The 115,291-nt window shown below is 35.3% G+C and overlaps 11 protein-coding genes and 1 long non-coding RNA gene across 19 annotated transcripts; 6 read left to right on the top strand and 6 right to left on the bottom strand.

Annotated features, from left to right (window-relative positions):
• Window positions 1–6,321: 6,321 nt before the first annotated feature.
• Window positions 6,322–11,305, top strand: LOC143452035 (cilia- and flagella-associated protein 263-like). Of its 2 annotated transcripts, XM_076952855.1 has the most exons (10): window positions 6,322–6,450; window positions 6,568–6,670; window positions 8,016–8,145; window positions 8,252–8,425; window positions 8,591–8,746; window positions 8,838–8,918; window positions 9,005–9,160; window positions 10,233–10,340; window positions 10,467–10,622; window positions 10,691–11,305. In XM_076952855.1, the coding sequence occupies exons 3-10, from the start codon at window positions 8,050–8,052 to the stop codon at window positions 10,781–10,783; spliced, it is 1,020 nt and encodes a 339-aa protein (XP_076808970.1). In that variant the 5' UTR covers window positions 6,322–6,450; window positions 6,568–6,670; window positions 8,016–8,049; the 3' UTR covers window positions 10,784–11,305. The 2 variants fall into 2 exon arrangements, with proteins under 2 accessions (XP_076808970.1, XP_076808969.1); XM_076952854.1 differs by lacking the exon at window positions 6,322–6,450 and having other exon boundaries at window positions 6,482–6,670.
• Window positions 10,841–14,472, bottom strand: LOC143452036 (translocon-associated protein subunit alpha-like). Its single transcript, XM_076952856.1, has 8 exons — window positions 13,376–14,472; window positions 13,124–13,266; window positions 12,217–12,298; window positions 11,956–12,086; window positions 11,738–11,869; window positions 11,587–11,666; window positions 11,307–11,515; window positions 10,841–11,204 (listed from the first exon to the last, which is right to left on the bottom strand). The coding sequence occupies exons 1-8, from the start codon at window positions 13,449–13,451 to the stop codon at window positions 11,131–11,133; spliced, it is 927 nt and encodes a 308-aa protein (XP_076808971.1). The 5' UTR covers window positions 13,452–14,472; the 3' UTR covers window positions 10,841–11,130.
• Window positions 14,473–19,712: 5,240 nt separating this feature from the next.
• On the top strand, window positions 19,713–32,523 carry LOC143451920 (epithelial splicing regulatory protein 1-like). 5 transcript variants are annotated; one of them, XM_076952700.1, is made up of 18 exons: window positions 19,713–19,974; window positions 20,082–20,213; window positions 22,449–22,594; window positions 22,789–22,913; window positions 23,513–23,608; window positions 23,814–23,868; window positions 24,112–24,222; window positions 25,034–25,166; window positions 26,039–26,081; window positions 26,351–26,445; window positions 26,775–26,891; window positions 27,112–27,201; window positions 28,895–29,055; window positions 29,120–29,228; window positions 29,301–29,508; window positions 29,587–29,807; window positions 29,934–30,158; window positions 31,162–31,440. In XM_076952700.1, exons 1-18 carry the CDS (start codon window positions 19,834–19,836, stop codon window positions 31,243–31,245), a joined length of 2,292 nt encoding a protein of 763 aa, XP_076808815.1. In that variant the 5' UTR covers window positions 19,713–19,833; the 3' UTR covers window positions 31,246–31,440. The 5 variants fall into 5 exon arrangements, with proteins under 5 accessions (XP_076808815.1, XP_076808817.1, XP_076808819.1 ...); XM_076952702.1 differs by having other exon boundaries at window positions 19,714–19,974; window positions 29,934–30,102; XM_076952704.1 differs by lacking the exon at window positions 31,162–31,440 and adding an exon at window positions 31,742–31,882 and having other exon boundaries at window positions 19,715–19,974; window positions 29,934–30,057.
• Window positions 32,524–32,571: 48 nt separating this feature from the next.
• On the bottom strand, window positions 32,572–61,242 carry LOC143451919 (insulin-like growth factor 1 receptor). Its single transcript, XM_076952698.1, has 29 exons — window positions 61,028–61,242; window positions 56,878–57,010; window positions 56,446–56,614; window positions 52,802–52,906; window positions 52,465–52,621; window positions 50,516–50,709; window positions 48,640–48,811; window positions 48,252–48,359; window positions 48,028–48,175; window positions 45,059–45,285; window positions 44,020–44,149; window positions 43,820–43,873; window positions 42,910–43,076; window positions 42,661–42,834; window positions 38,376–38,452; window positions 37,950–38,053; window positions 37,795–37,845; window positions 37,565–37,692; window positions 37,424–37,493; window positions 37,210–37,354; window positions 36,873–36,962; window positions 36,223–36,491; window positions 35,905–36,049; window positions 35,621–35,715; window positions 35,364–35,529; window positions 34,507–34,720; window positions 34,233–34,440; window positions 33,850–33,981; window positions 32,572–33,738 (listed from the first exon to the last, which is right to left on the bottom strand). The coding sequence occupies exons 1-29, from the start codon at window positions 61,206–61,208 to the stop codon at window positions 33,471–33,473; spliced, it is 4,281 nt and encodes a 1,426-aa protein (XP_076808813.1). The 5' UTR covers window positions 61,209–61,242; the 3' UTR covers window positions 32,572–33,470.
• A 5,268-nt stretch (window positions 61,243–66,510) lies between these two features.
• LOC143452626 (uncharacterized) lies at window positions 66,511–68,130 on the top strand. The gene is made up of 4 exons (XR_013115073.1): window positions 66,511–66,622; window positions 66,861–66,948; window positions 67,522–67,619; window positions 67,878–68,130. It is a non-coding gene; the product is annotated as an uncharacterized LOC143452626 (long non-coding RNA).
• A 1,496-nt stretch (window positions 68,131–69,626) lies between these two features.
• On the bottom strand, window positions 69,627–74,961 carry LOC143452107 (NADH dehydrogenase [ubiquinone] 1 beta subcomplex subunit 9-like). The gene is made up of 4 exons (XM_076952953.1): window positions 74,801–74,961; window positions 71,317–71,509; window positions 70,600–70,755; window positions 69,627–69,835 (listed from the first exon to the last, which is right to left on the bottom strand). Exons 1-4 carry the CDS (start codon window positions 74,917–74,919, stop codon window positions 69,692–69,694), a joined length of 612 nt encoding a protein of 203 aa, XP_076809068.1. The 5' UTR covers window positions 74,920–74,961; the 3' UTR covers window positions 69,627–69,691.
• A 7,958-nt stretch (window positions 74,962–82,919) lies between these two features.
• LOC143452106 (small nuclear ribonucleoprotein Sm D1-like) lies at window positions 82,920–83,880 on the top strand. Its single transcript, XM_076952952.1, has one exon. It carries the CDS (start codon window positions 82,969–82,971, stop codon window positions 83,332–83,334), a length of 366 nt encoding a protein of 121 aa, XP_076809067.1. The 5' UTR covers window positions 82,920–82,968; the 3' UTR covers window positions 83,335–83,880.
• Window positions 83,881–83,919: 39 nt separating this feature from the next.
• On the top strand, window positions 83,920–86,561 carry LOC143452101 (transducin beta-like protein 3). The gene has a single exon (XM_076952944.1). The coding sequence runs from the start codon at window positions 83,920–83,922 to the stop codon at window positions 86,320–86,322; it is 2,403 nt and encodes an 800-aa protein (XP_076809059.1). The 3' UTR covers window positions 86,323–86,561.
• LOC143452104 (ATP synthase mitochondrial F1 complex assembly factor 2-like) lies at window positions 86,539–88,199 on the top strand. The gene is made up of 7 exons (XM_076952950.1): window positions 86,539–86,671; window positions 86,957–87,001; window positions 87,153–87,298; window positions 87,365–87,453; window positions 87,556–87,749; window positions 87,817–87,932; window positions 88,019–88,199. Exons 1-7 carry the CDS (start codon window positions 86,539–86,541, stop codon window positions 88,157–88,159), a joined length of 864 nt encoding a protein of 287 aa, XP_076809065.1. The 3' UTR covers window positions 88,160–88,199.
• LOC143452102 (uncharacterized) lies at window positions 87,556–92,892 on the bottom strand. Of its 3 annotated transcripts, XM_076952946.1 has the most exons (11): window positions 92,768–92,844; window positions 92,375–92,434; window positions 91,955–92,098; window positions 91,116–91,832; window positions 90,601–90,753; window positions 90,356–90,447; window positions 90,133–90,285; window positions 89,496–89,612; window positions 89,321–89,402; window positions 88,349–88,476; window positions 87,556–88,280 (listed from the first exon to the last, which is right to left on the bottom strand). In XM_076952946.1, exons 4-11 carry the CDS (start codon window positions 91,746–91,748, stop codon window positions 88,166–88,168), a joined length of 1,473 nt encoding a protein of 490 aa, XP_076809061.1. In that variant the 5' UTR covers window positions 91,749–91,832; window positions 91,955–92,098; window positions 92,375–92,434; window positions 92,768–92,844; the 3' UTR covers window positions 87,556–88,165. The 3 variants fall into 3 exon arrangements, with proteins under 3 accessions (XP_076809061.1, XP_076809060.1, XP_076809062.1); XM_076952945.1 differs by lacking the exon at window positions 91,955–92,098 and having other exon boundaries at window positions 92,768–92,892; XM_076952947.1 differs by lacking the exon at window positions 91,955–92,098 and having other exon boundaries at window positions 88,349–88,420; window positions 92,768–92,892.
• A 1,130-nt stretch (window positions 92,893–94,022) lies between these two features.
• LOC143452103 (40-kDa huntingtin-associated protein-like) lies at window positions 94,023–102,614 on the bottom strand. Its single transcript, XM_076952948.1, has 9 exons — window positions 102,506–102,614; window positions 102,307–102,426; window positions 100,621–100,780; window positions 100,291–100,359; window positions 96,564–96,684; window positions 95,620–95,712; window positions 95,176–95,384; window positions 94,937–94,992; window positions 94,023–94,706 (listed from the first exon to the last, which is right to left on the bottom strand). Exons 1-9 carry the CDS (start codon window positions 102,562–102,564, stop codon window positions 94,625–94,627), a joined length of 969 nt encoding a protein of 322 aa, XP_076809063.1. The 5' UTR covers window positions 102,565–102,614; the 3' UTR covers window positions 94,023–94,624.
• LOC143452105 (ragulator complex protein LAMTOR2-A-like) lies at window positions 102,611–103,708 on the bottom strand. The gene has a single exon (XM_076952951.1). It carries the CDS (start codon window positions 103,657–103,659, stop codon window positions 103,276–103,278), a length of 384 nt encoding a protein of 127 aa, XP_076809066.1. The 5' UTR covers window positions 103,660–103,708; the 3' UTR covers window positions 102,611–103,275.
• Between the last annotated feature and the right edge of the window lie 11,583 nt (window positions 103,709–115,291).

The following is a 115,291-nucleotide window of genomic DNA, read 5'->3' as shown; positions in this document are numbered from 1 at the left end:
AAATCCATCAATTCAACAATAGTTGAACATTACAACAATAGTTTTGGCAAACTCTGAAAATTTGATACAATGCTTTATAAAAAAACTTGTGTGCTTGTAGTATCGACTTCTGATTAATAAAACTAAACTACATAACGACTAAATTTCTGATTAATGAAAAGTTTTCTACTGTTTTGGCTCTTGGTACTCATTCAACGTATCAATTGAAAAGGATAGGACGTGTCGTATTTTATCGACGTAATGTCAATCAATCCGTTGTTAACGATGGGCAATCAGTTTTGCCGGAGACCAAAGTAAAAAGGTTGCTCTTAAAAACTGCTCCAAAGATATGAATTATTTAATAAATTCAAACGTTTGTTTCCCATACCTTATCAAAACTATGTATATATAGTCCAAATTCACTCAATGAAAATGAAAGAAAAATTTTCTTTTAAACTTTTTGCACAGTAACTTGGCGATTGCTATGTTCTCAGATACACAGGTAAATCATCTTTGATAGCGTCTTTAGTGAAGAGCACTTGCTTTAACTATGCCAAGAAATTTGTTTTACGTTTACTGTTTAAATAAAGTAGGCGAAATAGTTTTCTTGGGACAAGTTGGAAAAGCAGGTCAGATTACTTCATAAAACACATTGTGATAATTCATTACATAACTCCACAACCTCGATAATGTTACCGTCGAGCTAAAGCTCTTACACTGGGAAGATCCAAATATTTCTATTTGCTACCCCATTTTTTCACTTTTTTTGAAAAATCAATGCCTATGCCGCTATAACATACAACCAGCTTCATTTTCCTATAATAAGCCACATTGTGGCACATCATGGTCAGAAAATGTTTGGGTTGCAAGACAAAGTTTGTTTTGTGGGTCAAGCCAAAAAATGTTCCAAGTGACTATTTCACCAGTCTTAATTTACCAAAGTTACAAAATCACAATACCGGGACTGGCAGATTTCCACTGACAGGTTTACTAATCTTGATTTGGACAAAGGGGAAAATGAAATATGGTGGCGTAATGGTTAGTGATTGGTTGTAGGTTTCAGTTTCAAATCCTGCATATGTTAGATTTTTTGTTTCAATGTATTTTAGATGTAATTTAGTTGTGAGAGTTTGAATTTGAAGGAATTAGTTTTAAATTAATTTAGAGTTTGTAAAAACTAGTATGTCATTTTAAATTGAACATTATCGTTTATTTCAGTTCGCAACTTTGCTTCATGAGAAGTGAGAGTTTAGGTCAGAGGAGATTAGGGTAGGTCAACTTAACAGATTGGAAAAATTAGGATCAAGAATGTCATTATGACTATTTCACTGGCGGCGCTTCAAGTTGCTAAATGTAGATTTTCGCTGATGGGTTTATCGCTCTAATTTTTGACGAGGGGAGAAAGCAATGCGATAGCATAGTGATTGACGATGGGATTTGTATGTTGGAGATGTCAGATTCGAATCTTGCTATTGTTTGACTTCTTCCTTTTTGTCCAAATTTATTGTTGGTGTAATTTTCTCATGAGAGGAAAGAATTTGGGTCAGAGGAGATCGGTTTTAAATTAATTTAGGCTTTGGAAAAAATTTCTCATTTTTGGTTGAAAAAGTGTTTATTTCAATTCGCAGTCTAGCTTAGTAACTTAATTATAAGAACTGAGAGTTTGGGTCAGAGGGGATAAGTTTTAGGTTAACTTATACTTTAGAAAAATTAGCACGTTATTTCAAGTTCAAAATTAGCGTACATTTCAATTCACAAACTAGTGCAATTGCCATTTACTGTATCCGTATTTTCCTACTTCAGTAAACGGCAGCCAGTAAAATAAGTGTCTACTTCACTGGCCACCGTTTACCAAAATATGAAATTACCAGTTAAGTAACCGGATAGCCATGTACCGAAGTAGCTCTTTCCAAATTCAGTAACCAACAGCCGGTGAAATCTGGAAATAGACGCTACCTGCTTACATTTTAAGTCACAGACTATCACTAGTCCAACATAACTATGATAATTTATTAATAATCATAATTATTTAATTCACAGACCGGCCGTCTGCTACCGTAATGGGAAAATACCTATTGCATAACTGGCTTATAGCTGTTTACTGAAAATAGGCCTAGCTTTTTCCAAATTCGGTAACCAGTAACTGATAACGGTAAACCAGTGAAACTGACGTTGCTGAAAGCATTTGCCGACCGTTGGTATAAGCTACTGGACTCAGTAGTCTGCTTGAAAAAAATTTAAAACTATCAAAATGCGTTTTAGGCTGTATCGGTATACTGTAGTAAGTAGGCGTACCTCTACAAGCCATTGAAGCAAAGGTAACAACATTCAGGTAAAAAAAACTCATAGGCTGGGAACCCAAACCGTTTAGTAGGAAGGCTACCCATCATACTCATAACCTATAAAACCTTAATCATGTAGGCTAATATGGATATGAAAATACGCAAATATGTCAAGCAAAGCAAAGCTTAACCAAATCTTTTTGGTTACCATCAATTGTGTATTATAGTATTAGGTCTAACTCGGGTCACCAACTCACCGTTACACTTGTCACAAGCTGCAGTATGGCAGTTAGCCTTATACCTATTATACAAGTAGTTCTTATATAGAACTCAGAATTCTTGTGGTGGTTGTCCTGTATAAGCTAATCTGCCCTTGGCAAGACTATGGTATCTTCTCTTTCTTTCTCTCCCACGACCTTTCCCCCTATTGCTAAAGCCTATCCTACGAACCGAATGCAAAGTAGGGCAGTTTTGACGAGAAATCGTGCGTGAGCGTACAAAGAAGCAAATTTTGGCATGATGGCGTGTATACCATAGCCTCAATTCTTTGTTTATTTATTTTAGTGGAGTTCAAACGACCAGCTTTCCTTTGTTTGTTAAAAATACCTTGGCGTGAACGTTGATGAATCCCGTGAGTGCAACTGCCAGTCTGCCACGCTTCTCACTATCGTCCTATGAAGCTACCAGCATACGGCTGAACGCCCAATTGTCATACATTGGTTATACTTATAGTTATAGTTCAGGTGGCACCATTTTTTTCTGCCAACATGCAACATGGTGATGAATATGTGCTGTAAAAATCGCGACTCCGTTGTTCTGGATGGAGTTCATTTTGGTGCTGTTTTTCTTTTTTCCATCCAGACACACAGGTCGGTTCGATCTTGAAGGTGACACAACGTTTGTGTCTTGCCTAATTATCAGCTTAACTTTTTTTTTATATTAATGTGTTTAAATTATGTTTTTGTACGGTAATTTGGGTTTGGTGGATATATATAATAATATATAGTATATAATAACTTTTTTACATTCTCTTATTAGTCCGTAATGCACGTTTTTGCCCTTGAGGTCTTGCCGCATTTGCCTGTCTAATTTGTGGAAATTATTAACATAACTGCAAATATGTTTGCGATTATCTGCGTCAGCACAATTTTTTGTCCTCCACGTTGAAGACGAAACCTAAAATAATAATTGAATGAATAAGGTTATCGTCAAAAACAATCTAACAGTGTACTGCACAGCAAACTGCTATGTTAAATTGCTTATAAAAAGGATGAGGCCCATAGGTCCACTTCACAAAGAGTTGACCCGAACGTAGCGTAGTCCAGGTTTGTCAAAACTTTTTTTCACTGAGGGTCATGAGCTAAAACGTTAACCAGTGTCCGGGGCCACTCACTATGTGTGAAGATCGCTGCTTGCCTACAACGCACTAAATATCGTAAAGACCATGAACAAAGGTATTGGCGGCAAAATTCATTTTCTAAGTGAAAATGTTAAATAATAATAATAGACCGAGAAAAATATTGTTCAAAGCAATAAAAAGTCACACAACTGTAGCGACTCGCTTGCCCCTACAACTCTAACAGGTACCACAAACGCAGAGTTTACGCCGCCCAGCGCTATATAAAATAAAAAGCCATAGAAGAATGAATTTGATGAAATGCAAAATAAGCGGATGAAGGATGGCAATATTTCGACGTACTTTGTGGGAGAAGAGATACGATGCGAAGACGTCACATGCATGATGTTTTCTCATCATATTTTGATTTACATAACAATGAAGATTTTTGCTTTATGTACGTGCATTCGAAAAGTTCCTTTGGTCCTGTCATGTTTTATGTAACACATAGCAGTAGGCTATTTAACTGTTAACTTAACTGCAGTGTACAGGCGCTGTACAGAATAAGAAATTACAGCATTGTAAAGTTTTTGTGACACATAATTTTTAAATTTTTACGCAAAATTTGCTCACTAACTTACCGTAACTTAGGGCACCCCTGATTTGTGCAGTATATTTAGCTTTTCCCTTCACTCAGTCAGTGGCAAAACATAAACGATACGACACGCTTTTCATTAACCTGTATTAGTTATGCACCCGATTCGTCTGCTTTCCGCCCATTAAAATGGGTGAAAATGCGGTAATATTTTCCCATTCGAATGGCAGGAAGTATGCCTTTCTTACCCTAGGCCTAGAGTAAGAAATATGCATTTGGAATGGGGAGATGTTTACTTCGGCAGAAATATGGTTTGTGGGAAACCCAATTGCTGAAAGCAGTTCCATTTTAATGGGCGGAAAATAGACGAATGGGGTTCACAAACCATACTTGTGCCGAAGTAAAATTCTCCCCATTCCAAAGGCATATATCTTACTCTAGGGTAAGAAAGGCATACTTTCAACCATTGGAATGGGAAAAAAATCCCGTACTCTGGACCATTTCAATGGACGAATGAGTAACAGAAAGTAGACGAATGGGGTGCCATGTGAGCAATGAATATAGTAGGCCTATCCGCATTTTGTTGGTCCATTACGAGTCGCGAGAATTAATTGATTCAATTAAGTAAACCACTTTTGGAATTGTTTATGTAGGAATGCGCAGACTTCAAAAGTTGTTGTTAGGGGTCCAACCAAAAATTTTGGAAATCATTGCACCAACTATTCATTTTTTGCAAGTGCCACATTTTTCTGGCCCATTATACGGACGAGATGATATTTTATTCCTTTGAATTTAGTCTCATATGACTTGAAATCAAATTTTACGTTTTCATTTTTTATTTCAAATTTTGTAAAAGACGTTAAATCATTTTTGAAATCAGATCGCTTAAAGTGCCAGTGTTAATTAAATCGAAGAGTAGAGCCAGGTCATGGGTTAGCTGTTTCTTAGCAACAGAACAGGCTTTTCAAGTAAACGAAGTGAAACCAAAGACTAGGCTAATAATTTAATTAATTAAAAGTAGAGCAAAATCGTTACAATACAATGCCTAAAACACTTGCTGTTAAAAATGAATCAAAGTGGTTCGACAATTTCCATTGTTCAGTATAGGTGAACAAAAAATTTTGCCACCCAGACAGTAACTCGGAAAGGGTCTATTGCCTGTATAGCCTAATGGAGTGGCTTTTGTTTCATCTTGTTGCGTCGAGGATTTCTCATCCAAAACCAATGAAATTTCTAATCTGGGTGTTCACTAAAGCCTGAAATGAAGAAAATTGGGGTGTAGTGTACAACCAAAGGATATACAGTATTTGTATGTTAAATCCAGCTACTGAAATTGTGACGTCATTTGGTTGTATACCGTACTTTTGCACTGGACCCAAAAATCGGCCTGGCCAGCTAGTTGGAAAACACTGTTTTCAAATTCAGCCTTTTAATACTTTTAGTATGTCCTTTTAAAATGAATCAAGTCATGTTATGACAGTAGTGTACAGAGCAACAAATGAAGCTTTAGATAGGTAAAATCCCGGAATGCATGCAGGGTATGGCGGTTTCAGCAACATCTTGGGTGCGCCAAACAACTAAAAATGACAAGTGCAGTTCGCAAAAATACTAAGATACAATAAAATTGCACACTTAGATGCACAATTACACCGTAGACTTAATGTACACAGTTTGACTTATTCAAACTTTAAACCAATTGAAAATAGAGTGCACAGGAGTTCTGTCTAAGTCATTAAGTCCAAAATAATGCACCTTAAGTGTGACACTGAAGTTCATGAAAAGCAGTATTGATTGGTGGTGTATTCAAAACGCTGCAGTCTGGGTGCAAATCTTCAGAGCTTTAGATAAAATCAAATGTTTTTCAATAAGTCCATTCCTCAGAAAAAATATCAATTAGATTAATTTGGAGACAGCACCCTTGACGTTATGTTGACTCACGTTTGCAGCTGCAACTGTGAGCATGCTGAATGTCTGTTAGCCATTGTTTGTATGTGTGTGCAAATTTAAGCATATGACGTACGCATACTGTAGTCATAATCCAAGAAGAATCTGCAGCTACTATTCTTTATTTTTGAGAACTTCTTATTTCGGTATGAAAAGGATGATATGGGGTAACACAAAATACATTTCAGAACCTCCCTCCTAGGAAAATTAATTATAAAATGCGCCTTTAACTACAAATTTTGTAGCCATTACTTCTTTGTCATATCTGAAAGCCAGTTTATCTTTCCCCACCTAATATTGATTTTCTCGACAAGGTACTGAGATATGATTTAGCTAGCTGTAAACTCATTAATTTTTTTTCAGCGTAAATACCAATCATTGATTGAAGTAAGTTAAATATTCATAGTAATACAGTATATCTTAAATGGCAGATTCTGAAAGTGTAATTTCAGCTACGACAGGAACAGACCAGCAAGATGATCCACTTCTTGAATTAAGTGATGAACAGCTGTTCCAGCTAGTTGAACAAACCATGTATGTACTGTAAATATACACAAATGACTTATTTTAGAAGAGTTGCTAATTTCGTGATAACAAGTCCTAACAGATCTTCCTCAATGTATAGCAAATGCAAAATAAAAAACAGTATATAGTTTGGCACTCTGAAGGTTAACTCTATATTTTTGTACACAAGCTTTCGCAAGCATAAGCTTGCTTCTCCAGGTGTACTGCGAAATGTCAAATTACAAGCTACCCTTCATGCTGTCAAGTTTATTGAGACAATGGTTTTTTAATGTCTCTGGTCTTTTGTTTAAATCACCTTATCAGCCATAACTATTTCAATATGAAGTACTATAGAATCTACACACAGCTAATGACCATACTTAACTTCGCACTAAGGTTTAACTGCGGCTTTTGGTGAAATCAACTATAATAGGTCTTGATACAAATAAATGATTCAAGTTCAGGTACTCAGAAACTTCTGTTTGTATCAACATTCTAAGGCTATAGTTCAACACTTTTCCAGTTCAATAATCTCAAATCATAGTTCATCTATGACATAATAAAAGTAAATTTTATACATTTTTTAGCTAATGACATGAAAACTATGGTACAGGGCCCAATTAGTGACATTTTAATTTTCCATTTTAACACTTAGACTGGTGCCTGATTTTCCTATCTGGTCCCAGGTGCCAAGCAATATACACCCAGATTATCATGATATATATTCAATTATGTGTTCTGCATTTTCAATTAAGTTTTCCTGAAATACGTTTGGTTCTGTTGTTAAGCTTTTTTCTGTTATTGTCTCAGATGCAAAGGACGGGAAAACTTGTGGTAGACAATGTGGGCCAGATGTCCAATCTCCACAAGTTACCTCGTTCTTTGCAGTTAACATGTTGACATGAATCTGGTTAAAAAGTTTTATTTGCATAAATTTACCAAATGTGGAAATTCATTTATTTCATGTAGGCTAAAGGTGACTTTAATCAATTTTATACTATTAACATTCAAAGTTTTTGGTCTTTGTCCTTGTTAGGGTTCAAGATAGTTTGGCTCAATCGTAAGTACACCACTGGATCAGATTAGCATTTTTTTAAAACATGCTGCATTGACTTTGAGCAACTTGTATTTTAAATTCCAAAAAGTAATGAATTGTTATACTTTGATGGCATGTTTAATTTTGTAGCTTGGATTGCATTTTTGTTGTGTTAATCGTGGCTTGTTAGTAACTATACGTAGGCATTCTTAATCTAATCATGTGTTTTCCATAGCTGAGACAGAAGAAATATGTTATATATATACAAAGTTACCCACATTTTCCAGAAAGAGTTCACAATGTTTTAAAGCTTCCTTTTCAAACTTTTATTGTTTGTAGAAGAGGAAATGAAGTCATACGTGTTGAAACAGAGATGTTTGAAAAATTTTTCCGAAGAGTTGAACCGAAAGATACCAACAGTTTTCAGCCTAATGCTAATTTTCACACCCCTGTGTCTCACGTACAAGAAGTATGATGTTTTGGAAGCTGTACAGTCTTGCAGTCCAGACTATTTTCTTTTTAGATTTTTAATTCTGTAAATACATATTAATCGAATTCATGATTTTCAACAATAGATGCACGCTCGAGGTTCTCGCAAGCGATCAAAATCAAGAAGCAGTGCCATTGACAAACTTTTACGATTAACTGCAGAACAAAAATGTGACATTGCACAAAGAGAATTAGAAGAACTTCGCTATGAGATAGATAAACTCAAGGATGAATCAGAACGTGTGCTTGACAACTACCGGGTATTGCCAACCAAGTAGTATACCTTTATATTAAATAAGATATAAAACTAAAATTCTAGAATTGCAGGTGATTTTTTTGGAATCATTTATTTACAAAAGAATGGATTTTTTAAATTTATTAGCAACTCATCATAATGTAAATAATTATTTTGGCGTTTCTTCAAGGCTAGCCTAGAAGAAGCAGAACTCCGTGTTACTGAAATAAAGAAAGCAATGTATGAGTTTGATCGTGATATTTGTAAAGGTTCGGTTAACCCCAGAAGTGGAAAAATTGTTGCTGAGAAAGTTGTAAGGTACTACGAAGACAAGCTTCGCTGTCGAGTGAGTGTAAAAATGTCATTAAATGCTTGTAGTGGAAACATGTTTTGCAAGGAAATTGTATTCCCTTTATTGATGAACCATTTTTATGTAGGATACCTTAATTGAAAAATTACGACTAAAGAACTCCACTTTGAAAGTTCAAAAGAAGAAATTACAGCTCCAACTAAAACAGGTTACTGGTAATTTAGATGGATCAGACAATAGCTATTTAATTTTATTAAACTTTTATTTGCATTTAAATACTGAATATATTTTCAGAAAGAAGAAATGGGAGAAGTTTTACATGAAGTTGATTTTAATCAGCTCAAAATAGAAAATCAGCAATACTTGGAAAAAATTGATGAAAAAAATCAAGAACTTTTAAGGCTAAAACTTATGGCGGGAAATACTTTGCAAATCCTAAATCGATTTAAGGTGTGCATTGTGCAAGGATCTGTGTTATTTAGCTTGGACACATTCAATGTCACATGTACAGTCACTAACATATTTAGGACCCCCTCCTTTCACAAACCAAACCTTTTTTAGGCATAGGCAGGGTCACCATTCCGTGCTTATTTCTGAGAAACATGTTTGTTTTCACTTGCGTCCTTATTTTTAGGGCAGAGGTTCCTACTTTGGGCATTTCAACTCCTTTTGTATACCATTTTGTACCAAAGAGATGCCGAAATTCAGAACATGCAAATAATGTCTGTTTTTTTTGTTTTTTGGAAAATTGATTGCCTTCTCCTGTTGTGCACTGTGTAAGGTGGTATTCTTTTTTCGTTTCCTAGTCGTCCTTATTTTTAAGACCAGACTGATGGCAACCCTGGGCATAGGCCATTTTAAGCCTTTAATCTTTTTTGTTTGTTACATTTCCTTGTTTATGGCTGCTTATCAATTATAAATTATAAGAAAACTTATAACAGGCAGACATATGTCGTTTCAAAGTGTACAACATAAATTGGCAGCTTTAGTACATAGAAATAGAAAAATACATTTAACTTCAAGGTATTACAAAGCATTTTTTGAGACATAAAAACCCAAGATTGGGTGGGGAAGCAGGAATTTTAGACGCAGCTTTTGAAAACTTATGTTTTTAAGCCTAAAACTTTTAGATCACTGTATTTAAAAAACATTTTCAATTTTATTTTGCTGAGGTGTGGTTTGCCAAGCAATACAAGCATTAAACAATATGTACATAACAAGGACCACTAATACAATGCATTCCTTGTAGCGCAGGCCAATGCATAGCGCCATACAAACTTGATACACGATACCAGATACATTATAACAACAGCTTATCAAGATTAGAGACTCAACAAAAAAGATGCCTGCCAATCCACTATTTCAAAAGCTTTCAATGTAGTTTTTGTTGTTGATTACATTGATGAAATGGAACTTGTATTGCTTACACTTTAACGTTCATTAGAATCAATCATTGTTTGATACCTCTGAGTGAAATGGTATATGGACCAGGTTTCAGTAATTGTATGTGATTTGTTCGCAGAAAAGACTTCACACACTCACTGCTGAAGCAGAAAAACTACAAAGTGAAATTGCTTCCAGAAATGAAATGCTTATGAAGAATGAAGCTGAAACTATCGTTGTTGAACAGGTTACTCACATCAAAATTTGAATATACAGTATTTATCTGCTATTCTTTACAACTTTTTAAGGTTGCAGTTACTGTATAGGTCTCTTTCCCTAAAAATGTTTTATACAAATTTGTCACTATATGTAGGAGAGAATGGTAGCCGAGAAAAAGAATTTTCAACTTAAAAAACATTTAGCAGACTACAGAGTACCAGATATACAAGAGTATGTTGAGAAAAAGGCAAGTCTTTCTGAACTGCAGAAAACTGTTAAAAGTTGGGAGAGAAAAGTGGAAATCGCACAGGTGATTTATTGCTGCTTGGTTAAGTCATGACTCCCCATCCAAAACTTACACACATAGATTTTTTTCAGATGGCTTTAAAAACCCATCGAAAATCATGGCAACAGCTATGGTCACAAAGTCAGCAGACAGGAAATTGGATGCATTCTGGTGATAGTCATTAAACGCTGCAAAATTGTCCTAACTGAAATCAGCAGCAAAGCAACAAAACGAATACAAACTTTTTGACTCACCAACTTTATTTATTGAAAACAAGAATACCTGCAGGAATTTCAGTAATTTCGTTTTTAAATTGCTTCATTAAAACATGTACCAAATACTTCATAGTTTAACACAGTATTTTTGCGGTGAAAAAACAAAAGAAATATTATTACTCTAGTCTCCAATCTTCATACTACCAAATCATTACTCAAATATCTTGTGGCAAATATTGCTAACATTGCAGTAGGTATGCTACCCGCACAGTTGCTTCCTATTGTAAAATGCAACAAATTGCAAAACCCAAGCATAATTATTCCGTTTCTGACGAGCGCTGTTTGTTGGCTCGCTTTTTGGGTGATCTCCTCGGTGAAGGGGTTCCTTTGTCTGAAACAATGAAAATTACGCTATCAATCAGAGTTAAGGTGTGTAAAAATTTCAGCTATTTACTTTTATATGTATCACAGTAATAAAAGTTCTTGGGCATACTTATTGCTTTCAAGGTTTCCTCAGGAATCCAGTTGTAATCCACAGGGCCATTTGTCGTTCCAGTTTCCAGTTGAACTTTATTGAGGGTTGTAGCATTAGCAGATGGCGTATTTCTCTTTTTACCACGCCTTGATTTACCACTAACATTATGGAATACACCCAAAAGAATGAGTCCACTCATTCCAAGCAACATGAGATACATAAAAAACCTTGAAAAAATAATAGGCGAGTTAAAAATTAAAACAAAATAATGTTAAACTTTGCCCTCTATTTTACATACGTTTCCGTATCCAAGCCTTCTTCATCTTCTATAACTTGCACTGTCTGATTGAAAACCGCATCTCTGTACAGGTTCTCCTCCTAAATACATTGCTCGGAATTAATGAATAGTTATTGTTGCTGCAACAGTATGACCATCAGCATATTCTTACTGTGTCTTTGTAATTGACATTAATTACGAGTCCAAATGATCTTCCTCCTGAAAGTTCTCCTGGTTGAAATTCATATTGAAAAGAGCCTTCATATCCTGCATCAATCATCTTGTTCGGACTAATCACTGTAAACTGAATAGATTGTATTTAGCTTTTTTGAGAGGAAAAGATTCACCTGGGCAAGGTGTCAGTATAGTATTTACTTAAAATGAAATTACATTTTGGATCACGTATGAGAAATCTTGTGGATAACGGAATGAACCGTCAATGGAAGTAATGATGAAGTTGCTGGATCCTTTATTTGCAAAATGAATGTAAGCACTGGCTTTCTTTCCAGCCAAAACAGAAGCTAAAAACAGAGTAAACAAATTTTTACTCAACCAAAGTCAAAAGTATCACCAAAATCACTAGTCTGCTCAGCACAACAAACCACAAACAAAACCTGATTAAATAATATACATGACAAGTCAAAAGCATACGTTCAACACCAGAGGCAAATATAATTGCAGTTTCTGCTTCCTTGTGAGCACTTATGACATCTGGTTCTTCATCTTCCTCACTCTGTCAGAAATTCAACCAAATTAGTGTTACTGATGAATCAATTAACAATTTCTTAAACAGTAACATCATTCTCTTTACAACAGGGGTGTCAAACTCATATTGCAGCTAAGGCTGCAAATAAAGTTTCTGGTACGGTGCAAGTCGCACTAACATATCAAAGATGAGCTTAGCCGAGTTATTTCACACAAATACTATTAATTCTCATATGCAGTCCCTAGCTTGGCTATACCGTTGTTAACTATATACCGGTGGCATTCTTTTCTACTTTATAGTACCCAAAATGACATAGAAAACCATTAACACATAGTAATATCCCAAAGCTTTGTGAATATAACTGCAATTGTTGAGCATCAGCCAAGCTCAATTGAAATCAGATTTACTTATATTACATGCTTTTACTTATAACCAATCGTGTATTGATTCACCTTGGTCATCGTGATGTCACAATTCAAACATGTCATTTGAGTGCCAACATGATGTAACAAAGTTTGCTAGCTGCTTCTGGGTTGATGGTAGGAGTTTGGTTTATATATTATAAAAAATGATTAATTTCTTTCCATACAAAACAAAATTGAGTACATGGTTCGAAGGAGTAATGTTTTGCCTTAAAATTAGAAATGATTTAATGGTCGTAACTGATAAAATCTTTCTTAACTAAGTATAACAAGTTTCTGGATACTTCTAGTATTGTTGACGCACACGGCACACATACATGTGCTTTTTTTTCCCAAAATTTATATCTTGAAGTCTCGGGCTGGATTAAACAATCTTGCAGGTCATTTGTTTGACACCCCTGGTTTAGACAACATTCTTCATCGATCTTACTGCAGAAGGATAGGCAGCTTCTTCTCCATTCTCAGATTCCTCTTCAACAATGCCTTCATCATCATCGTCCTCTGTTTCAATTTCTCCTTCAACATCAGTCATGACCTCATCCTCTGCAGCATCTTCCTCGGCAGAAACTTTAACTTTATGCAAAAATTTCACTCAACAATGAATAACAACATTCTAGGAAACTCTTTGTCATGAAAATCTGACAAGTGGCAAGTTCTAAGATTTTGTTATTATATTTCTTACCATTGCTTTGAAGGAGGGTGATGGTTGGAAGCACCAATAATAAAACAAGCATGAAATGGTATGTTATTTTAAACATGATTAAACTTGATATTCTAACTTAAAAAGAAAATTAGAAAAACACAAAGAAGCAACAAATTCAGTTGGTTTGTTTAAATTAACTGCAATAACTTAAATATGTAACTAGTAATTGATAAGTTAACTTTAGCATGTTCAAAATCGAAACTAATCCTTGCAACTAAAAATTTTATAACAAAACCAAATATTTTTCCATTAACTGCTAAGCACAAGATTATAAGCAACTTGTTATTTTTACGCAAAAGGAACACTAGAACCAAAACAGTAGGAAATTAGGCATAAATCAGAAATTTTGGTCTATGCTGATATCAAACCCTTAAACTTCAAAATCACTTGTGATAACCAACTCATTTATTGATGTTATGGTGATGGTATCATCCTAACTAAGATTAAGCGCACTCAAACAAATCCGAAGAAATTTCGAATTTAATTTCACCCATTAAATCTGAATGACACATAATATCATAAAGGTTGTTTTTAAATCATTCTATTTTGAAAATGTTTTATAACACAAAAATACATTACTAATTGTTTGTTATGTATTTAACATAAAAAAAATATTATTACATCAAAGTAAAAGAGCATTTTTGATACAAAGTTCTTCAGCTGACATTTGGTCAAATTATAGTGTTCCAAAAGTTCTGCTCTTCAAGCCAAACTATGCATTGTTACAAACAGTTACATACTATTAAATGTCTGAATGCCTTTGTATACGAAACACCAGGTAATCAAATTGTGACGTCATCAAACTGCAAAGGCTAGCTTATAGCCTAATGATCGACGATGTCTGCACTAACGGTCGAAATAAATTTACACTCACCTCATATCCCTGTTCCCCATTACCTCCACATTAGACATTACCCCATCCCAACCACCATATATTTTTGCAATTACATACGTTTGCAAATAAAAGATTTGGCTGATAACATAAAATTTGAACATGAAGCCAACTCTCGCTTATACGGTATAATAACAAAACTTCATAGGAAATGCGACTATCGACTACTGCCCGGCGAGCCGCCAATGATCAAACTAAGTTTTCTCTCCAGTGCACGTCACGTCGTGTATTGATGATGTCACAGCGATGAATCCTGATTCAGCATCCACGTTGCAAATTTTTTAACCACTCGCAGCGCTGACATTACCGCAAACATTTGTTTGTGTTCGCACATAGATATCCCAAAATGAAATCCTAATAACTCAGTTCAAGACAGCAAGCAGAGTCATCTACAGTAGTGTAGTAAGGGGCATGGGTGGACAGTACCGCGGTACTGTAGTACCGAATTACTGTACCGCGGTACTTTTTTAATACCGACATTGGTACCGTCGGTGCTTTTTAAAAAAGTACCGAATCTCTGTACCGAATTACTTTTTTAAAGATATTTCAGTCGGTCCCGGTACTCGATACTTTTCATGTGATAATTTCAAGATTTTAATAAATATGTTTTCAAAAATTCATGTTAAGTTTTAATTCTAATTTTAGAACTTGTTGATCTTTTTTAATCTACAAATGTCAAGTAAAATTGCGAGCGATTAACGTCACATATAAACTTATTTTGACCTGAAGTAACCCTTACCCGGAGCATAATAGCGGCAAACATTGCATTTACAGCAGCATCTTTTACACAAAAATTACCGGTACCAAGTACAGACAAAGTACCGAACTACTTTTTTAGAATAGTACCAAATACCAGAACCGTCGATACATTTTTGCTAAGTTCCGGTACCGTTACCGACAGTACTTTTAAAGTACCAACTGCCCACCTCTGATAAGGGGCAGGGCCGGTTTTACGGCAATTTCACCGATTTCTTGAAATTGGGTTTTGCACCAAAAGGGAACTCACTAAAGCAGAGAATAAAAACAATCTTAACTTGCCCTACGTTGCATCGTTTAATGATTGTCCATCCTCCAGCTCCAGCGATTTCACCAGGCCGGCTCTAGGCCAATGTGTCTGCGTTGAGTGAACTAAGAGTGATAGTAAAGACGGTTTGCTGGCCTTGTTTTTATGAGGTTCGATGAAGGCACCTTAGTCTTCCGGAACGAATTTAGTGCAATTAGGCAATTTGTCGCGAAACTCCATGTGACTATACAGAAGTTGCGTGCTTGCCGGCCTAAGGTTTGCACATGCATTCTCTAAATCTGAATTTTTTATTATCGTGCTCAACACAAAGTCTGTAATTGGAAAGAACAAAACAGCGATAAAACAAACGTAGATGCGTCATGAGTACATTTCCTTTTTTACCAATAATTTTTAATGATTAATTAACGACACAACAACAACAAACAATAAAGAAACAGTAGTACAAAATAAATAGCGAAGCACAATTTAAATACGGTACGCCATGCGCTTACCGAAGATCTCTAAGAGCGTAGTGACAAAACAGTTTTAGGCAACTTCGTTTCTAAGTTAACTGTGGACCGTAGGAGGCATGATGAAACCAACTTTCTCTCTGAAAAAGTTTTTTTCAAGTTCTTTCCATAAAGAGTGGTAACTAGGGTCAATTAGTAGCTTAATCCATTCTATTTTTAATGCGTTTATTTATGCCTCAATATCAATCATGTTTTCACCACCTTCAGCATAACTATAGTGCAAAAAGTTTCGCGTTTGATTCGTTCCCATTTGGAACCACAGATAAAGCAGCACAATAAGGCTTTAACTTTCTTCATAAAGGTTGTCGAAAGATTAATAGGAAGTACACATGCCTTGTAAGTTAAAATTGGAATTACCAATAATTTAAAACTAGTAATTTTCCCTATCAACGTCAAGCCCCTACATGACCAAAGGTTTAGTAAGGTAGAAATTTTGTTTAAACTATTCTGGGAATTCATAGTAAACAATTTTTAGTTGTTTGACCAATCTATTGTAACGGTAATTCCCAGAATATAAAGCATACGAATGTTATTGCCAATAAGCCTACCTTTTTGTAAATGCATTTTGGTGACGACGACAGTATATTTTTCTCGTTAACTGCAAATGTAATAGTGTCAACTAGCGACGGGGAGGATTTCGTTTAATGGCCGCTACACAAGCGCTGCTTAGCATAAAAATAAAACTAACAATTTAGCTTTAATTTTGCGCAAATTTCTATCTTTTTAGGGCTATTTTTCAATTTTTTCGATTCGTACGATTTGCTTAGGTAATCTACTATAGCGTACTTGGGAGTTGAGGTCTATTGGGCAATGCCCCATTCGTGAACTAATAGTTTTTGGTACCATATCGGTGTTTTTACTTTTTCATTACTTATTGTTGGTCGCATTTTTGGTAGGTGGGTATAAGTCAATCAAACGGGTTTACAAAATCGCTTTATATACGGTGTTTCAAAATTATACACCATAAATTGCTTCTTCTATTGTACGTAAAAATATATTAACACATTTCTTTGTGAGACATCTTAAAGATTTTTTGAATGTGTAGATTAATTGTTGAGCCGCCCTTACTTTGGGCGGACTAACGAGGGAATTTTTGACACAGTTTTAAAAACTTTTAGTCTCACACTCAACGCAATTCTAAATATAAGATAAGCTACGCAACAGGAAATAGGACGGAAATTTTTTGCTTCTAGTCAAGATGGCCAAAACCCACGGTATGCCACTGGATCCTCAACCATGGAAAATGGAAGATGTTGAAGAGATGTTACCTCTCTTTTATTGGACTTCTTAAACACGTGCTTATTTTTGTTATAGGTTAATCCAGCACTGGGTCTTAGGCGTCTTCCGAGGATAGCCATAGTGTAGTTACGCCATTGCTATATAACCTATAATTATACCAAAGAATTAATTAATTATTATACTAACATTACCAACAACAAGACGCTGTTCGTTTGCCGTAAGGTTTGAAAAAATGCTTCTCATGCAAGGCTGTGTAATTCCACCTAATTTATTCAACCTCTATGGAGAGATTGCTCTCAGCGAACTGGAAGATGCTGGTAATGGCATTCTATCGAACGGTGTAAGAATAAACAATATTCGATACGCTGATGATACGGTTTTCATAACAAAATCACCAAAGGTTCAACTAAGACTGCCAAAATCAATAAAAAGTATGGGATAAGTAGCAACACCAATAAACAAAAACCCTGGTCTCCTAAAAACTGAAATACTACATTATAGGGAAATAGTGCGATTAATCGTGGTTCAATCACCTTGGCTCCCTCGTAACAATTATAACTGACGCTCGCTACAAGAGGGATATTCGTCAAAGAATAGCCCTTTCCAAAGACGCTTTCAACTTCGACTTTGAGCTATTCCCACAGATCGAAAAATCCTGATCTCTATAAAGGTCCGGCCTCTCAAAGTGTGTGTAAGATCTGTTCTACAAAATAGATGCGAATCATGGACCTTCACCGCGAACACTCATCGCAAAAAGAACGTTCAGAAGAACGTTCCGGATTGCATAGAAGAAACATAAGAAAACTATGCTTAACTCTAATGAATAAAAACAATTAGGTAATGTGGTCTCATAACACAAAAAGAAAAGAAAATTTGGAAAATCTATGATGTATGTTACTGTATAGCCTACCAAAAAAATTCCAGTGTTTGATTCTCCAAAGATTCCATCCTGATCTTGAGAATTTCCAAATAAATGACTTTTCCCCCACATATTCTCACGAGGTTTTAGAAAGAATTTCTCACTTTCGTTTCCACCAACTTTTCCCCATACTAAAACGTTATACTTCATCTGGCATCCCAAATACAGTTTTATAGGAATATCTTTCGATGGAACTATTAAGATCAGCCATCAGAGTTTTGCGCTAACTTTCAAGCCAGTTTTAACCTAAAAGAAATGTTTTCCTTTTTGAGTTAACAATAATTAATTTTTGATCTTTGCGATGCTGTGGCGTCTTTTCACTTCCTAAAAATCAACTTGAGATCTTCGCGAAACAAATACAGTATTATATACCGGAAATGCATTAACTAAAAACGTTACAGGAGAAAATATTCTGATTCAGCCCATTAACGCTAATGCTTTTCAACGAAAAAAAAGGTTACCTTCAAATACAGTTTTTGGTTTTAGATTTGGCCGATAAAATTAGTAAAAGTAACGACACATTAAATTACAAATTTTAAATTCTCCAACAAATCTTCCAGTCCAAAACTAACCCTAAGTTAATTCAAACTAATCAACACAGCTTGTATAAAATGTATACTTGAGGAACCGAAAGCAACTTTTCCAATTACACAAATTCCAAAATAATACTTTAAGTCTTTAACGCACGAGAAGAAATGGGACAATGATAGGTTTTTGAACTTGCGTTGTGGTTGTGCAAGTTCGGTTAGTGCAGTTGGAACTACTCTCTCTTTCAGTAAAAAATAGTGACAATCCCAATGACGCTATATAGCTTAGTTCTACTTTGAAACTTCTAACTACAGTGCATAGGCGTTGTTTAGAATCGATAAGAATTAATGAGTTGGGACACTCGTATATAGTTCGATATTCGTTATAGTGTCATAAGTCATATAACCTGTAACCGGAACTTGTGTTTAAAAGGAACATACTTCATTTACAATATATTTTTCGTCCTGTTAAAAGATAATTTGTATGTGTAAGAAATTTATTTTTCAAAAAAAATCGCTCTATAGTGTGACCAGGGGCATGATTCAATTTTTGCTATATGAATGCACTTATTCCAGTTACACACCATTCCTATGCACGAGTTCACAAAATTGAATAAGTTGAAGTTTTTCGCAACGATAACGTTAATGTAGTTAACATAGCTTTAAACATTTGATTCAAATATGAAAATGTGAATATTATATAATAACAATAACTTCAATAATTGTCAAATTATTCCATAAGTTTTTAGTTTTCAAAGATGAGTATGAAAGTATATTTTGTGTGTGTTGCTGTGTCTTGAATTAAGCGTTTAACCTTTTTTGGGGCAAATACGGCTTTAAAAATGAGCTTAACCTTTTCACCTTTACAAATACATGCTGGAATTTAAGATTCCAGCGAAGTTGTGGACCGAAATCACGCGTACTTGAGAGCAGCCTCACGCTGCGAGTTGTGGCGCAACAACATGCACTGCGTTTGTTATCTCTGCCTTCAAATAATGTAGATTTAGTCTGGAAACAATTCATATGTATCTCGTTGTTGCCAATGTGAAGTGTCATTAAGTGCGCCCGCAGAGGAATCACCAGCAGAAAACAATACACAGATGAATATGCGGCCGATCATTATATCTGTCGCGAAGGGATATGTTAAAGTTTATAATTAACATGATTACTTTGCAAAGGATACTGTGTGTACAAAGGACGCTTTAGTTGTTACTGAGGAGATTGGGAAAAACGCCGCCTATTAAGAAGAGTGGATCGGTTCTTTTCTACAGCAGTCATAAGCAATAAGCGGGATAGTTACTTGGGTATTTAACATAACTGCAATATAATGGGTTCGAGTCATTACTGCGACATATTGGTGTTATTTTACTGCGGAACCACAGGAGATAATAGTTCAGAGTTACTCGGAAGTGATGAAAGTGATCTTGTTGTCATCGTATGGCAGCTCCTTGATCTCAATCAAAATCAGGTTAGTTTTTTCTTATGATTTTTCTTTTGAGAGATTCTGACACTTTTAAAGAGCCGCCTATATAATGCAGTAAAAACGATTGACTAGAGAATTGAATCTATCTTTAGACTGGCGATATCCATTACATTTATGTGAAACCGTCAAACGACTTTTGTTTACGAAAAGAATGGCAGAAAGAAACTAACATCACCAGCCAAACTCTGGAAAACGCCCCTGTATTTCAAGATGCAATTCATCAGGTTATAACATGTCATTTATGTTTGATTATACCTTGCTTGTTCGTTTCACCATGATGGAACATATGTCCATACTACCATAATGCACTAGTATGCGCATGTGGTTACCGGTCCGACTTCACTTAAGTTATTGACTCTTCGATATAGGCTAACCATGGCAAACAGTTAGTGGACATTGAATTATACAATTACCGTCAAAAATAAACAAAAGTATATATGAAATTTCTTGACCTAATATTTCTTTTCCCGACGTCCACAAACGTTTTCCCTGCATTTAGCTTAGTGAGAATTGATCGAGTATGGCAATCCACATATATGATCAACAGTTTGACCTTGAAAAAATATGAATTATTTTGTTCATAAAGCATTGTTGTTTAATATTTTTGCAAAATGGTTTACCTCCCATTTTTTATGTACATGAGTTAAGTTAAACAACTCCCTTTGCTTTAACTGTTTAACTTTATAAGCATCAGATTTTTTAAATCCTTTAATAACCGACCGACTCACTACAGTAACTACACTCAAGGCACCATTTTTAAAAGCAGTTGCTTACATGCTGTTGGCGTTATCCGGTCTGTTTACATTTGAATAAACTTATTCTAAACACTAAAAAATAAAAAATAAATTATTGCTATATCTGTAAAATAGTTTTAGGCTGAAGTGTTGTTATGTTCTTTGTCGCATCTCTTGCATACTTTTGAGAGAAATCTGTCTCACCGGTGAAAGTCGCACATTCAACGCGATCTTCGGTTAAGTGTTCTCTTTTACTAAACTGTACCTCTGTTGCTCAGACTTATTTTATCAAACCTACCTGCAAATATTTTGCCTGTTTCTCTTCAAATATACTAAGTGGTGAGGCGTATTGGAGTATTTATCCATGTGCATTGTGCAGCGACTTTGCATGTCTGTAATTTGGCGACGTTTGCTAACCAAGTTCTAAGCACCAGGTTAATTGTTACATCCGCATACTGCAGTGGATTCAACCATTTGCGCGTTTTTTAATTTGTTGTACATTCTTGTCCGAACTTGATAAACTATAAATCATATAACGCAAACACGGTGTAGCAGCACGAACAGTAGCCTACCCAAGAGCGCACAGCGATGGTGTTGGTTTGATAATGTTGAATAAAACGTCTGACTTGCAACTATGCCCTCCGTGTTTGGTTGTCGACTATGGTATATGGTAAACTATACTGGACAAAAGTGTAAACCTTTACGTGTAAGGTTTTGGGTTGACCAAGTGGGACAAATACGCGCAATTACGCGTTCGCAAAGAATGGAGTGATGGATTGGGATTGTTGTTGGCCAAAGTGGACGAAAACGTCTTAGTCTGCGAAGGTTGGCGGCTGCAATGTACAGTACTTGCAGAATTGGTTTAGGTTATAGGCTGTAACTATATGTAATGGAATATGTAGTGGAAAATGTAGCCTACCACGTGTACGCACGAAATTCATAAACTTGCACGCCGAACTTTTCATCCCTATATGCGTTATAATTCCGTCTACTTTAGCCAACAATCTATCTCAACCCATCACTTCACCCTTGTTAACGCGTAATCGCCCTCGATGGCGTTTTTTGTCCCACTTGGTAAACCCAAAACTTCACATATATAACGATCTTCACTTTTGTCCGGTAAGGTCTGCCATTTACTCTGGAAATGCCAAAGATTTTTCCTTGTTCGACAGTAAATCTGACAACATCAAGTCCCCTGCTCCCGAGTTTAGATTTGAGGTCGCTGGCTTGTGAGACCACGCATGAAGCCCGATACTTTTCAACTTTATATATAAGCTTTACACTGCAATACATTACTTTTTCTTTCTAAATTTAACGAAGCTTTTAATTTTAGGAAGATGTATTTGCCCATAAAAACTATTTAAATGTTCATTGTTACATGCCGACTTTCTGGTTATTTATTCAATTGTATATTCTCTATTTTTAACTTAATCTACATATATTATGTAAAGAGATAATTAACCATTTCTACCAGGTACAATTCTTATTAGGTAGCATATAACCAATAAACCAAGTTCGTATGCAAATAAGTATATGAAGGTGAAACCATATATAAAACGAGTAACCAACTTCGCATTTTAAATCATGAACTGAATACGTATAACCAGGAAACATGCACGGTGACCAACTTTGCGATGGTAATTTTTCTTCATTTGTAGGCCTACGTCTTTCGAAAAAAACATACATGCGGTACATATCAAACACTTTTTATATTGCCCCTTACAGTTCGAGGAGACGTTACGAAACGAACTTAACGATCAAGGAAGAACATGCAGTTTTACTCTTTGCACCGATGGGCAATGTCATTTACGTCAAGTTTTAATGCCCGCTTCCGTGTGGTCAGACACTACCTTGCCTGAATTTTGCTACAGGTATCGTTGGTTGTTAAATATGATGTTTAATTTATACTCACAAAATACATTATTTAAAACAAGCGGAATATTTTATGATTTTTCACTTCTTTTATTATTAAGTTTGAAAAACTAAATCGATAACCTAAAGGTTTCATCAGAAGTGATTGCTTATAAGTTTTACAAAGAAAACTTGCGTTATTATTCCTTTTTAGCTTTTTCGACTTAAAGAAAGAATTCAGGCTTTGCTGCAACTCTATGGAAACAGACGCAATGGAAATTTACAACGAAAATTACGCTGACACACGCACCCCGGATTCCGTGCAGGATATGCTAAATTGTATCTTTTGTAGATTCAAAACACTTTTTACCAGACTTTTTTTAGTTGATGGGTTATGTATATAATTAGGTTTAGGTGTAACTGGAACGTAAGATAAAATAATACAAAACAAATTCGTGTATGATACGTGTCCACATGTCATGTTAATTATGGAGCGATCTATCGCTAAAACAAACATATTATCTTTGGTGCTTAAATAGCTGATTGGAGCCCGCTGTTTCGTGTAGTGTTTGCACAAAGCAGCTGTTGCCGAGTGCACGTATCGCTTATTGTTGCTACAGTCTTTTGTTACAATAAGTCTTATAACCAGGATATGTTTTACTAGCAATTAACAAAAAGTTTGCTTAGACACCCATGTGAGTCGGCACATGTTCGATGCTTTTACGCTTTGAAAACATATCCAGGTTATATTTAGTGCAACACCGTTCTATTTCTCATGTGAAATTCCACATGCCACACACCTTCTTACTAAAATGTGTAAACTAATGTAATAATATAATAATACGTTAGGTTGGGGTAATAGTGTGGGCCTACTTACCATTGTACCATATTAAAAAATCATCTTCTGACCCTTTCTTAACTTTTCTTTCGTATTGAAGACCTAAACATAGATGTTGAAAGTTTTGGCACGTTTGGTGTGGACCACGTGCGGCGTATGGGAGCAGTAATCCAAGTCCTTGTTTCAGAACGATATGGTAAATAGACAAGATTACATATCTGTCTCACATTTTCAACGCGACTGTGTATAAAATCTTCAATATATACCTTTAAACCACCGCCTGTCCGGTCTACTTATACTTAATCCTTATCAACTTGACATAAAAACTTTAAAAATGCAAGTTTTAATCGGTGATATTGCACGATTCGATCACAGTAAAATTAAATGCTATTGTTACGTAGGTCACGTTTTCAACGCACCTGAAAGAATAGTCGCCAGACTGGACACTGGACCTTGGTTAGTGTTAAACTGTTTTATAAAAATGTATTCACTAATCGTTGTTGCATAATATTTGGAGCAATTGCGGACTTGTAATTCGAAGCAGGAATCAAAATTGATTTGTAACTGAACATGAAATATTCAGTTTACTACTTATTAATATAAATATATGTACGTATACTACAGTACATGTATTTATGCAGCATACCTGCATAGTATACTTCAAGAGCACCTGTTGTTTCACTTTTGTTGATTTTACAGTATGACGTCAGAGCTTGTAAGAGATGATACTGTGATTAGAGCAAGAGGTTTACCATGGCAAGCATCTGATCATGACGTGGCTAGGTTTTTCAAAGGGCTTAACATTCCAAGGTTTGCCAAATTACAATCAGTTGTTGTTGTATCATAATTCTAGAATCATAGCCCCATGTGTTGTTGATGTTTTTATTATAGCAAACTTAGACACAGTGCACCAGCTAATTTTTTAACACGCAAAGTATTTCCACGCGAATGTCAAGCAATAACTAAACAGCCTTGTCATTTTTAAGACGGAAAGTTTGTGATGTCGAAGCATTTTGTACTTCCTCGCTCTTAATCGGTATGACTGGCATTCAGCAAATTTGACACCATGTATTTGAGCTGGCAAGCTTTAGTGCAATAATGTGAAGCATCCCAGTTTTCTGAAACATCTAACTTAAGTACACAACTTATGTATCATACTCCACAAAACCGTTTGCCATTACTGAGTTATCAACAAATCGCATGTAACCGGAGTTACAAAAAAATTGATTTTTGACCGGAATCGGTACTGGATCGTTGAATTAGCGCACAGTTTAAAGCAGACTTAATTTCAAACAGGTTTCATTTCAGCACGTGTGTAAGCTCATTCAGGTTTTGTTTTGCTCTTGCTTGAGCGGTTTTACTTGTTATCAGGTGTTTCTTAATCATGGTTTACGTTTGTTCTGAATGTGGATCTAAATTTTATGTTATTTTTCGCATACATTGCATTGATTCCATGGTGAATGTCTGGTGTTGGTTATTGTCCATCAACGGTGACAACTGCTTTTGGTGTTGGTGGGTTCATTTCGCGGTGCTGCTGTCGCCACGTTCTATTCGTTAAAACGCGCCCAACTTCTCCTTTACCCCAAACTCATGTATTATGATAAAATGGGTAACACTGCAGGGGCGGTGCAGCGCTAGTACTTAATCCTCAGGGTCGGCGGAATGGAGAAGCTTTGGTGCGTTTTGAAAACGAAGAACAAAGAGATTTGGCACTCTTACGTCACAAGCATCACATGGGCAACCGATATATTGAGGTGAGAGCATACCTTATATTAATTTTGCCGCTAAACATGCTTCTGTTACTGGTTAACGACTTGAACAACTTTTCTGTTGTTATTGGTGTTGGGGAACGCATTAATACCATCGACCCACATAAAGTGCTGGGAAAACAGTTGCGCATCCAGTTTACACCGTTGCCCCGCTTACAGACAATACACACGCAGATAAACAAATGGAAAAATTACAATACGATTGCATATGGCACATAGAGTAGAATAGGAAACGGTGTGAATCATTTTACGCGTATCCGAACATAAAGATATAACACAATGCGCAATAGGATTGACAGATTGCGTCTGACTAAAGTATTCAGTTCTAGGAACCCTTAGTCTCACGTCAATTCTGATGCAGGGAAGCCTTAATCGTTTACGTTACAAACAACATAATAGCAACGTTAAAAGACTTAGGCTGCAAAAGAACAACTGACAACAGCATTTTATATACGTAGTCGTTTATATAGTTTTCGCCATTGACTGTGGTATCGAGAAAGGTGCTAACCAAGATACATAATTTAATCAAAAATGTGCCAAAAAACTAATTTTTAAAACATGCAAGATGGTAATCATTAAATTGGTATTGAGGATGGTTGGTTAACACAACCACTAAACGAAAAGTTGAAAGACAGTTTATTTTGCAATTTTAATGTATTTTGAAAGGTTTGTAAAAATGATTCATATCATGCATATTGGGAAGGCAGAGATATTTAAGGAACATTATTATTTATCAGAATACACATAGCCAATAGTTCGTTTGCTACTATACCTAAATAAAAGTTTTTTTTCTGGGCTGTAGTGTATTTAAGTAGTGTGTTGTAGCTTCTAACAACATAGCATGATTTTTATATTAGGTTTATCGTGCCACGGGCGATGATTTCCTCAAAGTTGCTACAGGTACATACAACCAAAAATAGACTGAAAGGACCATAAGTGTGGTTCATTTAAAGGCATAAAACTTGATATTTATCAAGCTTTGGTTACTCTGTTAGAATTGTTGATGAAAGAAATCATAAGAGGGCTTGTGGCAGGCGTGGTCAGCAACGCTAAGATTTTGCCAGATTTGATTTATTCGAAAAGACTTCCAATGACCTGCTAAAACCGTTACGAAATCGACAAAGAAAAAAACTAACTTCATTTCTGAAATATTTTCTCCTTATAAACAGGTACCTCGTGTGAAGCAATTCATTTTCTTTCGAAAGAAGGTGACGCAATTGTGCGAATGCGCGGTCTGCCGTTTACTGCAACTTCCAATGAAATTGTAAGCACAGTAGGCCTGCATTGATTGAAGTTGTAAGTAGCCTATATACTGCCGTAATTCGAACTTGTTTAAAATGTACATAAGCATAATAAATTGAATAGCGATGGCCATCGCTTATTATGTCCATCGGTCAATCCCACCATTATGAGTAATTTTTATAGTTTCGTAATTTCTCTATGAAGTTTTTCTCCATAGGTCCTTTAAGGTGTGCTATTTGATTCTAAATAATTAATTTGATTACATAGACAGTTAAATGCCTGTTAGGTACTTACACGCAAGCCTACATTTTCACACTTATATACAAATTTACTTTAAATTCATCATTACAGATAGAATTCTTTGGTTCCGATATTCCCGTCGTTCACAGCGAAGAAGGAGTTTTATTCGTTAAGCATCCTGACGGAAGGCCAACAGGAGACGCTTTCGTACTCTTTGCAAGTGAAAAGGTACAGACAGTAAAAGAATTGCAGTGTAACTATTCTTGTTACTTTTGGGGTCTTTTTGGTAAAAGATGTTTTTAAGCTACAACAATCTTCAGCAAAACAAGGAGGATGTTTTACAAATTTATTTAAAACTTATGTGTGGTTTACATTCTCTTCTTGGTTGAAACTTGACAACTTACTTTTGACAAATGCTTAGATATAATTTTAAAACAATTAATTGCAGACTGCCCTTGCTGCACTTGGTAAACATAAACAAACCTTGGGGAAGAGATACGTGGAAATATTCAAAAGTACCGCTGCTGAAGTGCAACAAGTAAGTTTATCACGTTAATTTTGTTAAAGGAGTGGAATAAACACGGTAAGAAAATTTAAAATAAAACCAATTTTTGGATGGAGAAAGACCAAGAACTTATTTATGTTTTGAAATATGGAAAAGATCCGAGAACATATTTCTTTTGATGGAATTATTCACGCCATATTGAAATCATTTTCGTGATGTTATTATTCTGTTTCTTATATGAAAACGAGTCCTCAGTTAACCCTTATAACGCATACGTTTTCCATTGAGTTTTTGCAAGTCCTACGGATGTTTTTCGGAAAAACATAAATTTACATTATGTATTGTCAACACATACAAAATATATTTAAGAAAAGCGATTAACTACATGACTGAAGTTGGACTACGTAGTTTGCAATCTTGTTTTTATCACTGGCGTAATTTTCTGGTAAAACGCCTTAGGCAGCATTGTGACCTGCCCAGATGATCGTCTTTGTCTTTTTAACCATTATAGAAATTGCGACAAAGTATACAACGCAAAATGACTTGAAAAAAGTTAGCAAATTATTTTGGAACTACTAATTTGAAACACAAGCAGCTTAATTAGTTTTTAAACTTTGAGCCATTAGACAGACAGGCAAGAGAGAAACGACATGTGAATAAAATGAAAATGTTTAGGTTACTTTGTTGTACATAGTGTGTGGTGTTGGTGTGGTGTTTAGCTAACAAGTGCTGCAATTGTATCGCGAGTGTAATAGATTTTTTCCAGCTGCAAGCAAATTGGAAACAAAAAACGTTTTAGAATACTTTTTATACTTCATATGAACCGCGCCAGGTAATGTCAAAATTAGTTTATACCGGTGTTCTGTACTCTATAGTGCTACTCACAAAAGATAAAGTAATATGTTAGACAGTGTGTGTGTGTGTGTCATACGTAGTGGTGTTCTTGGATAGCCTACTAAACTTATTGTAAGCTATTATTTTATGTCAGTTTTCGTATCTACAGTATATCGTACATTGAGGATAGTGTTCTTCATGCGTAGCGTATAGATTACCGTGCCCGTGTTGGACGTGGTTAAATTATCCTCATTATGTAGAACATACTGCATAGTGATAGTCCTATACACGCAGTTCAATTGCTTGTGCATTATTGATGCCACGTCCTCTTTGAGAAAAAGTTGGAGAAAAATAGCCACGTCAAACGTAACTGAAAAACGAAATCGTCCACTTTTAAACCAAATGCTTGTCCAAAGGTTTAATGATCATTGATCATGCCACGTATATGGCTGGTTAGCCAATGATGCTGATTACATATATTAGCGGAAGGTGAAGTGTCGCGGATGCGCCTGCGGCATGTATAAGACTAATAATATCGCCTCTTGACAGCGTGTTGCGACGTATCTTGACTCGCTAGTAAGATGACAGATAAACAACAAATTGTGTAGAAAATGCCCAATGACTTCATATTCTCAATCGCTTTGTCTGCAATAAGTATCCTATATAAATATATAGATATTTTTTTGTTTACAGCAAAGCCTATTAAATCAAACTAAAACCAATTGATTTCATGTCAATCAATTACATGCATTAGAACTTTAACTTCAACAACCATTACAATATTTTCACTAAACATTTCTGTATGTTATATGTCTGATGGCTTTTTGCCTAGGAGGATTTTTTCCTCATTAGTATAAAACTGATGAAATTAAAACAATTTGCGATATGGCAGGTACTTAGTCGACACATGACAACTCCAATTATTCCCACTATGCCAGCACCGGTACCTTTAATTTTACCGAACAACCAGCAGACGTTAATGTCGCCCCATGCTCAGATATCACCTGCGTATCAACAACCTATCACGCCGGGTTGTATTCGCAATTGCATCAGGTATGTCCAGGTTTGTTTGTAAACATATAATTTTAGTTTTTTAACTACTCAAATGCATGTGAAGGTTACGGGGAATGCCGTATTCCGCTACAGTTGAAGATATTATGAACTTTCTTGGAGAATTGTCTCTCTATATTCTTCCAAACGGCATTCACATGGTACTCAACCAGCAGGTAAGGGAAAGGGAGAATGGTGGACTTAAATGCCATGACTATGCCTTTCTTAATTCTAACCTTTAATTGTAGGGTCGACCTTCAGGAGACGCTTTTATTCAACTTTGTTCTCCTGAGAAAGCTGGAATTGCTGGTTTAGATGTAAGCAAGGGAGGGTGTCACAAAAAACATATGGGGGAAAGATACGTAGAAGTTTTCCAGTGTTCTGGAGATGAAATGAACATCGTATTGATGGGGGGGACACTGAACAGGAACGGAATGATGCCACCCCCTGGCATGGGTAAATAACCACATATTTTATGCAAGCAAAATTTACATCACCGCCTTTGTATCAGAAATAACAGTATTGCTGCTTTAGCTATTGTTCCTCCTGAGCCTGTACCAACCGCTGGTTCAATAACTGCTATTCCTGCGCCAACCGCTCCAGCAACATCTCCCTTCATTGTCCAGACACCGCACGGGACTCTTCTAATGCAACCTCCAGTCGTTTCACAACCTGGAATACCAACCTTGCAAACTCTTGATTTGATCCAGGCTCAAACATTATTAGCGGCTCCTCGAACCGCTATATACACACAGGTATGCGGTATATTTAATTTCACTTTTCATCTAGTCAAACGCGCACATATTTTGAAAGGTGTCATGCACCCATTACTGATAAAAGCAAAGTACTAGAACGCTATTACACTTTTTTGATTTTTCCAGCCCACGTTTCTACCTTATGCTCAATACCTTCCAACTCCGCCAGTGTCACCGTCCTCAGCGAACCCAATACCTGCCACAACACCGATTGCAAATTTAACTTCCCCAAATTCGGCGGCTCCAGCAGGTACTAATCCAGCAACGGGGGTTGGTATACAAGTGCGCTTGCAAGGTATGCCGTACAATGCTGGTGTCTCCGACATACTTACATTTCTGAAAGGATACAATGTGAGTGCATGATTAATTATGCAGACTATTTTACCAAAAACATGTAATCTGCAGCACGAGGGCAGATTTTGTTATGTAGCTTAATTAACATGACTGTTGTGGTGTGTTTTGTATGGTTTTACTTTGTTTCAAGAGCTATAGATAATAACGTTTTTAAATGCCATGCTATGAGAAAATTTTCACAGAATAATTGGTTAAAGACCGGTTTACTGTATAGCTTGGGGCGCTTAACGAGATCTTGTCTACTGTAAGCTTATACTGATTTGGATTACTTACTTCTTTTTATTTAAATGCAAACCTTTTAAACGTTTTTTGACGTCAGCCAAATTGCACAATACAAAAACTTACATGATACTCATTGTGGGTAATTATAGTTCACAACATTAAATTTTTGAAAGTATCTTGTGTGAAAAACTTGCTTAGGTCTTATTATGGTCGAAAGGTGCTATTCCACACCCTAGGGCCTATAAGGCATTTAAACTGCATACAAGACTAGTTTGTTTGTTGTTTGATTATGTAGGCCTAACATTTATCTTAAACATTTGTTGGCAAACATTATGATTGAAGTCGTACTTTATATAAAACCATAGACGCATTTCAATAAAAACTATCCTTGTTAATTAATTATTCTGTCCAGTTAGAAACATCTCCTTGATATTTCAAGAGTTGTTGCATTTTCATGAAATATACGACCAATTTTTAATCAATCAAATAAATATCGCAAAAGTTTAAAAAACAAAGAACGATCGCGTTTGGAAAATGCTTTTAAATATGTTCTTGTCTACACAGTATTAGAGTTAACTTTACAGACTATACTAATAAGCCATTTTGTATTACTGTTTACAATAAGCTATTGTTAATACTATAGTTTAAAACTTAGCCATAAATATCGAAAGAATTGTTATATGTAGCGTGCCGTTGAGGTCACACGTCTATAGGCTACATATATAAATGGTCACTACAGGCTTTTACAAAATAACTTTCCGCATAATGTCATTTACAGACTTATCCTGCTGAAGTTCAACAAGTCGTTGATCCTAACTTTCAAATCGGTCTTAACAACAGCGAATGGGTGTGCATAAGTTAAACTTACGTAAAGCAACAACCAAGTTTACAAATTCGGCAACAATGGTGTATCCATCCAATAGGACTGCATGGTTTTCGGTTGCTAAGGGCTTCCCTGACATATTTAAGCAGTCTGGAACGATTTGACTTGTAATTAGTAACCGGAATAACGACCGCATCTTCGCTGGTTAAATTGATGTAGCCTATTTCTTCCATGGTAAGCACAGTAATGTGGTGTTGATAAATGGTGGCTGGAAACTAACAACTTATGAGGCTCAAAAGTAATGCAAAAGTATAAGCAGAAACACAAACATGTTACAATTTAAGGAGGAGGGTTTACAAAAAGGTGATTAGTCAGGGTGAAGAAATAACTTTGTGAAGGTGGAGAATGTAGCCTAAACCAAAGATGTGCATTAAAAAGAGTCACGGAAATGCAACACAAAAAAACACGATAAAAATGGCAACGGCTGTTTATGGTATCCTAATTTAATGAGTTAATGCTTCGCGTCTACTTTTAGGTCAACTCTAACTCCATTAAGCTTCTTTACAATGACCAGCTTTTACCTGCCGGGGAAGCGTTGGTGACGTTTGCATCACTCGAAGAGGCACACCGTGCTGTAGTGGAGAGAAATCGTAAACTGATGGGCAATCGATATGTAGAACTTTTGCTGTAACAAAATCATGGTTGAGAGGACTTACGCAAATGTTGCTTAAAATATTAGCCAGTAATTGCTGTACGTAGGCTAAAACTAACCTGTTAACATTCAATAACCCGGTAGTCTACTGCAATGCCGTTTTACAATCGTTGTTTAGATGTACGTTAATTGCGCCATTTTACGTACGTGACAATGTTGCTGTTTCACCGTTTTCAATCAGAATTTTTTTACTTTATTTATTTACTCGTTTATATTCTTATTCAATCGCTGGTTTGCTTTTATGATGGTGCAGCACTATTCTGTTCCAATGGACGGTGTTTGTCTTCACTTTGCACAGGGTGAACGATGGTGGGTTGGTGGACATTTTTACTTAATGGTTCTTTTAACAACTGCTCTGTTCAAGGGACTTCAATATACCGGTGGCGCGCTTATGGTAGACCTGTATTAGTCTACACTTCTCGCTAACTAAATCACTTGTTTTATCATAAATTAATTCTGCATTGCATATAGTGTCAGTTTTTTTCCGTTAGATTTAGATCTGCAATTATGTGTACATAGACTTTTTATGTGCCTTACTACGCTTATCCTACTATAGTGTGATGTTACGTAGCGCTTTATGTATTATAAATAAGCTGAAAAACAAACATGTGAAACTCTGACATAAATATCGAGAGCCAATGAATGCCTCATCATTAGAGGTGATACGTATTCCATGCACTGTATTTCAAAAAAATATACATTACCAAGACGATATGGGTTATTGAACAAAAACCTCGGTACAATTTATTTACAAAAGATCACGGGCACAAATGCGCAGATACTTTGCATCATTTCATGTCTGGTCCAAGACGTACCTATTTCTGAAGTTCGAGTTTTCATTTAAAGAAACTTCCCAAAGTGCAACCAAAACGACAAGAATAAACAACCAAGTGTATATGAAGTAAAACGCGAGGTATACGGGCCAGGAAAAGTGTATTTAACAAATACTGTCTTTACTTCTACTTCTGTCAACCATACCAACTTCAAAAGTATTGGAAACCAAAACACGCTTCTAGCCCAATAATATTGCCAAGGTCGAGGTACCCTTATCTACATAATTATATACAGCATTGCTCATATGCAAACACGCACCGTTAAGTTCATTACGTAACCAAAATGGCGAGTCGAAGCACACTATTTCACTTGATACAAAGGTAACGCACCATACACATTGACAAAAGGAACTAATATTTAATAAAATGATGGCAAACAGTTGCACAGATCTGCATCAAAACGACTAACCCTTTACCGAAAGGGTTTTATGTTCACTAATTACAAAATAAGGTGGAAATTCAAACACAAAAAAGTCACCACCGAAAGCACAGCATACGTATGCAATGATCAAGCTTTCATCAATGCATAAAATTAACAAAAACTATTTGGTGACAGAATTGGGAATATTTCGTTGTACAATAAAAAAATGGTAACTTGAATTTACAAACATATGCTGGTTTACCGTATTTGCGCTAGCAAAATCAATGTAAAAGAAGAAAATAATCAAGCTGGTAAGATAGCTAAAGCAAGTGAAACAAGTCAATTTAATTAACGAGGGTCAGCAAATAGAAGAGGGGTGTCTGTGTGTTTGTAGGGCATTAGGAATATATCGAACTGAATTGTCATTGTCATTTACCATCATACTCCCATTCCCAGTTTGTTCATTTTGATGACCGCCATTCTGATGGCGATAAGCATTGTTATTATCTCCATGTGAATTGTGAATGTTATGGAGGTCTCTGACGATAACATCTGCTGTGCTAAGCGCTCCACTTTCGACGCCTTCGCCTAAAAATGCTTCACCCTCGGTGTTTTCTTCAGCATTCCTATGTGGTTAGATCATATTAAAAAAAGCCATCTTTATCCGTCGAGCTTAAGCACGATAACCAATTACATGCAAGAAATCAGAATGGGACTAACATCTTGGTATTGCTTACTCTTTCGATTCGTAGTAAAATGAAACTTCTCTGAATTGGTCGTTGAGGTCGGGAACCAACGAAGAGACGATCTCAGCAAACGTCGGTCTCATGCTTGGACTGTAGTGCCAGCACATTAACATCAAATCGTATCTGAACACGGGAATATATTAAAAAAAGCAAAAATTACGGACCTACTGATTGAACCATAACGTAATGCCCACTAGCAACCGCGGTACAGACAGCGCAGCAAACATTTACCCACAAAATTACCACAATGGCTTCGCCAACAAACTAAGTGGCCAGCAAATTGGATTAGGTAAACCATATTTAAAGAATATTAGGTTATACAATATACGAGTACATACATCATACAATACATATCATAGCTGAGTTTTACTAACAGTCGTTTTGGGCATCCTCTTGGCTGTTCCATATAACCACCGTCGATCACGTATCTCGTTACTTGGTCATGTTGCTGACCTTGATATGGCTGCTCAGCTAAGGTAGCTATCTCCCACAACACGATTCCGTAGGACCAAACGTCGCTACGAGAATCAAATACTCCGTCCTTTAACGACTCGGGTGCCATCCATCGAACGGGTAGAATACCTACATCATCAAAAACCGTTATCAGATGTTGTATTCCAATTTAGACACAACAGGTAAAAAGAGCACCTCGACTTTCAATCCGGTAGTAATCCGTTTCATAAACATCGCGAGTTAGCCCAAAATCTCCAATTTTTACAGTCATGTCCCGATGTACCAAACAATTGCGGGCAGCAAGATCTCGGTGAACGTACTTGGTTTCTGCCAAATATGCCATTCCATCTGCGATTTCCCCGCACATCTGCAGCTTTTGCTGTAGCGTGGGTGGATCACCACGTCGTTCCTGGAAAGGAAATCATTTGACAGGATCGAAGCAAAAACATAAACCCAAAATAACGAAGTGTAGCAACGGGACTCAAGACGCAATATACACCTTTCTTCACATTACTAAAGCACCGAGACTCATTTGTGCACTTAAATAAAGCGACGAAATAAAGCCAAATAAGCCCTTTTTATTTTAAAATACAATTTCCAACACTTAAAGATGACACGCCTAAAAATTGTCTTGGCAATGTTTCGAAATTTCTAGCAAAAGGTAATCGATCGAAGAGCGACATAATACTGTATAGAACCATAGATACAACGCAAAACGGTCACAAACTCAAGCAATTCGGCGAAAATATCTTTCCCAGTGTGATCACTTTTTTGTTTGCCATTACTTAGCTAACATTTTCCTATTTACATGGTAACCTTAAACATTTTCTGTTACCGTGAGTACAAGAAGTGGCGAATTGAGTGTAGATTTCTTTACTGAATCGCTTGAACTTAGAATGTTTTGCGATATATATTTGGAAAGACCTCAACTTTATTAGGTTAAAAAAATACTGATTTCATGCCTTTTTTCTGAGTTAAATCGGAATAAACTTGACCAATATTGTGAAAACGCATACAAAAGATTTGGTACATTCAACGCCAATTCCTTTTACCTCTGCGTCTGGTCTGGTGCTTCGTAAATATGTTTTCAAATCACCCTTTTCCATGTACTCCATTAGGACCATTGGCTTCTCTGTTATCGACACAACACCCAACAGTCTGACTACATGATGGGCGTTGAATGCTTTCATTACACTAGCTTCTTTTAGAAATTCAACACTGAAAAAAAGTGAAGCAATGGTAATAGGGTTTATATGGATATGAACCACGAGTATAATGGCTTGGAAGAAAAAATCAAGAAATGCCATACCGCTTTGCTAGGGACTCGTTTCCATGAAGGGTTTTCACGGCAATTTTTGTTTCTGACTGATCTTTTACAACAGTTTTGGCCAAACCTTCATACACCTAAAAGTAACTGATAAAATTAGCAGGAAGAGATTCATACTAGGGCATCTAAGCTAAAAATAAATCGAACGTTGTACAACATTGATTTCTCAAAGTGTTAAGATTATTGTACTGTACATATAATGTTGTGTGAACGACGCTAATAGCCTGTCATAGAATTCTAAAAAAGCAAACAAAACCACTACTAGCCTTTCCAAAGTGACCATGTCCAATTTCACGTATAAGTTCAACATTTTCCGCAGGGACTTCATAGTCATCCGGCTCGTACACTCCAACACTTGAATATTCCGGGTTTACAGAAGCATATATTGGGGGCTGTTTAGGTTTCACATACCTAGAACATAAATCAGTTTAAAACACAGCAACACATCAATTAACCATGTATAGTTGTATACCTTGTCAAATTAGCAGCTGAAAAATTTACGTGAGCAACTCAACTATAAACCAAACATTAAACACAGTACAGCTCACTAATGAAAGAATGAAGAAATATTCATTGTAACTCACCTCTTCCATATCACATAAGACAGAAAAAGAATAGGTAGAGCAAACAAAAGTGTTGCAACAATTCCAATAACAATAATTGTAGTTGTGGGGAGTTGTGATGACTTTTGGTCGACTTGAAATGATATTGAATCTGACCGTACACCGACTCCTGCTACAGACACTGGCAATATGGTAGCAGAAAATTTTCCCGGTGGCAATTTGGGTAATTTGCAATCAACATCTACATCTATTGAATGTGGAATCGAGCAACAATGATCATGGTTGATGCTCTGGTAAAAAAACACTAAACTGACTTTACAGAGTTTAAATAATAATGAAACAATATTGTCCAACCAGCAATTTCCTAGGAAGGTGGTATGTTAGCTCATATTTAAAAAGTAAGAATTCAATTTATATCAATAATTTAATAAAAATTGTCGATGTTTTTAAGATTTGCCACATGGTTTGAATCTTCAACATTTTGGTATGGCACTAATATAAACAATAAACATAGGCCTTTCCAGTTTGTAACAAAGCAGCTGCAAGCAGCAGACCAAATTTTTGTTCAGCATTTTAACGTAAATATGAATATCAGTGTGCAGTAAGTTATCTTGCATATTAAAAATTATAGTTTAGACATTGTTACAGATGATAACGAGCTAACTAATTACCCCATCTGTGCTCACAATAGATACAATGTAGGAAATAATTATGCTATTTGGATTCTTTGGAGGTTTCCAGTGCAACGTAATCAAATCAACCTGAAAATGTATGATGAAAACAGTAGATATTAACTATTGTACTAATTAAAATATGAAATAAATTATGTTGAAACTATTTTTGAACGTTTACTTAAAAACTTCGAAGATAACAAAGCTAAAACAATTAGCAAGTTCTTAAATACTTTTAAAATAATTTAATATACACCAGACCAGATTAAATTACAAGCATTGAATTTTAAAATCTTTTTAATTAGGCATTTAATTATTATTACAACTGGGGCCTAACATTATCAATTTCTGCATGTATGTTTGAGTCAATTTTATCCACATCTTTCAATTTCCTTGTTCTTTTGAATGTGATCAAAGGTTGACTGCAGTCGACAGAATTGCATGCACTGACTTCAATGAAATATTTCATGAAGTGAACGAGGCTAAAAAACAAAGAGCGCTTTTATCAAGTGTGAAGAACATGCAAACATCATTTTAGTGCAATTACTTACCCAGTAATGGTAAAATTAGTTCCATTTACAATAGCTGTTTTGGCGCTGGACTGGGTTATTTCAGGCAGTGCTAAAAAGTGTGCTTGATAAAAAAGTTTACTGCTTTTACAGAACTTTCACGTTATAGCTATCAAAACTTACTTGTACTTTCAGCAGTATTATTCACTTCTGGTGATGATGCAGGGTCTGTATATGGCATATTACTCACATTGGGTGGTGATGTAGCATTCCTACCTACCACACTTCGTTTTTTTCTATTCTCCGCTTTGCTAAACATACAAGTACATTTGAAAAATCATTAAAGCAATGTAATACCATTTGTTAGCCGCTTTTAACAAAAAACTGTTTTTGATAAAATGAAAATTACATACCCATACAAACTGCTCTCTTCATAATATTCATTCTCAGCTGTATCTGAATAGCTAAACATGAATAAAAAATAAAGAACCTCAAGAATGATATATAAAAGTTTTTTTTTAATAAAAGAGACAAAATGATTGATAAGTGTGCTGCAATAAACTGGAACCTTGTTCTCGGGATTAAACTATTAATTATATAATCTTCAAATGTCTGGTATGAGACGGCTTGTTCTTTCGTTTTGTCATAATCTACTGGACAGGAACAAGTTCCCTGCATATATAAATATAAAACTGGTAAGAACCCATGCAATGATGCAACTCTTGAAAACTTTACCAAACAACATAAAAAGTAGTACTTATATTCGTAGTTTTAAAGGTGCATTTAACATCTACTTGATTCTACAAATGTTTAGTTGCTTACAGCTATGACTGAATAGTTGTCAGTAAATTGTAAACAAATTTACCAGAGTTTATTACAACATGCTGGTATGATTAAAACAGTGTGAAATTCAACAGGTCATCACGGAATAAACGCAACTCATGACACATGCTTGCTATGAAGGTAAAAAACTTTCATACCCAGACGTACTAACCGTTTCGTCGTCATTGTCTTTGGTGGATGATGATGAATCTGACGTGGGTGTGGCAGTGTCTGTAAAATGTTGCCTCCCTAAACAAAAAAATTCAATTATTTATACTCAAAAATCACTCCAAAAGCAGACGCTATACCTTCTCCATAGCAGCTGAGACCTAGTTTTTCTATTTTTGTGCAGTTTGTTAAGAAAAGCAGCTTATGAACATTTTAATACTTTCCTTGCAGTGTACACCTAACTCAAAATTTTTCTTAACAAAAAGTTGCAATGTAATTGGTGTAGTTTCATTCAAATGTGGGCATAGCCACATATTGGTGTTGATTTTTATCTATAACTATGTTGTAGTGTGGCTAAGTAACAAATAAAATAAAAATGGGATATAGTTTGGAAGTCTGCTTGGAAACTCGCAGTTGTGACATAATATCTACATGGATATAAGCAATCACAAAATACTTAATGACGTAACAGAATAAAATGAAACAAAAACAGGAATAAAGCCGTATTAAAGTGAAATAAGGAGCATTTATTTTTAAAGTTCCATAAAACTGGCATCTCTGTTAAGGCCGTCATTAATGCAATTAAGGAAGTGAATGGTGCACTGCTCCTCAATTCCGCGATCAAGGTGGTTATTAGAAACAAATTTTCATAATTGGAATAGCAAATGCGGTAGTATCTTAATGCTTCTTAATTTCAACTTACGTACACCTTACACCTTACACCGTACAACTTACATTCTTTTACTTACGTACACCCTTACAGTTCACACCTCCTCATACATGTCAATCTATGGTTTACAGTCAAGCATTAAGATACTGCCGCAGTTGCTCTTACATGTCGGACCGAGACCAAGGACTTCCCAAATTACACCGTGAATTTGCGAAGTTCGGCAACCAAAACGATTTCATAGAAACCCAAACTGCAAAAGCCAAAAAGAAACCATGCCATAAGCTCCTGGAATACAGACGTAAGCCTCAGAGTGGTATAAGATTCCACAGCTCATGACATTCTCTCCACAACTGAGACCCATAAAGCGTATAGCTAAAGATCTACAGGGCGTTGTCAATGTTGATCCCACACTCAATGCTATCTTTCCAAACAAACCTCTAAGTCTAATAGCTTACCGACAACATCCCAACCTCAGAGACCTCCTGACGTCAAGCAAATTATTCGACACAACTGAAGAAGTGGGAAAATTCCCGCCAACACACCAGATGTCAACTGTGTCCATACAACCGTACGTCCATACGCATACATCTTTATAACGGACCAAGTAGTCGGCCCTAATGGATTTATGCATCGCATCAGTGAAAGATTTCAATGCAACAGCACTAACGTCATCTATGCCATGGTTGACTATGATGTGATGACACTCAAGGCTGGTGGAAGAACATGCTATTGAGAGAACCACATATTTTGCACAGTTCCTCGATTGCATTAGTTGAGTTACTGGTTATCCACGTGTTTACTGAGGTTGTTTTGTCCTGTAATGTTAAATGCCCAACCAAGTGCAAAGCTTACAAAGTTTTTATACAGAAGTCTGCATGCCTACTAGACAAATACAAAACTTTTGGCGCAAATTACGTATCAACGTAAAACCAAGGACAATTAGGTGCTAGTTAGACTTGCTAATTTTAGGAATAAAAGCAAACACATTCCGGTTGGGATAACTGTTTAAATTTAATACAAATTGTTGGAAAACATGACGTGTCGTCTCTCATTGAACAATTGCATCTAAATGATCTTAATTTGTGAGATGTTAAGCAGGTGGCTATAATCAAATTATTTAGAAGACGGCAAGCTGCTTTTTCACTCTCTAAATGTGATGTTGGCAAAACCAATATTCTTACTTACAGTAGTGACACGGGAGACGCCGCACCAATACGCCAACATCTGAGAAGAGGTAGAAGACATTCTAGAGGATATGTTAAATGATAACGTTATTAGTCACTCACAGTCGCCTTGGTCTAGACCTGTGTTAGTAAAAAAGAATGACAGCAATGTAAGGTTTTGCATTGACTACAGGGATGTCAACGGTTGCACTAAGAAGCACAGTTTTCCTTGGCCACAGATCGATGACAGTTTGGACCAACTTTCGGGCTTTCGGACCAACAGTTTTGACCAATATTTCACCACACTGGACCTTAAATCTCGTTACTGGCAAATACCGATGAGTAAAGATGACCGTGAAGAGACAGCGGTTACTTGCCATCACTATCCTAGGATAAACATCTCCAACGCTCTTGTGCAGCCTGTAACGCCAGTCGACAAGAAGAGAAAGGTGTTTCTCCATATTTCCTTCTGACAGGTCGAGAATTGAGGTCACCAGCAGATTTGATGACTGGACAGCCTTAAAGTCATCCATCATCGTTGGCAATCTTTGATTTATGCGGCTTGTCCACGAAGTCGTGAAAACAAAACTCGACCAATGTCAGCAATTCATGAAAGCATGTTACGACAAGTCGGTGTCGAGACAAGTGGAGCTTAAAGTAGAAGACAAGGTCATACTGTGAAACACTGTCATATCAGAAGACGAAAAGAAAGTTTCACCTCCCTTATTCTGGACCCTACAAAGTTGTTGAGTAACCTGTAAATAATCTCATCTGCAATCACGAACGTACGTAAAGGGAACATTTTAACAGGCTAAAACTAAGCAGAGAAGATTATCATACAGGGATGCCTTTCCATAGTCAAGCTCATCCCCCGGAAGATGTCCCCCAGCAATTGGACATGCCCTTGACTGGAGCTTACTTGTTTAATAACCAATCAAGTGCAAATCGCCATGAGAGTAATGATTTTAATAACTTATGTAACTCCCGAATTAATGGTCGACTTCGTCAAAACCATCGACGTGCCATTGTGTTGATATAGTCATAGTATGTTTAAATTTCTCTCAGAACAAGTTATTTTTAGTTTTGCAGTGGTTTGTAATGCAATGTTTGTGTTTACTATATCTGTATAGAAATGCTGTACCTTGATTTTCGTTTTTATTATTGCTGTGATAATTGTAGGTTTTGTCACCAGTGCACCACTTTGCTGTGTGTAAAGAAACATTTTTGTAAACTTTTGTTACGTGACCCACTATATGTAGTCGAAAGGAGTTCCTTAAAAATTAACAAGTTCATCTGGGTAACAAAAGTAATGGCTGTTGTAGTTTGTCATTGTATTTGCCATATACTTAGCCAATAGGCAGTTATGCTGATTGATGTTCAAACAATGCCGAAGCGAAATTTATAAGAGGGGAGGAATGTTTCGTTGTTTAACGCAGGCTTTATCATTTCACAATCTTGTCTGCCTGCGGGTTGAAGCGCTTGTCAATGTGGCTGCGCCTTGTCTGTTGCTAGAACGAGTGATGATCATTCTGCCGACTAAGTACTGCAGTGTAGACGTGCCTAGTTTTTACCGTTTTGAAATAGTTGATCTGATAGTTAACAGCAGGTCTCTTTGACCCAGCAATAAGAAAAAGGCCGGTAACAAAAGCATCTTTCAAGAAAATAAGTATCTCATATGCTATATCCATTGTTTTTAGTTAAAACCAGTCTGAATTAAAGAACAAAGACTTATGATTTCCCACTGAAATGATTTAGCAGTTTAGTGAGCATTAGTGTCCGGTACTGCTACAACCATCTGGAAAAAACTCAAAATCTAAAAAATTTTGTGCTCATGCAAACTCTGAAAGTGCACCGACAAGATCCTGGTAGAGTTTATCATTTATCTTCTATAAAATAAATTATATATTTTATTTAAAATGTCAAAAATGAAAACACATTGACCAGACTGGTTGTCACACTTGCTTTTCAAAAATGTTCCCTACAAGGGATGATATTTGTTCCTTGGTTTGGTTACTGGTACCAATCAAATAATAATGTATTGCACTGTCACCACCACTTGGCAGAGAAATATTTTTCAGAGTAAGTATATAATTTTACATGATATGTATAGTTGTACACATGCTATATGTACAGTTTGCACACATGTTATGTACAGCTGTACACATGCGATTTTGTTTTGTTGCATGCATGCATCTTTTACGAGATTATATAACTCTTTTGGCATGTTTCATTTCACAAAATAAAAATTTCCAATCGCTCATTCACACACAAGTTAAATACACAGCACAAACATTTATGGCACAACAACAGAGTGTTTTCTAGACTTTCGAGTTGAAATACAGTGAATGAGGAAAGTCAGGCACATATTTTTCTGGACTGAAGCATGCTACGAATATAATATAACTGAAAGCTGTTTTTGTGCCCAATCTAGATGCCCTCGGCTAGTTCAACCATACCTGACGAATAACCCTGGCAAGCATGGTAGTATTGCTCTGCTTCTTCAGGCTTACTCTTCCATGAAACGATATAATACTCAATCTTTCCATTTGGTTTCTGTGGTGGATTCCATTTTACCAAAATAGCTGATGAATTTACAGCTGTTGCAACATCCAAAACTGGCTCAGAAGGCTCTAAAAATTTGCATCCAATTAGGCACAAACATGTTTTGTTAGAAACAGCAATTACAACAGTCGTTTTGAACTCACTGTCAGGTGGAGTTGTAAAATAAGATACATTGGATGCAGCACCTTTCATTGCATTTCTTGTGGTATATGCCACTATATAAAATGCATATTGAGTAAACGGATTAAGCTTGTTTAAAAGAAATCGTGTATGATTTCCTTCTGTTTGACGAACATCTTGAATAGTCCAGCTGCAATAAAATTTTACTACAATGACTACATATAAAATATGAACGGCAATACATGACACACATAGCAACAGCATTTTGCTACAACAGAGCTACATTGTGCTAGCACATTTGATACGTTAATTAAAAATGTTTTAAAAAACTTTTTAAAAAATCAACACAAAAATTGTTTTTATAAAATCAACAACCACAGCTCTGATATAGTTTTGCAAATGTTAAAGTGTAACTTGTCATCTAGACCAGTGCCCCGCAATGTTCTTCACTCCTGACACACATGTTCAAAAGTTGACTACACACCCCAGCATTGAGCAAAAAAATGGTTCCAATAAAGATGCAAGTTTCTACTGCAAGGAGTGTTGTGTTCCAATTCGTAAATTGTTTTGTACCGAAACTGTTAAATGGACTCTTCTTTAAAAAATACCTTCACCGTTCAGGTTACTCAGTTATGCTGTGACATACTAGTGTGTCATTTTACATCAAATGCGGAGCACTGATCTAGATAAGTGTTTTTGTTTATTTGATATCTTTTTTACATAAAGCTGTAATATAGTTCAACAAGAGAAGATTTAGTCACTTCAAAATCTATACACCAACATGTTAAATTATGCTACATGGATTTAAGGCAGTACTATCATGTAACATTTGATAAAATGGTCAGAATATTAATATCATAACAATGCCGTTTTTGATAAAAGTGTAATGCCATAAAAAGTCCGTGACAAAACGTAACTGCACAAAATACTTGCCTACTTCTTCCACACGCATCAGCTCCTTGATGTTTGGAAATATTAGTAAATTTTCTAATAAATATAAGAAGATAAAAGATGTTTAAAGATATTTTAAGTGAAAATATGTTTCCCAAAGATACGCAATTGCATTGCTAAAGTTTGAATTTTTGCTTATTTGTTACACGAGGCATAAAAGTAAATGATTAAGAACAGCTTACGATTCACGATAATAAACTTGATATCCAATCAATGTGCGTTTATCCTTAAACTTTGGGTTTGACCATGAAATATCTGCAACACTAGGCGAAGGACATGTAGCAGTAACATCTGTGATAACATCTGTATTACCTAAAAAATAGAAGCAATTGAAATTAAAATTAATTAATTGAAATTGAAATTATTTATTAATCTATTTACCAACCACCTATGCGAAAAAGGATATTTCACTTTGCTTTCAAACCAGTAAGAAAATAAATTAAACACATTTTCTTACAGTTAAAAATAAATTCTGGTAACTCCTCAAACGAAATCTATTTCCATATTATTCTTTTACTCCAATTAACTAATATCAATTTTTTATACACCCTTTCTTTTAACTTCACCACCTAAATAGAACAAAAACATGCAGCATGACCTACTTATGGTGAAATAGTCACCTTCTATTGCTTGCCATATAGAAACGCCTAACATACAATCATTAATGGGAGATTGTGTTAAAAGGGACCTTTGTAAAACGAAAATAAACTGATCAAAGCCTTCCATCTGAACAATGTTCTAAGGCCAACCATGACTGAGCTCCATACATAAGAAGAGGCACAACTATAAAAAGTTTGAAAAACACTGCCCTAGCTGTAACATTATCATGGTCTCACCAAACATAATGTACTTATTGTAACAGCTTCTTCTGTCACAAAACTGGTTCCTATACTGTTTGTCTCCTAAAAAGACTTTTCAGTAGGTTTACTTTCATGAAAGGGCTTCAAATATATACAATTATTTTTTTCAACAGAGTACCATTTATGTATCACTGTAAAATATTTATTCATACATTGATACCGCTTCTATAAACAAATACTGTATATAAATTAAAAGCTATAATTTAACAGTTTACTGATAGTTGGAAAACTACAAAAGTTTACATTGTGCTTATTTCCTTCCATTCCATTTTAAAGGATTCCCTCTTTTACAAAAGAAGCCGATTTACTACGATTAACACAAAAGCTCTAATGTATATAAAGTTTCCTTAATCGTTCTTACAAAGAGCTCTGTCTCCATTGCTTGTTTCCGAGATATCATCATTATCTTCCTCTTCTGGAGTAAGTTTACAAACTTCATCAATTATTTGTGGGCATAAATAAGGATTAAAATGAAAGAAGGCCTTTCCTTTAGTGATAGTAAAATTTCTGTTGTTTTTTGAATCTAAATCCCACAAGTATTTCAAGTTTTGATTGTCCCACACATAAATGCTGTAGCCAATTCCATTTCTAGAAAATCAAAGAAACAATTAGCAAAATTAATATACAGTTTGACAAGCATTAGCAGGTTATTTGTTTTCAGAAGGTTTTTCAAACAAGACTCAGTGTGATGGTTCAAAACAACTACATTAAAATCAGCTAGTAATCAGACTGAGACCAATGCATACAAATCAAACTCAAGCAGAACCATTTGCCCCACAATTGCAGTTTTCAAATTTATGTGTGAAATAAGAAGTACTGAGAATATTGAAAAACAAAGGATGGTTCTTTGTGTCATGTTCTGTGCTTACAACTTTACAACATGTTATATTTGAGTTGAATATGGAACAGATCCACTCATGCTGTGGTAATGTTCCACAAAAGGCTGTGTGAAATATATGAAACATCTGATGAAGCAAGCTGGAGCTTGCCAAAGCTTACAACTAAAATATGTAAAACTACATGTTATCCTTAATTGTGCTACCTGTTCACTACTGTGAAATATGTTACATATTATGTATAATTGTAGTCAATGGTTTCAACACTTTTTGTTGTTTCAATAGTCACTATGTAACAAGAACGTGCCAAAACAACAAATAGTTGGGTTCATAAGAATATGGATATCAAGCACGTTGATGTAAACAAATCCTGAGTCTCTTTGTAACAGAACCAATTGAAAATATATAATCAATACCTCGCTTCATTATGTATTAGTTTTAACATACAGTAGTTAAGTTGGTATTGCTAAAAATGTGACTCAAAATATCAAATTCATTGCCAGTTATTACATATATGTGGTGGCATTAATGGTATCAGAATATAAATATAATGCAAATGCCAGTACTGTTTGAATTAAGTACGAACACAATGAATTTTGCGTGTACAACAAAAAATTGGAATTGTTTAAAATATACTTTCACCGAGTCCGGTACTGATAATAGTAATAAAATATGAATCCTTCACTAGTACACGTTCGATCATTTCAGACATTTGCAATACCGACAATGAAGAGCATGTGCAATTAATCACTTACTTACAAAGTCGTTCTACATCCAAAAAGCTTAGACACCCTACTACACTTGATTCAAATGTCAGCCATTAAGCAAGTTAATTTCATATGACATCACTATTGTCACCAGCTCATTGTAATTAGCAGGAAATTTGAAATACGTTTTCAGCAATAATTGCCTCACCACAATTTTTTATTGAAAAATTCTTTTTTGGTATACTAACTGACAGAGCCTATTCTTTGGTGTAACGTCAACTTGTTAAAAATTCCTCCTCCTAACTTTAGAATATATACAATTCAATAACAGATATATCATTGCTACTTGACTCTTGCTTTTTGCTGATAAAAATGTACAATAATTTCCCATCAAGCTTAACATTGTTACTGGTAATCAAGTATTTAGGTTCACCTGTGTTTCAAGTATTCATGCTCGACCAAACCTCACAATAAGTTGCTATTCGGGTTTGGTTTCGTATTGGCCCATCCTTACTATTCTACTCTACCCTTATGCTGAAACACCTGTAATCAAGCAAAATTTTATAGACACAGTCAGATTTCAACAGTTAACCTACATTGTTCTCAAAACTGACCAAAACTCATACATATATATCTCAAACATATTATAGTTTCATTTTCTGCATTTTACATTCTGCCTCCTGTGCAATGAGATAGGTCTAATTTGTAGTATAACCCTGTGTGGGCAAAATGTTTCCATCCGCACCAGTATGACAAGGATCTTACCTATGCCTGCAGCACAACTACATACGCAATCGTAATTAATGCCATTAGTTATAGTTTGCAAATGTGCTCAGTATGCTGGATGTCTGTCACTAGCGATCCCACAATTATCTGGCAGAGACAGATAATTTATTAATCTGATGAAAACAAGCAATGGGAAGAGCAGTATGCAACGTACTGCTGCAGGAAACAGCATCATAATAATAATAACAGCTAGTACTTGGCAGGCCAACTCCAAAACGTATTGAAGTTAGACCAGAATTTTTGCATACAATGAATCGTCTTAGCCAATCTAGGTTTCAATATATGCAGATTGACATAGCCGTCGCAACAGTTGCCAAAAAATCATATGTTGGCTGCAAACAGCTAAGTCTAGTCAAATGTTGCCTAGTCTGGCCTCACCAGTAACCAGACTTGGTCCAGCAATAATATGACAACGATCAATAGCAAAAGTCCTAAGCATTTTATTCCAAACCCTGGCCACTTACCAACGTTGAAATACCTTTGATGTAAATAAAAAAGTTAACATGAACAAAATCGAATAAAGGATACCAAGAAGATCGTGAAGAGTAATTACAAAAACAATGTGCATGAAAATGTTCTATTTCGATTAGTGTTAAAGTGAGAAAACATTTGATTATTTATTTCACAGGTTTGTCATTGTGTGGCCACTGAAAAGAAGCTGATGACATTGCGTTTATTATAAGTCAAGATTCTTTGTGATAAGTAGTGGCCTTGGATTCTATTGCTAAAAGCATACCTGCATCTGCTTCAAAAAAGCAGAAAAAGTGCAGGAGTCACCCACATCCCAAAAGGTCAAAATTTCCAAGTAAATTTATGATAGAGATGATCAAAAAGCATTTGGTCAAAGTGAAGGAAAACATAATAAGGTTCAAAACCACTCTTCAACGAATTATGATGTCACATCGAAACATATAAGTTTTGGTATGTATATTGGAATATCATCTGCATCAAAATTATTGCTAGGTTAACTGTGTAGAAATAATAGTTTATCAATTTCTTACTGGACAAATAAACTGGAACCAGTAATACGTCGAAGGTTTTTAAAAAAACTGAGAGAAACAAGAGGTGTAGCTCGGCGGATGACCAGGGATCCGATTTCTCGCACATCTCCAAATGCTTCTTCCAGCTTTTCAACAACCACAACTCCCGCTGTAATTAAGTGTAAAATGTTTTATTTGTAAAACATTTATTAACACTTTGAATTGATCTAAAACTCTATACTCACATCCACCAGCGATACTGATAATTAGCTGTCCATCAATAATAGTACATCCACGAAAAACCTCCATTGACTCTGTTGTATCAACTTCATATGGTACTTTCAAAGTGCATTCTGACAATAAAAAATGCGCACATGAGAATATCAGGGATTGAAGAAAAATCATAGCATTTTGGTGTCCAAATGGAGCATGTATAATTAATATATACAGCATACTGTACCATATTATCTCGTGCCCATTAATTTGTGATATATTGCATTATTCATCCCAACCTAATTTTAGGCTGGTGGATTTTTATTCATACATTACCGATAATGTATGCTGTCTAACAGAATTTATTGCAATATTAATAACCAATAGAAATGCAAAAATTTAAATTTCCTAATGCCTTACGTCTATAGCAATTATCCCCACATTTTTCGCATTTTTCTATCTCATCATTTGAGCCTTTCTGTGGAGGAGGTACTGAATGGCCAACAGGGCAATCCTTCACACACCTGTCTTCATGTTGAAGCCAATTCTTTTTTGAGCACTCAATTGGGGAAATGCACTGCCAGCCTTCAAACTGAAACAAATAACTGTGTACAAGTATTCACATGTTTAACTGGAGTATTGTTATGGAGACAATCTCTGTTCATTATTTTGTAGAATTGTATTGGTTGTGCCTAACCTTGTTTTTTTTTATGAAAACCATAATAAGTTTAAACTTGAGAACCTAAATTTGAAGTTTAAACTTGAGAACCTAAATCCTGCTGAACTGTAATTTAAACAGTCTACTCTAATTGTTTAAAGTGAGGGGAAAGTACAAAAACAAGTTCGCCTTACATCAAAGAGTAGCTGTCAGTAAATAGTAGTTAAGCAGTTATTGCCACAAATAAATGACAAAAAACTGCAATTTCATCGCTAAATTATTATGTAGGCGGCAGTTCTTATTACGATACAATAAAATAACAACAGGGATGACCCAGGTATATGGATCAAGTATGAAGAAAATGTTTCGTGTGGCTGACAACTAAATAGTAAAAGGTATAATTAAAGCGTAATTAAGGGTAGAACAGAAACATTGTGCGTGAAGTAAGTCTAAACTAGCTTACTGTTGGTGTATTTGTACTGGTTAATGTAGATGCTAACCTACAGTACAGTGCAGTCATCGCTGCTAGCCTAATCTATTAACAGTAACTGCAATAAAAACAAGAATGCATTATCAGTTTATGTATTGTAATCTTTGACATTCCTATATTTAAAATAAACATTGCCTGAGGTACTAATTGCCTACCTATAGATGCGTATTCCATCCAAAACGCTTTAGCTAGCTTACCACTACTAGTCTACTACCAAACCTAATACCAACCACAGTCATCAAGCGCATTGTTTTTACATTGTGATATCAAAATGTCCACCATCTGCATCGTAATTGAGGCCAAATTTGCAATAAATTTAGGCAATAATTGCTTAAGCACTACATAATTTCTTTAAATCCATCCACCAGTATTTACCGGTAACTACTTTTCGATTTAAAGCCATCTTGTTTTTGGACTTGCCCCTCACTTAAATAGTTTTGATATGTGATACTGTTAAGGAATTTCATTGAATAATTACTTGAATGAAGAGGAACTTACAGGTATGTATTGTGGCAAAGACTTACCATGATATATCACTGACACTGGCACTAATAACTACATATATTAGCCAGTGCAGTGCCGTATGCAGCCTGAAATAAGTGAAAGCTTTTTTTATGGAAACTGAACCAGAAAACCTCAGTGTTAGATGACTGTTCTTGGAACAAAAATAGTGAGGACCGTAAGGGCCAAAATCCAAAAATTCAATATGTGGTTGAAAATTATCAGTGTTCAATGTCTATGGTAGTTCATTCATTCATCCAACTAACATCATTAAACAGTTATTTGTAGGGTTGGGAAACCGGCATTTAAATGATGATGGGAGAAATAATTGAAATAATATTCTTTTACTTCACAACCAACTTAAGTTAGTATACTCCAGTTTCTCTCATCCGCACGGCATCAAAAACGAATTCCATGGAAACAGTGTACAATACTAGTTGTGTTAAAGTACTGAATGTTTGTATAGAATATTTACATTTACAATCAAGACGAATCAGTAAATGCAGTCTTCACCATTTGAGCCATAACCATAATGTCATTCCCATTTAACTCAATTTTGTTAAATGATGTGTTTTCAACACTTTTGTACATTTACATTTCTTACCAACTCAATCAAAATTTATAACACATTTTGTTTGCGCACTTACCAGTAACATATCCTGTGGACATTTAGCAACACAAGTGTGTTTGTAGTAGTAATTGCGACAAGCATAGCAAACCTCCATGGAGCTATTCTTCTCATTTTTTTCAAAGCAACCACCGAGACATTCTTCATTACAAACACACTTGTTTTTTGATTCCTTCAGATCACATGCGTATTTGCACTCCTGTGGGCAAATTCCTGTTAACAAAAAAATGAAACTTCAATTTCAGTAAAGATAAAATACAGTTGGATGCTAATGTTGTTATTCCTATTTCCAAAAACCAGTGTGTTGGATTGTAGTGGAAACATTGTATTCAAACCTATGCATAGTGAGCAAGCTCTAGCCATGTTGGATTATGTAAATTGTTTTGTCCAAGGAGTAAAAACAATTATTCAAAGCTTTCACTACCTTATTTATCACCAGATATTGGTTGTGAAAAATGGTTGCGCTGGAAACATAAAGACTGTCAATGTTGTAACAGGCCAAGCACAGACTGTTGCAACAAAGATTGAATTAACAATATGTAGGGAATGGGAGGCTGTAGTTTTAGCTTCAGTTTCTACACAGTTAGAAAAATAACTTTTAAATGAAAATTTTGCATTTGTGGTAATTTTCAGTAGGGATGTCTGATTTAATACGGAAATTCGACAAAACTTTTTATCGAAGAAGATTTGCTATCCAGAGGATGGTAGGTCCTCTAGTGCAAACAACAGCTTTGTAATTATGTATGACTACAATCACTACATAAGTATGAAGACCTAATACAGACATCAGCATGGCTCAGTTGTGAATAGGGATGCACATAGTAGAATATTGAATCCTTAAGATCTGAATATCAAAAGATTCAAACCCAGTGTTATTTGTTTCATGTGTTTATGTTATTTCATGATTAAGGCTTTCATTGGCACATGCAGTGGATTTTTGAAGTTAAAAAGCAATACTCACATACACACGAGTAAAACATTGTATTCACATGCTGTCCTGTTTTGTACCTCTTAGCCTGCTGAGCGGTTTTGCCATAAACATCGTTAAATATAATGCCTTAACGCATGAGTTTAGTTTATAGATTTGTGAAGCTCGAGCGACACTCTCAACAAGAGAGGAAGTTGTGACTGAAAGATGGGCTTGAGCCCAACCCCTTTCAAACTTGAGCCCAGCCCATTTAGATTTTGAGCCCAGCGCAATGTTAAATTTCAATGTTAAGGCCAGTGCACTTTACTTTCAAGGCCAGCCCATTTCCATGTTAGCCCTATGCGTCATATGGAGTAGTAATGCGATCTCTATTACAGAATTTAAAATTTCACATTTTTATTCAAGTATTTGTATTTTTTCTTTTGTAATTGAAATGAGCTGGGCTCAAAATTACTGTTTTTTTTCAGCAACTTACAAAGCGTACATCCTAAAACAAATTTGGATAAACCATCGGAGTTAGCGTTTTAAACGGAAATTTAAAATTGTAAAAAAAGCTGTAGCTTTGAGGGAAAAACTAATGTAAGATTTGAATTTAGCACACTCACATTGGGCAAGGTGAGTTGTTAGTTTCAATGAAACAAAGTTTTGTTCCCTGATCATTGATTTTTTAAATTGTGCAAAAACTTTCTTCAGTGCAGAATAAGTGTACTGCACCAATCTATCTTAACAAACAGTAGCTTTCCATAGAATGCAGGAGGACACAGTCAGACCGAAGTAGTTTTGCTCTAATTCGAAAAAACTTGATTTTGAGAAACTCTTCATTGTTTCACCAGTTAATATGCTTAAGAAAAGGAATAGCTAACTGGTTAAATTGAAGCATTTAGGATTAAGATAAAATCGAATAAAGCATTAAGAGAAAATAATATCGCGTTCAAACTTTATCTAAACCTAAAGGTTTGATCAAAAGTTTCAACTGAGAAGCATACGAATTGGCATAAAGTAATCAAATAATTTTTCTTATTCTATAATTAGGCACAAACCCGCTTGGCATGCTCTAATTCCCCAGCAGTGCTGCCGTATGGCTCCAGTGGCATCCTCAGACATACAGTCACTCACAGATGTACCACAAACGTTTATGCATTCATCATCACCATTTTTAATTATATCTGGCACACCTATGTCAGTGTTACCATGAACCTAAAACAAAATATTTGGTTTGAAATACTGCGCAAAGTATGCATACATGGATAATATAATTCAAGAATATAACTTACCATATCATGCTAACTGCGTTAATAATTTAAGTATTACGAAGTTAATATCGAAAGTGTTATACTGTTTCCTGCTTTTTGAGTAAAGTACTATTTATCAACTCACCTGTCCAAGTCTAAGCCAGTCAACAGTTGATAAATAGCAGAGATTGCCATTGTTTTCAATCCTTGCACTACCCTTCTTGATATACCGTAACTTCTCGAAACCAAGCTGAAATAAAAATCATTTCTAATGCAATAGCACTTGTAGTTGTATAAACATCATTTTGCTTCACACCTTAGTAGTTTTTCATTGACACGTTTATGTAAATAATACAATCTATATCTGGCAGAAATTAATTTCTGAATCTACTTTTTTGGAAAATGTATCAACACTATTTTTCAAGACTCAGGTTTATCCAACACAATACTGTAACCATAACATAAACCTAGCTCACTGCAGATAATCAGGTGTCTAAATGAGGTCGCATTCAATTAACAAAATCACTGAGGTATGACAAATATTAAATGATGTGATCAAAAGTCAATGAACTATGACCAGATTAACTATCACATAAGGCAGGTAAGAGGGAGTAAGGTGAGGGTACAACAAGGGACACAACAAGGTACTAACACAAACAGCTAGGAAGGGAACACAAAGCAGCATCACAATGTATTAACAAACTCATACTATTTTCTTTATTTTTTAAATTTAATTTTCATCAAACAAACTAGAGATAAAGATGAAGCACCAGTTTTTGATAAGCAATCTGCTAATTATTGGAATCCCATTCATTTGCAGAAACTTAATTATATATTTGAGAAAAACTCTCGAATGGCACTAATATCAATTTGTAGCCTTTTCTCGGATACAAATTTTGAAGAGTAAATAGCATCATACAAAGATCGATTGTCTGTTATTGAACTGAAATTTTCTTACCATTTGTCCCATATAATAGTTCAGAAAATATAGAACTAACATTTAAATAGATGTTTTAATGGTATCTGAAAATGCTAAAGTCTCTGATGCCAAGGTACTTCTAACAACACGCCTTGTTATTTTGGAATGCCAAGATAGTAAGTTCCAGTTGTTGTCTTCACCTGTCATAAATATCAGGTAGACGCCTTGACTTCCACCATCTGGAAGATTTGCAAATGCAGCATCAGAGAACACAACCACTTTAAGATTATCATTAGCACCTAAGGGTTTTTAAGTAAATTCGATATGTTCAGATTGGACTTTCTGAATCACTTTTCGATTCGATTTGATTATGAAAGTCACACCCATTGTCTGAATAATCTTTCTGGGGTGGCTCCAAATACGCTTATCTAGCATTTCAAAAATCTGTTAACAATGACAGAAGTGGTTTTTCTCCTTATTATAACTGCATTGCTTAATCTCGAAAACATTTAAATCATTTGAAAATAACAAACACTTGGTTTGTTGTTTTCATGTTCCTGTTCATGCAAGTCCATTGCCACAACTTCATTAAATTCTCTGCCAAGGAAAAGCCAACTGCAGGTCTAGGTGGGAGTATTTTATGTCTAAGACATATATCACAGGATTTTACTACGTCTTGCACTGTCTGAGATAAAACCTTGTTCAATGCATTAGTATTACATAGAAGCTTTTCCAGTTGTTGTCCACAATTGTTTGTGAATCTTGGTTATATAACCTTTAATCTTTCACTCTCTTTCAGGTCTTGACACATTGCATGGCACTTTCCTCAGCCTGAATTTTTGCAAACACACAGTACTTTACAGGATATCAACACAATTACGTCCACTTGATGAAAGGTGAAAGTCGACTAATTTGCCAAACATGATTGCTTTATCCCGTAGCATGTCTATTTTGGAACCAGCCCGCTTAGCAGAAATAGAATGTTGGCAGGAATAACTTCTGTTTCAAGAAGACTCGTTTTATCAGCAATGCACATAGGGAGAAGAATTTTCATAAATGATTTCAAATGTTGCCTGTCACCAGACTTAAAACACAAACTATCTTTGTGCATGCTGTATCAACAACATCAGTTTGACAAGTTTCACTCATGAAAACATTGGAATGTTTGTCTTCCCTCAATAGGATCATATTTATTACCTTTGTAAATTCTTCATTATGTGGTTCAGATAAATTAATTGATTTCTCTTGCCTATGGGGGCACTTTTCAGCCCAATGCATCTTGGAGTTACAAATAACACATCTTGATGTTTGTCCCTACTTGTTCATGGGATTTATCTTCTTGTTTTTCTTTTGAGAAGCAAGATAATTTCATGGTTTTCAGTAGAAAACTTCTTCTTTGATAGCAACTGATGATGTAGGTTCATCCTTTTGGGATTCTGTTTCACCAAAAACCCATTTCAAGGCAACTTTCATGGTCTTAAGCATAGGATCACCTCCTACGGTGAGTGCTAGCTGTCTTTCCTCTGGTATTAAATTGGTTACATTTCATAATTAAATCGAGAAGTTCAAAGGCCAAAACAGATTCTGGTTGCTTCATGTCGGGTTCTACGAGCCTGTTGTTAAGATGGTGAAATCTAAGATGTAATCATTCATGGAAACATTGTGACCCTGGCTGAATTTGTTAAACTTCGTATAAGAACTATAAACATCGTCCACTTTTTCTCCCTAAAAAGCCTCTTCAAGTTTTTCCAGGAGCATATTCAATTCAACATCATCATGAAACTGAGCAGCTGTCAACTCCAACACAACTTACTGAGCTTTTCTGTGCCTTTCAGATGAATCTAATAATTCGACCATACCTTGGTCCTTGTTGACAACACTGGTGACCTGCTGCCAAATACAAATTTTATTACGCCAACTTGTGTAAGTTTCAGCCTCCTTGAATTTAGGTGGTAAATTCTTTGAAGTAGCCATTGTAGCTATTCAACCATCCTCTGCTATCATGAAGACTCCAACAATTGGGTTTATCCAACACAATGCTGTAACGTATAGCACAAACCTAGCTCACTGCAGATAATCAGGTGTCTAAATTTAAAATTTTAGACACAACAAGGTACTAATACAAACAGCTAACAAGGGAACACAAAGCAGCATAACAATGTATTAACAAACTCATACTACTTTCTTCATTTTTTAACTTATTCTTCATCAAACAAATTAAAGATAAAATGAAGCACCAGTTTTTTTTATGCAATCTGCTATCTGCTAATTATTCGATAACAAAATATTAACAATTTTTATAGCGAATTTGATATTGTTCTACTTCATTTTAAAATATTTGGTGAGTGTAACGTGAATTTGGATGTTACAGTACTCGAAGATGTGTTAGTCAGTTACTAACTGGAAATAGAATTACTGGGAATTCGAACTCTGAATGAAATAGATTTTAACTAACAGCCAGGTAGGTGTGTTTAACACGTTGATTGCAAAAGCTTGATTCGCCTTTGTGGTTCCAGGTTCCAAATACCAAGCAATATTCATTTCTCTTGTTTTTTCCCAAATTTTTAATACATTTGTCATAAAAAAGTTTCTTCTGTTGTTCTTAACAGACACAATGGATGGCATCAACACATGTGAAAAAAAGGAAAACACTCATGGTTTTAAGTTTAGAGGCAAGACAATAAATATGAGATAACTCATGGTTGGTAGCGTGCGCCAGACTTCCAATTAAGAATTATCTTGTTGTTGGCACGGTCACTGTGTTTATAAAACTAAGCCAGATTTAAAAAATTTAGCTAAACCAAATTTAACTGATAGATCCTGAAATATTCAAAATCAAGACAGACCAAAAACAAAACTACATTACATACCTCCAGCAAATCTGGATTTTCAAACACCACCAATGAATATTTTTCATAGAATAGTTCTTGTCCACCGATCATGACCAAGTTGGGAAATAAATGGCTCAAAGATGTGAGACCATGTACACGATAAATTAAAAGATATTCCGTAATCACTCGAAGATTTGGAAATCTAAAGCTAAAAAAGCAAAAAATGTTTAAAAGCACCAAAATCTTTCGATATAATCTATAATCATTAACTAGTTGCAGATGGATGCATGATATTTTTTGTCATCAAAACTTGGGCTCTTTGTATGTCATGTCCACGTGATGGTCTATTTTATTGTACTCATTATCGCACTACATTTTTTATTGAAGAGCGGAGCGCCATCTTTTTTTATTAAGGAACAGGAGCACCAGCAGCCGCTACTCTGGTTCAAACCCTTCAAACAGCATACACACCTGCTGATATCTCTGAAATCTTTATTAGACTCATCATTGATCAGAAGTATTTTGATAAATCCGTTCACAATGGTGCAGTTTTGTAGATGTTGGAAGAGCTCTGTTGTTCCCATAACAATAAGCAATTCACACACTAAAAAAATAATAGCAATAAGTTTTATGCAAAATGTAAAAACATTTAGAACAAATCTGTTTCAAAGTAAAACATTATGACATTTTGTTTTCATTTCAATTTTTGATCTCAATTGTTTTAATGTTTAAAAATACTGACAACATTTATAACGCCCTATGCACGATTTTGTTTTAACAGACTTCCTTTCGGAATATCATCTGTTCCGGAGCACTTCCAACAGCAAACGTCAATAATTTTGGAAGGACTTCCTGGAGTTCTCTGCAAGATGGATGATATTTTAGTTTTTGGATCTACTTAAAACGAGCATGACAATCATTGTGAGTTGTGTGACGATGTGAGCTTTATTAGTGCACTGTAAAATTTTTGGTACATGTTATTGATGGTCAGGGAGTTCGAGCGGACCCCCAAAAAATTTCAGCCATTCAAAAGATGTCAGTTACATATGCTTCTAGACCAGTGTTTCTCAACCTTTTTGGCCCACGGACTATTTTCCCATTAGCACAAGTATTCGCGGACTCAGGTAATAAGAATAAAAAATAAGTTAGTTCAACACTAAAACAGTGAGATAAAAAAGCAGAAGCGGTTTGTTTATTGGGCACATATGCACTATAAATCTCAGTGAGAACCTTGAAAATTACGACCTTTGCTCAACCTATCTCAATGAGAACGTTGTCTCTGAACTTGCTTCACAAGTTTGTCGAAATCAAGAATTATGGTCGTTAATGCACACCTGATATCATCTTCGGGTTGAAGTTGGTTCCGGCACTTGGTTTTAAGCATAGCTAAAGTTGAAAATCCTGCTTCACACAAGTATGTAATCGGAATAGGCAAAAGAGCTATTGCTGTTTGTTTGTAGAGGTCAGAAAGGTTAGGTTGCTTTGATAGAACATTCGCTCAAAATTGATTCAGAGAAACAATTTTCAACTTGTCTTCCCACATCTGTCGACTTTGCAGTTCAATTAACTGTTCAGAAATGCAGTCTGAATGCACCTCTAACGCTGACACCTCAAAAGGACTTCGTACCCAGTTAAATATCTTGTTTTAATTTTGGTAAGGAATATATCAATCCAGCTCAGAAACAAATGTATTGAGGTGCTCAAGAATCATTCGACAAATACCGCGCAACTCAATATTTTTCTCCTCAAAAAATAAGCTCAACGCTGGAAAAGCAGTCATTTTCCCACTTTCCATTCGATGTATCCACAATTTTATTTTAGCTTTAAACGCATCAATGCTTTCTCTTTCATTTAAAATATTTTTGTCTTTTCCATGCATAGAGCCATTCCATTGGTTCACAAGGCTGGAAAAAATTAGAAAAGAAAAGCAATATGGCTATCCATTTGTCATCGCTAAAGCGATCAACAAATTCATGTTTCTGTTCTTTCAAAAAGTGGCCGTGCGCAGGCGAAATTGCATTGCGAGAGAAGGAAAGAAACAAAAAAAGCTTTGACACTTGGGACCTCCTTTTAAAAAAGAGAAGAAAAGGATGTGATTCGCTCACCAGGAGTTGGAAGAAGCAGAAGAGAACAAAAGAATTAAGGAATTGGATTGCCACCAGCGTAACATAAGAAATAAGCAAGGCTCTTAATCAGACTATTTTAAATTACCAACAAACGGATGTTGTAATTACCAAAATTATCCAACACGCCAAGGTATCTCTTGCGACACCTACTTTTTGAGGCAAAGAGCCGTCGCGAAAATTATGACCTATGCCTAATTATATACGGTAAATTAATGGGCTTGCGGACGCACAAAAACCTTACGTGGACTCGGGGTTGAGACACACTGTTCTAGAGTAATGTCAGCCACTGAGAAATGTTATGTTCAGATCGAGAAGGAGGCCCTAGCGTCCACATGGGCCAGTGAAAGATTTCGTGACTATCTTATCGGCATACCATTCACGCTTAAGACGGATCACAAACCACTCCTTCGTCTTCCGGGAAGCAAAACGTGGATGGACTGTCTCCAAGGATTCAAAGGTTTCGTATGCGTTTGATGTGATATGATTATGACCTTATTCAATTCGCAGGAAAGATTCTGATGGTACCTGACACATTGTCCCGAAGACCTCTTCTCGAAACTACGGCAGAAGACCACGACCTTCACAAGAAATTGACTTGCATGTTGATGCTGTGATCAAGTCCTCACCATCGTCAGCCAAATTACTGGAGCAAATTCGGAAAGCAATTTAATCCGATGGTATAGCTCAGCAAGCAATCAAGTTTCGCAAAACCGAAGGGCCGTCAAAGGTTTGCTATAAATTGGTTCCGCTTAAACGTATTTCGAGTGAGCTGTCTATCGAGCAAAGATTGCTATTATGAGGCAACCGCCTTTACATTCCGCCAGTTTTACGGAACGAGATACTCTCAAAGATTCACCAAGGCATTGTTAAATGCCCTTGCAAGATCCACTGTATGGTGGCCTGGAATAAATGAAGAAGTGGAAGCTTTGGTAACAAACTGCCTTGTTTGCACAAAACACTGTTGTTCCCATACAGAACCGATGATTAGCTTGGACCTTTCTAAATATCCTTGGCAAAAAGTTGCAAGTGATATACTTCAATTCGAAAAACCGTAAATACCTGTAGTAATAAATTACTTTTACAGACCTATCAAATTAACCTTACTGGGCAGAACACCACCTCCGAAAACGTGATCAATCATCTGAAATCTATCTTCTTCCGTCAAGGGATACCAGAGGAGCTGTTCTCCGACAATGGGCCACAGTATTTGTAGTTCAAGTGTCGTGAGTTTGCAAAAACGTATGAATTCCGTCATTCTACCAATAGTCCTCACTACCCCCAGAGCATTCGAGAGCCTCAACTGGGCGATCAAACAATGAAAAGCCTTCTAATGAAATCGACAGATCCATACCTGGCACTGCTGTCATACCGATCAACTCCACAGCAGTGTGGATGGAGTCCTGAACATTGAGGACCACTGCACCTGTTTCACCATCCACACTTATTCCATACTGGATATATCTCAATGAGTTTGTTCTCATAGATCACTTCATCAAGGATCAACAAAAAAGACAATTTGACAAGCATCACTGTGCGCGTAATTTACCATTTCTGTCACTGGGAGCATATGTATGGGTCACAGTTGAGAATGATATCGTTTCTAGGTCTCGTAAGTGTCATGTTCTAATGTGCCACTTTCCTATAATGTAGAAAGCGATAACTCTTCTGTGCGACGTAATCGTAAACATTTGCAGCCAATACTGTTATTTTCCAATAACAATATAACTGATGACGAAGTGTATCGCACTCGATCAGGTCGCAAAATCATTGTTCCTGATCGTTTAAATTTATAAAGTGGTGTGCTGACGTATTTTCCTCCATTATTTTGTTTTATTACTTGAAAAGGGGGATATAGTAAATTATATGTCTATGGAGTTGTGTGTATGATTTCTATGAGGATGCGCTTCAACTATATAAATATATACATATGATACACATGTTTGTAGGGCAAAAAGCCCTTGAGCACTAATAAAGCTTGTTGTGTGCAATCCTTGTGCGCGGCGCGACAAACACTACAATTAACACAGTTGGAGAAAGGAATTTCTTGCCATGTTAGATATATTTTAATTGTTCAAAATTATCCAGGCTACCTGTAGAAATTGAGATAAGTTAAACAAATTTCAGGCTGATTTTCGTAGTTTTGTGGCATATATACACTGCGTTTTTCCCACCTTCTCTCAAAAAATCATTAATCAAAAAGTGTTAGAAGCTGTATAGTGTCAAGTCGCACCTTTCCTGGTAATCCAAAGGTGTCTCAATTCGCCGCCATTACAAACTATTTACGGTTAATCACTGACTGATTAGTGATTACATCACATTTACATGTATAAGAATAGACAGATGTTCACGGCACATTTGTACCAAACTTTGAAAATCATACTTCAGAAAAAAAAAAATGCTGAAGTTTAGAATTACAAATATACACATAAAATAATATAATCTACAGAAAATGGAAACCGTTAAAAATTAAACCAAATGATTTGTAGCAAATTTACCCGGGCCTTTATAAAATTCTGAGTAGTCAGTTTCATCATATGATACCATTTCAGTATCATTGGCAATTGTTTCTTCCCAGTTGTAATCTTGAATTTCCCTGCTTTTTGCGTACTGACTAAAAACGCATGCCATCAACAGCAAACAAGCAATTTGACGAAGGAAGTTCAAATTTTGCATCATTTTACCATATATTCACACATGAACATTCTAAATAAAATCTAAACAAAAATAACTGTTGTACTTTTGACAGTGAAAAAGCTACCATAGAATGAATGGAATACAGGTTCTTTGACTAAATAATAAAATAATAATAAAACTTCAGAAAAGCAGACTAAAGTACTCAGGTTTGACAGTGTTAATATTCGTGTTCTCATAAATCATGTATACATGTGTAACATTGTGGACCGCCAATACAGTCAGTATATAGGCCATGTTCCACACTGCAGAGTATGACAGGTAGGGTTGGGATTTCAGGACCAAATTTAAAAAATCCTAGGTTCGGGAATTTTAACTTAACAATCCTGGCAGTTTTCGTGATTTACAAAATGGGAAAAAGTATCAAGATAAATGATATAGTCAGTTGGGGCAAAAAAAAAAATAGGGGTACTTGGGGTAAAAAAGGACAGCCCCCCCAACTCCCCCTAAGAATGATTTTTTTGAAAAAGCTTTGCATGGTTAGAAACATCATTTATTTGCATAGTTTTTTAACATACAATACAGGTCTAGAGGTAAGTACTCTTCAGGAACTATGCAAATCACTAAATTGACCCAAAAACGGTCCAAAAAAACTTTTTTTGCTCTTTACTAAACTTTTTGTGGATCGAAAACGATGGTTAAAAATCACAATCTTTTTATGTGTATCTACATGATATTTTAGTATGATTGTACTCCAGTACTTCAATTTTGATTGCTGTTAACCTTTCATTCTATTTTATGTTGTCTTTTTTTACCCCAAAACTACACAATGTGTTGGGGCAAAAAAAGACAGTTGTTTTTATTTTCCCTGTGCTTGTTTTTTTTTACCCCATCTTTAATAACTTTCATTTTAGAACGATTTTGGTTGCTATAAGGAATTAAACTACCACTTTAATGCTTTACTTGCATTGTCTCAGTTTCCTGATCTCTAGTAAATACATTAATCCTAATGTACTGATGATTCATTTGAAATTAAGTTAAGTTAAGCGAGTGAAGTTAAGCGTTAAGTTTTACTCTCCAATCATTTTGTGTTGTTCTTTGTAGTTAATTGATTTATGTACCATTCCACTTTGTTGAACTCCTGCCAAATAGCTATTCAAAAGCTTAACCTTCTTGTAAGCATTTACCAGTTTCAGAAGTCTTTGTTCAGTAGTAGTTTAACCAGTCCTGGTAGCATTGTGTTTCTCCAAAAGATGAAGAAGGCAATCCAATTTTGGAAAAGACCAGTCCACAGGAAACTGAATGGTCAAGTAATGTGGAAGAAATGCCATCCACCTCATCAATCCGCAACATTTAAGCTGTTTCCACACCGTCGACGAGCACCACAGTACAATCACGGATCAGAACAACAAAGGACATCATCAATGAGTTGCAACTTCACGCTCCCGAAGGGATGAAGTATGAAATACGGCTTGTGTCAAAAGATGAATCGGTTTCGATAGAAAGTGTTAAAATCAACGGGACGACAAACAAATGACAAGAAGAAAAAAAGAAAAAAGAGTGAAGATGAATGGAAGCATTTTAACAAATGAAGAATTTAACGAGCAAGTTGAAAACTTTGAAGCAAATGGAACAATTGCAAAAAAGAGAAAAGCTGGGAGAAGGAAAAGGAATGCAGACGAAGATGAAGAAATAAATTTACTGGACTTGGAGGAGGAGGAAGAAATAGAAAGAAGGATGGAGCGGGAAATTCAAAGACAAATGGATGAAGACATGAGGAGAGTAGATACAGAGGATGAGATGGTAGAAGAGTCTGACGATGAATCTGAAGAAATGAATGACAAAACAAGAGAAGACACAGTTGTTAGAATGGAAGATGTAGAGGAAGAGAGAAGAGATGTAACTGAAGAAAGTGTAAACGAACAGAAGAAAGAAAAGAGAAAATTTAAATTGGAAATAAACAAAAAGCAAGTTGGAAAGTACTTTGCAGTGTTTTGGGAGAAGCCAAAAACATATTATTGGGGAAAACTTCTGAAGGTCTTCAGAGACGAGGTTGATGGAAAAATTGAGCAAGCTGAATTTAAGTTTTGGGACAAGAAATCAACTTCAGAAGATGCAGTGTATTGGGACTGGCAAACAAAGGAAGACATAGATATAGTCACCGTTTAAAATTGTTTTTGGGGTCCTTCAACCGCAGTGTTAACTTCTGTCGGACGTGCAAAATCATATTTTGGTTTTGCCGAAGAAGAGGAAGTGAAAGAAAAATTTGTGTTCCTCAGCAAATATGGACTTCATAATGCATAAACTTTTTTGTTTGTTTGAACAAGATGTTACAGTTTCATCCTCATCTGTATATATTGCTATTTCTTCTGCTTTGTGTTGCTTTTAATAAACAAAATTTGCTGTCGAAATTGATTGTTTTTTTTTACCCCGAGCATGGTTTTTATTGCCCCAAACACTGGGGAAAAAAGAGCAACACAAAATATTCGATAAAAATAAAAAGAATAAACATAATGCTCCAATTTTTTGGATACATCAATGGAATATTAATATTGATCAATAGAGGGTAAAACTTGACTTTTTGGCCCATTTTTTAGCGAGAAAATCAAAAGTTTGTCAATTTTGCATTTTTTTGCCCCACTTGACTATATTTATTTAATTATTTGAATAAAATTAATGAATTGAAATTTCCTACCCTATCCACCTAACTTGCTAACTTTCACCCAGCAGTCGCATAATTATCAACATGAACAATGAAAAATTGTATCAATAAGTTTCTGTTTGACTGTGTATTGATCCATGAAGTTTTAAGTTTTATATGATGTCAATTTATTCAGTTCGGTAGCCGAGTGATTCAAGCACTAGCCTCGCAGTACATGCAACTCAGGTGCCGTTTTCGATACCCAGTGGAGCCATACCGTTGTAATGCCGTTAGCCGGGGGGGACAAGAAAAAAAATGTCTTCCTGTAGATTCGGCTTATATAAACACTTTGTGTAACATATCACTACACATCATGCATGAAATATGGTACTTCTCTATTCGCACTGCATACTCTTACCGTATAGGCTGTAAAATAGTGTTGCAGTTTCGCACAATTAGAGTTTATGGCAAATTGGAACTGGATTAACGTTCAAACTGTAATTTTCTTCCTGCGAAACACTTGTGATTATTCAGCCAATGCCAAAGAACGATATAACGTCAGAATGTAACAATTCAACATAACATTATGATATGACAAAACGGTAGAAAAACACCTTTTGAAAGGTGACGCAGTATGGCGGTCAGTACACTACTGTTAAAATTTTGGAAAATTGCTTTCAGAATATGCGAAATATTTTAGCAAAAAGGTGACCCCGCATTCAGCCAAAATGACGACGATATTCTTGAATCATCGTTGCTTCCTACAGTGGGTAAAGTTAAGTTTTTCGAACGAACAGACAAGATACTTGCGCTTGAAACATGCATGAACAAGGCTGGTGAACGCAGTGCTCGTGAACACAGAAATATTTGCGCAGAAATAATTTTTTTCTTCCACCAACAGTTTGTTTAAAATGTTCATCCCCATGTTTTCAAGAAATTAAAAAATAACCATGCAAGCGTCAAGGTCACTTTAATTATTATTATTTACCTTTACTCAATATTTCATAAACGCAATCTGTGATGTAAATGCCGTTTTAAGCACTATTGTGCACCATCAATAACATGGACACAAATGAGCAACCACAAATAACAACGCTGTGATAACCTATTTAACTGATTTTTTGGATACAGACGTGATCAATTAACGGCATATCAATTTTGTCTGACATTTTATGCGATTATCCGATATATGCATTTGCACAGTCTGCTCTAGAAATAAAGTTTACCGTGAACAGACGGTTTTGTACTCTACAAAACTAAACTCTAACAAAACCACACAAACTTCACTACCAGATAAACCGATATGATCCATACATTCTTGCGTACAAACCTTTAAAAAAAAAACTACCAGGCACAAAAAATCATTGACTGATGACATAACTGAAATGCCTTTATGCCAACATTTAACTAATGTAATTTAACATCGTAGCATTGCTAAACTACTAGCGTTTCAGTTTGACATATTTTGAATACTGATGAAGGTTATTGCAACTACAACATTTGATTTGACTAGCGTCCTTTACAAAAAAAATTAGGATGAAATGTTATGGCTTATCAATGATGATTACGAGTCGAATTGACGTGAGGCAGACGCGTGAACTCGCTTTCCTTTAGTGTAATTTTTGAAACGAAAGTAAAACACGTCAGCAAATTGAGATAAACTCACTTAAAGACACCATGTAGAAAGGAGTCGTAATAATACCGCGAATGAACAGTAAATGCACTCAAAAAATCAAAATTATGCTTTGTTTCAACTGCTTTAATGCAAAAATGGTAATTCCTTGTAATTAGCTAGCAATAACATAACTGTCTCCCCAAGCGTCAAATCCTGGCTCTGCCGCTGCATACCAGGCCTTTTTTCAACTTGCTTTCTATGTAAAAATGGTTTTGACTACCTTTTTTCAAGGGTGGTAATGTAAGGCCGTTTTCAGACTATCGTGCAAAACTTAACATAACCCATTAGAAAATATCAACTGCGTTACCATTGGCTTGCCGTTTACTGAAGTAGTGCTTTCCAAATGCGGCAGCCAGTAAAATCGACACTGCCTAGTACAATGCATGGCAGTTGCATGCCGGAGATTCATCAACTTGCAAGCTAAATTTCTTGATCTTACCAAGTATAATTTATTGATTTATTATTAAACAACAACTGGTTGGTTGAGCACAATTTGTACACCTAATAATTAAACAAAGAATTGAGGCTACAGTGCAACCCACCAAAATTTGAACTTTTGCACGCACGATTTCTCGTTGAAAACTGGTGTACTTTCCAGTCAGGTTATGCCGACAGCAGCATATATATAGAATTGGTGTCTCTAAAAGTGACACCAGCTTTTGTCCCTAATTATACTGCAAAATTAGCGTTTAAAACCTCTAAAATATAGGTAATACTAATACTCGGATTTTGCTTCCGATCTCAGCGAAAACTGCCAAAAACGCTGCAGTCCGGGCTACTCTGACCAGAATAATTCATTTAAGTAGTCAAACAGCTCTGACTGCACTACAGCTGTATCACCCCGCTGTCTGCGATTCTTGCATTCACGTAATTCATTCATTCATTCTCTGCAATTCACGTAACACCTTATTGTACTTCACAATACACAATATGTCATTTTACACTGTTTTTATCAGTTTTGATTTTGCTTCAGGTATAGCCTAGTAAAGCTAAGGACAGATGAAGCGGCCTAGCCAGAGATCACAGAATGGCAATAAGAGTGAAGCTAGCTGCTGTGCATAGGGAATGTCGTTTTTATAGTGTAGTTTTGCATGCTTTTGCTATGGAGTGGACAGTTGTTTTTTGTCTTCCGGAAACCATCAAGTAGGTTATGATTGTGGCAACTTAGGGCTGTTAGATACGAGGTAGTACCCGTTAAATAGCTATGTTAAAGGCTATTATAGCCTATGTGAAAAATTAAAATCAATAGCCTACAGCCCTACTGTATCTCGACAAGCATTAAGTTTTAACCAAAAACAATTTATGAAGTTTTTAATCTAAATGCAGTACCCCAAAAAAACGCAAGAAAAAAGTTTTATATTGTGTTGTTTTTTTCCTACAGTCGTCAGTTCGCGAGAGTGGCCAATTTTTTTCCCTTGAAGCTGACTACTTCTTAGTGTAGTACCGTACAAATTGCAACAAATTGTCAGGTACGGTAAGTTATAGACTATCCTTAGGCTTAACCATGTCTAATACATCACAAACAGTAGGAATTACTAGGCTAGGCCTACCCTAAACAACCAAACGTCCTCGACAATCGAGATGGGCCGAGCTAAACTTATAAACCACAAAACGAGGCTAACACTCGTAAACAACATGGAATCTGAAGTCACGTGGTACGTCATGCTTGCGTAATTCGCAAATGGCATACCATCGGGTAGAAGTTCTTTATGGGCGTCAAGTTGCAGCAGCAGTTACGATCATGCGCCACCGACTTGTGCGCCAGCTGAGCGATACGTCGTAAAATATGGCGTGTGGAACTTAATTGATTTGTACAAAGTTAGGCTAAATTATTTTTAATGCGACACAGTAACGTAGCCTGCGTAGTATAGTACTATAGTACGTATTTTGCTTATTTGTGTGCCATAGTTTGTTTACTTTTCGCAAGGGCCGAATTTAGGGAAAGCCTGTAGCGGCCATAAAGTAAAGCTTAGTTTGCCGCTTGCTGTCGCCCTTAGGCTGTTCCCAGCAGTTCGTAAAGTCATGAACTTTTCTTGTTGCAGTTTCGCTTGGCTTTCTTTCCACTGTTTCCGGTTTCGATTGCGAATCCAGTAAAGTGTTGGGCTTACAAGGTTATGACTGAATTAATACATGAGCGAAGGTAGGCCTAACATACTATTGTAACAGCAGCCTTTTGAAGTCAGGTGTTAGATTAACTTCATTGCATAGAACAATGTAACAACCTTTCGCCATAGGCGCACCATTTTTTGTCCAGTTACATGGTGTCACAACTCACAAATGAGGAAAAATAAACTGTTGTATAAAGCAAATATATTCATCAAATGTAAAGTTTTGCCTAAATTAACCTTTAATTTTCCCAATATTTAAATTGCATTGCGTCTCTATTTTGTTTTAATAGTTTTAAACTGCAGTGGAAAATGTTATTTTTATTAAACTGAAACTCATTGAAAGCCGCCTGCATACGTCGGTGACTCAGTGTCCAACCCAAAGTTGGGCGAAGCTTTTCTAGTCGGGCTCTTTTTCGAGCTAAGTTTGTGAAGACTGTCAAGCCGGCATGCAAACATTTATTACAATCTTATGGAATGAAAGAATTGTTCTCGTTTCATCTTAGAAAACCGTTTGTTTTACAAAGTAAACAAATAGACCCAGTAGACATGTCGTTCCTTTTATCACAGTGGGTAATCAATTGGAGCATTTCGTTACCGCTATTATAGTCTTAGTCTGTGAACTATAGGCCTACTTCACATTTTTCACTCATTTGGAAAATACAACTTCTGGACCTATAGGCTTCACATATGTGCTCTAGGATAAAGCACAGTACAGTATTTCAAGAGAAAATGCTTCAGTCAATTCCCAGCATCCGTTAGAAATTTCTCGACAAATGTTTGATATTTACTAAAATTTAGACAAGTTGTCATTACGCTGTACTTCCTTTAACAACAAAAAGTTTAATGTGGCCACATAAAATGTTCAATTAGGCGGCATACGGCCAGCGCATTGAACATTTTATAGTAGCGCCATTGTAGGCCAATACAATTTTAATTCCATGGTAATTAAACACTCGTTTAGCGGTGCCATTTATACAGTAAATATACATACATTTAAAGTTTTTTCATGCATGTATAACAATGTACCTCATCGTACAGTGACACGTTTGCACTCAAGCGGTCCAGAGGGAAATTTCCCGGACTCGGGCTGGGCTAATCTGTCCCTGTATACGCGCTCTGATAGATCAAAAGTATTCGCAGTTTTTCAGGGCAGGAGCCATTCGCTGGTTAACGCTAATTAGCTGTATTTAGAATAAGAGGATGCATATAGCTTGATGCTTTAAAAGGTCACGTAATTTAAAACATTACACCAAGAAAAAAAGTTTCATTCTCTGCTGGCAAACCTCTGAGGTACGGTATTAGGCACTTAACAGTCACAACGAATGAAGGGTGTGATATTTATTTTATTTTAGACTATGTAAATTCAAAAATTTCCAGGTCTCTTGACGTCTGAACTAGATATAGCTCGACATGTTTATGTAGTCAATTCGAGTACTACATTCCGAGTTAACTGTTTAACAAAATTAGGTGTGTCTGAGACAGACAAACGGTCCTTTTTAAATACCTCGGAGACATAGCGTTTACAGCAAAAAACTTTGAAAAATCAGTTTTAAAAACGACTTGTCCGAGGGTAAATAGTATGACACTACTAAGACTTGCAATAAAATACGGACATCGTAATCTAACTAAAGCAATCACTCTGACGTTTACGTCACAGACTCACAATAGCTCCCATTGTCAGAGATAACCTTGAGTGAAAATGAAATTGAAACGAATGAGTAGCTCGAAAAATCTGAAACGCTTTTATGTTTAAAATGGCAATTAAAACTAAATAACGACGAAGTTTCTGTTAACGATCTGGTACAATACAGTGACCAATCATGCAAGTATAACAGATTACAGTATGTCATGTTTGCTCGTGCTCTGGGAAATGCACAACAATAACGATCAAACATTCCATTACAGCACCCAGCTGTCAATATCGATATAGTCCTGTTGTCTTTTGGATTGGTACCTCATTAACTTTACCATGTAAGTTATCAAGCCGACATCATGTACACCCTATCTCTATCCTATCCTGACCTTTGATCAAAGAGTCATTTTGTTGTACAGTTCCAATTTTAATAAATATCTAATTCACAAAATACCGTAATGTCAAAAATGTTTATCGACTGAAGGAATCCTCATTATTTGGCCACCATTCCATTAACTTTGGTTGTTCCAACGGCCTGGTGACTGTTCTCCACCAAAATGGTGGGTAACCATCTTTTTCTTTTGCTGCTGGAAGGGCATCCGTCAAAGATATACCCTGTAATTAAAAATGGTACAAAAAATGTCAACAACATTTTATTATCTTGATACGAAAGCCTTACTCTAATCCACGTCTAAAACTCCAAGTCTTTAACATCATATAAAGTTACAGCTTAATTCATATACAGGACATAAACCTTGTTACATTTTAGTTAAGAAACTTACTACAAAATGCTCTTTATATGTTAAAATCAGAAAGGTCGAAGAAAATAGTTTAGAATTTTAGAACTGCAAAACTAAGTTGTAACCCAGTCATCAAACTGGAGTCGCAAGTCAAGTCACCTTTTGCTACTCCATTCAAATCATTTGGCAAACAAGACTCGAGTCAAGTCTTTTACTTAATTTTCTACAAAAACACTCAAATCTTGGCAAAAAGTAACTTGAGTCGCAATGACTTAGCTGCAAAAACGTTATGTGTAACAACAGTTTTTTATTGCTGGATTGTTGTAACTTGCAGGTATTAACATTGCTAGTGTTAAACTAAAAACTAAAATTATTTTTGCACCAGGAAGCATAACAAAGTTAAGTACATAAGTCACTAAACAACATCACGCAGCAAACAAATACATATGTATCAACAACAGAAGATGCTCTTATGGTGCTTGAAGTTATTTTAACGATTCAAGGTTTTACAGACCCTTGAGGGTGAGCCTCGTCAGGGGAGATGTATTATAATGAATTGAATGATGATTGAATGAATTCAAGCACCAGAAGAGCATCCTTCGTTGGTGAAATTACACCTGGCGACAGACATAGTATTACATTATCTATGTTCTTTTTGTCCCATTCTTGTAACCATTGCATTTCCTCAGACCATGTCTTACGTCGAATCCCTTGCCATTTTTCCCGCTTTGCAAAATAGTCAGGAAACATTGCTTTCTCATGAGGTTCCCAATGGTCTAAAGCTCTTTCTGGCACCTGTGGTTATTGCACATAATGTCAGGATACAAAGAAAAGACATCCTGTTCTGTTGACACCTTTACAAAATCAGTACAGCACAAATTGCCCATAGCAGTGTGGTGATGCCTAACATCAACACAGTATTCTGGGGTTAGGTAATATACCATATCTTGGCAAACAACAATATATTTGACATAAAGCCAGATTTAATAAATATTGACACAAAAGAAATTCATATTTTTGAAGTCTGATAGTTAATCACTAACATTGTCAAAAACAGTTGATGATTATCAAAATTAATTACCTAAAAATCTAAAAACCTATTAGCCTACAAAAAGCAAATAGTTGAACAGTATTTGTTAAAAATAATAGCTTTATTGACGGGATGATGTTACAACATCAATTCTTGCACTGGCTAGAGGCTTTGCATGTTACATACTTGTACTTAAAACCTACTCATTCATGTAATTTCAATACAAAGCCAATGCGCAGAACACAATGAAGTAACAAACACTCCAAATGCACAATGATGTAAAACTTGCAGGCTGTAAAATATTATAAATGAATTAATACGAATACCTGGTATGTAGCATGTCTCTGGAAAGTCACCCCACCCTCTTCATTAGGCAACAATACTGGATCTGGATGTTGATTTACCCAGAATTCTTCTTCCCCAAGGCGAAGAAGTTGAGTAGCACGTTTAAAATCAGGTTCATCTTTGTGGAGGTCAAACCTTGCTCGTAGTAAGGTACGCTCATATGCAAAAACATGCCTAGTTGCAAAAAATAAATTAATAATTGGATAGCCATATATTGGAAACCATAAAAACTGCAAATCAATGAAGTATGGTAATAAATATATTTTTATTTCCAGCAAATCATCTATGTTCTGCTTTGGTAGGGATTTTGTATTTAGGATTTTTACAACAAAGCAAATGCCAATATGTAGAAACTACAAAAAGCAAAAGCCACTAAATGTGACCACTCGTATCGAAAGTGGGGGTGCGGAGGTGTGCCACAGCCTTAACTTCAAGAGTGTAAAATGATGTACCCTTTCCCACAACAGAATGCCAAATAATAAAACAAACAGGGTAGGATGTCTTTCTATATCTTCTTTTAAGGAAATTGAGGCACATGTCACAAAGCTCACATTTATTTAATTACATTTATTTACAATTTATATTTATTCAAACATTTAGGTAACTTATAACACGTGTCTTGTTCGTATGCATGTCGTTTTACGACAAATGTTTTGTGTTTAAACAATGCATCAGCGGGAATGAAGTAAATCTAGTAATAAATTTGGTTGTCTGTACAGCAACTAAGCTATCTGTTTTCATTATCACAGCTTTTTATCACAAGATCAGTTATGTCTTGAACATTGTTTAATAGACGAATGGGTTAATCGTAAATTTAATTGCGAAAATGTACATGTTTTATCGTGATTAGCGTTCATACCTTCTGTGAAAACAATAACAAATGTGCTATGATCATGGCGCTAATTTAGTTCCACACAGAACGCTTTCTGCGTGTAAATCGTGTTTTGTTGTCTTTGCTTTTCTCTTTTCGAGCTCATTTTTCTCTTTTAACTCATTGGCGAGAGTGTGAGGAATTTAAGTTCAAACATTACCAAAAATAGTCTTGGCGCACGTGATTTGCACACTTATTATTAAGTTTTTTTTTCAAACCAACGGAATTTAGTATTTTCTCAATGGTTGGGAATTAAATTAAAGTTAATGCATGCAGTCGATGCTTAATACAGTAACTGGGGTTTTATAATGGAGAATGAATAAGAAAATTCCATCCCAAGCAATTGGATGTATTAACTGTGGTCTGTGGGTATATTACCAGATTCTACTGTAAAGTCTAAACCTATAAACAATCTCTATATAAAGTTTCATAATATATACAATCTTCATTATACGCCAAAATATGCTATTCATGTTCTAAAGCAGTGGTTCTCAACCGGGGTACCATTTACGTTTCGCAAGGGTGCAGCAAGTTATTGGGCATTAATCACTAGTCCAGGAAAACGGTTGCCAAAATTATTTTTATTTAATGCAGAAACTTTTTGGTTTGACTGTGGGTGCCGCCAAATCTTTTGGTTGTTTGCAGGGTGCCATAAGCCAAAAAAGGTTGAGAAACACTGTTTTAGAGTATAAATGTACTGACACAAATTATATATACTTCATGAATATCATATATTTGTGAATATCAATTTTGACTTAAAATATTCAATGGCAATGCATAAGATGTTAAAATGTCCAAATTTTAAGTAAACAACAATTTATGATAAAAGATAAATATACAAAGAATTTGAAAGATATGTGCAATTTGCCAGTGAACAGTCTTTTGGGCATCCTTGCTTGAAGCAGGGGTCTCAAACATGTGACCCACAAGAATATTTTGTGTGGCAGAAGAGTTACTTTGGCATTTTCAAATATTGAAAAAATAACCCTTTAAGCCTAATATTAAGGTCCTTGATCAGTGGTTCTTAAACTAGGGGGCGCGCCCCCCTTGGGGGGCGTGTAACATTCACAAGGGGGGCGCGAGAGATGACAAACTGTCTAATATATGAGCTATGTCTAAACATGCTTTTTTGACTTTCGCTATAGGTTCATTTTTACTAAAATTTTAAAGTGTGTCACGATGGCAATTGTATTTTTGAGATTTGGATTCTGAAATACGTCAATTGTTACGTCATAATCTTTGGTGTTTCTCCGCATTGAAGCGTATTGTTTTCGTTTACTCATTCAAGCACTCCTAGCTCGACTAACTACTGTTCTCTTGTGTTCTCTTTTCGCGGTGACCTGTTTTTTCTCACAGCGGGGGGCGGCGTAACAAGAAAAACTTTCACAAATGTATCACTTGTAGAAATACTAAATTTACACTAAATGCATTTTCTTTAGTTTTACAATTTTGATGTATACAGGAAGCCTGATGTTTTTGCTACTAGCCTGTAAATATCCGATCAGTTTACGACGTATAATTTTCGAGTCATTAACGATTGAAAATTTGTGAGCAGTGTCGGCCACACATAATAAAAATAGTAATGTCAATATTATCAAGTAAAACTTAATTTTAGTATTGATTTAATAACCAGGTATTTTAGTAATTAAACTAATTGTATTGACACAAAATGAGTGGAAAAAAGAGAAAGTATGACCAAAATTATCTGAAGTATGGCTTTATAGATACCACAGTGAACCGAAAAGTCGTACCTCAATGCGTGATACGCTTAGAAAAGCTAAGCAACGATGTTTTGAGACCAAGTCGTTTGCAGCGTCATCTTCATGAATATAAAGACAAAACCTAGGAACAAACTTGACTGTGAAGCCGACCTTAGATGTGCATTATCTTCTACAAAGCATCGAATTAAACGTTAGGTTTACCAAAAACAACTACATCCTTCATATTAATGAAAGTTAATTGAAAATAAATTGTTGTTTTGTTTAATGCTTTTTTATTTTGCAATGAGGTGGGGCGCGAAATTTTTAGGTACCGTCAAGGGGGGCGTGTGCCAAAAAGTTTAAGAACCCCTGTCCTTGATGATACAAGACGCTGCCAGCAAAGTAGCCAGACAAAAAATGACGAAGCGAATAAAACAAATTATGTAGATATAGAATTGTATTAAAGACTTATAAAGCAACGTTCTTATTGTGTTATAGTTTTAACTTCTATGTGTACTCATGTTAAATTAAACGTAGTGACTGTTTAACCAAATGTAGGTCATGCAGCCTGTTGTCAAAGAGAGGTGATTAGGTTAGCTGTTAGCAGAATGGGTATGCAAAAAGTTGATTGTAGCTATTTAAAGTTTTATTGGAGGTAGGTAGGAGGTGTAAGTTACTATGGTTTTATAATAGTTACGTTAGGCTAACAAGAAACTGTGAAAAATAGCTTCCAACGCACAATATTTTTCCGATGAAGTAATGGCTGCTTTAACTAAAAGTGTTCAGTTGGCCTTCAGAGCAATTCGAGACCCCTGTTTTAACGGACGAAGATAGGGCAAATACAAGAACAAATGAGCTAGAATGCAAATGCAAAGAAGTCAAAAGTTAACATACCTGCCTTCTTCAAAGCAAAAAGCTTCCAAGTGTCGCAAAGCCCTTTTATAAAGAGAAAGAACTTTCCTTTTGTGGGACACGAATTTATAAAGCTTACCAGCAGGGACAACTGAAGTCATAATGATGTTTGCTGGTTATTTACCTATACACAATAAAAAGTATTTCAATAAATCATTCTTAATTTAGATCTGCTTGGACACTACGGTAACAAATAACTATACAAGATGTGAAAAAATAGTAATAGGACTGAATCAGCCACACTCTTCATTCAGTGCCAATCGGCAGACTGCTTTGTTCAATGTGCTGTGGAATGTTTTACCACTATGTGCTATATTATACATAACTTTAAGCAGTGTGGTCTAGCTGTGGGCCAATACAAATGTTTTGCGGCTGCTCTCAATATTGACTTAATATTGTGTTTATGATAATTAATTAAAGCTCAGATTTTTGAAAGTCGTTCCTCGAGCCGGAAATCTTTTAGAAGTGAAATTTGTATTCACTGCATCAAGACCAGTCTTACCTCGCCCTCTCCTCAATAGTGCAATGTGAATGTTTGTGATGAAATAGTTAAATTCTGTAACTTTTTCTGATGCTACTTGTTGGGCTAATTGTCAATGAGATGAGAAAGTTTACAATGAAATTTAACATCGCATTAGTAATTTTACTGCAACTGATTAACGTTGTATTAGTAGTGAATTAATCTTCGAGATGAAAACAAGTAGGAAAAATATTTTATGATTAAGAACGCTAGCAAGCTGTTGCATCTTGTTTGCAAGCAAACAGTTTCAGCAACAAAGGAATACAATATCATGCAACATTATGAGATACTTCACGAAAACCAATACTGTACCAAAAATATACTGGGAAGTCACGGACTTAAGTTGCCAACAGCTTTAAAAGTAAATGCAGGAAACAAAAGATAGTTCCAAGTGATTTTTGGCACGCATTAAAATCGCAGTGCAAATTTCTAATTACACAAAAAGTAGTTGTTGTTATTTAAAACTTTTATTATTACTAAGTGTAGGTAGGTACCATCTTTCACCCAAGTGTAACTTATTGCAAGTTGATGCACAAGCAAACTAGTAATTGGAAAGTTTCCAAAAAAATGAGCCTAATTGGGACGTTTGACCCAACAAATAGGCCTCCTCTGAACAGAAAACTGCCAAAATAGACGACTTCAATTCTGTTTTTTTAAATCTGTGCTGGAATTTTATGCGTTCACCAAAATTTTGACATAAAGCATAGATATGAAGTCCACTCAAAAATAGGCATACTTTGCAGTGGCTAGTAGTTTCAGTAATGAACATACTGTAAAAACACATTGCGAACATGCTAAATTACATTGGTCACATCGACTATAGTCTATACACCAGGGGTGGGCAACATACGGCCCCCGGGCCGGACCCGGCCCACGACGGGATTTTGAGCGGCCCGCAGACAGTTCAGTTCAGTTTTGACTTCAGCAGCTATTGAAGTACAATATTTGTTAATAAATTTATTAAATACTGTTTTCGGTCTCTATGCTTAAAACTTAAAGTTTACATTAAATACGATTTATTCCTTGCATAGGTGGATAAATACACGATTAATATATCGATTCAGGAATCACGCCCGCCAAGTAGTTTATTTTCTCATATCAGGCCCGCCGACCAAAAAAGTTGCCCGCCCCTGCTATACACTCTTTATTTATTTTAATTTATCAGTTTAACACCATAAGTTTGGTACGTAAAAATACAATTGCGGCGAAATCCTTAGAGCATTGGTAAAAGAGTTTATGACAAAAAATGATATTCAGGTTGTGGACTGGTGTTAGCACTGATTCATAGTTTATGCTTCATAAGAGGTAGGAATTACAAATTGTTACAAAAAGAACCGCGGATTCAATAGTTTTGAGGGGAATTTCAGAGTAAATCTCCGAAATTGCACGGATTGCGGGTAAAATATCACAATTGTGATTTCACCCGCGATTCTCCTCGATAGATACTATCACCTTAAACTAAGTGGTACCATCAAGTGGTTCGAATGGTAGCACTTAGTTTGAGCGGTTCAAAAGGTATTACTTTGTTCAGATGGTTTAAAAGGTTTCACTTCACTTGGTTTGAGTGGTTCAGGTTATGCTCAAATGATTTGATGATGCTCAAATGACTTTGATCCTATAGGCAGGAAAGCTTGATGAAACTTTTTCCACAATTTAAACGAAGAGACCTTTTTGTGTTGTACCGTATTGTTTAATTTTCTCCATTAGTTGTGCCGAGCGAAATTTTGGATGCTAGCCGTTGTAGTTGTAGAACAATAATTTACACAGGCTAATTTTGTTCAGCATGTCAAGCAAAGCTTAAAATATTCAACTAGAAGTTAATATAAACCGAACAAGAGATTGAGTCAATCTCCATATGGATAGGCATACCATATTTTTCTGATTTAAAACTGGGACGCTTCAGAACAGTGAGCCTTATCACTTATCAGATAATGTTTTTTTGCAGAAGGAAATGCAAAAAACTATCGGTACGAAATAAGTTCTTTTAATAACTCAATTGCAAAAAGAACACTTCGTCCTACTAGCCTACTATTACTGAACTAGCGAATGCGCAAACAATTAACCCTATACTGGACCAATTACCCGATAGAATGGCGTAACAATTACTTTCACATTTAACACAACGAAACAAGAACACGCATCACTTTTCAGCAAGTTGGCCAATCACAGCATGTTAATATTCTTGTAGTGTAGGGCAAAGCTGGCTGACAAAATGCCAAAGCAGGACTTTTTGGTTGACTGACTGGGACTCCGGGACAAAGCCTTAAAAACCGGGACTGTCCCGGCTAAAACGGAACGTATGTTAAGCCTACCATATGGATCGAAATCGGAGAAAAATATCAAGCGTAGAAAAAAATTTAAATCTTGATCTGAAAGTAAGTTATTGCCCAAAGAAACGGTCTGCAAGAAAAGTACGGACCCCAAGAGATCATCTCGGAAACAATTTTATTCTATAAAACCCTTTCTTGCCACGAGAGGGCGCTCTTATCATTAACATTCCAATAAGACTCATTCATCCGGTCATCGTCAGGTACCGTTATCAAATTCAGTGCAAAGAAACTACCTGATTTAAAGTTATTCGTAATTTTACATTTCCATCACTAAAGGGCGAACTGATAGGCTAAACTCCTCCGGTAATCCGTCCTCATGATGAAGGATCCAGGCTATACCCTTTAATGTGCAAAGTTAATAAGCTATCAACATAAAAATAAACGTTTTAAAATAAAATGTGCTTGTTGACGCTGTTTCCATTGTCTTCCAAGTTGTGTGTCGTTATAATTATATTTCTGCTATTTACCGCGCTATTACATAACGTCATAGCCTACTTGCCATAAGTTTATGGGAATGGGTGGTGGTGGATTAGTTTTTTAGACTGGCCTGAGCCAAGTCTACTGTTTGACTCCGAGCTAATGATTGTCTTTGACTCCGTTGCGTTTACTGTCTCTATATTGCTTCTTAAATCAACACCAACTTCATAAAGTTTAGTTGTTATATTGTCCGAATAAGTTGTATCGAATTAGCAGTATTTACACCATGATCCCACTTTCATAATAATTCAGTAATAACTTCAATTCAGCAGAACAAGGGAAATAACTCAGAGAAGAGAGAATTTCCAAGAGCCGAGAGAAGTACTAGCAAGTCCTGAAGGGATAAGCCCTTGCAGAGACTCGCCGGCCAGAGCTTCCAGGACCATTTGAACCAAGCTTAACCTTTTATATCATACTCGTCAGCCAATCAGCTAACGCCATGTTAATTTATCGTTGCTACGTGTATGTGTGTAATATCTATTATTCTACGAATCTACGTCATCCAAACGTTTCATCAAGTACACTTCAAACTTTACGCCGTGAAAACAATGCTATTTGAAATACTTCAATCTGCGTCAATATGTCGGTTAGAATTCCTTGTTTGAATAACTGCTTAACGACGATAAATACGTAGCTTTGCACATTGCATTATCTAAACTGGAGAAAAGAATACAAAACTCATGCAAATGCCAATTTATATAACTAATTGCAATTTCTACATGATCCCCACAAGTTCAACCTCAGTTCACGGTATAATTGCAGACTTATCGAAGAATAGTTGATTGACAATCAGTTCCGTAAACATGCTATCTACATTGCACTATGATAACCCCATACTTGTCATCCTATTTTGTAAACATGTTATTTACATTGCATTATGAAGTTGCCGAATTCGAAATAACCCCTATGTGATTGACAACTTAATTGGTAAACGTGTTTATCTGCACGATTTACCTCGTATTAGCAGCATTGTTTTTCTAAAAATAGACAATGTTGATGGACATTTATTTCCTTTCATTGAAAATTTCTTATTGAAATTATCACCTGACCTGTAAAACTTCGAGTCTAAAAGTCCAAATCTTTTCCTGTCATTGATAAACGCATTGCGTTTCAAGTTGGAATTCTGTTTCTTTGTTATCTCCTTCAGTGTATAAATGTATCGTTGCATACTTGCATGCTATGATTAGATTAGTTTTAGTATTAACTTAGTATATTAGTATCAATGTTTGGTACAAGTCTTTAGATCGTAATAACTCTGCGAACGAATTCCTTAAATTCATCGTGGAATGTAGTTGTAGAGTGATGCGCTTAGATTGCTAATGGGTTATTAAAATCTTTTTTTATATATAAACAATAATATTGTTGTAATTTTTATTGTTTGTTTGAAGTAATAATGAAGAATATTAAAACCGATATTAATCAGATTCTCAGTGTTTAAAAAATTATATAAACTATTCAACTGAAGTTTAGGAATTTCTAGATAGAATTTGCAACCTTCTAATCGTTCTTAAAAGTCAGATTGCAATATATTAAATATCCATGGTATGGTATTTACTGTATAAAACAGCAACCACCAACGCCATTATCGCAAATTGCTTCATAATCTAATTTTGTGTTCGAATTTTGCATGGATAGTTTGACATGTTTTTCTAGAGGGTAGAACACATTTGAAGCCTTCTAATTATGACCCCAGCAAGTTTTTACACTTGAACAATTGTCATCTTGTATGTGTTTTAAGGACATATCACCAGTCTGGAAGGTAACACGATCTTAAAACTTTGCCGCCAATGTAATCACATGCATCTTTTTCTACATCAGAAAGATTTCACGAAGGTGTGAGTCAACATTGTCTTCATTCATTTTTTGCAGTAAACAACGGCAAGAGCTCCATAAGCGTTGTTCTTTCAGCAAGAGTGAGTGTGTTTGTGTGCATCAATTTCATATAAGCTTTCATAAATTGTTCGCAGTTTCTGTTCCGTTCGCACAGTATAACGAATGCACTTGTTGAAGTACGAAGGCTGACATGGGCGGTTTATCTAACTTCTTTTGTAAGTGCTATAGGCTACTGACCATAGATCCCCTAGACTTTTTTCCGAAATGATGGTCAACTTCGCATTCGCATTCGCATTCGACTCACATGCCACTTCAGGCCTGCTTTAGTTAATAAATTCTTCTCACTCGTTAAGCAGGGATACTGCATATTGTTACAGGAATAGTTTAAAAAAATTTCTATGGTTTCCATCACCTGCTCCATACCCTCCACTAGGCATTCATCATCGCTCCAAGTTTCAACATCTTGCATTGGTATTTATACAAATATTCCAAACAGAAGTACAGCATTTAAATTGCAAACATTGCAAGGAAAAGGTTGCAAAGTTGGTACTCTGGGAGAAGTAACGCCATAAAATTTAACTTAAATATTTACCCTTGAAGACGCAAACGGAAGCTTACAAATGCCTTCATTTTAAATACATATAGCCTAACTAAGTTAATTTTAAGGTTGCTACTTTAGTCGTTTAAACAACAGCAAAATTTTTTACTTTAGTTTAAAATAAACAATAACACTTATGATTTCATTTAATGAGGAATTTCATTTATTACAGGGGTGTCCAACCCGTGGCCCGGGAGCCACATTTGGCCCGCGGGTAGGTTCTGACTGGCCCGCGCGGTATTTTTCGAAATGAGTTATATTATCAACTGAATCGCCTACGTAATTTATGGCGAACTTACATTCCGAGAAACTGGCATTTATTGTTTGCTTTTTTGTCTATTGCTCTATAGTCTATACTCTACAGCAGTGGTTCCCAAACTATTTCAGCTTGTGGCACACTAGAAAAATTATAAAACACTCGCGGCACACTTATAAGAGAAGAAAAGTAGCTTTAAAAAATTTATTTTCACGTGTTAATGCGATGGATGTGCCTTTTGGATGGACATGTGCTTATTTATCAGCTATTGAAGCAGTTAGAGCGCTTTTAAGTCACATAGGCTTGTCTGCATGCCTTATTATATTTATGCAGTTCTTTTCCAAAATTCCACAAAGATTCGCGGCACACCTGAGAATCTGTGGTGGCACACTAGTGTGCCGCAGCACACAGTTTGGGAATCACTGCTCTACAGTCTATCTACTATAGAGCAGGTATGTCCAACCTTATATTATAGTGGGCCGCATTGTCACTTGAAATAATTCAATGGGCCGCAGAACCTATTAAATTTCAAGAAAAATGGGTACATAAAGAAACATTTAAAAACCATTAATTTCATCTTTGAAAATAGGAACAAATAACACACACATAGAAAGAAACAAATATTTATTTCTACAATACAAATTCAATGAGATTTTTGACATTGTTTTCCAGCTAAGATGTTATCAACATTTGCATTAAAGGACGTTGTCTTGATTCTTAGGATGTTTGCTAAGTGTTTGTCGGTCAGTCTGTTTCTTTCTGCAGTTTTGATATTTTTCATGGATGAAAATAACTGCTCGCAACAATATGTGCTGCCCCACATGCACAATAATTTTCTGGACAAATTAATTTTTTTACCCATACTCTACTATAACTGCGCCCTTAAAAGCTGACTGGTACATTTTAATTAGGCTAAGATTCAAAGTTCAAAATACTACTTTTGGAGTGAAAATGACTAGCGGGCCGCACAAAAACCTCTGGCGGGCCGCAGGTTGGACATCCCTGCTATAGAGCAATAGGTAGTAGAGATAATATAGATAATAGAGCAATAGATAGATAATATACTATAGTATCTAGTGCAGGGGTGCACAACTGTTCAAGTTAATTTTATTACATCACAATTTATTTCTAAGATTAGAGTTTTGGTGTGAGGGTCTTAATTAGAAATTAGCAGTAAACACTCAAGTGGCCCGTGCAATCATTCGTAAATCGCTTGTGGCCCTTTGGCCAAAAAGGTTGGACACCCCTGATATAAACTGTAACTCTGTGACGTAACCGTCAAGGTGATTGCTTTAGTTTGGCTTTACTTTTTTACCTGATGCGTGACTTTTCTGTGAAATAACTATTTAAAAAAAATATGCGCCCTCTTCCCCTATTTTTGGCTGGTTACGCCACTTTCTGTGTGCTATTGCCATGCTAACTTTTTAGTTTATTGATAGGACTTGAAAAATTCAGTTTAATAAAGTGTTGGTTCCTGTTTGGCTCTGTTTTAAGTTTAAAGTTAAGACAAAATATTAATGAAAAGTTATGAAATTTGCATACCTATTTCATAATACATGCTTTAAGTTTCATTCAAGTAGCATTATTTTATAGCTTAAACGTTAAGCAAGTTCATTCAAAATGGGCAATTTTGTGCGCTAACCTTAATGGCAAATTGGCTACATTCACTTTGCTACACCGTCACCACGTGCAGACTTCCAGGAAGGACTATATGCTACTCAATGTTTGACAAGCGATCGATTGTGCTGCAAATCTGTAATGTTTAGGCAAACTACAAGTTTTTACAAAAATGCGGCCTGTTTATGCAAAAATTTTAAACTACCGCAGAGAACGACAGTTTGTTTGGTTCTTTATCTAGAACTATAGTGAGATAGCCTAGGGTTGAGCCCTAAATAATTCCAGATGGAGACTGGTAAATTTGTAGCTTAGATTTCCCTCGCGCACTTCCTGTATACAAAGCTTGCATTTTATTAGAGGGAAATTTGAAAAAACGGGGCGAAAAAAACGCAAAACATGTCTAGCTCACTAACCAACGCACTATGGTCAATACTCTATCTGCTAAGTTCAGCCAAAGTATATACAGTATATAAATCTAAGCAACTATTTCTGTTTAGGTTTTCCTGCTTTTAAAACACCATGAAGTTGGCTAGGTTTTTGATGAAACTTAATCATGAAACTGTCACCATAGAATTAAAAAATGGAACCCAGGTTCATGGTACAATCACAGGTGTCGACATTTGCATGAACACCCATCTTAAATCGGTCAAAATGACTGTAAAAAATAGAGAACCAGTCAACTTGGATACATTAAGTATACGAGGCAACAACATACGATATTACATACTACCTGACAGCTTGCCTCTTGATACTCTGTTGGTGGATGAAGGACCAAAAGCGCCTCGTGGTGGTTTTCGAGATCGTGGAAGAGGCGGTCGTGGCAGGGGCCGAGGCAGAGGGAGAGGAAGAGGTCGTGGCCGAGGTGGTCCTCCAAGGCGTTATTAACAAATGTTTGACTTCACAAAAAATTGTTGAAAGGATGCTTTGCATCACAACTATTGCTAAAGTTTTACTGTTTTCAGTGAACTGCCATTTCAGTTAGATTGCAGCTGGAATCGTAAAATTCCTTTGTTTTGTTTCTAAGTGCATGTTGTTATTGTGCCTCTCAATCAACAATTATTTGCAGTGATAAACTAATGTTGGGCTATGTATAACTTATCAGATGATAGTGTGATTTGTTTGTAATGTGACCTATGGCGTATATACAGAACATAAAAATGTTCTTATCATCGTTATGCCCAAGCAACTTGTTGTTCAGCACATTTTTATTTTGTGACACATCACTTCCAAGAAATGAAAAGCTAGCACATGTGATAGGACGAAAATTACTGCATGTTTTTTGTTGAAATCATAGTGACATTTTTAGTTAGAGTATTACGTAGAAGTGGAACATAAAACTTAATTAGTAACTTTCTTATGTATCTAACAATTTTTTTATGTAAACATCTTTGAAGTACTGCTCATTAAAGCAGTCAATTTTTATACATGTAGGTCCTTGTTTGGTTGTACAGTAAGGATTATAATCTCAAAATGAACAAAGAAAATGTTTTATCAGCAAAAAAATTGCACGCTCATTCAACTTACGCAGTCAAGAAGAAATTTGGACCATTTTATACTGGAGGACAAGTTTCAGTGTCAAAAGATGGAAAACAACTTCTTTGTTCTTGTGGTGATAATGTTCAAGTGGTTTCCTTGGACTCTGGTTTGGTTGAGAAAGTATTGTCACATGAAGGTGTTGATGTTACAGCATTTGCTGTTAGCCCTGATGATAAGATTATAATCACTGCAAGTAAAGCACTTCTACTTAAACAGTGGTTATGGAAAGACGAAGTAAAATGTGTTCGGACATGGAAGGCAATTCATTTATCTTCAATACAATGCATGGATTTTGATCCAAGTTCTACTGTGCTAGCAACAGGTGGAAGTGATGGCAGTATAAAAGTATGGGATTTAGTTGGTCAATATTGCACACATAACTTCAGAGGTGCACATGGAGTAATAAACACTGTCAAGTTTCATTGCCATAATTTAACTTTGTACTCTTCTGCGGATGATTATACCATTCGAGTGTGGGATTTACAATCTAGTAAATTGATCAGTGTGCTATCAAGCCATGTAAGCGCAGTAACAAGTTTACATTTTCCTTCAGACAACTGTCTGGTTAGCAGCGGCCGTGATGGCGTTCTATGCATATGGAACGTGCCAGAGTTGAGAAGTACTGTGCCATCTTTAATGCAGCCTACAAAAATTATTCCAGTTTATGAAAATGTGAATGATGCTGTTATTCTACAACCAAATGAGCTGCAAAAATTATCTGAAGATATCGTACAAGAAGATTTCTTCATAATCACAGCTGGAGACAAGGGCACAATAAGAATTTGGGGAAACAGATCAGGAAAATGTGTGCTCTCTCAAAAGGTGCTTGCAGAAACAAAAGGAATTGCATATAACTGTGTGAATAAACTGCCTTCAGAAAACAAAATAGTAGCAGTGAAAAGCGATCACTGCTTTGATTTCCTTTGTTTAGAAACTTTGTGTGTTCAGAAACAATTAGTTGGCTACAATGATGAAATTTTAAACATAAAACTTTTAGGAAGCCAAGAAAATTTTATTGCTGTTGCAACCAACAGTTCAGACATAAAGATATTTCACATTGATTCAATGGCATGCCAGATTCTTGCAGGCCATTCTGATATAGTGTTGTCGATTGACGTTTTTCCAGACAGGTCCCACTTTGCAAGTAGCTCTAAAGATAACACAATTCGTTTATGGAAACTGGATGAAGAAGCAGTGCATGCTGAATGTTTAGCAGTTGGAAGTGGACATACTCATGCAGTAAATTGTGTTGCTGCTTGTAATTTAGGCTCAGGTTTCATGGTATCAGGTAGTCAAGATCATACTTTGAAAATATGGAGTATTAATAATAAACTCACAACGCCTGTGTTGCATGTTAAGCATACCATTATGGCCCATACCAAGGACATAAACACTGTAGCTATAGCCCCTAATGATAAACTTATCGCTACAGGATCACAAGATAAAACAGCCAAATTGTGGTCTACATATGATGGGAAACCCACTGGAAAATTTGAAGGGCACAAACGGGGTATTTGGTGTGTACAGTTCAGTCCAATGGATAAAATTCTTGCTTCCACCTCTGCTGATGGAACAGTAAAATTATGGTCTATTACCAATTTTACCTGTCTGAAAACCTTAGAAGGTCATGATTGTTCAGTATTAAACATAGTATTTACTGTAAAAGGAACACAAATAATTAGTGCAGGATCTGATGGACTATTAAAGCTATGGATAATTAAAAATTCTGAGTGTGTACAAACTATTGAAGCACATGATGACAAGATTTGGACTCTTTGCAGCAACAAAGACAATAGTCTGTTGATTTCTGGCTCAGCAGATTCGATGATAATAGTCTTGGAAGATGTCACTGAAAACGTAATAGCGAAAGCTTCTAAACATGAGGAGAATGTGGTTTTACAAAGACAAGAAATGCTTAATTTTATGCAAGAAAAAAGATATGGAAAAGCACTCTATTTGGCCATAGCATTATCACAACCCTATACAGCATTAAATATTGTAAAAGATCTTTTGTGGGAAAATTATGGAAGGGAAAATTTAAAAAAATACTTACTACAGCTGACAATAGGGCAAAAACAAACATTGCTAAATTTTATTGCTGCGTGGAACACGAATTCTCATAATTCTTTTGAAGCTCAAGCCGTGTTAAAATTTTTGCTAGCTAATACCCCTCCTAATGAAATTGAGGACTTTCCCAATTCCCAGTCCGTAATAGAGGCCTTGTTACCTTACACAGAAAGACATTATCAACGTTTATCAAAAACAATGCAACAATCAAAATTTTTAGACTATAGTTGGCATGTAATGAAAATGCAATCCCACGAGGACAGTGTCTAGCTTTGGTTTGCTGCAACATGGAATTAACTGTACTTTTTCTTGTTAATTATATCAAAACTTTTTGTCGAAAATCATGTGCTAATATTCGTTTGTATATGATGCATTATAGTGATACATTTGAAAAGATCACCTTGATGTTTTTCGTGAAAATTAATGTGCAGTGTGCCAGAAACCCTATTATGAAAACAGCACTGTTAATCTAGTAGTGTGTAACTAATGACTCTGTATATGAAATCTAGGTGCTTAACCTTCATTAAGATGAATCAAATAAGCAACAAAGTTTTTTGTAAAAAGTTTTTAAGTGCAGGAAATAGCTGCTGTTGGTCAAGGATTGTTAGATTTTTTGCAGGTACTTTTTCTTTAAACATTTATGCCAGTAGTTCGACTTAGTTTACTTATATATAACAATTTCATGTTTATTACAACATCTCGAAATGGAAGTTTTCATTGTAGTATATGTGAAAACCAATCATAAAAAATTAAAACTTAAAATATGTTGGGAGTAAATTTTCTTCTGCCTGAAGGTTAAGTGAGGGAGAAAAGGTTAAGAACCCAATTTAGCATTTTAAACTTGATTCACATTATAGCGTCTTGCACCCTGCTAAAAAGAAAAATGCAATTAGAGTTTGTTCAGATAAAAAGAAGTTTTTCAAAGAAGCACGAATAAGTGAATTGGAAGGTATGTGTGAAATTTTGGTGCTGTTTTCTTAATGTAACAGGTACGTAAAACCAGGGCTTTAGAATGTTGTACTACTAGATTAATATTGTCTATCAAAACCTTTCTTTATAATTTAATAATTTTTCTTTCGCAAAAACATGGATGTAAGCAGAGGGCTATGGAATAAACCTAGACAACCATGAACTCAAGACTCCAACTGGCTCAGTGTTATGTATACCAAATGAAAATTTAGCACAAGCAGTTACACTTGAATGGAACATTCAAAAACATACTATAAAGACCGAACGGATGCCATTGGTACATGTTAATTTTTAATATATACCTTGCACAGTATAGAGATCTAAGGGCTATTTGTTTTACCAGACTGCTCTGTGCTATGCTGCCTGCTTATCGCATTCAAAAGAACCAACTGTGAGCTCGATTTTGAGTTACCTCACCACGGATACTGTTTTGTAAGTAAGACACGTGCATGATTTTCCAAAAAACAAGCAAAATATTGCATTACTACATAGTGGATATCAGAAAGCTTTCATGACTGATTGTTATTTTTATAGGTGCCACTCCACTGAACCAGAAGAGTTGGTTCAACTTCAAGACGTAAAATGGGGCCCAGCTGTAGAATGGTTTAAAGCAAGATACTCAGTTGACGTCAGCCATTCTAATGGATTCATAATGCCAGACGTAGACAGACAGACCAAATTGAAAATGAATAATTATCTATTGACCCACGATGCCTGGTGCTTAATAGGTAAGGCAAAATATGCTAATATTATACATATAATAGACTATATCAACTGGTACGCTTTTATTTCAAGGTTTGGAGTCAATGGTTGGACTACTCAAGTCTGTAATTTTATCATTAGCAGTAGTGAACTATCATTTAACTGTTGAAGACGCAGTCAGTTTATCTAGGCTTGAACAAGAATATCAGGTAGAAATGTGCTAAAATTGTATGCAAATGGTAAGTTAATAAGCAACACTACATGTATAATAATATACTCCTATGGTATTGCACAGGTCGCGAAGTGGGGTAACGTGGAGTGGTATCATGACGTTGAAAAACACGAAATGCAAATGAAAACTGCTGCCTGTGCACTGTTTTTTCAAATGTGTGCTGAACAAACTACATCTATTTCATACACGTCTCAAAACTGTTAATAAAATTTATTTTAAAAAATACAACAAAAAATTGAGATTCTTTTCTTTGAAGCAACTGGAGCATCCATCCTCAAGTTCATGCAGGCTATGAAAGTTTCCCTGGTTATTAAGGATGGATATTCTGCAAAAATACACTGACTTTACAAATTGATTCTAGCAAATCATTTTGTGATTTAGAAAGTAACATACCTTTTAGAAGATGCGGGATTTTTAGCTTTAAAAACTTTCACGCACATTCCAGTATGTGGATTGCATAAGTATCTAGCACAGATGGAGCAATTATTAGACGCCATCAAAACATGTAGTACAATGAGACCCTTAAAATATAAATAGATTTAAGGACCGCTAATAAGTTGTGTATTCATAGAAGTAAATGACATTAATTAAAGAGGTGCACAAAAATTTCGGCAGGCCAAAATATTTGATACCTTTAATAACTTCTGTTCTATTACGAAGATTCTATTTTGCTTTCAGTCATGCACAAACACCATTATTATCCAATTCTCAGAATGAGTTCAGTATGCTTACAGTCAGATTACACAGCTGCAAAAATGTTCGACACACTGTATTGTAAACTATGCAGAAGTTGCATGAATTTGAATATAAGATGACTTGGCGCTGAAGTGTTTTTTGAACAACACAAATGGAAATTCTTTTTTAGCTTTTATAACAGTGTGGTAATGATGACAATGAAATGTCTTTTAAAATATTCTGATTTTTAAAAGATTATTCTCATTCGAATTTTTAATACACATGTTTGGCAAAGGGGGTATGGTCCATTGGGAACAGCCAAAATATAATTCAGTCAATATTAATGTTGGCTACCAATTGCACAAAGGAAAAGAATTTACATTAGAGATTGCTGTTAATCAGCATATATCTGCCTCTGTGATTATGTTGACACACACGACATACCTACCATATTTATTCAAGCATTAGTTGCATTTGCACACAGAAAAACGGTTTGAAGTTACTTGAAAGGATGTTATTTATACATTCCATACCAGTAGCCTTCCAAACCATCCTCTGCCTCATTGCCAGCAAAGTCACAACCCATAATTTGTGGTAGTAAATATTTGGTACAACAAATGCAATTTATACCCGGACTAATATGGTATTTACCAACTTTATATACATAGAACCTAAATATTTTTGATTTACATTGAGTGAAGAAGCTGTCAATAACTCCTGGCATTGATTCAAAAAAGAAATTTGTTGAAGCAGAAGTCCTGTTCTGTGATTCCTACAAATAAAAAAAGTTCTAGCTGCATGTGAGCTGCTTAACAATCCAAGTACTTTGTTTGAAACAACATATATAACATATACAATACTGTACCATATGTATAACATTTTTGAAGAAGATCCAATCAATGCGTTGGGTTGATGGTTTAATGCACATAATGATGTAATGGAATCTTCAATACGCATCATCTCCAGCTGCGGTGTAAAATCCCTAAAACAACTTGTGATTACTGCACCAATGTTTATGGCAGTAATGTTCAACTTTTTGTGTAAATGTGAAAAGTTATAAATATACAGTAATGGCGCCTCAGGGAGAAAGTAAAACGCGGTAACAACAAACAATAACTGATAATGATAATAATAACCGATAATGTTAACATTAATGATAAAAATGCTTCAATTTTAAACTATTATTTATTGGACAAAGATGCATTGATTGTTAAGCCACATTTGCGAATACTTTCTACAAATTTTAGTGTTAGAAGTGTATTATGATTGCTGCTGTTCTGTACACAAATGCCGTAATAAATGAAAAAATGAAATCTGTGGGACAAAAACATTGCCGATGTATGCTCACTATATAAGCAACTGCTAAGTGACATAACTGCTGTTACAGGTTCTATTGTAGTTACTGTAGATTTTGAATAAACTTTAGCTTGGGGAAAAGATTACATTAGACTTAGACACACTTATTCGTTGCTAATAGATTCCATTGTAATTATGTAGCCTACCTCTCAGCTTTATTCCAAGCATACTTAACAATCCTGTTGCTGCTCACTACAAACTGAAGAAATGGAAGAACACAAACACAATGCAACACTTCTATGGTGACAAGAGATGCTTTCCCCTTCCCAGTGTTTTCAGTCGGATCATACACAGAAATCCTAATCATATATGAATAACTTTAACTATTTATTGTTATTGCTTGCATCAAGTATACTTTCTTTGTCTTACCAACAACAAGACAGTTTTTCATTTGTTTGCAAAAGATAGAGTTTGTTTGCTGTTCCTTCAATGTTCATCCACCAAAGTCCATCTACAGTTTCCTAACAAAAAATATTTATTTGGCTACCCAAACACAAAAAAATGTCGTTTTTTATCTTGCTAAAGCTTTGCTTAAAAATATGGATGAATGTGTATTAAAATGTGGTTTGTGTATTTCAGTATTAGTGGTGCAATTCAAGAAAGAAAAACTGCACCTTTAAATCATAGTTCCAGCTTTTAATGCAAGTGCCATCAGCCAATTTATAGATGTTAATTTCAGTTTTTTTAATTTCTTGCATAGCCAAAAACATTCCAAAAGAGCTTAGCACAATTGCCATTCTTTGACAATTATGGATATCTATTCTTGTCTGTAAAATAAAATCAGTAATCAGTATTTCAAAACTTTAAGGCCATTTTACTCAAAACACAAGCTTTAAAAGCCAAAAAGTTCAAATGTATTTATAATCGTTATATAAACGATATGAAATATCGATTTCAAGTTTTATATAATTCTTATAGGGTAAAAAAGATGAGCTGGTTAATGGATTATTAAGTGATCAAACCAACATTATTATATAAAAATTGATGATTTTACTCACTTTGGTAATTAAAAACTCTTAAAAGAAAACTGGATCAACTGAACCGCTAACAATATTCCACACACAACCACGAGTTAATTATGTTTTAGATTTGGTCATTTACAAACAACAATGTCAAACCAAATACAAACCTTGTGATCTAAAGCAAGATGGCTTCTTGACTCCAATGTTTCTGGTTCCAATAAAACAGTATTCTGTTCTAACGAAGTAACAATTTGAATACTCATTTTGTCAGAAACTTCATTAGTTACGACTTTACCAGAACAAGGATTTTGAATTTCAAAGATACTGTCTTCAGCTTTAACCATTTTTCCATCATGGGAACAACAATTCATATCACACCCATTATATTGTTCAACGAGTTTCAAAGGCAGCGTAAAATCAAGGAAATTTTGTGGGTCAGTTAATCCTTTAAGCATTTCGATTGGCATTCGTGGAAAAATTGCTCTGTGTTTTCTAGTACGTTTAATCTTAACCTTTTTAGATAAAATCGGTGAAGTCAATTTGTTCTTGGTACATTTAGTGTTACGTTGTGACCTACGAAACGATAGCGCCAGACAATCCTGAGAAGAATTAAGTGGGTAATTTACATTTGAATTTTCGGGCATTTTTGCTTTGCCATAGGATAAATCTTCTAAATGCTGTTCTGTCAGGAACGGAAATGTTTCCCCAGTACTTTGATGTGGTTGCTTGGTATCTTCACCAGTAATAACTTTTGATTCTTCCAAAATGTTCTTTAAGCAGTTTGTAATCACAGATGCCATTTCCTTTTTTACAAAATTTATGTTTGAGTCATGTTCGTTTGCCGCACAAGAATTCCTGGCTATTTGTAATGACGAAGCCTTTTCCTAAAATGAAATTAGGTATCACAAATTCATACCAAAAATTCTCTTCTACATAGAGAATTTAAAAACAATAAAAAGAACATAGAACATAAAGATTCTCTTCTAGAGAAAGCTCATTAACTTACAGTTGAAGGCGCCAATCAAATTACTTTTAGTAGTTCCATTAAGTTTCGAGTTAATCAAGGCTGATAAAATCGGCGGCTACCTTTGTTGCATATGCTGTTATACAACCTTTTAACTGCAGGGTGGTGACAACGTGGACTTGGGATCTTAATTGTTATACACTGGAGTTCAAGTGAGAGTTTTAAAAAGTGGCATGAATTACACAATTAAAAACTAACATTCAACAATTTGAGTATAGAACAAACTATTAAGTAAATCACTATGGTAGTTTCAATACATTTTTTAATTAACTGTAAAACAACATGTACTGTATCAGTATAACCTGGGAACCACAAGAACCCATTATCAAAAGTTTGACCTAAAAGCTTTCACTGTATTTCTACACAACGTTGATTAGCTGTTTCATTCATTAATATACTTACTATTAATGATTGTTTTATGTGCTCACACTGAAGTTCCCATTCTCGTAATGTTTCCTGCAACTAAAATTAACAGTAGCTTATTCATCAAACAACTAAACTTACAACAACTGTGTTCATTGCTAACTCAAGATGTGTTCACTTGATACAGTATCAAGGTACCTAAGGTAGACTTTGTAAAAGTCTGTTCTATTTCAGTAAAACCAAGCCAATTTATGAATTTTAAGATGTATTGCTACACTATTTTGTTTTAGCTGTATGAACACTAATTTACAGAAACCAGGAATTATTTAAATGCCTAATATTCACCAGTGCAGTGCTGCACGCTATTAAAAACTTTAGCTCACAACACAACAATCAAAATCTTACGTCAGCTGCCAAAGCTAGTTCACCTACCTCTAATTTTATGTCCTTGTCCAAGAATTTCTCACATATATCATTGTTCATTTTTATCAGAGTGTCTCCTATTTACAATATGCCAACACCTGAATTATTAAATACAAATTTACTTTTATCTTTCATAACTGCTTCTACTTTAGCAATAAACTGTAAGACAGATCTCAAAAACGACATAAACTAACTTATACCACTTTTGCAATACCAGTATGTAACTACATTGAGTGCATAAGACCACAAAATTTTTGTGTCAGACCTTCAAGCTAGTTTGATCAGAAAATAGTAGTCACCAAATTCAAAGACTAAAAACTATGATGACATTATTAAGAATTACGCTTATGATATACAAGCTGATTGATTAAAGAAACGTTAATTGTATCGCTGTAGAGCAAAGTACCCAATTTTGATCACAAAAGTAACATGTGTCGAAAAAAATCGATATTAGACTTTTCTGCCTGTTAATCTTTCATCAACTATTCTTTTGAATGACATTAGGGAGGCACATACAGTACATAATTAAAATCATCAACATAATCAATTAAACATCAGCATTTTTGTAAAATAAATTACATTGACATGACGTTAAGAAGCAACATAAAAGTCATAAAATCAAAGCAAAGAAAATTTTCTGAAACAGATATTCTTTGCTGAAGTGGCATTTTTATTACTGAAGATGAAACGTTAACTTTTAATTCATTTTTCCCAGATTATAGCTTTTACAGTGGGTTTAGCTTTAGCTTAGCAATCATGCTAAGTAAAGGTTAGTAATTCAAAATCGAATTGGTGATTAATGTTATTTGAACTACAATAGAAACTGATTAATATAACCACAAATAATATGAGCAGCTGCTTTTTAATGTACATTTGGTACAGACCCATTTTTTTCATGTATTTCATTTAGTACATGCAAACATTGGATATTATGACCGCGTTTTTTTGTCAAATTTTTTGCTGCTGCATTGAGTATTATTGTTTACTTTGACGAGCCCGTATTTCAACCTTTACGTCACTTTTTCTGCATGTATGTTTCTACCAGCACATTGCAGTTTTTTTGCACCTGTGCTGTGTGTAAATGCCAATTTGTAGTTTCAAGTTTTCTTTGTGACATAACTCTTTATTGAGGTCGTTGGCATAAAACATGCAGCTGAGCTTTTAAAGGCCAAAATATGTTTTCTGGTCTATTTCTGGTTAAGCATTTAGCAGTTTCGGTTATTGTAACCATTCAACTATTATTACTAACAAAGTCCAGTGCAAAGGTGGTCACAATAAGCTTTTATTGCACTCCCAATTTGTTAAAATAATTTATTGGAATTCTTATTTTGCCTTAGTGAATAGTGATCATTGCTACTTGCAAAAATTGCTTGATACAATTGGGAAAAATACTGTACACGTAACCTGGACCGGTATGTTTTTGAAGCAAACTGTGAATGCATGAAAAAACATCATTTTAGGAGCAAAAAAACAATTAATTGTTACAACTGAATTACAATGATGCACACATCAGTAATACTGTTTTAACATCAAAAAGATAGGTTGAAGTCAAATAATTACATAAAACATGCATTGTCTCAAAATTTTTACTAACAATTTAATTGTGTTAGCATAAACCAAATTTATTTCAACATCAAAGCATCTAAAAACGTGCATAGTAATTTTCAAGGCAAACTCTGCATAATCTGTTTAAGTTTTATGTACGGCACGTCAAATTGTTTATCAGGTCAAGGTGATTTGAAAGGGAATTTGTAACATCTATGCTTTGTTCTACTTATTTCCACCAATAACCTTATATGTACCAGAGCAGATATTAAGCGATATAAGCTGCAATTCTGTAAACGCTATAAATTATGATCAGTTTCTTCAGAATCCCAAACCAGCAGGATGATTGTATTCTTCTATAATTTTTTGTAAAAGCATATTCTGCTGCGGAGTAAAATGAAACCTGAAAAAAAAAATTTTCGTCATACATATAATTCAACTTGCCTTAACTTTAACATAAAAACCAGTTGCTTAACTCATAAGCAATTTTACATTATTTAAAGCTATAATGACCACATGTTACAAATATTTACACTCAAGAAAACATTTTAATATTCTTTATAAGCTATTCAACAACTGAAACAAATATTATGTCCATTATAACATATAACAACAGTTACATAGCAATTTCACCTTAGCCGACTTTGCAAATATTCCATTGATGATAAGTCTCTGCCTGAGCAAGCCATCTAAAAAATTATAACATTAGCAAATAGTGCCCAGGGAGTCACAAGAAAATATTGGGAAATAAATTAGAAATGTCATACATCTTTAATACCAAAAAGTCACGTGTAGCATTCCACCTTTACACTGAAACAAAGCTTTAAGCCTCTAGTTTATCGGTATCTCATATACATGACATTCATACTCACTACAAATGATTGCATCAAAGTGAATAATTCTGGGTCCATTCCGTTGTTACTAAATCCGTTTTTTAAAACCGTGTTTTCTGAACATGTCCATGTGTATTTTTGTAAGATTTGGGAATATCCAGATACAATTTTCAAAGGGTGAGGATTTAATAACATAAGCAAAAGAATCATTTGAATTTCACAATCACAGTGCAGTTTAGCATATTGACCTAAAAATTTAAAATTACTTTAAACGTGTAAAAATTAAAACATATAACACACTAAAATTTAGCGGTTCTCCAACTGGAGGTACATATAGGGGTAATGTAGCCATTTAAGCAGTAGTAGTATAAAAGTAGTGATTTTTTCTTTTTTTTAAATAGGAAGTTGATTCATCTCTTTGAAGAAGAAGGATATGTACAAACCGATATGTAATCACAAAAATTGAATTTTAACCTTACATACCTAGAAGAGTGTGTCCATCGCAGTGATAGGAACATTTATCAGATATCTGGTGCAAAATTTCAGAACACAAAGATAGAGCTCCATTAAAATCGTCTGCAAAAGTTGTATAGATATCAGCACCATATGTTAAAGTGAGAGGCAAGTGATAAGATGAGCTAACCTTATATGGAAGAATTGTTTGTAATGAATACATAACAAACAAACAAAACGTTTTAATAATGTTTATTGTTTAGTAATCAAGCAATTATTGCCAAATGTATGTCATAAAAAGTAACAAAATTGCCCGTTATTAATGATTTAAGCCCTGGCAAACATGACATCACAACGTGAATGCTATGTGCACAACGATTCTGTTTGGATCATGTATGAATAGGACACCTTGCGTAGGAAACAAGGAATATGTAGATTGGTACATACATGCTTAAAAGGACTATCTTTAGTTAATTTGGACAAACCCAATTTACGTTCAGTGTTTTCATACTGGTTAAGGTTGGTGCAACAAGCTGCAGCTCACCGAATTTTTGTACTGTCATCGATGATCTACCTGTGTCAAAAATATATGCTACCTGGAAATAATTACCTACATGCAGGGCTGTCAGTCAATCAATCGATTTAAATCCATTGGCTATAGCCTACACCAATATCCAGTTGTCACTTTGAGAATTTCATATTGTGACATCATAACAGTAACCACCTCCCCGTCCTAATTAACGGCAAATTTGTAATACATTTTCCGAAATAATTGCTTAACTAGTCAATATTACTAGGAAACTCTTTACCCAGTACTGTGCAGACAACTATTCCTTTGTTTAGGTTTAACTGGTCTTAACACTTGCTTCTCATTACTACGATTAGCAAAATGGAGACTTAAACAGAAAAAAATAAAATTAATTTATGAATTTCAAAATATTACACACCATCCCAAGAACGTATAAGTTACAAACCAAGTACTGTTTTTAATATCATAATTTTTTGTTGCAGAAGAAGCAAATGCAGCGGATTTTGAAAATTTAACTCAGCTCCTCGTAGGTACAGTGATAGGGCTGTATGATAATCTTTTTTCTCCTAAAATTAAAGAAAAAAAATTAACTAAAATTAAAAATTTCTGAAATTAAAAAAATACTTACAGTACTTAACAGAAACGTATCGTATACCAGCCGACACAAAGCAATTTAAATTATTAAGTGCATAACAGTTGGTGATAAAGTTTCTAATATTATATGAAATTGTTATTGCATTGATATAATAACAAAGCAATTAATGTAGTTTTTTAAAACAGCTTGAACATGAAACACTAACTGCATTTGTCAATATATAGGTAATGCTTAAAACGTTCATCAAATACCTATTTACCTTATTTGTGAAACTAGAAAGTGCAAACTGAAAGTAAAGAGCAGGGCTGGGTTTATCACAAGTCACACCAAGTCCCCAACCAATAACTCTTTAGTATTTAAACTATTTATCAAAAAGAATACATTTTTTAATTTAAGTTTGAATTAATTTGTTTTATATAATGTTAATCTGCTTAGTTTTTCTTAAGTGGTCATAAATAAATAAAAAAATCGTAGACTATCCTTAATCTTACTATTTTGCTATTATCTCACTACTAATCTCTTTGCCACAGGACAACAAAAGCATGGGTAAGGCACTTTAGCAATTTTGCCACAAACACATCTTGTACATCTTATCACATCGAGTCAAACTACTTTTCCGTGAGGATTACGTAACATATGACTGCAAGTATTTTATCCAGGCCACATAATTTTTGGCAGGAGACCAGACCACTCTTCGTTGGTGTCACGTGGGCGATTGTGTCAATTGCGAACGCACATCAAATGTTTTGTAAAGAAATTTTTATGACTTGGTCTTCAAAATTTACTACAAAATAAACAAAAGCAGTGACTGTCACATTAATAAAGCAAACCAAAAATATTTCTTACTACTTGTTTTTTAAAGAATAGGATTCAAAAGACTCATGCGATTAACAGTGCTCTGGTCATTGTCTTTAATACAACAAAGTTTATAGGCGATTCAATGGTTAAAGTCTGTTTGATGTTTTGTTGAGAATCTTTGACCATTGGCGTGATTGAAATGTTTCAGGCGGACGTTCTACTTCGATTATTCACATCACATCGTAGCATTTGTAGTCTATCTGTGTTTAAATTTGGCAAGTTGTAAATACTGTACTACTGAAAGCCATTGCAACTATTCGCTATGTCAAGGGTCGGCAACCTACGGCCAGCGGACCGGATCCGGCCTGCCATGCGAAATCGTCCGGCCCGAGACATATTAATTTATTATCACAATAATACGGCCCGCCGTTTCTTATTGAGTTCCAAACTGCAGTGTTAGCACTGTTTGAAAAAATTGTGGTATTGTTACGCCATAAGTACGTCGTACTAGTCTATTGCTACGCCATAAAACTGGTGCGAAGGCGGTAGACTAGTATCTCGTACTAAGTACGAGATTGTTTGTGGAGTAGACTAGACTAGTGGTTATAGATACAAAGAGAGATGCGACATTCGTTCTCTACAAAATAAATTCAGGCTATTCAGTACTCCGTTTGATATGGATGACCAACAATGCAAAAGAAATGGCATCGATGTTTGGTAGCATGTACACATGTGAACAAATATTTTCAACAATGAAATTCTAAGACTACTAATTCTAAGAAGACTAAGCTAAGATCACGCATTTCCGACGCCCATTTAGAAAATGTTCTGGTTCTTGCTTCATCTGACTTGTCACCAGATGTTGAAAAACTTTCAGAAAGCAAGCAGCATCAAGTGTCACATTAATGCTGTGTTGTTGAAGTGTGAATACATATATTTTGCTCTTTTTGTGATTGGTATGATTGAGATTGCAGCAATGTAGCGTAATATACTGAAGTGAGTGTGAATTATAGTATTAATGGAAATTCCGGCCCGCCAAAGAGTTGTACACTCGACATTTGGCCCGTGACTAGCAAAAGGTTGCCGACCCCTGCGCTATGTGAATAATGTCCTTTACAAAAACAGTAAGATAAATGTTATGGTTTACTTTAATCATGACATTTTCAATTGTCTCACTTGGTTGAACTTTTGATCATGTTAAATGATCGTTTTAATATGAAGAATACCTTGGCAGGATGTAGTTTAATTTCATGTTACAACGCTACCAAGCGTTGCATTGTCATACTGTAAAAGAACTCAGGGGAAAAAAGCAATGTATAAATGTAATGAAAAACCATATGCTTATGACCCACACATGTAGAAACGTTTAAGACTTGGGCAACATCCCTATGCAGCATAACAATTTGCAGCTGTGCCAAATCAATACGCCATTAAAAGCAAAGCAAATATATATGATGCGCATTTTACTACAAGGTAATATGGTTAATTATGGTAACACATATGCCAGCGCAATTTAATTGACTTGCAACTTTGACTCACTGCCTACAATTGATTGACAGGTGGTGGATACATGTGCAAAGGTTTATTTGTCTTTGTCAGCCGCAAACTATCAATCAATGCTGTCGCGTCAATATCAACAACCTGTAATCTAAAGCTGTTGTGTCTTTAGCTCCATAAACTACTAACAAAGAAAAAAAGATTGACTACTAAATTAAATGCTATTTGAGTGTTTGTTTTACCATTATCCTTTCGGATGTATTCACTGTTACGTGGAAAGTTTTAGTAGTGCTAATAAACGTGAAGTACAACGCACACAATTTGGATAAGGTTCAAGTACTAGAAAACAATCGTCTTGTATAGTCTATATGACACAAAACTTTTGTTGCAATAAGTGGCAATTACGCCTGGTAAAACTTAAAAACAAGCTTAAAATTCAAAGACTGTCGAAAGACCTCACAATCCAAAAACAAGATTAAAGAAAAAAAAGAATAAAGCAAATAGGATAGCAGAAAGTAAGTGAAAACAATTACGCTTAAACCCGGCTCAAATTTTTTTGCTTTCATGACAGTAGGTTGCCATGCCACCGCCACCACATGCAAAAAAGCACCTATGCACGTCATACAAAGTGCAGTAAATAGTCACGAAATATTGGCGATTCAGCGTAACCCACACTAAGTACGTTACCATTTTTGGTTTATTTAAAAACAGTACAAAACACTTCAGGTTGACTGTACAAAGTTAGAAGCAATGTCAGATTGAAGGACATGTTAGAGTTGAGTACACAAAAAAAAGAGTAAAAAAATTGAATTCTAAAAAATGCTTGCTCGCTATTGTATGTTGTTGATATTTTCAGATGTTAGATGATATGACTAATAAGATTAAGGTAAGATTAATAGTCTCATAGAGGCCCTCGATAAACAATTACCTTGGGGCTCCAACACACCAAAACCCGGCCCTGGTAAAAAATATATTGCAGTCCTGCAGAAGCTATTTGTACCTTATGTTTCAGTGCGGTTTACAAGCAAGGAAGTATGATATATTTTTTCTCCTTAAAGGCATTATCTGATTTTTATTCAAACAAAACTTGTATATAGTTATTTCAGAAACTGGATGTACATATAATGTGTATGATGTCTGATTATATGCATCAATCATTATGATGAATAAACTTCTATCTATATTTGGAACTTGATATTGGGGGCATAACTCAATGTTGCTATTAGCTACATTATAATATTTGAGAATCTGAGACTTCTAAAAAAAAACATAACTTACAAACCTCATAATAACGACCAATTTCTTCACAGAGTGAAGCAGCCATGCAAGGCAAGTCACATTTGATTAGAACCTATTTCATCATAGACAAAATAACAGTACTTGAAATGAACATTATAGCATTTTCCATAGTTCAAAATTCTTCTTATTTGATTTATTCTATTCCTCATAACAAAAGTAAGAATAGAATGGCAAATTATTCAAAAACCACTTTCGTTTCATTTTTTATCAATGCTCACATGTAACAGCGATGTTGTTCATGACATGAGCACATGATAATATGACAAAGTATGAACGTTGGGTAAATGATCTTGATAGCTTTTACTACACTAACCTTGATGGCATAGTCAAAACAACTTTTTGCACAAATGAGATGCTCTCCATACTTAGGAGAATGAATTGCTTCAACAGACTGGTCAGCTTGTAAAAAGTATCTTGCAGCATCAGTCAGAGCTTGAACTTCACCAAGTGAATGTGACATATTCATCTCACATCTACACAACACTATAATTATATATATATATATATACAATATACATATTGGTAATGTACACAACATTTACACTATCAATGATGACATGATTTACGACTTTTTTCCACTTGAAGGGTTTGAAAAGCTTTACATAGGGTCCCATAAAATTCTTTCCCAATGTTATTCACAAAGTAAATTGTAAAGAGAATCTATAGACACTCTGTGTAATGAGGAAGAAAACACAGGTGATGGAAATATGACAAAAAATTGAGCAGAGTTTGTATTAACATGTGTGTAGCAATTGTTACTTAACAATTTAACGTGATGTATTGGTTCAGAAGGCGTGTGGGTCAGAAATTAAGATTTCTCTGATTTCGTTAGACTCTTATGGTAGGGTTTTAAAAAATCTGTTTAGACCATGATGCCGAAGGCAGCATGATTGGTGTTGTTTTTTAGCCTGGGGATTACCCTAGCAGTTGGCACATTTCAGCACACAGTTTCAGGTCGCGTGCAAAATTTAGACAAAAATTGGCATAAAAAAGGGGGAAATGTACGTTTTAGGCAAAAATCCACTTCTGACTTTGGGCCCATGTAACAAAGGCGAAGGATATAAGATTCTTGTCATATTCCAGTACGATGTAGCCTTAGGCAAGCCTAGTTTACACGAAAATTTCATTGCGCCCCATGCATCAGATTTCGAGTGATTGCATTTGTGGTAATTTTCCTGCATACAGAAATAAGCCAAGAAATTAGACCTTTGTTCAAACACATACGCCTCCTAAAACAGGCTTAGTTTAAATAGGTTCAAATCAAACAAAGGTGATAAGTGTTTGACTGTGATTAAAAATGTGAAACTGTAGCGTTTAGCATCAAGATCCAAGTAGGAGAGAGGCACTTCATCTTCCATTTACACAAAATTTTTTGCACTTTTTATTTTTCACACTACGCAGTAATATGTATAGTTTTTTGACATGGGAGTCCACTGAGAGACTAACAAACGCTCTCAGAAAATATCACTACTGCTTAAGTCTGCCGTTGTTTTGACACCAAGATTTCTTTTGGCATCAAAAAAATAACAAAATTTGTAGTATTTAAATGTTCAGAAAATGATTGCAAAGTATTTGTGTTGATTTTGAGATGTTAATCTTTAGCTTGAGCCAAGTTACCCTTGTGATAATAATAATATATATTTTATTGCATACAAATCTGAAGTTCTAAATCAAATTCTATCTAATACTAAGTAAAAACATCGGTTAATCTCATACCACTTAAAAGGAATAAAACGGAGTATCACATAAGGTTTTTATCTCAATTGCTGATTTCGTTCTCTTTATTGCATATTTTCGTGACCCACATGTTTCAACAAAAAACATGTTTTGTTCATGTGTTTTGCAACGCAATAACTTAGTTCACTTTCAAATTTGTAGCTGGTTTATTGAATGAAACAAAAAATGCGTTTAATCAGTATGCGATTAATCGATTTCACCTGTATTATCACATCTAACGAGAAGGCGATTATCCATACTTCCAAGTACAACAGATTCTTACCTAGCCATGGCTAAGCAGCAAAATCCAGCATAATGATAACATCCTTTCATGCTTAATGTGCTGGCAAGCTGACCGAATTCTTCTCTAGCTTCTGCTACATTGGGCTTTTTCAAAAACCGTCTATAAGATGAAATTTACAGTTGTCAACTTGTCTGTCAATTTGTTCATTTGCGAAATTGAACATCATGTGCTGGATTACTTTTTCAATTTATTTGAGACAGCCTTGTATTGCATAAAAAAATCTGCTTCTTGTTCCATTTATCTTGATCTTTATTTCTCATATATATATATATATACTTATCTGTCTTCAAACAAAGTCACAAAAAATGTAATGGTATGTAGAACATGTTGACTAAAAATTTGACAAATTATATACAAATAGTACATACAGACAACTTCGCTTAGTTAGGCATATACACATCAAATTTGGGGTGAAAGAAAAGACACAACATTGAGTATGATATGAGCAAACATATTATCAGAATATGTGATATATGCAATTACATTCACAATTACATGGTAAATTAGTAATAATATAGAATGCTACGATATAGATTCAAACTTATTTTTATTAACTTATTACAACCATTTTATTTTTATTTTCTATCTGACTATTACACACTGTGCTAGTTTGTATGAACAACAAAAATCAAAATCCAGTACCCTGATTTGTACAGGGTAGTGTTCACATTCTAACATTTAGATTAACATTAACACACGAATTAATAGTTCATTAACAATACAAACATATTTTAAAGATCACAATTCATAAATTAAAAGCAACTATTGAGCGTGCTAATAATGTATGCATATGATAGCCATTATCCTACTCTATCAATTAAACATAATATTTCTAAACTACTCAAACTTCATAAACATTTCTAACATGCCGAACGTGGGTCACAACCGGTATTGCATACAATAAACACAATAACTTGCAAATGTTTAAAAAAATTTTGAAGAAATAAATCAAGAAACCACAATTGTATTAAGTGGCCCATTTAAAAACTTGGCCATAGCTGCTATCTTGGCTTTCAACATTCCATGTCCAACTGTTTTATCAGCAAACATGCAGAGTAAAAGTCCTGATGAACCAGCATGGTGAATGGCAACATTGCCTGTTTGACAAGACATAATTAGGCAATGCAATGAATCATCATCAATGGCATTATGTCTGCTGTGTTCATATGCCGACCATATATTGCTTGATATTGTTGCTTTCACTCGAACAGCATTGTCACCATATCCAGAGAAAGCAACAAGGGCTCCGTGAGGATTTACAAGCAAAGTGCTATGTACACCACCAGTATTGGCTTGCCCTAAAATTTCAGTTAAATCATGAGGGTTCAACATTATATCAATTGCGCTAAAACCTAAATAAGGCAAATAGGTTAAATGAGGAAAACACAAACAATAATGATTTCAATAATGAAAGGCTTGTAATGTCACGCCAAATCCTGCTTACGGCTAGTCAATATAGCTAAAACTTGAAATAATATTAACTATGTTTACTGTAAGTACAGAGTATAAATAACAGTATTGCTAATCACCACAATCAAAGCACCGGCCTTTCTTTAAACAACCAAACCTCATGCACATAATGGTATAAGATTAAGAATAAGCTGTGTAACTGAATAGAAGGCCAACTAGTGTTAGTTTTATATGACGTAGATAATTGTCACGCTTGAGTTTGTCTAATTTGTTTTTGCTCTGCTGCGAATGCCAGTATTCTTCGATCCGCATTTTGTGGCACATCCGGTTACGCTTGGCTGAGCGTCAGGTAAAACAAATCCGCAAAATGCATGTGGAAGATAGAAAAATACCGAGCAAACTTTCCAGTGTACAAATGCAGCAGGTATAATGCGAGTTAGTCTAACAAACCGTTCATAACTGCCTAGTTTTAATTCTTTTACCACAACAAGCATCTAGATTCTAGTCTAACCAGATCAAAGCAAAGTAGGCTAATTCATTGCTGTTTAAGAAATGACCTTAGAACCTTCATCTTCCAGCTGACAAACTTAGTCCTATCGTACTTGTGTATACGTTCTGTACTCGAAACCAACCTTATTTGTTGAATTTCACCGAGAGTAAATGTTTCGAAGAATCGAATCTTCCATGACGTTAAAAAACGTAATCGTTCGGCCAGAAACAACAGGCAATTACACAGTAGTGAAACATATTACAGTATAGTCATAAATTTACCTTTTTTCAATTAAGCAATTACTCCTCTACAGAAAAATATTCATGTCCACCCGATAACTTTCCTCATCTACATAAAAACCGTTATCTTTCAAAGAAGCTGGGTATTTTCCTATCTTCCACATGCATTTTACGGATTTGTTTTACCTGACGCTTAGTCAAGCGTAACCGGATGTGACGCATTCCGGATCCGAGTATAGAAATGTGTGGTCAAAACTTCAGCAGATGAATAAATTTTTAGCTAAAGTTGAATACTTTGATTCTAAAACAAGTTCATGCTTCTTTTGTACTCTTTTTAAGTTATATCTAGTAAATTGATTGCAAACAAGATTTTTGCAAGTAGTTTAACTGTGCCCTGTTGGAGATTCTTTTGACCTAAGTTAGGTGGCCTTTAATGCCAGACAGTCATGCCAGTTTAGGCACTTCCTTTTAAAACCCCGCATTCTATACATTTTTATACGTACCGCGAATTGCCTAATTTAGCATATGGGCTTGTCGTATAAATGCGTATGTTTGTGCTGCATTTCATTCAATTCGGTTGTGACGGATACGTCACGAGTCATGGGTTGTTTTGTAAAAGCTGAAGTTTTATTTTGGGATCTTGCGATTCAATTGCTGACTAAACTTAAATTATCGTTAATGACGTACAGATAAATTATGCAACCTTGAGCTGGTGTGACTGCTATATATACTGATGTAATGTTTGCAATCTTTCCTTTTCTCTTTCCCTTTCACTTGTTACTACTGCGCAACGTAACATTCAGTAAGCTTTGCCCAATGGAGTAGGCCTTTGTGTCTGACAATAAATAAAATGGGGACTTTATGATTTAGTAATATGTATAAACAGAATTTAAGCAAGTAACAGTCACGCCGTTTGAGGAATGAGAACTCATACTATTGAAGCAGAAGCTAAACAAGTTATTAATCTTCAATTGTACCTCGCTCGTATTGTAACAATAGCCGCCAGATTAGACGGTCTTTATGGGGAAGATGTTTGTTGTGTAATATTTCACCAAGTAATACAATAATACCACAAACAATTTTATCTGTCATACGGTTTACTTTGCTTCAATACAAGTTTTATCAACGTTTTTCATTTTGCTGGCCACGCCGGTTTATTTGCAGTACTAGTTGGTAAGAGCACGAAACTGTTAACGGAGTCGGATTATCTAGGATTCTAGGGGGTCATGACGGGATCATCCATTTCTCCTGCGACACTAGCCGATACCTGTTTATTTTTTTTCAATTCGTTTATCAGTTTTCACCTTTATATCCATCGCTCGCCACAGTTTCAATGGCTATATGTTGAGTTTATTTCCACGGGTTTCCAGAAATTTTACTTCATTCTTAAGGTTAGAATTTTGTTTTTCATTTTAAGTATAGCATCCATCTAGTTTACCAACTAGTTCTGAACAAGTTTTTAATAGATAAACCTGTCAATTAAAGAGTTTTTTGGTTACGTTACATACGCTTACTTGTTTTTCTCCATTCTATAACATGATTTCTAAATGTTGCAAGCGCGCAAGTCTTTGCGGAAAAATAAATTTCGCATCTACTATTTCGATATTATGTACAAGAGACGAAACGTCGCGTTTGTTGTAGACTATGTAATCCTATGCGTTTTGTATTTTTTCCTTTATATCGTAATGAATTTTGATAAAATTGTATTAAACCTGTAACAAATACAAATGTTTGGATCCAAACTAAGTCAAAAGTTATAGAAAATATGAAAATCAGTCTCAGCACCATCGAGGTATAACGTTGGTTCTCCAAGTTAGGATAATATGTCCCGCCTTAGCCTTAGATTATTTATCAATCATGCTGTCAATAAATCGTTTCTAAATGACAAACCGCTATGTGTACCAGTTTTTAAGTTATCAAATATTAAGACATATCATTTCATTATTTTATTAGTAGCCTATAACAAAAGAAAGTCAACCGCAACGTCAAACTACAACCTAATGTGTCGTAGTGGTCACAGCGATTGCTTTAATTACATTACGATGCCCGTATTTCGTTGCAAATCTTAGTAATGACTAATTACATAACATTTACCCTCGGGCAAGTCGTGTTTAAAACTGTTTTTTTTACAACGTTTTTTGCTATAAGCGCTATGTCTTCGACGTATTTGAAGGGAGCGTATCTCTGTCTCGAGACACACCACACCTAATTTTGTTCAACACTTAACTCATATGTAGTAGCCTACTCGTATTGACCACGTAAACATGTCCAGCTTTGTTTAACTCAGACGGTCGAACTAACAAAACAACTGGAAAATCAATGTCACCTGTCTCTCTCTCTCTCTCTCTCTACTTGCTGGTAAACGCGTTGACTGTTTCATTGTGAAGATGGGGAGTTCAAATATGTGGCATGTAAGCAGCGTTTGGTGACTGCAAGTGTATGGACACTTGAAATAAGTAACTTGATAAGCAGCAGTTGATTATGGTAGGTGCATTGAGCAAAACATTGATAACAGATTGGGAGTTACATATAGCTAAACAGCTTAAAAAAGAAAACATACAAAAATGAGTTTCAACGAGATCAAAAAGAATAAACGTTTCCAATAAAGGTTACTTGTCACAATACATACAGAAAAACATAGGAAAGTACGAAGAAGAGTTTTTAAACGAAATAAATTCAAAACAAAACAAGTTATCAAATATCAATCATCATTTCAAGCTCTTATCAAAAACATATTTATAGATGTTAATCACGAGTTAGAAAATACATTGTAAGAAATAGTGGAATGTATTGTTGTTGGAAAATGCAATCCAAGCCGGTGCAGTCTATAAAGTTTTGAAGTTACTTGTAACTTAGTTCTAAAAATATTTGTTAAAACTAATAACCAATAACTAAAAGTAATATGGCTGATATGTCCGTCCATAAATTGCTAACGTATTGGCAATTTGCGAACGCATTCACAAATTATGAACATGTCCGCAAATTAGAAACCCCTTCAGAAATTACGAACCCGCTTGCAGTCTACGAACACGTTCACAAATTTCGAACGCGTAATCAGCTTGCACGCAAATCACAAACATGCTTGTAAATAACGTACAGGTCGTACACACAAGCGCGTTTAAGAATGACCCGTTTGGTCAACACAGCCATGTTTTTTACACAATAATTTGTCGTGCATGTAATTTATGAACGCGTTATTTTGAACCTTTCGGCCAGGCAAAACGTCATAAATATACATTTGTAAATTGAGAACACATATGCAATTTGTGAACGCATTCGCGATTTACGAAAGCGTTGAAAAAAGCAAATTTTAAGCATAATGATACAATATTTTACCATAAAACAAATTAATGCAAAATTACTATCAAAATCTTGTTCGTGCTTTTTTTTTCTAAAAAGTTCCGGGACCATGGAGAAAATGACTAGCTGAGTCACGTAGGAGATTGCCCCAGACAAAAACCTAAATTTTTTACAATTAAGGAACTTCAAGAAATAATTTTTAAAAAACGATGACAATTTTTAACATTAAAAAGTTGAAAGAACAAGATAATTTGTGCGAATATCAACACAATACAGTATAGTGGTCTATTACGACATATGGCCAGGACGGTATCGACAAATTCCACAAAACGTCGTTGCGACCACACGCGGTCATAGTTGTTCAATTGTGGCATTTTCTTCAAAACGTTTATTACAATGTAATTGCCTTCAAAACAACAAATCAAACTAAAATGGATTTAACTGAAATTCTCGCCAATTAGGCTATTCTGATAAGTTATAACTTCCATTCCATAATGACGTAAAACAAAATCAACATACAACAACTAAAAAATCAGTGAGCACTGCAAATTTGTAACTAATGAAAACGTATGAGATTCGTAGAATGTGGTGAAGCACCACTTACTTGTGAATTAATAAACCAACTTACATCGACCATGTCAGATCAACTATGGTGCAACATTGGTATTGCATACAGCTTCAAAAGCAGTCGCTACGATGTCAATATATTCAACTAATGGAAATTAGAGATGTGCCGCGAGGAAGATTATTCGGATTCGTGCGAACCCGAATATCATGAAGGTCGACACGAACGAATCCCGAATCTATTCGTATTAGAACTAAACAATAAAATTTCATCCAAAATTTGTCAAGTCTTGTTTGTAAGATGATGTAATCGATAAACAAATCGCTTTTTTTCGAAAAAGGGTATTTAAAATTCAATTGAAAATGCAAAATCGTTAGGAAAACGACCTTCATTATAAGTACTGCTGACTCTAGTTTAGCTTTGTCGGGAAACTAGATCATCATTTTTAACAAAAGTCAGTAAATTTATAAGTAATGTTGTATTCGGGTTCGCCATTGTTGTTATTCGTGTTCGCCCGAATCTTCCATAAAGGCGATATTCGGCGAATCTATTCGGGTTTGGGTTCGTATCGGCTTATCCCTAATGGAAATAATATTTTAAGGGGTCTTTTGTACTTTTGCACTCTGCCGTGAAGGCCTGAATGATAAGGATTCATGAGGTGAAACAAAAAAAATTATGACGTAATAGTTTCGCAATACTCGATCCTGATATGGGAGTACAAAAGTAAAGGAGACCAATTTTAAATACTGCAACTTTTAAAGGTTTACTATTAACTAACGAGTAAAAAATACGAATTATTAAACCAAACCTTTCCAAAAAATCTTTCCGTTGACAAAAATTGGGAGGGGGGGGGGTGCAAAGGCGCTTCTCGGTCTTTCTGGCTAAGCCCCTGACCGAAGACATAGGCCTACTGCCATTACTGCTTGTTTAGAAAACTGTTCCATGATTTGGTATCATTGGAAGAACCTCGATCTCAGGGAAAAGGCCGTTTGGTGTCGGGCCTCAGCTGTGACAATATCCCCGGTGCGTCACTGTAAATCTACAGGGCGTCGACCAAATGTAGAGGAAGTTGGTTGGTTAATCTTATGCTACATTGCAACATAGTCAATGATCGCGTAGTTATGTGAGTTTGTATCGTTCATCATGGATTCAAGAAAAGGTTTAAATGAGATAGCCTAATTTTAAGAGAATGGCTTAGTTGAACGAAAGAAACATGTAACCTATAATTGTAATTAGCTTCAATATAGACTCATAGTATACAGCCTATAGTTTTATGATATTGTTAAATTTGTTATGGTGTCGTAGCCTGTTTTACTACAATACTGCACCAATGTGCCAGTACTCGATACGGAAATGTTAGAGGAATAATTGCCCTCGAATTCAGAAAAGTCTTCATACAACTTGAACTCGGAGGTTTCTCATCGCTAGCAGTGAGCACGGTTACCGAGGTTGTATAATGTATCGTATCGTTTACGGCCTGTAAACACAATGCATTGCAGTAATCTTAGTTACATCCGGATGACTTTGTATGCTACAAATTAATGGAAGCTTTAAATAAGGGCACGTGTAAAATTAAAAACAATGCTGGAATAGGCACTAAAGTATCGTGACTAGTATACAAGTACACAACCCAATGACGTCACAATTTGAGTAGCTGGGGTCTAGCATACAAATTTGTATGCTTTGAGGTATCCTGTGGTTGTGCACTTGTATACTAGATCCACTTAGCAACGTAGCATGTGATGTGAAATGTGTAAAAGTTTGCGTGGTATGTTCGGCATGTTACGTATGTAATTTTGCCTTGCTTTTATGGGTTATGAGGTTTAAAAAGGCATAGAATGCATAAAATTTAGCGATTCTTTAAATATAAAAAGAAACGGAAATTTGCAACCTTTGTGCATCACTTCTTGAACACTTAAATGTGTCTTAGAATATAAGACATTCTATTCCAATATATATGACTTGTGCTTAATACCTTCAAATATATGACAGTCATATGAAATATATGACGGCTGGTCACCTTATGAATTGACTCCAACCTATAGGCGTTTCAAAAGTGTAAACTGTAAATTGTCAGCTATTGTACATATAAACATGAAAATACATTTCATTTCAATGTGGTTTTAAGCAATTTTTAAAGCGTGAACGACCAAAATTTTTGTGCCTTGCACATTTTGGGCAGGGTGGACAAACACGGGTAGTTAAGACCCAACGTCTAAAAATGTTTGGGCCCCTCAACAAAATCCTAAATGCACCATTGATAGTTGGGGTAGGCTTACAAATTGGGATTCAATATTACCTGTCTGGGGCAATTTTTGTGCATCCACAGCCCAGTGTTATCATAATCCTGGTTCTTTTGTATATTTGCACACAAGCCTTTACGGTAATAGATGAGGAATTATGACATAATAACTCCTCAATACCCTATTCTAACATAGGAGTTCAAAAGTAAAGGAAACCCTTAATCCTAAGATGAATACATAAAAATGTACTGAAAAGTAGCAATACATATGTAGCTATATTATGACCAATGTCTCAACATTAAGTTGGCCAACACCCACAGTGAAAAGTTTGTTTTATTCCTTTTGAATCCTGAATGTAATAGAGAAAATGTTGACACATGGAAAGTGCGGCACTTATCAACGCTCATACCAAAGTTATAGAGTTAGACATTTATAATAAACAAGCATGTAAACTTAATTGTTCAAACATCAATGTATAGTAATAGGGTTCCAGTGTTCAATGCCATGCCAAAAATTGGGTTTTTGCATACCATATTTTTTCGAATAGATACTTGTGGCTACTATTTTTTTATTTTTGATCATTTTGCGCAGCTTGTAACCGCGGGCAAGTTCTATTCAAGGGTGTCTTCTATTTTTTAATCAGCTTAACCGACGATCGGACTCTTTCGCGGAAGCTCACATTTGTGAACGACTTTCAATAGAGAAATACTTAGCATCGTTCATTGTGGCTTTTAATCAAGAAACTATGTTACTGTGCAATTTCTGGTCTTAAGTTGCCACTGTTTTCCGACTACAGACTATTTATATAATGTGCAGTCTTTGAGAATAATATTTTTACTGTACCAGCTTTTTCTTTTTTAAAATCTGTTGTGTAATCTCCTGACTTTGGAACTGTCCACCAGAACCACTGAACAGGAATAAAGAATCCATAAACTTGGTCCAAACGATTGAACTTGTTTTTCTGCGCCTAGGTTTGTGGCTGTGCTGGTGGATACCATCATTCTTATTCATATTTTTCAACCTTATAGGCTTTTTCACACTCTTGAGATGCATTGGAATGTAGTGACTATCCTGCTGCAATGCAACTCAAAGATGTATAACATGTAAGCTCTTTGCACATTTTGAGATGCGGGTTGATCTCTTTGCTTGTAACTAGCGAATGGTGGGCGTGCCCTATCACTGCAAACATTAATTGTATTCCTGACTTGCATTGTTTTACATCCCAACCATGTCAAAATAAAATGAATGTAACAGTAAGTAGCATTCTAATCATTTGTCGAGAATCTACAATGTACTATGTACATAATATATAATGCATATATAACGGAAAGAGTTTGGCCTACAGTTATTGCAATTCATTTGCATGTGATGATTTGCTTGTTTAGTTGTAAATGAATCAGTCATTTAATCAATCATTTTATTGTTCGTCAAAGCGTGGTTGGGACGAAAAATCAAACCAGTTGCTTCTAGCACAGACCAATGAACAGGAAAAAGCAGCAAAGCCTATAAGGCTTAAAACGTGCCCAAAAATAATAAACACGGTAATAATTGCTGGTAACAACTAGCACGACCACTACACCCATAATTAGTTAAATTCACAAAACAAAAGTTAAAAAAAAGCAACATTTAGCAGACGAGCAGGTGGTTTGTTCAAGCAACAGATTATCATTTTAATGCAGGAATGTCGGAATACTTCTTATACGTACATTTTTATTTTGGTTGTCAACTTTGACCTTAGTGAAGTTATTCTTCACTAACATAATAAATATCACCTAAACCTTGAGAAGAAAACTTTTGTAAGGTCCAATTTCTGAACTTAAACTAAACATCATGCATTACATTTAGCTACAGGTACAATTTTGGATTTTAGTCTAGTCAGCTGAATAGTTTTTAACTTCTTTGAATAAAGAATATTTTTAATTACAATATTATAAGAAAATGCATTTTTTTAAATTTTTTCACATTTTTTGTGGTGCTTTTTCTCATGTTGTTTGTTACTAAAAATATCAAACACATCATCTCCTTCTACCATAATTATTGAATTGATTACTGAACATAGACACCTAAGCTTAACCTAAATCTGCATTCAATTTGACTCGTAATCTGTGCATACACTTTTAACTTGACCAATCTTTAACAGTAGGCACCCGAAGATGAAATAGTCACTTCCTTATTATAACTTGGTATGTGGTTCGGGATATTTGCGTTGTTTGTTTACCATATGTATGACGTACCAAGCCGCCTTTTAAGCCAAAAATATCGGTCAGAAAACAGTAGTCTTATACGCCAGGCCTAAATTTTGTAATAAATTTTTTTTATTTCCTTGGATGAGGTAAATGCGACAAACACTGACCACGCTATTACCCTTTACCACTAAAATCCAAACTTGACACGAATTGTACATTTGCCCTATTGTTGGAAATAATAATCGACAATTGATTACGGTGTGCTTATGGCAGACATTTAGCTTCCGTTATATTACGCTGTAGTGTTCAGAGCCATTTTTTGTTTCGGTTTGTTTTTGTTATATTAAGTCAATATTGATAAAAATCACCACAATAAAAACATTTGGTCAACGCCTCTTCCACATTAAGCTACACTATAATGATTTACCGCACTGAATTTTTTTTGTTGATATTTCGGTCCCGTTTTAGAATGATTGTTTTGTTATAGTTGTAGATTATGCATTGGATGAAAAACGTTTAACTTTTTCGCGAAATAAACGTCCAGCCGCTCGCCTTGGTTACGCAACGTCACTTCGCTAAGATTTCAGGAAAAACTCTTGCACAATGCAATGAGAAGTCACGAAACGTCAGACGTTAGAAAGCTAACCTTTGTGATGGAACACCACTAAATCCAACAAAACTGCTAAATTAAAAGCAAAGCCAAGCCGACCAGATAAATCCGGATGCGATAAGTCGTAGTTTGCCACATGGCTATCTGGTTATCATCGTATACGCAAGGTCAAAATCAAAAAGAAACAAATAAAAAGTGTGCGTAACAATCGCAACATGCGCAAAGGCTAGTACAGTAACCGGCTGCTCGGGCCAAAAGGAATCTTCGCCAAGTTTTCGTCGTGCGAAGAATAAAGATTATAATACCATGTCTTACTATATATGGTATTCGATGCTGCATGTTCGAAGACGCACATTAATGTATCTGCGAAGTTAAGTTTATATGCATCTACTATTACGGCAATCCTCTCCAAGTTGCGCTGCCAATTATGGGCATTCACTAACACGATTCTCATCATCTTGAATCATCCGTGAAAGCAAAATGTAAATTACTTTTATCCAGTTTACTACTTACTAAGCAATCCCTTCCATCACCGTGTTTTGTCTAGGTTACACAACGTTCATTGCAATAAAATAACGTGAAGGGATTTCATACATCAGGTATATACCTCAAAACATAGCTAGGCCTAAGAAATATGTATAAGATTCTGTTTTTTGTTAAACTTATTGCTCTCCATACGCTTATGCCAAATTTATTTAAATTTATGTTCAAATTTGACTTCTTATACTACGTATCTTCATGCTGCAAAATGTTTTAATATTAACACACAGGATAACCGTGTGCTTTTGACAATCAGCATACCATTTCTCGCAATTTACAGACCGCGTTTGCCTTTGAAAGTCCTCTAATTCACTTATGGAAGGTAGCATTCCATATCCAAGTGTGAGTTCGGTGTTTCGTGCGCGTATGATCCTTTTCCATAACGTAGTTGTGCTCGTATGATCGTACCTTGCTCTTTAGGTTGTAAATTTAAGGGTTGGAATGTTTTTTGATTTATTATTTGTAATTTTCTAGTGATAAAACTATGGTACAAAATTAGTTGTGACAAAGTCCTACTGTGCAAACAATTGGCTGTTTGTTTTCTTGTAATGTCGCACTTAAACTTGCTCGAAACGTTTCATTTCTTTCGATTTCTAAATGACACTCCCTTGTATTTACGAAATCCTAAATAACAGTGTTGAACAGGTATAAATCAAGTATAATATACTTTATCATTATTGTCTACATTTCATGTACCGTAATGGCCAACAAGTAAAGTTGTATTACTACATGTGTGTTTATCATTTTCACAAAATTAGATGTTTTTTATTCAGCCAATTCGGTTTGGTACTTAAAATGTATTTCAGTATCCAAGTAATACTCAATAATTGTTGTCATATTATAATTTAATTGTTTACTTTAGCAACTTTACCACTCAAGACCGTAAACAAATGAAACAGTTTTTTAATCAATTAAATTGGAGGTTGAGGATATGTTGCATAGCTAATTTTTATCCGTGTAATCTCACCCACCAGTAAGTCTTGTGCTAGTTGGGATGGGATGTATCCAAAACAATAAACGCATGAAGTCCTAGAAATTGTTTCGCTGTTGCTGACCAAGTTCTACACATTCTAGTTGTGCGATGGTGCGTGAATTTTAAGCCGCATTACTGTCGCATCTCTATGCTTGTTCTGTTAACCGCATAGTGCAAAGCAAGTAGAAGTTACCCGAGAACGCATCGTGGATTTGCCACTCGACTGTTGGGTGTAATTAAGTGCGTGATAAGTAAATATGCCATTGTCATGTACATTTCATTAAGTGCAACCGCAATCATCCATTGCTAACTAGTTCTATTTTTGCTAAACTAAAGGAACGGATAGCAGAAACAGTTGCGTTGCGTCACAACTTCGTACATAGTATGTATGGAATTTAGTTACGTTGA

The sequence above is a fragment of the Clavelina lepadiformis genome, chromosome 4, assembly GCF_947623445.1.
Source record: "Clavelina lepadiformis chromosome 4, kaClaLepa1.1, whole genome shotgun sequence".
NCBI lineage: Eukaryota > Metazoa > Chordata > Ascidiacea > Aplousobranchia > Clavelinidae > Clavelina > Clavelina lepadiformis.
Note: the sequence above shows the minus strand (reverse complement) of the source record. Positions and strands in the feature narration are given on the sequence as shown.

What these genes read in the sequence shown, in the direction of transcription:
- LOC143452104 (XM_076952950.1), top strand. Translation starts at nt 86,539, where the DNA reads ATGACTCTGTATATGAAATCTAGGTGCTTAACCTTCATTAAGATGAAT. An exon ending in AGACCGAACGGATGCCATTG is followed by an intron (nt 87,299 to 87,364) that starts GTACATGTTAAT and finishes TTGTTTTACCAG; the next exon opens with ACTGCTCTGTGCTATGCTGC. An exon ending in CGATGCCTGGTGCTTAATAG is followed by an intron (nt 87,750 to 87,816) that starts GTAAGGCAAAAT and finishes TTTTATTTCAAG; the next exon opens with GTTTGGAGTCAATGGTTGGA.
- LOC143452035 (XM_076952854.1), top strand. Translation starts at nt 6,561, where the DNA reads ATGGCAGATTCTGAAAGTGTAATTTCAGCTACGACAGGAACAGACCAG. An exon ending in AAATCCTAAATCGATTTAAG is followed by an intron (nt 9,161 to 10,232) that starts GTGTGCATTGTG and finishes ATTTGTTCGCAG; the next exon opens with AAAAGACTTCACACACTCAC. An exon ending in AAACTATCGTTGTTGAACAG is followed by an intron (nt 10,341 to 10,466) that starts GTTACTCACATC and finishes CACTATATGTAG; the next exon opens with GAGAGAATGGTAGCCGAGAA.
- LOC143452103 (XM_076952948.1), bottom strand. Translation starts at nt 102,564, where the DNA reads ATGGAACAAGAAGCAGATTTTTTTATGCAATACAAGGCTGTCTCAAAT. An exon ending in GTTTTGACTATGCCATCAAG is followed by an intron (nt 100,360 to 100,620) that starts GTTAGTGTAGTA and finishes ATGATGAAATAG; the next exon opens with GTTCTAATCAAATGTGACTT. An exon ending in CTTTGATGCAATCATTTGTA is followed by an intron (nt 94,993 to 95,175) that starts GTGAGTATGAAT and finishes ATAATTTTTTAG; the next exon opens with ATGGCTTGCTCAGGCAGAGA.
- LOC143451919 (XM_076952698.1), bottom strand. Translation starts at nt 61,208, where the DNA reads ATGATGCAAAATTTGAACTTCCTTCGTCAAATTGCTTGTTTGCTGTTG. An exon ending in GACATGGTCACTTTGGAAAG is followed by an intron (nt 35,716 to 35,904) that starts GCTAGTAGTGGT and finishes AGTTACTTTTAG; the next exon opens with GTGTATGAAGGTTTGGCCAA. An exon ending in AACGAGTCCCTAGCAAAGCG is followed by an intron (nt 35,530 to 35,620) that starts GTATGGCATTTC and finishes ACTTTTTTTCAG; the next exon opens with TGTTGAATTTCTAAAAGAAG.
- LOC143451920 (XM_076952699.1), top strand. Translation starts at nt 19,834, where the DNA reads ATGGGTTCGAGTCATTACTGCGACATATTGGTGTTATTTTACTGCGGA. An exon ending in CCTTGTTTCAGAACGATATG is followed by an intron (nt 23,609 to 23,813) that starts GTAAATAGACAA and finishes ATTGTTACGTAG; the next exon opens with GTCACGTTTTCAACGCACCT. An exon ending in TGTATTCGCAATTGCATCAG is followed by an intron (nt 29,056 to 29,119) that starts GTATGTCCAGGT and finishes ATGCATGTGAAG; the next exon opens with GTTACGGGGAATGCCGTATT.
- LOC143452102 (XM_076952945.1), bottom strand. Translation starts at nt 92,818, where the DNA reads ATGAACAATGATATATGTGAGAAATTCTTGGACAAGGACATAAAATTA. An exon ending in ATCTTGCTTTAGATCACAAG is followed by an intron (nt 90,754 to 91,115) that starts GTTTGTATTTGG and finishes TTTATTTTACAG; the next exon opens with ACAAGAATAGATATCCATAA. An exon ending in AATCCCGCATCTTCTAAAAG is followed by an intron (nt 88,281 to 88,348) that starts GTATGTTACTTT and finishes GTATTTTTGCAG; the next exon opens with AATATCCATCCTTAATAACC.
- LOC143452106 (XM_076952952.1), top strand. Translation starts at nt 82,969, where the DNA reads ATGAAGTTGGCTAGGTTTTTGATGAAACTTAATCATGAAACTGTCACC.
- LOC143452036 (XM_076952856.1), bottom strand. Translation starts at nt 13,451, where the DNA reads ATGTTTAAAATAACATACCATTTCATGCTTGTTTTATTATTGGTGCTT. An exon ending in TCTCATACGTGATCCAAAAT is followed by an intron (nt 11,870 to 11,955) that starts GTAATTTCATTT and finishes CAATCTATTCAG; the next exon opens with TTTACAGTGATTAGTCCGAA. An exon ending in GGAAACCTTGAAAGCAATAA is followed by an intron (nt 11,205 to 11,306) that starts GTATGCCCAAGA and finishes TCATTGTTTCAG; the next exon opens with ACAAAGGAACCCCTTCACCG.
- LOC143452105 (XM_076952951.1), bottom strand. Translation starts at nt 103,659, where the DNA reads ATGTTGAACCCTCATGATTTAACTGAAATTTTAGGGCAAGCCAATACT.
- LOC143452101 (XM_076952944.1), top strand. Translation starts at nt 83,920, where the DNA reads ATGAACAAAGAAAATGTTTTATCAGCAAAAAAATTGCACGCTCATTCA.
- LOC143452107 (XM_076952953.1), bottom strand. Translation starts at nt 74,919, where the DNA reads ATGACTTCAGTTGTCCCTGCTGGTAAGCTTTATAAATTCGTGTCCCAC. An exon ending in TTTTGCTTTGAAGAAGGCAG is followed by an intron (nt 71,510 to 74,800) that starts GTATGTTAACTT and finishes TTTTGCAACTAG; the next exon opens with GCATGTTTTTGCATATGAGC. An exon ending in ACAAAAAGAACATAGATAAT is followed by an intron (nt 69,836 to 70,599) that starts GTAATACTATGT and finishes TTTTAATTACAG; the next exon opens with GGTATATCTTTGACGGATGC.